General features: G+C 41.6%; 6 protein-coding genes across 12 annotated transcripts; all 6 read left to right on the top strand.

The window, feature by feature from the left end:
* Positions 1 to 3,429: 3,429 nt before the first annotated feature.
* cdk1 (cyclin-dependent kinase 1) lies at positions 3,430 to 11,416 on the top strand. Of its 2 annotated transcripts, XM_034609493.1 has the most exons (9): positions 3,499 to 3,522; positions 3,900 to 3,946; positions 4,038 to 4,080; positions 4,259 to 4,415; positions 6,249 to 6,372; positions 7,806 to 7,976; positions 9,241 to 9,404; positions 9,939 to 10,080; positions 11,017 to 11,416. In XM_034609493.1, the coding sequence occupies exons 3-9, from the start codon at positions 4,044 to 4,046 to the stop codon at positions 11,131 to 11,133; spliced, it is 912 nt and encodes a 303-aa protein (XP_034465384.1). In that variant the 5' UTR covers positions 3,499 to 3,522; positions 3,900 to 3,946; positions 4,038 to 4,043; the 3' UTR covers positions 11,134 to 11,416. The 2 variants fall into 2 exon arrangements, with proteins under 2 accessions (XP_034465383.1, XP_034465384.1); XM_034609492.1 differs by lacking the exon at positions 3,900 to 3,946 and having other exon boundaries at positions 3,430 to 3,522.
* Positions 11,417 to 21,423: 10,007 nt separating this feature from the next.
* Positions 21,424 to 24,426, top strand: chchd1 (coiled-coil-helix-coiled-coil-helix domain containing 1). Its single transcript, XM_034609503.1, has 3 exons — positions 21,424 to 21,765; positions 22,966 to 23,084; positions 24,151 to 24,426. The coding sequence occupies exons 1-3, from the start codon at positions 21,627 to 21,629 to the stop codon at positions 24,259 to 24,261; spliced, it is 369 nt and encodes a 122-aa protein (XP_034465394.1). The 5' UTR covers positions 21,424 to 21,626; the 3' UTR covers positions 24,262 to 24,426.
* Positions 24,427 to 30,208: 5,782 nt separating this feature from the next.
* On the top strand, positions 30,209 to 48,202 carry si:ch211-51a6.2 (neurotrypsin). 3 transcript variants are annotated; one of them, XR_004616352.1, is made up of 15 exons: positions 30,210 to 30,529; positions 33,746 to 33,785; positions 35,272 to 35,514; positions 36,743 to 36,881; positions 38,887 to 39,062; positions 39,511 to 39,658; positions 40,749 to 40,924; positions 41,441 to 41,582; positions 42,046 to 42,260; positions 42,401 to 42,542; positions 43,642 to 43,920; positions 44,310 to 44,432; positions 44,819 to 44,856; positions 44,927 to 45,099; positions 45,610 to 45,943. XR_004616352.1 is itself a non-coding variant. In XM_034609451.1 (14 exons), exons 1-14 carry the CDS (start codon positions 30,458 to 30,460, stop codon positions 45,927 to 45,929), a joined length of 2,475 nt encoding a protein of 824 aa, XP_034465342.1. In that variant the 5' UTR covers positions 30,209 to 30,457; the 3' UTR covers positions 45,930 to 48,202. The 3 variants fall into 3 exon arrangements, 2 of the variants coding, with proteins under 2 accessions (XP_034465342.1, XP_034465341.1); XM_034609451.1 differs by having other exon boundaries at positions 30,209 to 30,529; positions 35,293 to 35,514; positions 44,819 to 45,099; positions 45,610 to 48,202; XM_034609450.1 differs by having other exon boundaries at positions 44,819 to 45,099; positions 45,610 to 48,199.
* Positions 48,203 to 49,485: 1,283 nt separating this feature from the next.
* Positions 49,486 to 81,262, top strand: zswim8 (zinc finger, SWIM-type containing 8). Of its 4 annotated transcripts, none has more exons than XM_034609433.1 (27): positions 49,486 to 51,088; positions 57,541 to 57,585; positions 57,713 to 57,866; positions 60,435 to 60,529; positions 60,855 to 61,027; positions 61,562 to 61,669; positions 61,784 to 61,865; positions 62,165 to 62,285; positions 62,977 to 63,178; positions 63,906 to 64,081; positions 64,291 to 65,620; positions 66,495 to 66,626; positions 66,939 to 67,118; positions 68,435 to 68,618; positions 68,958 to 69,056; positions 69,263 to 69,387; positions 71,698 to 72,019; positions 72,348 to 72,503; positions 72,755 to 72,977; positions 73,275 to 73,564; positions 73,673 to 73,896; positions 74,168 to 74,665; positions 75,145 to 75,322; positions 75,484 to 75,657; positions 75,760 to 75,879; positions 78,150 to 78,328; positions 79,996 to 81,262. In XM_034609433.1, the coding sequence occupies exons 1-27, from the start codon at positions 50,911 to 50,913 to the stop codon at positions 80,197 to 80,199; spliced, it is 5,952 nt and encodes a 1,983-aa protein (XP_034465324.1). In that variant the 5' UTR covers positions 49,486 to 50,910; the 3' UTR covers positions 80,200 to 81,262. The 4 variants fall into 4 exon arrangements, with proteins under 4 accessions (XP_034465324.1, XP_034465323.1, XP_034465326.1 ...); XM_034609432.1 differs by having other exon boundaries at positions 68,949 to 69,056; XM_034609435.1 differs by lacking the exon at positions 57,541 to 57,585.
* A 4,184-nt stretch (positions 81,263 to 85,446) lies between these two features.
* On the top strand, positions 85,447 to 101,678 carry ndst2a (N-deacetylase/N-sulfotransferase (heparan glucosaminyl) 2a). Its single transcript, XM_034609443.1, has 15 exons — positions 85,447 to 85,798; positions 87,249 to 87,306; positions 90,004 to 91,651; positions 91,966 to 92,053; positions 94,082 to 94,236; positions 94,629 to 94,814; positions 95,306 to 95,434; positions 95,680 to 95,862; positions 96,414 to 96,510; positions 96,599 to 96,722; positions 97,218 to 97,392; positions 97,526 to 97,696; positions 98,650 to 98,759; positions 98,886 to 98,988; positions 99,654 to 101,678. The coding sequence occupies exons 3-15, from the start codon at positions 90,578 to 90,580 to the stop codon at positions 99,777 to 99,779; spliced, it is 2,721 nt and encodes a 906-aa protein (XP_034465334.1). The 5' UTR covers positions 85,447 to 85,798; positions 87,249 to 87,306; positions 90,004 to 90,577; the 3' UTR covers positions 99,780 to 101,678.
* A 2,990-nt stretch (positions 101,679 to 104,668) lies between these two features.
* si:dkey-191g9.7 lies at positions 104,669 to 110,202 on the top strand. Its single transcript, XM_034609477.1, has 2 exons — positions 104,669 to 105,633; positions 107,983 to 110,202. Exons 1-2 carry the CDS (start codon positions 105,584 to 105,586, stop codon positions 109,556 to 109,558), a joined length of 1,626 nt encoding a protein of 541 aa, XP_034465368.1. The 5' UTR covers positions 104,669 to 105,583; the 3' UTR covers positions 109,559 to 110,202.
* Positions 110,203 to 110,546: the final 344 nt, after the last annotated feature.

The following is a 110,546-nucleotide window of genomic DNA, read 5'->3' as shown; positions in this document are numbered from 1 at the left end:
TCACAGCTTTCTTCTTTGACAGCAGAGGCACTGTATTTTATCAGCAGCAAAGGAAGGGAATGATGTCAAGACACAGTTAATACAACAAGAAGATGGAGCTAATCAAAATGATGACTCTGTGTGAAGTATGCATGTAATGCTAGTGCTTGCTTAGGTTTAATCACACAGTTGCAGGTTAGGTTAAATGGCATCTCTAAATTGCTTGTAGAATGTTATTGTTTATCTATTTTTTTGGGGCTGTGCCCGGACTCTAGATGCTCGCTGGCGAGCTCTGCTCCCAGGTCTGGCTCCAAGAGAGCTTCCTTCCTTATTGTAATGCATTTCCCCTTGAAACAGCAAACAGGGACTGACAAGTAATTCAGTATAAACCAATGGGACATAATCGACTTACCCAGCAAGTACCATCTTTGAGGGTATGGCACCACTAAACAAAAGTCAGGTTTGAATAATAAGATAATAAATGTAAATTCACCTGAAAATATCGGAAAATGCAGTGTTGGCCGTTCTGTCAAAGTAGAATAGGGAAAAGGAGGCTTAACTTCAATCCAAACTTTGGAATTATACAATATTAAATTAAATTTTGCTCTATCATATCAAACAGAATTTTTTTACTTTGAATGAAATGTGTGAGTAAATGGGCGATCCAAGATCAGCATAGATGGATTACAGACTGGGCCCAAGGACCTGAACGGTCTGATGGTCCCTGGGTAAGAGCCTCTCTATGAACTGACTTGTTGTGATTTGTAGTTTGAAAGTCATAGAGGTCAGTTAAATGATACAAAATGATGCAAAGCAGCTTTCGCACGATTGAGGACCTGTTAACCTGTCTGTGCCCACACACCCATTTTCCCTGTCCATGTCCTGAGTGATTTATTGGATGGTACTTGGATTGGATGGACACACTTAGCTTCTATGAGACCAGTTCTTTGGTGAAGTTGAGTACAAAAAGCATATTGTTTCACCCAGTAACTCTTTGACTTGCAGATTTCACTGCACCAAGCCTTTCTTTTATTTCATCATAATGCATCAGAATGAAGGTATGCTCCTATTCTTATGTGTTGGTAAGGTAACAGTGTGAAAAGTTTTGACGTGAATGATGAATACCACAAAGTCTGCTCTTAAATAAATGCCCTTTTAGATGTTGTGCAACAGTTTCATTTAATGGACAAAAAAAGTTTATATATCTTCTGTTTGTCTTAAATCAATTGAATCTTATTGTATTTCTAATGAGGTTTTATTTATTTATTTATTCGTTTTTTAAGCCTTTAAGGTAGTTAGATGAATGGGCTATCTAATTATTTTAGGCTATAAAGGTTTAATGTTGTCAATTTTGTGTAATCAAAGACAAAACATGTAGAAAAATAGAACTATATTGTGCCATTCATTTAAGAATGTTGTTGTAACTTACATGTATAAAGTCAATAAATCCAAGTCTGTGGCTGCGAGATCACAGTTCAAATCTGCTTTTTTTCCATGTGACTTCAATTCATGCTGTATTCACATAAAAAGGATGTTCTTGTTCATTTTTTTAAAAACTTGTCAACAGAAGAAAATGTCTCACGTCATAAGTGATGCCTCAGTTCAGTTCGGTAGGCACTTTATTGTCCTGCTGAGGCAAAGCACAGATAAAAGAATGACAATGTTCACCCACAACACAACAAAAAAATCATTCAACTTACATCAAACCTCCCATTTATTTCTAAAATCCTTGAAAAAAACAGTTGCTAACCAATTATGTGACTTCTTGCAGAGGAATGTTTGTTTGAAGTCTTTCAGTCAGAATTTAGGACAACATCTCTGTTAAACGTTACCAATGACTGAGTCTTAGTGCTGCATTTGACACCATAAGTCATGACATTCTGTTGCAGAGTCCACAACCCAACAAGTAGGGACTAGCAAAACAGCATTAGGTTGGTTTATGTCTCACTTATCAGATAATGGGTTTATGTTAACAATGACTTTTCCATGCTCACAAAAGTAAGTCATGAAGTTCCTGAAGATTACTGGTGCCAATATTGTTCACTTTATATATGCTTCTTTTAGGCAATATTATCAGAAAGCAACCACATATATTTCTATTGTTACACAGATGACACGCAGCTGTACTTATCTATGAAGCCAGATGAATCCTAGTTAAACTTCAGGTATGTCTTAAAGAGATAAAAGTCTGGAAGACCTATAACGTTTTATTTCTAAACTCTTTGCTGATGTTTGTATATGGTCCCTTTTCCTTTGTTAAATTGAGAGAAGTAGCCAATTTAATCTCAGGGACAATAATTATTCATATCATGACTAGTATTTCTTCAAATGACAGAAATTATACACATGAAAATGAAAAGATAACAAACAAATCAGAGGCAAATTTGAAATGTTGCATAAAGGACACTGGGGCTAATATATAATCAACTGACTGTGTTACAGCTCTCTGATGCAAATGTTTTGATACAAATGACAAAAAAAGGACAACTACCAGGGGAGTCAATTTTGGTATGGTGGAAAGTGGAATCTCTGGGTGAGGTGCTGGAGAAGGAGGTCCACAGAAACAAAGTTTCACATAGAGAAAATTGAAGAGGTCGCCATAGAATCATGTTTTCCTCCACCAGCTTCGAAACCTGAAGGTCTCTCTTGTCACAGCCTCCATCATAACCCATCTTGTTATGCATGCAAAAAAGTTTCAAAGACAGACAATTGCTTATGTTATTCATTCATGACTTAAATGAAGGGTCTTAAGTATCTTAAATTCCTCTCAGGTCTGCAGATGAGTAGTTGTAGCATTTGAGCAACTCAGGATTCTTAACTTGTATCAAATCTCTCCATGTTAAACAGCTCTATCTGGTGGACTCTTTGAGTCAGTACAATCGGTGTAAACTCTCAAACGATCATCAGCCTTGACAGACCTTCGTGTGAACACTAAATGCTCACTAGTTGGTTATGTGCGCTGTTCGAATTTTGAGGATTTTTGACCTACAGACAAAACACTGGAAATCATGTATTCCATGATGATGATGAGCTGTCCAGGTCCAGAGGCATAGTCCCACAGCAGGACGTTCCCTTACCTTCGATGGGTTTTGTACTACACTCTAACACGATCAGTCTGAGCAACTACACCAGACAAAACTACTATTATTATGCCAAAAACATATCACGACCCTCGCTGTGACTGTGGATCCTATATTCTGATAAATCATTTCAGTCAAAAATAGCATCCATACCATGGGTGACCTACCATTCATTAGTTCTACAGTTAAAGTCTTGTCGACATAAGAATGTGCGTACAGTAAATGTGTCCTGCCTGCAAGACGAGATTCCGGGCAAATGCATCTACCACGTACGTCGGCGCGTTCTCTCCCGCTCAGTTCACATGACAGCGTCCCCTTCCCCGATTGGTGCTTTTCAAATGTACCGCCCGACCTCATTGGCCAGTTTTGAACCACTGCAGGACTGCGGCCAATTCAAAAGAGTTTGAACATTTCAGCGGCAGTCGTTTTACATTACACACTGCGGCGAGGCAGGCACATTCAGGTAAGAACCACTTTTATTCTCCCGCAACCACGTCGAGACAAGAGCAACGCGACCTATGATGGTAGTTGAAGACGTGGAGAGAAGGAATCTGGTTCCAAGTGGATCAGCTGCGGCGAGAAAACCCAGTTCAGCGACGGAGTGTTAGCTAAGCTAACGTTGGTGACCTTGTCTTGCTCGCTTAGCAGGAAGTAAACGATAGACGTTAACGGCAGCCAACTTACATCCAGTGTAGAGGATTGTTAAATGTGCTTCAGTTTGAATCCCGGACCGTCTCCGAATGAGCCTATGGTGTGAATTAACCACATGATGTGACGAATTCCGGCTGTTGATTGTGTATTCTACTAACGTTACTCCCTCGTAGTCGTGTTACTTGTTAGGCCACATTTACACTGGAAGTCAGATGGTCACCAGCTGACATGTCACAGTAATAATCTGAGTATGGACATAAAGTTGAAGGCAGTAAGGGAAGTAATGATGGTTGTTGAAATTTGACATGTCATTTTTTTTTCTTTTAGGCAGTAATGGACGACTACTTGAAAATAGAGAAAATTGGAGAAGGTTGGTCTAAATGTTTCCATGTCTTCATCTCTTATTCAAAGTGCTACACATGTTTTGTTGCTAAACTTGGCATTATGGAAGTACACTTCCTTTGACTAATTGATTTCATCATCCTTTAATTACCAATGTCATGACTAAATGTAATTTAAGTGATCCGAATTACCTTTTATTCTTGCAGGTACCTATGGGGTTGTGTATAAGGGCCGGCACAAGGCTACAGGGCAGGTTGTGGCCATGAAGAAGATCCGTTTGGAGAGTGAGGAGGAGGGGGTCCCTAGCACTGCTGTCAGAGAGGTCTCTCTGCTTCAAGAGCTCAAGCATCCCAACGTTGTACGGTATGCTCACTTTGTAGAGTAAAGGCTGTGCAAAGTCTAGCAGGTTAAAGGGATTTAAAAGTCAAATAAGATTTTCCATCTTCTGAAATGGTATCTGTTGTAAAGAAATGCTGCATAACATCCCAGTCTGACAGACCCCACAAGGACAGTAGTCCTGAGATCAGAGGGCATCCTTTTATGTTTTACATAAAACAAGGTTGGGGGCAGGGGCAGACCCTAAAACATTGTGGGAGCACGACAGTTGCTATCAAGACAGCTTCAGTCTACTTTGCCCTAATTTGCTAAAGGTTTCACTGACAGGTGTGATGTGTCATATGTTTTTATTCTGTGAAATTTAGATTGTTGTCAGCTCTGTGTATTTCTCTCCAAAGAGGATGTGATGTATTTGATCTCCCTCTGGCAATAATTTATTTACACATGGCCATTACACATAACTTGCTTATAATTTTCAGCAAGAAATCTGTAAAAACTGTTAACTGCAGAGTAACAGAACAGTTTTAAGGATGTATTTTATTTCTGACTTAATTTATTGAATAACAAAACATAAATAAACATACCATGCAAAAAATATATTGTGTAAAAAAAACAGAGACATAGGGAAAGTACATATAGTACTAGAATGCATACCTCTGCCAAGGCCCAAGCACCATAAGAAACTAGATTTAGATTTTTATTTGGGTTAACACCAAATTACACCCACTGTATATCAGTCCCCTAAACATGAGTGTGTGTTTGATATTTTGTGGAAATTGGTTGAGGTTTTTTTTGGTGTAATCCTGTTAATAAATAAACAGATGGAGATGAAAACATAACCTCCTTGGTTTGATCCTCTACACTAAGAAATGGCAGCTTCTTGAACCTTGTGAGAGGCAGATGCTCTGCAGGACTTGCTGCTTGTCCACGTACCCCTGTTCAAGCTCATGGGCAATAGTCGGGTTCATTTCTGTAACTTAAGTAAAGTCTTCTTCTGAGATACTAAAATGCTTCAACAATTTAGTGTTAAGTGGTGCAACTACAGATCATCAATCATCACATTGGGCTGATCTTCACACATGGTGGTGGTGGTAATGTTCACTGGTCCGGGTAGCTAAACCAATTACTCAGTTACAGAAATTTCCCCTTTTAAGTTTACACAGATCATATGTGACTTTCTCTAGTTTTCTGTCCAAGAGTGACACGTGCAATTGTTGCTCCTTAAACCACTCAAACATGTCAAACAAACTGTTCAAGCGTATGCTCGTGTCTTGTTCTAGTTTATTTGGTGAAATTCCAGGCAACCTCTACCTTCCTTCCAAAACTGTGTTGTTGTGGAATTATGACGTGACCCATCTCACTTTTCCCACAAGACATGCTGCAGCAATATATTTCAGGCCTTCCTGTGTGGCCAAATTTATCTAATGTCTGAAGCATTAGACGTGTGGCCACAAATTTGCCTCAACAGACATGTTGTAGGCGTGATTTGTTTCTTGTGACGTACATACAAACACCTTTTGGCACTTCATATATATGTGTAATTATGTGAATAAAGTTACTTATATCAGGATATGAGATTTTGGTTATACCTACCTTCAGTTCAGTGACATTCTGCAGCCACCCAAGGTGGTGCGTGTCTTTTCAAATCGTGTCCAATCAACTGAATTTGTCACAGGTGGACTCCAACCAAGGTGTAGAAACATCACAAAAAAGAAGGCATGGCAGACCTGAGTTAAATTTAAGTATCTGAATACTTATGTCAATGTGATATCTCCGGTTTTTCCTTTTGTTAAGTGAAGGTGTCCAAACACTTATATTAACAATATACTATGAACTAAGCCAGTATTGTTTATTTCCCAGACTCCTAGATGTCCTGATGCAGGAGTCTCGTCTCTATCTCATCTTTGAGTTCCTGTCCATGGACCTGAAGAAGTACCTGGATTCAATACCCTCCGGCCAGTACATGGACCCTATGCTGGTCAAGGTGATCATGTCCTAGTGTTTAATAAACTGCTGTTCATTTGAGGGGTTTTCACATGAACTGTTTGTACAAGAGTAGAATGACACATTAATTATTGCAGTAGACAATATGACATTCCCTCAATTCAACTTTGTGGCTTGGGTCAAGCTGATTTTTTTTTTTTTTAATACTTGTGTTACAGTAAGGTTATCATTAAAACAATACAAATACAAGTTAATACAATAACTTAACTGAAATAGTAACAAGTTGATGATAATAATAATCCTCTAAATGTCAAAAAGCGCTAGTAGCTCATTTATGCTTGATTGCGATGGCTACATTTTGGCATGTCATGATTTCAGTTCTTTCAGGATTTATTGATTCATTTAATGTGATTAAAACCTGTAGTATTAATATCACGTTGAGTAAATACTAATGTAGGCAATTGTTTGTCATACAGGCAGGTTTAGAACAAGCACCCCACTAGTGTCTATCACATTACAGATTTAGACGGTTGGTTTTCTCTTCTTGATCTAAATTAAGATGAAGCCAGAGACGACGGTTTCCAATGTTGTATTTGTTAGCGTGTAGAAATGGAAAATGTATTTTTTGATTAACTCTCAAATGAAAAGTTTGTTATGAGGCTTAATGCAACAACGTAGAAACGTAACATTGATATTTGAGAGATGCAGCCACATGTAATGCTTGGGTGGTCGCCTCTAATCGCATTAGAAACCCAATATCTTCAATTATAGCCACTCCTCAATCTCGAAGGTTATTAGAGAGGAAAAGCCTGGTGTTAATATAGCTCACGGTTGTGTGCTTTGTTTTAATAGAGACCTCTAATTATACTTGCGATCATCATACTAAAATCCCACTTTAATATGCAGTTTAGCAAAAGCGCAGATTGGTGACATGATATTCACCGCTGCTGTTTGTGTTGGTAGGTTCCCGAGTCTTGGAGCTGTTCTTGCATATTATGTGTTCACTTGTAATTCCCTTTTCTGCACATTAGGTGGTATGGGGAAATCGTTAATCAGAGCAGTTGCGTTGTTTTACCAGAAGACACACTTTTTAGGGTGGGGGTGTGTTGCAATCGTCTGTTGCATTCAGTTTATTTGACAGAAGTACATGTAGATCATAGTGGATGGACCAGATGGTGTAGCCGAACAGATTTGAGAATGGAAGTAATGCGTTAAGGGCTAAATCATTTAATTGACATGATACTCAAAGCATGTCAATAATTTTTGCCTAATTGCCTAATTAGGCAAAAATTGCCTAATTCTGTCAGTTTGGACTGACACTGATTTTGATAAATAACAACCCAACATAATTTTAAGTAGAACTGAAACAATTGGATAAATTGAGTTCAAATATAATTTTATTGTATAATAGATGTTCTGTATCGTGCTGCATGTTCATGCTCCTTCTCCCACCACCCATCATCTCCTTTTTAGAGCTACCTGTACCAGATCTTGGAGGGAATTTATTTCTGTCACTGTCATCGAGTCCTTCACCGGGACTTGAAACCCCAAAACCTACTGATCGACAACAAGGGGGTTATCAAACTGGCGGACTTTGGCCTTGCTCGTGCCTTTGGTGTTCCTGTCAGGGTCTACACCCATGAGGTGAGAATCCATTTACACACAGTGTAAAACTACATGATGATGGCAGTTAGAGGTGTAGAGCAGCAACATATTTTTGTATAGCTGTATAAGCAGATGCATGCTTAACATCATCCCCAAACAGAAAGCCTCTAAAGCAGACATGTCAAAGTCCGGCCCGCGGGCCGTGATAAAATAGACCCACGCAGTGAGATCAGAGCTCGTTCACGTGAAGCAGCCGGTCAGTGACTTTGTAGAAGAACAGTGAAACACAGAGTTTCTCTGGTCACAGCTGCTCAGTGATCAGAGCAGAAGCTGCAGTTGGTTTGTACCGAGCTGGAGTTTCTGTGTCCTCCTCCACTCTGCTCTCACTTGAACTAATAAACACATCACTAGTTATCAGGACCTGATCAGTACATGAAGTAACTTAGTGTTTGTTTGATTCACTCCAGAGTTTATGAGGCTGCATTTAAACATCATGAAAAATGACTCGTCAACATTTTGTGCTCAGTACAACACGAGACGTGACGCTCAGTCAGGACTCAGTGTTAAAATGAGCGGAGGGACACGCAAATATGAAGCCGAAGGTTTACTTCGCTTATACTGCAAGGTTTCAGTAGAAGGACAAGGAAGATGAGTTATTAACTTGGGACAACTCACCTGTTAATTTTCCTCCACTCATCAAATTCTCACCACGCAGCACAGAACCACTTCCGTTTGCAACTCTTCACAACAAAGTCCCAACAGACACACTGCTTATAACAGGAAACACACTAAAACCTTTCACAATAAAGCAACTAAATAAAATAGCTTACACAAACATGATCTGACAGCATCGATTTTAAAACTAAACACATGATCGTAAGTTTGTCATCTAAATCATCCGAATAAAAATGGAGCAAATGAACATGAACTACTTCATTGTAAGTGTGAACTGGCACAAAAATGCATACCTCTGTGAGGCGCTTTTCTCTGTGATGAAGATGAACAAAAACCCACACAGGAATTGTCTCACTGATGCACACCTTCACTCCATCTTGAGGGTTTCCACAGCACATAGCCTAACCCCAAACATTAATGATGCCAAATATCTGGAACATGTACATAAAAGAAGAATGTAGCCTACCTAAATGTTTTCTTTTTGCACTTTATCCAATATCCTATTTAATAAATGTTGACCCTGTTTGGCCCTTGACATAGTCCCAGCTTAAAATGTTGGCCCTCTCTGTGATCGATTTTGACACCACTGCTCTAAAGTGACGCACACAACCCTTGTGTGTGTTCTTAGGTTGTAACTCTTTGGTACCGGGCCCCAGAGGTCCTCCTGGGTTCACCCCGTTATTCAACCCCTGTTGACGTTTGGAGCACCGGAACCATCTTTGCTGAACTTGCCACCAAGAAGCCTCTGTTCCACGGAGACTCGGAAATAGACCAGCTCTTCAGGATCTTCAGGTAGATGTGCTACACTTGAATTTATGTAATATATGTTTTACATTAAATTACATGTAATGACACCATTGTCATTAATGTAATGGCACATTATTTTCCATGCAGTGATGATCCTCCTGCAGTTATAGTTGGTAGTTACGCATTTGAAACAACACTATTATTAATATGACATGCATGATCAGGAGACAAACTACCTTTAAATTGACCATGTTAACAAACACTTCCAAACTGGAAAAATTAAATCCCTTTTTTATATGAATAATTCCCAGAACTATGGGAAGCAAAGAAGTCTTTTTCTTTACATTTTTGTAAGTGTATCGAAAGAATTATGTAGATTAAGCAAATGAATCCCATTGTGGATTTAAACACTTTTTGTATACAGGAGGCAACAACACAGCTTTTATTTTATTATTTAGTAAACAGCCAGAGATATCTCAACATCAACCATATATTAATAATGATGGCACCTAGTAATAACGCCCTGTAGTTGTTTTTTACTGCTGGCCCTCTTCAAATACATTTGTTTGTTCTGTGCAGGACTCTGGGGACCCCAAACAATGATGTGTGGCCAGATGTAGAGAGCCTACCAGACTACAAAAACACCTTCCCTAAATGGAAGCCTGGTAACCTCTCATCGATGGTGAAAACTCTGGATAAGAATGGTCTTGAACTTCTGGCGGTAAGGACTGCAGCTGAACTAAATTGAAGTTATTTATGTGTTGAATTCCAGGCCTCTGGTGGTGGTATGTGGAACATCATGTGTACATGACAAACATTGCATAAAATGATGCTGTTTGTATTCTTACCATGTGAGGTTTACACTGCTCCTCAAAGGTTTCTTCTCTCCAAACCAGTCCTGCTATATTTTATATATCATAACTTTCAAATATATTCTTCTAAATAACAGCTACCTACTGAAGTTGTTAATTGGTCATGACTAATTGCTGGTTAGTCACATCTGACTATGTAAAACTGCATATAGAGGGGCATTCCACTGAAAGTTAGACTTCTTCCTTTTTGTATTGTTTCCTCCTCTGACTGAGAATTATGTTTTTTAGAATACAAAATTAACAAATAAATATAATCTTTTTTGAGCCTGTATTTAAAATGCTCAGTAGGTCATGGATGGGCGTGAGTAAGAAGTTGTGGATTTTTCAGAGCAACTTAGTAAAATAGACCGTCAGTGAATTATTCTCTGCAAGCAAAATGAAATAAAAACGAGACTGAGACCAGCATAAAGTAACCATTGATAAAGGGCACTAACATCAGAGTATGGACATGTTTACTGCTGTAGAATAATTTACATGCATATTAGTTAAGCATTTAGTTGTTTAGTCTATAACATGTCAAAAAATATATTTGGTTGTATTTAAGATATTCAGATATTTGGTTTACAATGACATGATAAAAAACCATTAAATCTGCACAGTTTAGAAGCTGGAACTAGAACATGTTTTAGCATTTTTATTTGGAAAACCAACAGAAACCAGTAATTGATGATCAAGTAATCAAAATGGTTTCATAACTGATGAATTGACAAATTGTCGAGGCTTTAGATCTACCTTCCTGCCAAGGACACAAAGCCTCAACGTGTCTTTTTTTTCCTCTGGTATAGAAAATGTTGATCTACAATCCTCCTCAGAGGATCTCAGCACGGGAGGCCATGACTCACCCATACTTTGATGACTTGGATAAATCCACCCTGCCTGCTGCCAGCATCAACAAAGCCTGAAGCACATACATTCATACTCATTGTGAATTATCATTCTGTAAATACTTCTGTGTGGAAAATTGTTGTAGACCTTTTTAGTAAGGTTTTGTCTGCCAGCAATGTCTTTTCAATTAAACTGCACTTTCTGTGATTCCTCTAACTTTACACTTAATACGTAACATTGGTGAATAACATTTGCCCCAAAATAAAGGGCATGACATAGTTGAAATGTATCTATTTCTGAAATGTTTAACAACTTAAAGGCTTAAAAAAAAAAAAAACTAAATAAATTTTTCCATTTTTAGTCCTGTGTCTATGTTAATCACTCATTTATCTCTTATTTGCCAAATATGTAAAAGAAAACTACAGCAATATTTATACATCTAAATCTGTCTTTTGTGTTCTTGTAAAACGTTTTCTACTGGTTGATGATGCGTCCTGCTCTCCGGTTATTCTGTTTTCTATGATAAAGCTCTCTGGAATTTTTAACATGAGTGACTTTATTCGGTCGACTGGTAGACCGGTACCTACACTGACTGATTAGTCGGATAAATCTCCAGGCAAAGGTGGTGGCGAAAAGTTATCAACATCAGGCTAGCAGGCCTTAGCTTTCCATGTTGCGCTATTACTGCCAACTCCTGTAAATTCCAATCCCAAAAATGTATTTTATTGCTTGGTGAACACCTAAAAGTGTTTGTGTGTATTTATTTATTTATTTATATATATATATATATAAAACTGCTAAAAAGAAATGAAGGGAACACTTAATTGTCACAGTATAACAGCAAGTCAGTTAAACTTCAGGGATATCAATCTGTCCATTTAGGAAGCACAAGTCATAATGAATCAGTTTCACCTGCTTTGGTGCAAATAAAAGTGACAACAGGTGCAATGGAGAAGCAAAATCAAGACAACCCCCAAAAGGGAATGGTTTTGCATGTGGTGGCCACAGACAGCTGCTCTCTCCTTATCCTTCTTGACTGATTCTTCTCTAGGTTTGTGTTCTGCTAGTCTCCTTGTCATTACTGGTAGCATGAGGCGGTATCTGCAGCCCGATCAGGTTGCACAGGTAGTCCAGCTCCTGCAGGAAGGCACATCCATACGTGTGGTCGCAAGAAGGTTTGCTGTGTCTCCCAGCACAGTCTCAAGAGCATGGAGGAGATACCAGGAGACCAGCAGTTACACAAGGAGAGCTGGACCGGGCTGCAGAAGGGCATCAACCCAGCAGCAGGACCGGTATCTGCTCCTTTGTGCGAGGAGGAACAGGAGGAGCACTGCCAGAGCCCTACAAAATGACCTCCAGCAAGCTACTGGTGTGCAAGTACAGAAACATGAGGGTGGCATGAGGACCCAACGATCTCTAGTGGGACCTGTGCTCACAGCCCAGCACCGTGCACGTGGCATCTATTGCACTTCTGTCTGTCCTGGGAGAGGGATCCCTCACATGTGGCTTTATTTAGTAGTTTTTCCTGACTCTTGTTGAGGGTTAAGGGCAGAGGATGTCACACCTTGTTAAATGCCCCATGAGACAAATTTTGATTTGTGAATATGGGCTATACAAATAACATTTGATTGATTGATTGATTGATTCAGCTCAATTGGCATTTACCAGAGAACACCAGAATAGGCAGGTCCACCATTGGCACCCCGTTCTCTTCACAGATGAGAGCCGGTTCACACTGAGCACATGTGACAGGAGTGAAAGAGTCTGGAGAAGCTGTGGTGAACGTTATGCTGCCTGTAACATCATCCAGCATGACCGGTTTGGTGGTGGGTCAGTGATGGTCTGGGGAAGAATAAGTTATGGGGAAGTTATGTATCTGTGCATCCAACACCACCAAGTACTGCCACAGACTGTGCCGGAGCTCACTGGTGCCCTGATCCAGGTCTGGGAGGAGATCCCCCAGGACACCATCCACCATCAGGAGCATGCCCAGATGTTGACAGGTGTGCATACAGGCACGTGGGGGCCATACACATTACTGAGTCACATTATGAGTTGCTGTGATAAAAGTTATGCAAGTTGGATCAGCCTGTGACTTCAGTTTTCTTCTTTGATTTTCAGTATGATTTTGAATCCAGCCCTCAGTGGGTTATTGATTTTGGTTTCCATTGACCATTGTTACATCATTTTGTTCTCAACAAATTATACAATGTACATCAGTAAAGATTTTCAACTTGAATAATTTGTTCATCAAGATCTGATGTGTGATTTAAGTGTTTCTTAAATTTTTTGAGCAGTTATATATATATATATAGAGAGAGAGAGAGAGAGAGAGGGAGAGAGAAAAAAACATGGTGTTAGTGATGTGTAGTACCATACATAAGGTGGGGGCATAGAGACGAAGAGATAAATGCTCTGTGCATGATGGCAGTTACCGCAGCAGTCTAGGCCTATAGCATCATAACTAAGGGATGTTCAGGGCTCACCTGATCCAGCCCAAAAAGGAACGTTTTAAGTCTAACCTTAAATGTCGCGATTGGTGTCTGCCTCCCAAACCCAGAGTGGGAGCGGGTTCCTTAGGAGAGGAGCCTGGTAGCTGAAGGCTCTACCTCCCATTCTACTACAAACTGTACCAATCACAAGTGAGCCTGTAGTTTTGGTGACTGTAAAGTCACACAATGAACCCCTTTTTTTAGGGCAGAGGCAGCTGTGAAAACTTCCTCTAGGTCAGGGGTGTCCAAACTACGGCCCGCGGGCCAACTGCGGCCCGCCATCCATTTTTAATTGGCCCGTATCACAGTCTAAAAATATAATGGACTATGGCCCACTGTAGTGCACTTCTTAGTTTAAACACTAGGTGGCGCTAATGTCTTGAACAAGGCAGCGTCTCCACAAAGCAAGCAATCGAAGAATAAATTTGCTCAGGGTCACCAGAAATGCTGGAACCGAAGAGACGCAAGATTGCAAGCGAGTGCAGAAAATTTCAGACTTGGTGGAAAAATGAATATTTTTTCATAGAAACCAAGGCGAAGTGTGTTTGTTTGATTTGCAATGAGAGTGTTGCCGTGATGAAAGCATTCCGTGCGAAGCTCCGTCTCTTCGAGTCACAACTGCGCAACTTCAATGTAGCGCACTTCCCCACGCTGACCGAAATCAAATGCGCATTTCCAAATGCCAAGCTCTCTGCAAAAATGGGAGAATATGTGTCTGTGATCACATCTCTCATGACAGAATTCAGTCAGCGCTTCCAAGATTTGTCTGTCATTGAGAAGGAAATCACACTGTTTGCGGCTCCGTTTTCAATGGATGCAGAAGAAGTGGAGGAGAGTCTGCAATTAGAACTGATCGAAATTCAGTGTGATGATTCTCTGAAGAATCAGCATCAGCTTCTCTCCCTACCTGACTTCTACCGGAGCTTGGAAAAGGCCAAGTTTCCTCTGATGAGACGCCACGCTAAACGAATGATGAGTCTGTTGGGCTCAACATACATCTGTGAGCAGACATTCTCTCTGTTAACGCTGAACAGAAGCAGACTGAGAACCAGAACGACCGACAGCCATCTCCGTGACGTCCTTCGCACCTCAACCACCAAACTTACTCCTGACCTGCCAGCTATCCTTCAGACCAAAGCGCAGCATCACTGCTCCCACTGAGCGCAACATTCTTCCCATTACAGGTGAGTTAAAAATATACACAGTTTTCATTTGTTAATAAGCCCAATTACTTAATAAATTCAGTCAATTAAAGTTGATGACAATTTTTTAACAAACGTTAGTTGATGTGTTAACAAGCCCAATAATTTATTTGTGTAATAAGCTTGAAATATCCACATCCCCTATTTCTCTTCTTGTCTCTCCCTTCATACAGGACAATGAAGGGGGATCAGCACCCTAAGAACCAATCTGAGGCTGTCACTGAGAGAATGACCTGCCAACCTTTTTGTAAAAAATAAAATGAAAATCTACTAATGGAGAGCTTTGATGGAGGCTTTTTTTCTTCAAACATGTTCAATTATCAAACGTAATTTACCTGCATTTGATTGATTTTGCCAATATTAGTGCATGAGAAGTGAGGCAGTATACCTCACGTCTAGTGAGTGGCCCAGTCCTTCATATATTTTTCTGTATGTGGCCCTCGGGAAAAAAAGTTTGGACACCCCTGCTCTAGGTGAAGAGTGTGCAGAGGCAGAACAAAATAGTGGCAGGAATCTGCCAGTGATAACCTCTGGAATCTCCTGGACAGAACAACTGTTTCCATCTGAGAAAACAAACTGCTTTATAATAATAATAAAAATAAAACAATTTTTATTGAACTATTGAAGTTGTTGCAATGAACAGGTAAACAGATCACTTTGATATGTAAGTACCACACTGTCAGGGTGTGTTTGTGTCATTTCCCCTGAAAGTCTGTTATAAAGTTGAATGTGATCTCACTAACTAATACATGCTGATGCTGCATCAACACTGAACATTCCCTCAGACAGGCTGATGTTAGGACTTGCCCTGCATTCTCCTTAAATGTCATGTTGCCATAGGCCAAGTGTCAGAAGAACTCAGTACAGAGAGGTTTTTCCACAGGAAACTATGCAACCTTTTTGTATCCATGTCACTGTTAGGACACACAAACACTGTCCAACAACTGGAGTGATACTATCACTAATATACTCTCTATATATATATATAAATATATACTCTGAACTTTATGAGTATAATAAATATGGCATAATTTAAATTTAGCCCTTTGTGCCATTTAGGAAAATCTGGCAGATTATATATCACACCTCTTTAAGTGCTTTCTTTCTTTCTTCTTTTTGATTAATGTGTTGCAATAATATTTGTTTTCTGCATTTGAATCCATTTTCTTTAAGCTGTGTGCATTGTATCAAACTGATGAATGTCTGTTGCAGTGCCAAAAGCTCTGCTTAGCTTTAAAAAAGTAATGTGATGTTCAAGACAACTGTGTCATCAAGGTTAATGCTTAATTAGTGAAGTATCATTTTTATGGCTGATACTGATATCAATACTGAAAAACATCATGCTTTAGGCATTATGAACACATAAAAGGTGAAAACACTAATTCCCCTTTCCAAAATTTTAATTTGAATGTTCTGTTCATAAGTTCAAACCAATAATTAAAAAAACCTACATTTGTTTTTAATGTAAATTATTTAAAAATGTATTACCAAAAACAATATAAATAACAGCCTACATTTAATTTCTAATAATAATACATTCAAGATGAATAATTACAGAAAACATGAATTTTGTTTTGGGTTTTGTTATAGAATTGTTTGGAGCTGGTGAAAGGAGAACTCAGGCAGCAGCTGATGTCTTATGCAGAAGGTTTTAATGTAGACTTGATGCATCAAGGAGACCAGAAGGTGAAACAATATACAAACGCTAACAGAGTAACATGAGCAATTGTCACCCCCAAGTCTGAAGATGTCTCCCACAGAACCCACATATAGCTCCCTCTAATTGCTTCACCCATTCTAACAGCACATCCATGAATGGCTAGAATTGCCGTCACTCTCTATGTTACATGTAGGTGTTCACATCCTATTGGATAGTTAAGTCTAAAGTATGCGTTGCTAAATCACATTGTGTCCTTGGGTACTGCTTAAAGAGAGAATGGAGTATCTGTGGAATTTAGACAGGCACTATTCTCCTGTATACAATATACATTATATACATAATATATAGTGGCATATACAGTAATGTGTGGTCAAAAAAATGGGACATATCACTGCTTTATCCAATTGAAACCAAGTTGAACAGCTATTAACTGTGATGCAATCTCCAATCCAGAAAAAAATAATGCCTTTTGAGATCTAATTAAAGGCCTTTATTAAATTTGGATCGCAGTTTTTATTCTGTTAAATTCTGTATATCGCCTTGATCATGGGTAGATTAACCCGTTAGGAGTCCCCTGGGCAAAATATGAGAAGGCACATGGCATCTCCAAGACTGGGTCATATATATATATTGTAGGGCCAGAAATGTGTAATTAATTAAATTACCAAAAAACAGTTGATACAATGAATATTGATCTGTTGGGCCCCTGAGAGGTCTGGGGTTCCTGGACAGTTGCCACTTTAGTCCCAGGCATCATGGGGAGCCTCCTGCTTCACCACCTGCTACAACAACTGCACGAGCATGGACCAGGGAGGGTGATGCACATCACCAGGTGTGAGCTGCACACACACACACACACACACACACACACACACACACACACACACACACACACACACACACACACACACACACACACACACACACACACACACACACACACACACACACACACGCACACACACACACACACACAGTGCACAAACATGTAACACTGCAGTATTTTACAGATATTCAGCCTTCACAGTTTTATGTGTTACATATCCATTTGTTCTTATTATGACTTCATAATAAGTATTGATTATTTGATTATTGTGTATTTATTTAGTAAATACACATTTTATTTGATTGCTTTATATACAGAAGAAAAAGACCAAACTGCATGTCCAACTACTTATAAATGAAAGACCTCTTAACTTCCTCTGATAACAAAAGTTAAATTGAAAGAGCTAACTATTTCTCCAAACTAATCACCAGTAATTACCATAATCCCAGATTCCTTTTTGAAACCATCAATAGACTTATAACCCCTGCTCCTTCTGCCCTTCTGGCCACTTCACATACTGAATGTGAAAAGTTTGTATCTTTCTTTAACCATTCATGACATTAGAACCAACATTGCACCAGACACCACCATCATCCCAAATGTATCCTGCCCGTCCCATTCTACTTAGCAATTTTCAGCAAGTTTCTCATCCTGATTTCATCGACACTGTGTTGCACATGCATTCGTCATCAAGCCCTCTCGACATCTTACCCACATCACTCCTAAAAGAAGTAATCAGTACTATTGGCCCTAGCAGAGAATTATGAATTGCTCCCTTTCTTCTGGCCAAGGCCCTGATTATTTGAAGAAAGCCACCATCCAGCCTTTATTGAAAAAGCCAAATCTTGATGAATCACTCCCACAAAATTATAGGCTTAAAATTCTTGAAAATGTGGTTTTGACCCAACTGCTAGATGTGTGTGAGAATAATACAATTTTTGACAAATTCCAGTCAGGATTCCACAAAGGACACAGTGCGGAAACCGCCCTCCTTAAAATTACTAATGATGCATTAATGTCTGCCGATGCTGGTGATTGCACTGTATTACGCATTTGACACTATTGATCATAACATTCTGATCAATAGACTAACGCAATGCCTCGGCATATCTGGCACTGCCCTTAGTTGGTTCAAGTCATCCCTCAGATAGACAAATTTCAGTTTCCATTGGAGATAACACCTCATCCTTGGCCCCACTGATGTGCGGAGTGCTACAAGGTTCCATTCTTGGTCCCACTATTTTCCACTCTACATGCTCCCATTAGGAAACGTCATCAGCCATTTTAATGGGATATCATATCATTCCTATGCCGATGACCCCCAAATATACTTGTCCTTCAAGCCAGATAACGTCAGCCGCGTGAGTGTCCTAACAGAGTGCCTATCCGCAGGGGCAGCTGGTCAATAGGGGTCAATAGGGCACCACCATACCAAAGAAAAAAAGGAAAAAAGATGATAGTGATAAATGTTGTTAATTATCCTTATAATCGTCATCATTATTTTTTAAATGTATTAAATTATACAATTATCAAGACAGTTTGTCCTGCCTGCTACCTCTGAATATCATCGTCCAATCAGCTGCAGTGCCGAGCCCTGTTTAATAGACTATTGGGCGATTTCCATATGGCTGAAAATCGCCCCACATCGCTCTCATAGACTTTCACTGTAAAACGTTTTTTTTTCAAACTGCAGGCGCTGCAATGCATTCCCTATGACTTCCGGGAGGGCTAGCACTAACATGATTTCATCATACGTAAGCTGTTACACGTGCACCTGGGCGGTCCAATCACGCCGTACCTATGCTTACGCCACTGTCACAGTCATGGCTAACGGGAGCAACTCGAGTCGCTAAAAGAAATGCCTTTCAGTCGTCGTAGCAATGAGGATAAATTGGCACCCAAAGAATTAGGACCACACAAATCGAATTTAAACATCAACCAAGCATCTACAAAAGGAGGGAAATGTTATAAGCGTGGATTTTCACGGAGCTGGTATGACCGGAAAACATGGTTAACAGGATGCGAACTAGCTAACGCATTGTTTTGCTACCCCTGTCTTCTATTTCACCCCGATGGCAGCATGGACACAGCGTGGACAACTACAGGTGTCACTGACAGGCATCATCTGTCAGAGAAGGTGAAAAAGCACGAGACATCAAAGAAGCATATGGACAGTGATTGTGTGGGATGTGACTGCACTCATATCTTTCCATTAGATGAATTGTAAATAGTTTTATTCATTCCACATTGTCAGTTCCACTGCTCGTTATTCTGCTCTGTTAAGTAGCTGTCTTTACATCCAATGTTGTCTTGAGGCTGAACCAATGAATGGCCAGAAATCGAAGAAGTATTCTGATCATTTACTTAAGTAAAAGTAGAACTACCACAAATAAAATACTCTGTTACAAGGAAAGGTCCTGCACACAAAAGTGTACTCAGGTTAAAGTACAGAAGTAGTATTAGTTGTTAGGGAAAAAATGTTCTTCCAAGCACAACAGAGCAAAGCTCTTCATTAATATGCACAAAGGTAAAAATATTAAAAACAAAAGTACTCATAATGCAGAAAAATGTCCCCTGTGAGTTTTATATTATTAGGTATAATATTATTGGATTAATAATTCTGCTGCATTAATGTGTGAGTAGCATTTTTACTATTATAGTTTGTCATGGTGGAGGAGCTCACTCATCACTATACTGTCTATACTAATATCTAGTAACTTAAGTGAGTTATCCAATTAAGTAAAAATAGTGAAAAGTAAAAATGTCCTCTGAGATGTATTGCAGTAGCAGTATAAAGTAGCATGAAATGGAAATTATCAGGTAAAGTACAAGTACCTAAAAACTGTACTGAAGTACAGTACTTGTAATTGTCCACACATACTGAAAGTATGTAGCCTAAGGAACAATCCTTGCCTTATGTTGCCATCTAGTGGATACTTTGTGATCTGCACTGCTAGCTGTAGTAAATAGAAGGCGATGCCAACATTCATTTCTTTGTTTAATAACAACACAGCTAGCTACAAAATAAATGTTCTTGATTTGCTGAACCTTAAATACGATCTTATCTGATGACACTTATTTTATCAATGGCAAAACAGGTCTCTCTTCATATTCAAAGGTACTGATGGATGACATTTTATCTGTTGACCACAATGGATTTTTCAGTCATTTTAGAGCAAAAATATTTTTTAATGAAGATCTGTCTACAAAATGACTGTACAGTATGTAGCTTCAGGAACAATTCTTGTCTTGTGGTTACTGGTGGTATTGCTATGTGAGGTGATCAGAAAAAAAACACATTTTATGCAAATGTGGGTAATGCAATGAGACAATGTTTAGCTGACTTGAGTTTATTTACCCATTAAACAGGTAGCCTTAGCCATCATCGCAACAATGGCTCCCCCTGATAAATTTGGCAGGAGCCGCCACTGCCTATCTGCCATTAAGGAATGGATGTCATTTAACTTCCTAGAGTTAAATTCAAATAAAACGGAAAAAATTATCTTCGTTTTCCCAACAGCTAGCAGGTAGACCCCTATCATTTCTCGGTCCCCCAGCAGCCAATATTCAAACTACAGCTATAAATCTAGGTGTCACATTTGATTCTCATCTGAACTTCAAAACACATGTTCATCAAATCCCCCCCATCTCTCTCTCTTTTCTATCCCCTCTTTGCCACCCACCTCCTCTCTTCCCAATTTTTCCCTGCTCACCCCAACCGGTCGAGGCAGATGGCCCCCCACATTGAGTCTGGTTCTGTTAGAGGTTTCTTCCTGTTAATAAGGGAGTTGTTTCTCTCCACAGTCGCCAAAGTGCTGCTCATTGTGGGAACTGTTGGATTTCTCTATAAACTTAAGGTCTTGACCTTGTTATGTTGTGATTTGGCTCTTAAATTGGATTGAACAGAATATATCTTATTACAATAAAATCTTAATTTTGCCATGGACTTTTGTGTGAAGCACTCGTTTAGATAAGTGCTATACAGACGGAGAATCAGTCGCTCAGCAAGGTTCCCTTACTTTGTCCCCTTCACTGCCGAACCGGAAGCTGTGAATCGGATACCAACCTCATCTGTCTGCTCTGCTCTCTGAATCAGCTGCTTGTAGTTTAACCAGTGCTGAGAACTACGAACGCCCTTGAACGCGGCAGCGGTTGGTAAGACGCCTGTCTGCACGTCAGTTTTACGACAGTCGACACTGTGCTTTACGGTGGAGCATGGCGTCCCTCAGATGAGCTCTCTGAAGGACTGAGAGACGTAACAGAGTATTTTGATATTTGGACCGCAGCCCACGGTGAAGCCTGTCCTCCCTCCGTCCTCCACAGGCAGACGCAGGACAAGTATTCGCTGCGTTCAGGGCCAGGTGGGGAGGAGCAGCCATCAGGACGCACCATGGCGGCGCAGGGAGCCGTCCAGATCCAGGAGAAGGTCAGCAGGCTGCTCAGCAGACACAACGGGAAACCGGTGCTGAAACCCAACAGGACCTTGTCTCTGAGAGATGCTGTAGCCAACCGCAAACTTCAGAAAGGAGGTAAGAGTCCAAGGACCTCAGAGACACGAAGCGGCAGCAGACCAAGTTGATCGAAGGACGTGGTGTATGTGGTTTTGGGGATTGTTATTGGTGATGGGGATGTTTGTGGATGTCAGGTTTTAACATCAACACCGGCGACGGCTCATTTCACCAAAAGCCCTCTTAATATATTCTTTAGTGTATTCTACATGGATGGCTCTGCTTTTTCATCCTAATATATTTGTATTATTATTTCACTTTTTAATTCAACGTGAATAGGAACATGTCTTTAAGGTTTCAGCCTGGATGCTGATGATCTCCTTCTCCATGCCAGTTGGAAGTAGTTGTTCCAAGAAACTCTGTTTTGGTGTTGAGTTCACATTTCTCACATTTCCTAAGATATAACATTAATGGTGAACGTGATCTTACACAGCAGTATTACTATTTGTATATAATCATGCATTTAAATGTGGTCTTCTAATTAAAGACAGATTGAATAACAAACTGGTGGCAACTGACAACCAAAATACAGATGTTTGCTCTGAAAGGTTTTTCAGGGGGTAGTACGCTTACTGTCAGAGTGAATATCAATAAGTAAAAAGAACCTATCTAACTTCATGTTAGGAATTTATATCTTTGTTTTACTCTTATCTGTCTCACCTCAGGTATTGCAATACCAATATTTTTTAGCAGAGGGTTGTAACCGCAGAATGTATATGATGGAACCAATGGATTCAGACAGTCAGTTCACCAGTCGCCTGCCATTTATACCCCACTGACTAAGCTGAAGTTAGTGTGAGGTGAAGGCCAAGATCCTTTTTGTGTTAAATCTAAACGCTCATGTCAGCAGGTCGAAAAGTACATACAAACTACACATCAAGTGGCAGAGTGGTGTGTCTCTTTAGTAGTTAACTACAGCTGAGTGATTAGCGACAAGCCACAGTTCAGTCAGACAACTCTGAGTTGTACTCACGTTCAAACTTTTATTGCAACAGTAGAGCATGTTAGTGTTTGGTGTCTAGGCTCCGACTTAATTCCCCCCCCCCCTCCCATATGATTACATAGATGAGCAATTACTTATTTACTTATTGCGCAGCTGGAGTTGGCTGCCTGAACTAGCTTGCAGGCGTCACTCCATTTCCTTGTACGGCTTGTTAAGACACTGCTAATCATGGAAGTTCCACATCAAGTTGGATTAAGTGTGAAGTGTTGTCTCCACAGAGGCCTCCTGTATCACAGAGATGTCCGTGCTGATGGCCTGTTGGAAGCTGAACCACTTTGTGGACGGTCTGTGCTCTAATGAGATCAACACATTCTATACCTGTGTGAAGGAGGCTCAGGTATGTTCACATAGGCCCTGAAGTGACCTTTGTTTCCAAAGAGAGGAGGGAAATGACTCGTTTACAGGAAGCATCACTTTATAAGTACATTAACTCATTTCTATACATATTAGGGCTTGGTGATTTTGGTTAAAAAATGATAACAATATTAATCTGGATATACTTGCATCTCTACACTTTATTTGACAATACGGCACATTAATGCAAATTCAAAAAACTCTTATGTTGTTCATAGCTCATCAGTTCTTGAATATTTTAAGAACATGGCTGATAGAGTAACCACATCAGACTGCTCAGCAGGATTCAAATGACATTTTGAACATACAGTAAAGAGTGGAACAGTACAAAAGCACTTTGAGTGTTATAAACTCTCAGCACAGTGCAGAGCTGACAGATGATCTGTTGTAGTTCCTTAATGTGTACAGACTCATCTGTAGGGCCGGGCAATTAACCGAAAATGTATAGAAACCAACATTTATAACCTCTCACCGACTTAATCTGGCTCATGTCAGTTAATTTTGTTAATATAATAATTGTTCATTAATCGTAATCGAAGTAAAAGTTTGAAATAATCGTGAAATTGATTTGAAAAAAAGTTGTGCTGCCCATAGATATACTGTGTGAATGTGTGTGTGCGCTTTGAGTGGTCATCAAGACTAGAAAGGCGCTATATAAATACAAACCATTTACCATAGAAAGGACTGACGTGTGTGTTTTCACTGCTGGGTATTTTATATTCACAGGTTACTGTAATCGCTAAAAGCCATTTTACCTTGTCATCATTGTCTTATGATATATGTTATATGTTATGTTCTCTTTTGGTCCAATTGGTCAGCAGGTATAACTGATTGTTTCCACGGAAACCTGGCTCTATGGCACTAAATCAACAATGAAAAAGCTAGACAAGATTGTCTGCCTCGCACCTCATCATTCATGTTTGCTGACCTGATCTTACAGAGTTTCTGAGGGGTGAAGCACTCCAACACTCTGAGTTGACGATGTACAAAAGCAAAAACACGTGTCTCATTGAAAAGCTCCAGTAACAAATTCTCTTTCTCATTCACAGGCAGCTGCGAAGAATAAATCCGACCACAACAGCACCCAGGGAGGACGTCTGCATCCAAAACTAGCCACAACCTTGTTGAAGAGATATCCTAACCTGCGTTCTGAGGTCTAGGAAGCCAGCTCCAAAGCATTTGTCATGTGGACTTGATATGCAGGATTCAACAGCCCACAGGACTGAGTCCTCAAACTGGATTTCACCGTGTTAAAATGTTCAGCGTTGTGATTGTTTCATAAACATTTATTGAATAAATATTGCACGGAGCAGACCAGGGTGGTTTCAACACAAACTCACTGTACCTCTCTTTCAGCGTGTGAATTTTTTTAGGTTATTCGATTTTTAGATTATTTTATACTCAATTATTATTTACCAGTGTTCTGGTAAAGCTTTTGTATTCACAACACACTGGTTTGAAATATAATGTGACTTTCTCTTGTGTCCTGAATTGACTTTGATGAAAATGGTGCCACCTTCCCTCAACCCAATTTACAATTTAACGATCTCATTCAGTGCAGAGATGTTGTTAGTGGACGTGATGCAATTATTCTTCTTCAGTTTCATGGCTCCTATCCGGGAACTTATCACTGAACACTTAAATGCCTCATTGCTCTTGTGGAAGCTGAGACTGCTGGTAAACAGATGCTGACCTAAAATGTGCCTCTCACTCAGACAGTGTTACACAGACCGTTACCTGTAAGCAAAGGTTAGTGTAGATGATGCAGAACTTTCTGGATACAGTAGATTTAAACAGTTTTTTTTAAACAAACCATAAATCGGTGCCTTTTATGCTCTGCCTGTGTCCCAGGGCCATAATATATATTCACTAATGTCAAGCATAAGTTTTGAGTCTGTGGTGTGGTCACACGCATGTGACAAAATATAGTATTCTCCAAAAACTATGTAGATCTGTTTTCAAACACAAACTCTGGAGGATTGTCTGCAGAACTGGGTCTGGACCGTCTCCCTAGTTTGCCTTTCATACATGAACAAGAGATGTTGGAGGAGATTTTCTGCTTAGATGCATTCACAACAACACAGACATCTCTGTAGCATTCAGGTGCATCAGATAGAGACAGGATTTAATGTGTAATTTCACTGCAGAAAGTTTTGATTACACCACATCGACGCCACCAAAAGGTGTCTTTACATATTCCTTGGTGTCTTCTATGTGTTTGGGTCCACTTTTTCATCATGAAATATTTGTTTTGTTTTTGTTTTTTTCAGTATTGCGTCTGTTGAATGTTAGAAATCTTACTACACAACCACTCGCTCGTCTGGAATCCTCCGGAGGATCTCCATGTATTATCGCATCAACTCACTCGCACATCTCTTGGACTTCTAACAAGGCGGCTGGCTGGAGAAAGTCTGGATGCAATCTGCAAAGAAGGGGGTGTTAACAGCTGGAGAAAAGCAAAAAATGGTCGTAGTAAATGTATTACATTATATGTAAAACATTGTCAGTGACAATTCCCTATGAATGTGGTCCATGGTTGGATAACAAGCCTTAATCTACTCACCATAATACCAGCATTCCGGACATTGGACAGTGCATCACTTTTTGTCAATCAAAAGGTCAATTGATTTATTATTTTGCTGATGGGTATCTATGCTATATGAGACTTGACAGCTGATTGTCAAACAGCAGCAACTTCAATGCAAGAAGCCTCCACAGTTACACCAAGACACAGGCACAATGTTTGTTCTACCTGCCATCGGGACATTTCTTGAAATGAAGAGCTGTTGATCTGTCAGAAGCACCAACCCTGTGCATAGTGGGCAACCTACTCTGCCCCCTGAGCCACATCTCACACATGACAGGACTCGTTCAGAAGACATCCATCATTTCACAGGCTGAGTTATGTCATCTAAAACAGTGGAATGAATCAGACTTTTCCTCTGAGACTGAGTCTCTAATAAATGTAAATATGCTCATAACACAGGTTTGATCTTTAAAGGTTCATTGTGCAAGATTTAGGTGAAAGGGATCTATTGGCAGAAATTGAATATAAAACAATCTTAGTGATGTTTTCACTAGTGTGTTTCATCTAAATTGTACAAATTGTTTTCTTTACCCTAAAATGGGCCCTTTATATTTAAACACTTAATATTGCACTTCTGTCCGTCCTGGGAGAGGGATCCCTCACATGTGGCTCTCTCTGAGGTTTCTACCTTCTTTTTACCCTGTTAAAAGGGTTTTTAGTAGTTTTTCCTGACTCTTGTTGAGGGTTAAGGGCAGAGGATGTCACACCTTGTTAAAGCCCAATGAGACAAATTTTGATTTGTGAATATGGGCTATACAAATAGAATTTGATTGATTGATATTTACATCAGGAGGGTTCCTCTCTATGGAGGCCGCCATGTTTTTTACAGTACAAACCAGTACTGGACAAACCTACACCTTTTGAGTTTTTATGACAACTGAAGGCTACCACAGGTTCTCTTTCATGTGGGGAGGGTGAGGTGAGGGGTATTCAGCTGCAACATGAAACTCCACCAATAGATTCTCTGCTCAGCAACATAAAGTGTGAATTGGTTACTACTACCTAATTACTAGTATTACAAGTAGTGATACATTTATACATGTTCAAAATGTTTCATCATATGTAATATTTAATCATTTATATGTTGCATCGTTATATATATGAAACTAACTGATCATATATTAAAAAGGTCGGTATCAACACAAGCAACACTAAAACAATTCAGTGATCTTTAGGTCATGTTTGATTGATTAACTTTGTGAAAGAATTAGGCAAAAATGTCCCCCTGCTTCCATTCTTTGTTCTGAACTTGGTTAGATTGCACATACTTAGTTCAAACAGCATATCACTCATCTCCTCTGACTGGAAAGAAGCTTGTTTGAAGTTGAACTTTTGCTTCGATGTTTCATGCTATTTTAACAACCTTCCCTTTCTAATTCTTTCCTGTGTTTCCCAGTTTCACACTATCTTTAATAGGACGTAGTTTGTCTCTTTGGTTTCATGTTTTGTCTGAAGCACAGGAAGGATTTTGTGCAATGTTTGTGTTTTTGTTGTGTGCCTTTTATCTGCCCGTCATTAAAGAACCATTTCCTACCCTGCTTATCACCTTCTCCCAAATGTCTAGACCACAGAGGAAACTACTCCATAGCCCGGAGCAATCATCACTCACTTACTCTTACATGCATATGTCCTCAGCCTGCATATTTACTCTTTCATATTAAACTGATATATAAGTATGAGATAACAGTAGCTGATGAATATCTCCCAGAATGAGAAATTTAAATCCACACTACCCATAACAAATAGTTGGATGAAATTTGAGAGACACCATTAATATTCTTTCTATTAATTTGGCCTGAGGTTTGCATTAAAGGAAAGGCCATGGTGCTGCACATATCAAACATGTTATCTCAATATTAAAACATTTACTATTTTTGCTCAAAATAATAAAACTGATACCATGCAAAAATCACAAACATGGCTCATAGTCCCAAACCTCCAATCCCTCCAACCCAGCATGGACACACCAAACCTCTAAAGAAGTACACAGTCAGACGCCATGAACGGGAGAAAAGCAACATGATATTAATCCTGAGAAAGTTATACTGATGTGATTTTTTTTGAATCTGTGAAACATTCTTGGCAAACAGTAACCTGAGTTCTGTGGAAGTCTCTACATCTTCTGACATGTTGGCCAGTTGTGTCATTATTATGTCACCACCACACCCAGTAAAAGTATTTAAAAAATCTATTTCATTAGATATTTTTCTTTCAAGGGTACATTAAAACAACATATGGATCCTGAATCTACCCCTTTATCCATATCCAAGTTAAGGGTTCTACCTTGGGTCACGCTCCACCCCTCCACAAAATTTCATGGAAATTGATTCAGTTGTCTGTGAGTAATCCTGCTAACTAACAAACACATTATCTCCTTGGGAGAGGCTACAAGACAAGAAGCTTTTAAACATCATCTCAGATCCTCGAGATATGCTCTGTTTTTGTTTGTCCTAATCCTTGTTGAGATTTCATTGATGAAAGTTCTCAGCTGTTTCACTGGGATCTGGGTAAAATGCTTTAAACATCTGAGGCTTCTGCCCCAAGAGGCACTGTAAAGATTTCAGATGTTACAATTAAGATTGAGCTTTATTATCATCTGTTCGTGAGAACTTACCAGGGAAAACATCAGTGTCTTAAAAGTAACCCATTGAAATCCTGCCTATAATTGCCTTGCACGACTATCTTGATCTCATCCTCTGAGATCTTTGGTCAATGTGACAGTCTTGGTTGAGGATTATAAATTCAACAGTAACGGACCACATCTTCCTCCCCACAGTTGAATCAACAACTCTCAAAAATAGATTCAGTACAAAGTGGCACCTAATGAGGGAGGATTCTGTTAGGGTTTGCAGTACTCTATCTATTTCCTTTTGTTTTCGCCGGGGTTCTCCCCTTCCCGTATCAGATCACATGGAATCTGATACTTTCAAATCAGATTTGGGCCACTTTCATATGTGGTTCTAAATCAGATACAGATCAGATTTTTTCTAAATGCGACCTCTGACTGAACAGCCATGTGACCCGTATTGGAATTTTACATCACTCTATATCGACAGCTCTCATAATTTTGCGAAGGGGCGGGTGGGAGTCAATCAGCTAAAACAAACATGGAAGACAGATGCGGCGGAGGTACTCATTGGAGGGACAGTGAAGTTTTAGAGATTATAAGTACTTGCGGTGGCACATCTGTACAAGCAAAACTTGGGGGAGTCATAACGTAACCGGTCTCTGTTTGAAAGCATATCAAGTGAAAAATGTAACCGTAAACGCTCACATCTTTTGCCTCCATGTTCCTTACAAACTTCTTCTCCTTGTTTAATTCCGTAGACAGCGTGCTTCGGTTGACGTCTTGTTGTTCTTCTGTGCATGCGGACCACATCAGGGCCATGACCAGTTCACATTGGAGTCTGATACTGGCCACATTTTAAAAGATAATGTGAACAGCAACATCAAAATCGGGTCAAGAAAAAGATCTGAATTGAGCACTAAGGCTTGTAGTGTGAACGTAGGGCAAATCTCTACCTTCTTCCCAAACTACTCACTCACTTGCAGTCCATCAACTCTGATTGTCATCTACTGCCTGTCGGCAGGTTCCCTTTGTCCAGCCATTCACTAGCCCCAGTCCCCTGCTCAACCATTTACCTACAAACTGTACAATAAATGGTTAAACCTGTATTCTGTGTTCTTTGTCTACATTGTGGGTCCAGTCCTTTTTGAGCATCAAACGTAACAGATTTATTAGTTTTAGCCAGGTTTACCTACTAACATCACTGACTGTGCATCAAGATACGGACTTTATTCTGTTTTACATGTTTGAAGTTCTTGGCTTGGGCAGGATGTCATGTCTGTTCAATTCAAAAGTCTTAAGTATAATTGTAGTCATGAGTCATGGATGACACAGATAAAGTCAAGTTGAGAGTTGTTGTAGTTCATGTTACGATTGTTTCATCTTGTCCACTCCAGTCTAAATTCAACTTTTCACTGCATGGGCTTAGTTTTCTTTATTAGACCAAGATAATCCTTTCAAGTGTGTTCTGCATCTTTTCCTCAGCAGCATAACTTAAACTAATATTCCTCTTGTTGTTCACATCTCATGTGATCTTCAAGGACCTCTGGGCTTTTCTGTACTCTGACAGCCAAATGATATTTCCCTGTTATTTAATTGGCACTTTAAGATTGACTGTTGTAAGATTTAAATTTTGAATTATTTAGATCTAAACAAGGCGTCTAATGCCAATCATAAAGGTAATATACTAAGTATTGTGTGTCTCATTTTTGTTATCTCTTAAGGACCTTTTCACCAGTAGACCTCATGGGGGCAAGTGAGCAAATGCCTAATGAGGCATTTAAGGTTGTGTGTGTGTGTGTGTGTGTGTCAAAGACAGAGAGAGAGAGAGAGAGAGAGAGAGAGAGAGAGAGAGAGGGAGAGGGGGGAGGGAGGGAGAGAGAGAGAAAGGGAGAGACAGAGTGAGAGTGAGAGACAGAGAGGGAGGGACACAGAGAGACACAGAGTGAGAGTGAGAGACAGAGAGAGTGAGAGACAGAAAGAGAGTGAGAGACAGAGAGAGAGGCGGCAGAGCGTCATTTTTAGCTCGGGCTAGCTCGGGTTGGGTGTCTGGAGCTGAATTTAGACTGGATCTCCGCCGCTGTCTGAGTGTTTTCACTTTGTTATCGCCCGCACCGGAGAGCTTGTCAGAGACGAGCAGAGGGCGGGGAGAGGAGCTGAAGGTGTGTGTGGAAGGTGTGGAGGAGATGGTTCCTTCTGCAGGATGAACCGGAGGAAAGTCATGCCCGGGGTTGTCCCCTGCTGTCTGTTCATGCTCCTGTCTGTGTCTGTCGAGGTAAGCAGGCTGCTGCCACCCACCAGCCTATATAAAGCTGATGTTTACGATATGTCATTTAGCCTGGCTTGGTCACGTTTGGCTGTCACGGAGGATCTGCGCCCATGTGCTTCAGTTCCATAGGCTGCAGTGAACTGGAGAAGTGACTCTGTAATTTCACAACCCTTCTCCTGACCAGAGCACTGGGAGCCGTCTGATAGAAAACAGAGGGGGAAGTGACAACACTCTCAGACACTTTGTGTTAAGTATTTCTTTAAAAGCACTGTTGATTTCCAGAGACATAAAGCCACCTGAGTTCATCACAATTACTGAACAAACATTATAACATTTTAAAAGATATATATATATATATATATATATATATATATATATATATATATATATATATATATATATATATATATATATATACCAGATGCAAGCCTGTGCATGTACAACCATTTCATAGCTTTACATGTTCAACTGAGCTGCTGTCTATCCTGACACTAGGCTGTGCTTATATATTATCAATTCCACTGTCTTCATTTTACCAAACTGTTTCCTTCCAGGATCCGTTAGATAGAAAAGTGCATGTCCGTTAACATTCAAGTAAACTAACACAATTCCGCACAACTCACAGCAATTTGATCCCTCAATGTGAGTGGATAGCTAAGACATTTATTACAGTGCTGTCAAGTGAAAGATGTGGAAACTTTAGTCCAAAGCTATTACAGCTAAAGGCTAAAAAGGAAGAGGGAACATCAGGAATGCTTGGAACTATTTTTTCATCTAGCCCTTGCCTCACCTTTCTCTCCTTGAAAAAACATATTTCCCATAGAATTTACCACAAATAAAAATAGATCACCTTAGAGTTTGCCAAACAACCTGTATATATATATATATATATATATATATAGAGTCCTACAAAAGTACCTCCAGCAGGCTAACTGTGTGCATGTTTCTGACTAAACTATCAGAGGCACTCATGAGGGTGGCATGAGGGCCTGACGTCCTCTAGTGGGACCTGTGCTCACAGCCCAGCACCGTGCAGCTCGATTGACATTCGCCAGAGAACACCAGAATTGGCAGGTCCATCACTGGCTCCCCGTTCTCTTCACAGATAATAGCAGGTTCACACTGAGCACATTTGACAGGCTTGAAAGAGTCTGGAGACGCCATGGTGATCATTATGCTGCCTGTAACATCATCCAGCATGACCGGTTTGGTGGTGGGTCAGTGATGGTCTGGGGAGGCATATCCTTGGAGGGTTGCGAAGACCTCCATGTCATAGCCAACGGTACCCTGACTGCTGTTAGGTACCAGGATGAGCGATTGTCAGACCTTACGCTGGTGCAGTGGGCCCTGTGTTCCTACTGGTGCAGGACCATCCCCGGCCTCATGTGGCCAGAGTGTATAGGCAGTTCCTGGATGATGAAGGCATTGATGCCATTGACTGGCCCTCACGATGCTGCAGACTGTCCAGGATCTCACTGATGCCTTGATCCAGGTCTGGTGGGAGGAGATCCCCCAGGACACCATCTGCCAACTCATCATGAGCATGCCCAGACGTTGTCGGGAGTGCATACAGGCACTCCTGAGTCACATTATGAGTTGCCGTAATGAAATTCATGCAAGTTGGATCAGGCTGTGATTTCAGCCTATACTTTGATGTACTTCATTGTATATTTTTCTGTTTAAGTTTAATTTTATTTAATTAAATCACCCTCAAGTTAAAGTATGAGTGTATGAGTGTATGTATGTGTGTGAATTGATGTCTGTAAGATTTTTCTAAAGGGTTCACTGTCAGCTTTAAGATAAGGTAAGGTAAGGTGTACTTTATTGTCCCATAGAGAAACTTGTCTTGGGCTCCAAACCACTGGATACAACACGTATCACAATACACATACACACAAATACATAGGTCCAAAACCTATCACGATACACATAAACACACAAGTACATACATTGTACACGTAGAAGCCTACACATACATCCTACATTCAGACATGTTGAGTGTAAATCAGTGGTAGGCAGTGGTGTCAGTAAATAGACCATATAAAAAGGACAGTAGTCAAAATAAAAACATAAATAGATAAATCTTTATCCTATGATCTTCATTACTGTTTAAATGAGCCGTACAAGCTTAGACTTTTGACTGTGCTGACAAATTACCATACCATTTTTGAAAACCCTATCTCTCTAAGATAGTTTGATAGAACAGGAACGTAAGATTGCTACACCGTTGAGTCTGAACCTTCTCAAGAAATACATTGAGAGAAAAGGCTTTCAACATGAACATGCCACGTAAGATAGCTATCAATGTGGACACCAAAGTATTTGTATTAGGAGACCTGATTTATGGCTGTGTTGTGAAACAGGGATGTGTCTTGATCTTCAGGTATCCACATCTCTACCAGGTGAACAACAGCCTCAAATTCAACAAATTCAAAGTAAAGCTCAGAGTCAGTCATGGTTCATTTACTGTATCTACGGTGCTGCAGTACAAAGAAAAAACAACAAATGTCCAGGTCTGTTTGCTTTATATCAGCGGGTCAAAGTCTGCTTTCATTTCAATTCATATCATCACTGTAGATAAGTGTGAAAGTGAATCACCACAGTTTAACAGCTCTCTTGGGTGGGGCTTGTTAAAATGAGGGACTTGCACAAGAAACTACCATGACATGGTGAACCTAAATTAAGACCCATCCACCCTACCCCCCAAAAAACTAAAGAAAAAAAAATACGATCTTCATTGAGCTGAAACCTCAAAAGTGTTTTCTAGGCAGATTCAACTGGTGGGAGACCCCCATGGGTAAACTGAAAACACACTGGAGAGATAATGTACATCGTCTGGCCTGGCAGTGGTTCATGGATGGATTTCTACCAATAGATAAATAAAAGAGTGATTATAAGTGTGAGCATTGAGGAGTGGCAAATCAGCTTTGTGAAAGAAACCATCATTCAAACTTCTATACATTAACTCAAACTGCCTCAGGAATATAGTTCAGGAGCAGCTGACATCAGCAGATATTTAACAGACAAGTTTAAGAGGAAGTAAGCTTACATTATATGGGCTCTGTGTTCCTGAGTACCTAAGATGAAGTTGGTTAATGGCACGAACGTAGCGTAAAAGCATTTCAGTGCTAGTGCCGTGTGTATACAGTTCAGGAGTTATTAGGAAATGTATACATTGCTTGACTTAAACTATATTGATTTTATGATGTATTTATTCCACAGGTCTCTGATGGGGGAATCTTGAATGTTATCCAGCATGCAGGTATGGGTTATCGCAAAATCTTTGTGTGTGTGTGTGTGTGTGTGTGTGTGTGTGTGTGTGTGTGTGTGTGTGTGTGTGTGTGTGTGTGTGTGTGTGTGTGTGTGTGTGTGTGTGTGTGTGTAGGGAATGAAAACAGCTCATTGAAATGCATGATTCGTGATTACCGTTAAGTTACCGTTGTAATTTAACAAAATTCAGAGAATTAATCAGATAAATTTCAAATTAAGTCAGTGTAAACTGATTACCAAGTGTCTGGATTTTATTGAGAAGTGTGTCTTTGGTGGCCTGTTGAATTTTGATGGTTTACCATTAAACAGGAAGTTGTTTTAACTCAAATATACATTTTTTTAATCGGCCCCAAACATCACGTTTCTTTTCACTTTGACATTACATTATTTTTTTCTGATATTCAATGTTCAATAATCGTTGCTACATCAATCAGATTGAATGCTGTGCATCATTTAATAGGTATGCATTTAGACAAACCTGTGAATATATAAGTCACTGGTTGAGAGGTATTTTGGATGCTAACAGTGTTCTAATTCTCCAACCGGTCAAGCCATAAATACTATATAATAATCCTATAACTTAATCAGACCGTTTAATCTAGTTTGCAGCCTGCAGTCTCACATTTACACTTCCTCCTCTCTCCCCCTTCAGTCACATCATGTAATCCAGTGTGGTTAACTTTTCTTTCCCCACCACCAGCAGGACGCTGTGAATCTTTGCATACCTATAGCACAGCAGTGGAGACCCTGTAGATTACCTGGTTTTCCTCCCTCATGTCTTATGGCAATGAGGCTTCACCACCAAACTTTCTCTTTAGTGACTAGCTCTCTTGACTGAAAGTGGATGAGTTGAGTATTTTCCTGCTTGGCAACTGTGTTGGCAAGAATCCACACATTATTATGTTGAGTAACTGACGGTTTTGATTCTTTGTACATCAGAGTTGTTCTTTGTGTGTGAGACAGCCACATTCCCAGGAAGCAGTTTTATAGATCCGTTTTACAGTTTGCATTACTTCTGGTTGCTATTAAGTGTCTTCCTGCATTTCAGCTCCATAACTGTCTTGTTAAACCACCATCTGCCCACCAGATGAAGTAGTGAAAAAAGTACTAAGTCTTTCACTTAGGTAAAAATCCATCCATCCCTTAAGCTTAAGAAAACTGATAACTGGAATCTTATAATCGTGTAGTTTACTCATAATCAAAAGAGCAAAGGCACTCACACAGTAAGAAAATAATAATAATAATAATAATAATAAATATATCCTTAACCTGACTTAAACACAATGTATTATATCTACTCTATTCTAATTGTGTGATCATTCTGTTTTATTTCCCTTTGGATATCAGGTATATATTTGTCTTGTCTATGTTTTTAATAATTCTGTCTTTGTAACTTAAAGCTTATTCTTTAGTTACTCTTATGTAATTTGATTTAGTAAATAAAGACTTTATGACTCAGTGATGGTCTGTTTCTGCAGCACCACTCTCCTGTTCACAAGGCTTTGAAGAACTGGGATACTACAATGGTTCAGTTTCCCACACGGACACAGGCTACCCCTGCCTGAAGTGGACAGACTTCCCAGACTACATGCACCAGTACCCGAACCGAGGCCTTGGAGACCACAACTTATGCCGAAACCCAGACCAAGAGGCCAACGCCTGGTGTTTCTTCAGACAGAGCTCTGGTGCCATCGGCTGGGCTTACTGTGACTGCCATCAGGGTGAGCTGAGGAAGGGCTCCAGGTATCTGTGGATGGATTAATGCTGTTGTCTATCTCCAGATGATTACCTATTGGAGCAAAATGGTTAGAGATCTAGGTCAACAAAAATATGCTCTGAAAAACACAGTTTCCAAGCTAATATTGAAAAGAAAATGATTGCCCATATGATGATGATTTGGAGGCTGTGGCTCAGGAGGAAGAGTGGGTCGTCCACTTAAAAAAATTAAGTCATGCATTAAAAAAAATGCCTTTTTCAGTATCTCTCCATCCTATATAGAACTAAAGACATGACTATCATGACACAGCTGATGTCTCATCTCAGAATGAGGCTTCCACAATGTGTCAACCACAGACAAGGACCCAGCTAAGACACAGCAACAGAGCCTGCCCAACTATGCCTGACAGTAATTTGGACCAATGTAACTTTCACTCCTATTTGAAACACTATGTGTGGAAGTGGCACCAGTTAGTGAGAGCTGTAGATACAGAGCTACTGCACCTGTAGAGGGAAGGTTATAATGTTGGTTCAGGGTGGTTGAGTGAAGCTCATGCATACCTCAATCCATTCTAGCGTACAGGGAAGACAGGGCAGGAACAAGTGACCTTTTACCCTGAAGGGTTGAAGGGGGCTGGTTGTCTGTAGGAAAGTAGATTGATGTTCAGTATTTTGGGTTTTCTTTTTCTGTCTTGTCCGTACTGGCATGTGATCTGGTAGCACGAAATAGGTTATGGGTTATTACCTTTTGGGCAGAATAGTTTTATTTACTTGAATTTTAATTTTATTATTGTTTGTTTTGTTCTTTTTACTTTTAGGTTTACTTTTAATGATGTCAGTGTACTGCCCTGTTAGTGATAGCTGGGAGGTGAGGAGGTTAAAGCAGGCAACTTATAATTATACTTACATATTTACAAGTTGTAATGCTGGACTTAACACACACACACTGTACCAGGACACACACGCACACACAGTACCAGAGCTCTGGGACCGTTACACTTCTATAGTCACCTATTTGTTGTGACAGCTTCGAGAACTCTAGCCTACAGTTTCCTCTTAGCATGACTACATTGTGTTGTGGCTCTCTCAGAGCTGCCATATACAACCCTCCTTTCTGCCAGCATCAATGACCATCATTAAAAAAGTATCAAAACAAAATTGTATCTTTACTATGATTTTATCTCTGTATTGGAACAGGTTTACATGCAGAGATTCTGCCTGTGTCATCTGCAGGTGCAGCCAGATTGGTGGGTGGATCATCAAGCAACAATGGGCGTCTGGAGGTCTACCTGAATGGCCAGTGGGGGGCAGTATGTGACACACATTGGACCAACCGTGCCGCCAGTGTCATATGCAGACAGCTGGGACTGGGGTGAGGTTCTCATTGAGCCAGAGAGGCTTCTGTCTCTCCTTTGCGGATTGGGTTGTTTTGCAGGCTTTTGTTGAAAATACTGTTGTAAACATATTGCCAGTAGATACAGCATAGGCTCCCTGATCCCTCTCACAGCATGGTGTCGGAGGCTACAGAACTTGACCTGCTTGTGCTCTCTCCAAGTGGTGGGGATTGGGTAGAGATCACTGACAGTACAACAATATGAGGCAAATAGAAGAAAGTCTCAGTTGCAGTGACAAGAAAAACTAAGTAAACCCTTTGAAATTACCAGCATTTATGTATATGCTTGTCTAAAAAAATCCACTGATCTTCGTCTCAGTGACCAAAATAAATAACTCACAATCTCTTTTAACTAATAACACACAAATTATTGAATTGTTTTTGTCCACATTGAGTGCATCACTCAAATATTCAAAATGTAGGTTGGAAAAAGTATGTGAACCCTGATTGTAATGACTTCAGCAAACGCTAATAGGAGTCAGTAGTTAACAAACCTAAAGTCCCATCAATGAAACAAGGTTGGAGGTGTGGTTTAAAAACACTTTGACCTATAAGAACCAAACAAACACTTTGAGCTTGCTATTCACAAGAAGTATCTGGTGATTTCGGAAGACCAACAATCAATAGGTGATTTGCATAAGTGAGAAAAGGTTTACAAAGTCAAAGACTTCATATCCATCAGTCCATGGAAGGAGGCTTCATGATATGGAGCTGCTTTGCTGCCTCTGGGCCTGGACAGTTCACCGTTATCGAGGAGAAAATTAATTCCCAAGTTTATTAATGCATCCTCGAGGATAAAGAGTGACTGTGTGCCAACTCAAGCTCAGTAGAAATTAGGTGATTCAGCAGGACAATGACCCTAAACGTTGAAGTAAAGCCACTACAGACTTGCTTGAAAATTCAAATCTGCCTTTTTGAGTGGCCCAGTCAGAACCCAGACCTTTACCCAATAAAGATAATGTGGAATGACCTCAGGAGAGCTGTTCACACTAGACACCCTAAGAATATTCCGGAAACTGAAGCAGTACCGTAAGGAAGAATGGTCAAAAGTCCCTCCTAAACGTTATGCAGGTCTGATCAGCAGCTACCACAAGCAAATGCTTGTGGTAGCTGCGGTGGTAGCTGCGGATCTGTGATCCGGATCGGATTGTGCTGCCAACTGAGGTTCGACCAGCTATTAAAGCGAAGGGTTCATTCACACCAGCACTGTGAATGTTTGATGGTAGTGTTTAACAAAGACATGAACAATTATAATTGTTTGTTTGTTATTAGCTTAAGCACAATTTGTCTGTCTATTATTATTACTTAAATGAACTCCATTTGACATTTTATGAGCAATTAAAGCAGACATCCTGGTCATTCCATTGGGTTCACACACTTTTGTTTGACCACTGTATCTGCTGCTTTTCATTTGCACACATCTACCATCTAAATCTCTTCAATCTCTACTGCTGCTTGTGATTCAGGGAAGACACAAGGAGGGCTCCAGGATAGAACTGCTGTCATATATGTCTACTGTGTGACATAGCCACAGATTACAAAATGAATAGATGAATTCAAATACAGCTACCACAGCATGATATGAGATTATCAGGTACATCAGGGTTGTCCGGCCTGTGTGACAAAAGCAACGCAAACCAAAACCCTCCTGATACTGGGATCATCAGGCGGGCACCAAAGTAGTGTGTGTGTGTTTGACTGGTAGGATTTGTGTTTGAATATATTTTTCATTTATAATATTGACTTCAATTTGTTAGGTGTTATTCATGAAATTTGCATACCAATTGCAACACCAATGAGGCTGTAACTTATAGATTATAGAAGTCACCAGTTATTCCTGTCTGTGAGATACCAGTGCATTTTTCTATTTTTCATTGCAATTTGTTGTCATTTTTCATTGGCCTTGTATGATGTTTGCTTTGGTAGAAGCCTGAAAGTGTTTTTAAAAGAAGCGTGCGTCTCTGTGTGTTTGCTGTCCATGCAGTGAGATTGGTACAGCCCTGCAGGACTCCTACTTTGGTCCAGGATCCGTCTTCCATTATGAGCGTCTGGGTTGCCGTGGTAATGAGAATTCCCTACTGGAGTGCCGCAGCAGGAAGTTTGTCACCAGTGACTGCACACATGGCCGTGAGGCAGGGGTGGTGTGTGCTAAACCTGAGGGTGAGACTATGTGCTGTCCCATACTCATTAGAGTTAGCACATGAACATTCCAGCAGTACATCTCCACAGTTCACTGCTGAGAACTTACTTTTGTCATCATCGTACATCATGCACACACAACTAAACAGACATGAGGACAGACAACCAGGATTATTCTTATAATAAATTCCAACCAGATCAGTATTTGCTGTGACCACCTTTTGCCTTTTTACAACACCAGTTCTCCTTGCTGCACCTGTTGGCATGTAGGTTGTTCCCTGATGGACTGTGTGATTGACAAGAAGCAAAACATCTCAAGTGCTTCAAACCATTCCACAGTGCTGTAGCAGACTAAAATACAAAGACAAACACATGCCAGGGACTCAGGCACTGAAATCCTTCCAGAAACAACACCATATATAAATGTGTTTCGTTTAGCTCAGTTAATATTATACCTTTTGTTTCTCAGGAACTGGCTTCCCTTTGAGGCTGGTTGGAGACCTGGAGGACTTTGAGGGCCGTGTCGAGGTGTACCATGATGGCATTTGGGGAACTATTTGCGATCACCAATGGGATGACACTGATGCTGAGGTGGTGTGCAGGCAGTTGAACCTGGGGTAAGAAATAACTGCTGTTCAACTGCAACACAAAAAATATTAGATCAAACTCCTGTGGCATGCACCCTACTGGCATCTCCTTTAATCTAAATCGTTGCCAGTGTTCATCTAAATAAGAGCCTGACATATTACAGACATATTGGTATATCCATTTGGCGATAGGAAAACATATATTCTACATAATAAACAACACACGATAAAAAATTACGTTCAAAAAAGGGCATTTCAACACAAGGCTTTGTATTAAAATATGACCATACAAATCACATTTCAAAGAGTAGTCTATTTGTCTGACATCCAGCTCCTGAAGAAAGCACTGGTTTTTTTTTTTTACCTGGCAGGGGTTCTTGTTGGCCCACCAAGTTACAACAGTAATATTCTACATATAGACTGTTGAGCTCCATTATAAGCAAAGCATTATTCCAATCAAAATTTCACTTAGGTAAAACAGAATAACTATATGAGCAATTACTGAGGAATTATCATATTACTCAGAGAGAGAATCTCTGCCACTAAAATGGATTGTGCATAATTCTTAAACCAGATTCTGATATTCAGTCTTTTTATAGCACACAGTATGTTTAAAAATGAGTGTACAGATATTCAGTGGAGGTCATGTGGATTTGAAGGTGGTTTTACATCATTACTTAGTTTGACATTGTCTGGCATTAAAAAAAAGAATGTGATTGACATGAACCATAACCTCAAACAATTGTGAGGTGTATTGCCAGAAAATTATTAAATCCTAAATCCTGTTTTCTATTTCAAACAGCCAAATCTAAGAGGCTGAAATATGGTGCGGTGTTTTTTAACTACCAAACCAAGCAGTAACACTGCTGCTGTTTTGAAGTCATTCATTATGTCATTCAAACCACTATATTTCATACCTATCATGCTATTTTTCCAAATGTTCTTTGATCGATTTTTTCAATATACACACTATACATACTATAGGTCCACCAGGATATTATAATATTGTAAACTATAATGTGTGTTATATATGTTGGCACAAATAGCATTAATTCTCATGTTTTGATAAAGAAAACTAAGATTATTCTCTTGGGTGGTGTTTGTTTGTCCTGACATCCAGGGGTGTGGCCAAAGCACGGACATGGCCCCACTTTGACCAGAGGTTTGAGCCCATCTTGCTTAATGAGGTCCAGTGTACAGGTAATGAGCTTTCTCTGGAGGAGTGTCCTTACAACTGGGAGCAACAAAACTGTGACCACATGGAAGTTGCAGGGGTGACCTGCAACCCATACACAGGTCAGAGCCAGCAAAGAAAAAATACACAAACTCAAACATTCATATTAGACAACACTGTAGTCATTACTGTGGGAATTAACTGACCTATACTTAAACCAACATGACGAAGAGTACGAGAAGAAAAGCATAAAAATAGCAACATTTCTACTTTAGTTATTTTTGCAGAAATCCTTTAAGAACCGGAATCACTGTGATATCTAGGCATGCTAAATCAAAGGCAGTTTGACTTGCTGTGCATTCATTACATCAGTATCTATCTAGCATTGTGCAGCCACTGGCATGTGTGTAGATCTAGTTGTGTTTTTCTGGACACGACTTCAACACTATGACTACTCTTTTAAATAATCTGTCTTGAATTGTATACTTCTGTCCTCAAAAATTACCTGAGGAGTCAACCAGTCTGTGTTGGGCCATGCATGCACTTTTTGCTGTTTGTTGATTACCAAACCTACACATGTTATGTCCAGGAGTCCTCACTCCTTCAGCAAATGTGGGTGTTAACCTGTGTGGTTGCAGAGGGTGCAGTCCGACTGGTGGGAGGAGACAAACACTGGAAGGGTCGTGTGGAGATTTACCACCAGGGAGAATGGGGCTCTGTATGTGATGACAACTGGAGCGAGCTCAACGCCCAGGTAGTGTGTAGACAGCTGGGCTTCAGGTCAGTGCATCAATATGTCTGAGTCACAACATGTTTTTGCCTTAATTTAAAAAGACTGAAAAAGATTGAACATTGACAACTGCTACACTTCATCATTGCTACTCACCATGATGAGGAACATAGATTAGATTGTGACCCATAAGCTTAGCTAAACAAAACAGACTTTAAAAGTCACACAACCACATACTTTATTCACCAATCTTGTAAGACAGTAATGCTGCAGGGTTTCCACCAAAGCTCATAAACTGGTTGTCAGTGGTTCTGCACAATATGAATATTAATATGTTCATGTTCATAGGATAGAAATTTATTGAAACTGCATCTGCAAAATACAGTAAACAATTTCTATTGTTACGCATCAGTAATTTCTGCAACCTACATTGAAAATGTTTTGTTACATTATTCTTTACAACCTTAAAGCAACTTTCCATATAAAGACACTGAACTGTGGTCATGTCTGCAGGGGCCTAGGGGAAGTGGCCCCTGATGAGGTGTATGAAGAAGGTCGCGGGCTGATCCTGCTGGACGACGTGCGGTGTCAGGGATCAGAGGCCACTTTACTGGCATGTACCCACTCTGAGTGGGGCCAGCATGACTGCTCCCACAGTGAAGATGTAGGAGTCAGCTGTGAAAGAGGGGGTGATGCCAATGAGATACCTGGCCCATTGCCTCCTGGTGGTAAGTGCACACATAGCTACTCCGCATATGATATTGGTGTATTCCCTGATGACGGCCAATTCACATTAGGACAAGACCTGCAAGCATCTGAAAATCAAATGGCACTATTGTTATATTTTTCCTGTAATGTTTGATTTCAGGTCCACTGGTGCGTTTGGTTGATGGAGAGAGCAGGAAGGAGGGTAGAGTGGAGGTCTTCATTAATAACCAGTGGGGAAGCGTGTGTGATGATGGCTGGAATGATGTCAGTGCAGCTGTTGTTTGCAGACAGCTGGGATTCACGTGAGTATGAGAACACTATTTATACTATTTTAGTCTCATCAATAACACCCACTACAAAAACATCAAAATGTCCAGAAATCCCCCGGCTCCTGTCAGACATATTACTGCTCGTGTCTGGACCAGCTGAAGACAGGAATACAGACAATTAGAGTAATCTAACTGGAATGTAATTGAAGCATGGATTAAAGTTTTCATATTGTGTGCAAATTAAAATTATATTTTTTGGGAGAGAAGGGAGCCAGATTTGATCACAGGTGAGACAACAGTTAAAAGTTTGTTGTCAGAGATACCACTAAGATTTCTGCAGAAATAGGAAAGAGAACCCAAGTGTTGAGAAATGCAATCAGTCTAAGTGTCTGATTCTGAGTTTAAGTTGTCCATGGTCACTGTAATCCTTTAATATACTATTAACTCAGTGATGTGTCTGTTAGGACAGATGACCATGGACTTTTCCATTATTTTAATTGGGATGAATTTGGAATGGTTTCTAACAAAAGTAGAAAAACATACAGAATACTATTGAAAATATACAATCCTTCCTTCATGAAGAGACCTAACAAATAAAGACAGCCTAACTTAAATGTTGTCAAATCTACAACTAAAGAAAAAAATATTACTTAGACGTCAATACAATTATCAAAAATACAAATCAAACAAGAGAAATTCACATTGGTCATGTGCACAGTCCAAACTTGAAATGATGAGGCCTCCACCATGCAGCCAGCCAGGTATCAGTTCAGTACAACCAGCTATTTATCAGCTTGCCAGCCAGATCAATTCAATTCATTTTATTTGTATTTCACCAAATGTAACGTTCATTTTCTTTACATAGTAAGGTAACCTTACAATATTATAGAGAAACCCTCTTAATTGGAAGCAATATCTAGATCCAGACTCAATGTTGGCAGCCATCTGCCTCGACCGGATCAACAGATGAACACACTGTAGTTCACAGTGGGGAAGCATTCTTTATTAAAGGTAAATTAAATTGTGAATTAAACATGGTGGAGGTTTGTGCAGTCACAGTAGAACATTTTTTAAAATGTATTAATCGAACAAAAAGAAACAAATAATAATGATACTGTTTGTGTGTTGTCAGGGGCAAAGCTAAGGCACGATCCATGGCGTACTTTGGTGAGGGTAAAGGGCCTATCCATCTGGATAATGTTCGATGTTCTGGCACTGAGGCTTCCTTAGAGCAGTGTACAGCTGTGGGTCAAGATAGCCATGACTGTCGCCACAGTGAAGATGCAGGCGTCATTTGTGACTACACCCTGGATCCTGTGGGTGATGGTGCTGTGGCAATACAGACCTGTGGCCTGAGACTCAATAATCAGCGTCGTCGACGCAGAATCATAGGAGGAGATAAGGCACTGAGGTTAGTTAGCATACACTTACAACACTCATCAGTAATTAGTAACTCTTAGAAACATGAAAAAGACAACAACTAATAGTTTGATTTATGACTGGTTTAGGGTTGGGGTACACAAAGTCGTGACAGGATCAGAGTTTTGGTCAGTCCTCAGCTTCTGATGTACCCTCTTAGGGTTTTGGTCAAAGTCAGGTTTAAGTTAGGGTTGGGATGGTGTAAGGCACTTGATGATGATGATGATGATGATGATGGTAGTAGAGGTTAAGGTAATTATGAGTGTCAAGTACAAGTGTGTGGGGCGTGTATTTGTATTGTCTGCCTGACGAGGAATTGTGCAGCTTTTCAGGTCAGCATCATCCCTATAACAGAACTGTTTTGTGTGTATGTGATTTAAGGGGTGAATGGCCATGGCAGGCGTCTCTGTGGCTCCGGTCTCAGTCTAAAGGTAATCACCCCCTGTGTGGAGCATCACTCATCAATGCCTGCTGGGTGGTGACTGCTGCCCACTGCTTCAAGAGGTAAGAGACAGCTCCCTCTACTGAAACATTACACAACTGTAAACACTCCTTTTCCAACAATACATAAAAAATGTAATCTGTAAAGTTTTGAATTTAGAATTTCAACATAACATTTATTAGAAGTAATCCATAAAGCTGGTGTTTTCCAGTGTATATATATAATATATATATATATATATATATAATATATATATATATATATATATATATATATATAATGTAAATTGCACTCTCTCTTCACCTGACCAGTAGTCACAGTCAAGATGGGGAGGGAGTTTGAGTCGGTAGTAAAACAGTTTGTGGTTCATGCCTATAATCTAGTATTGTACATTAAATGATGGATATTCATTAAGACAATAATTTAACCTTTTTCTTTGCTCCTTCAGATTTGGAATAGATCCAACCCGCTACGTGTTACGCCTGGGTGACTACCACACTGAGGAACAGGATGACTTTGAACGTACCTTGTCCCCTGAACGCATTGTCATCCACAGAAAGTACCACAGTCAGGACTGGGAGTATGACATTGCCCTGCTGAGGCTCAAAGGCACAGAGGGCAACTGTGTGGCATTCAACCCTCACACTAGTGCAGTGTGTCTGCCAGAGCCAGGTAACAAGTGGGAGAAGAGGCCTGCTGCCTGTGTGATCACGGGGTGGGGCCTAACAGGTAACTGCATCCATTGAGTGATTTTCCATCTGTTTGTCTTACGAGAGGATTTCATCACAGAGTAACCAAAAATATGTGAAGTAATACTTATTTATCTTACTCACGATACAAACAAGCCCAGGGTCAGATGAACAGATTAATGAACACTTAATTATATCCATCCAGTACACACTGAGATGTTTATTGATATACTGATTTGCAACAGCAAATAGATTTTAAACAATTTGAAAAAAATGGTCATGATCAGGAAAGATTGCTGGTCATAATTAAACATAAAAAGAAATGTTAAACTTTCAATAACTAAATCAAAAAATTGCCAATATATAAACATGCAGGTTATAAGATCAGTTATCTTGTGTTAGACTATTTTTAAAAGTCTGCATGTGGTCACTGCATTAACAAACAGTGTCTTGTTTTTTAATTTTTTTATTGCTATGTATTAAATAAAAGGGTGTACATATAAATAACAGCCTTGACAGTTAACTTCTTCTGTCTGCTTCCTACTGTCAGACTCAGAGTACTCCCGGACCCTGCTCCAGGCCTGGGTACCCCTGCTTCCAGCTTGGAAGTGTAAGAAGCGATATGGTGATCGCTTTACTAGCCGAATGCTGTGTGCCGGGAGCCTGTCAGAGCGCCATCGTGTGGACAGTTGCCAGGGTGACAGTGGGGGTCCTCTGGTTTGCCAGGGGCAGGGAGGCCGTTGGGTGCTAACAGGTGTCATCTCCTGGGGTCAAGGCTGTGGTAATCCCTCCTTCCCTGGGGTGTACACTCGTGTTAGTAGGTTCCTGAGATGGATTGATAAAGTCATCAACAAACCCTTCAAGAATTAATGATGGAGAATTACACTTGGTTATCCAGTGTAATCGAGTGGCTTCAGGGCTTGTAGCAGATGGTCTGTATTGGTAAGGATGTAGCCTGCTGATAATTGCCCCTGTGTTGTGCCTCCTGAACTTCTATGCTAAGAAACATTACTTCAAAAAGCATGTAATTAACAATGTATAGTACTCACAGTGTGACTTGGTGCCATATTAATAGACAGTAAACCAGTGATCTGCATACAGCAAGTGGTAAAAGGTTGTTATAGATTTGACAATTTGCAGAAACTGCTATATGTTTCTTGCTCCTCTTCATTGTTAATTCCTCACTTAACAGTGCTAGTCATACTGCTTCGCTTTGCTCTCAACAGCAGTTCCTATTGTTAAGGCAAGTGGAAATGTGTATGTTCTAACCCTAAGACATATTATCATACAGATATGTGGCAATTCAATTCCAATCTGGTAACTAAGAGCCAACTGGACCCATGAATACCTTTACTGGGTATATATGACTCTGATTAATAGTGCTCCACTAAGCCTGCCATGTGGAATTGTTTAATAACCTTGCACTATGAAGCATTGGGTTACTTGTGAATGAAAATTGAATGGAGGGCCAGAGCCAGTGAAAGAAAGACAGAAATGGAGAAAAAACAAATGCCTTTGAAAAGTATCTAGAATAGTATTGGAATGAATTTGTTCAAACAGATTATATTTATTTAATATTCTTAACATTCCATGTGTATGTACCTGAACCTACACATTTCAAATCATTATTTATCTTTTCACTGTTATTCTAACATTAATTACAGTCTATAGAATAAGTTTGGTGTCAACCACTAAACAGTAAAAAGTGTTTAGTATAGTATAGTAGTCCTTGGGCCCTGGATCTCACAAACCCACAAAAGCCTGGACTGTTAATTTGTTTGTGGTAATTTGTTTGGGGTCAACTGTTACTGTGTTTGGGGATATGTGAATATGTATATTATTGAGCGATATGGTAAGGGCCTAAAGCTGGGTCCTGCTTCCTCACCTGATCTGAGGGATGTCTAGAGAAAGACCCTGTGGAAAACCTATAACATTCAGCTCATATTGTGCCTACTTTCAATAATGTTGAATTAAATTGTCTTTATTTTGAAATACTGTTTGCAATGCACAGGAACAACTTTAATATACTTCAGTTATGTGTTGTGTTCTGCATTCGCAAATGCAATTTTCATTTTTCTTATCATATTAATTTATTTGGAAAAACCATCAATGTTGACATTCAAATATGAGACTATAGAGAAATTTAAACATTGCTGTAATTGATTATGCTGCTGGGGTATTTATTAATAATGAAAATATGATGTGTTGTAGCCACAGGACTCTTAAAAGCTGCTTAGTCTCTTTTCTAACTTGAGCCTTTGTTCTTTTTTCAGAAACCATCCATACAATGTATCAAATTCTCTACAATCCCTTACAGATATATCTAAACTGTACAAATCATGCCACACATTTCTCACAAAAAGTCACAAAGGCCAGCCCTTGGACTACCTTTTGTGCTTTGTGTCCTGTTTATTTAAAAAAATATTTTGGAGTAAATCTATCATAACTTATGGTTTACACTTAAAAAAGAATCTATTAAATATTCATTACTTTTTCATTTATACTGAGTGATAATGTTAGATTTCAGATTTAAATCTGAATGTCAAGTGAAAGAACAAGCAACTCGTCAAATACAGATAAATATTAAGCATTGATGCTCAACTATTTTGCAGAGGGGCAGAAGTAAAGTATGAGCAGAAAATGAAAATACTCCACTCCACAAAATGAGTCTATTTCTGTGTCCAGGAGTATATTCCCTTTCAACCTGTGGATAAGCCTTACGCTCAGCAGCAGAGCCTCCAGAGGTTTTGGAGAAGGCCTTATGTTTGCTGTTCTGATACAAGTTGACAGAAGATTGTGTGCAGGGCCAAACAAATCAATGGGCTTGGCAATGGATAGAAGGACTCGAAGTGGAAAACAAAGAATAACCTATCAGCTCACTTTTTATATGTAAAGTGAGCCATTTACTATTATATTTTGTTAAGGTTAAGATCACCAATATGTCCAATTATATAAAACTGATGAACGGCAACATTTAATAATGTGTATTTAATCACATTATATTTAATCTGATTGATTATTATTACACAAGCAACAGTTTATCAAATTAAAGTCGAATCTTCCATTCATGAAAACAACACTATTAAAGGATACAAATTTAAAAGTTGTTTTCGTATGATTTAAGAACACAAAATGTATGTAATGTTTCCAACACTATAATGATAGAACCATAAACAAGAACCCAGTGTGATCATTTTTTATCTTTGCCCTTGGACCAAAATAAAATGGCGAAAAAAATAAAATGGCTCGCAATTTTAACAAAGGCATATCCTTCCCTTGTAAAAATTACAAGCACCATAAGAATATGATATTATTGCAGATGAACTGGCTATTATTTAAGAAGTTTGTGCTCTGTAGATATTGGCCACAGTCAAAGTGGCCGTCATGATAACAGCTGGTTGAATTCTCAGAATGCTTATTAAAGGAGTTTCAATGCATCTTATCTCCTTTAGCATAGGATATACTGGGCCATACTTTACAAAATAGAAAGGAGATAATGCTGTCCTATTATTCCTTGTAGCACAACATTTAACATGAAACATCAGAAGTTACCCAGACCCGCATAAATGTAGACCCAAACAGAACACCTATTTTATGCCTGGGACACAATCCAGAGCTCCAAAAAATAATTGACTGATTTGCTGAGGCAGAAATCCACAAATATAGATATTTTCTCCTTCAAAACTGTACAGTTAGGAGTAATGTTGACAAACAAGCATATTCAGCATATTCAATATATTCAATATCATCAAACCTCCCCCATCTACAATCCTGTTTGTTTTGGTTTTATCAAAGTATCCATTTTGTGTTTGATTGAAGTGGTGACTGCCCCCGGGCCCACTGCAGAGGTGAGATGTCTTTATAAGGGTTCAGTTCTGTGTTCATGCTGCCACTGGCTGCCACTCGTTCTGTTACTCAAAGTGGCCAGCCCCTTAATTTACGCATTTACTATTAGATGGGTGAGCTATTTAAATATTGACCCTGCACTCTTGTCATTGATGGGGGAATTAGCTATAGAGACAGTTTGTAGATGCCATTCGAGGAACTGTGGTTTTTGGCACTTGGGCATTTTTCAGAGCTTGTCCTTGGTCATAACAGCAGTCCTACTCTGCTAAAAACCAACAACCAGTGTCAGAAAACAGGACAGGACATAACACTAACAACCTGACATCAAGCCATTAACATGAAATTGTCAAAACAAGAGAGACTTTTGATGAAAGGTTGTGGCTCATTAATTGAGTTGGGTAACAGTATTAAATAAAACCATGCCCACTGTCAGGTTTGAAGAATGACTGCACTCTACAGTATGTTGAATATGATGTCTTTTGTTTGTGTAAACCTCCCCGTACTGGTTCCAGTCGAGATGTGAGGCGTCTGATGAGCTGCCCGTGTGGAGCTGGGAGCCGGAAGCTGTGATCAGCTGATGGAGGAGGAGCTGCAGGAGAGGTGAGCCATCTTCCCCCGGCAGATTGATTCACTTCGGGAGAGCCTGGTCAAGAAGAATAAGGGATTAATCTGAGGAGCCGGGTGTCATTTGGAGGCAGCGACGAGTGGAAGGAGACAGGGCAACTGGTGAAAGTCTGAAAGGAAGATGTCCGAAGGACTCATCAGAATGTTTCCACCACAGCTGACGAAGGAATATACCAGCTTTTAACGTCAGACACAGACTCCAATACAAAGAACGGACAACATTGAGCTGGGAGCGGGGATTAATATCGGAATCTGACCCGAATATAGCCTAAAAATAAATTCCAGAAGGTAGGTTATATAGATAAGCACGGAGTCCTTGCAGCATGAGAGCTGTTGAGCACCATCATTAAATGTAAACAAACAGCTATACAAGCTAGCTGAAGTTAGCCGATTGAGGGGTTAGCTTTCTACTGCTAGTGAATATAGCTAGCGTCAGGTTGTAGGACAAAAGTAAATTTAAGACAGTCCGAACCGAATCATCCTGGTTTAGGGTAGAAACCCATATTAAATCTCAATGGAGTGTTTTTAGAGAATGACAGCATTTTCTATAATCTCAGTATGTTGTTATTAGCACAATTAGCATGTAGGCTAACGTCGGCTAAATGGTATTTGCGCTAGCAGTGCAGCATAATATCATTATAAATAGCACAGCAAATGTACAAACAAAGAAGACATTCTACATTTTCGGCGCTACGTGGGCTTTTCACCTCGTAAATTACATTGAACTGTGGCAGAGATAAAACACTTGTAGAACTGGTGTAATGCTACAATAGATCATCTGTAGCCCCAGCGTCGTCCAGCTGATTGGCTGAAAACAGGAGGACGTCGGGATGAAAGCAAACAACTTCATGACTTCTTAAAGATCTGATCTTCTGAAAGCTCTGTGCTGTATTCGTGTTCGTAGCTTCACGTTGAGAGGAACATTTCCTTTTTATTCGGCCGTCTTAGCTCGCCTGTCCTCTCAGCATTAGCAGTCAAACTGAGAGGAGGGTCTGCAAAGAGAGTCCCAACTCAGCCCGGCAGCATGCAGGAGGTCGTTAAATCGATCTATTAGTTTGATTTGAATATAGAACAACATCTAAAACTTAAGAAAAGTGGCGTTTGAACAGTCTGTAATTACAGCTTAGGTGTTCGCCACTTCCTCCCGACTATTTAAAGAAGTCCGGCGCCTTGTCAGAGTTTGGATCATATAGCCTGTGGGCCCAGAGGGAAGCCTCCTCTCAGCTGTGTTTTGGTAGCCTCTGTCCTCCCCTCCCCCAGTCTTGAGACTCTGGATTCTCTCCGACTGTTGGAGGGTTTACGCTGGATTTTTAGACTGAAGAAAAGCAGTGGTCTCGAGTCGCAGTCCTCTGGACGCCGGGGCAGTTAAACATTGGATGTAATGGAACTGATGTTCGCCGAGTGGGAGGACGGGGAGAGGTTCTCCTTCGAAGACTCGGACCGGTTCGAAGAAGACTCTCTGTGCTCCTTCATCTCAGAGGCCGAGAGCCTGTGTCAGAACTGGAGAGGATGGAGGAAGCAGTCTGCTGGACCCAACTCCCCTACTGTCAAAATTAAAGGTTGGAGAAGGACACAAGTACTCACACATACACCTCCATTCATTCGGAATACCTGGAAATACTCCATTAATGTTTGACAATTGTGTGAAAGGCTTTGCTAAAATCAATTGCAAAAGAGTTTAAAAGACATTATCGGTATTAACTGGGACTTGGAAACCTATCATATGTTTTATATTATTGTGAAACCTACTGTTTGTTATTGATCAATTGGAGTGATACAGCAGAGAAACTAATTTTTGCTTAGCTTTGATCAATAATAATGACTAATAATTAATTATTAGTAGCGGTTTTGCTAGTTTGTTCATGTTAACTCTGTGGCTGTAGCTGCTATTATAGCATTACATTACATTACATTTCATTTAGCTGACGCTTTTATCCAAAGTGACTTCCAATAGGTGCATTCAACCATGAGTGTACAAACCAAAAACAGCAAGAATCATGTAAGTACATTAGCTTAAAAAAAGCCAAACTACGAAGTGCTACATGTAAGTGCCATATAAGTGCAGCTTGACTTAGACCATCTTCTTAGCCAAGGTTTAGTCGGAAGCAATGTGTTTTTAGCGTCCGGCTAAAAATATTGCAGCTCACTTTAAAAAGTCCAGCACTCCAACTGCTCCATGTAGCTTGGTTGTAGCGATGGTAAAGCATTTACCCCAACAAAGCAGCATCCTAATGCATGATTCAGCTGCAGATTCAATACATATGACACATCAAGTTGGTGTAATCAAGTCTAGACACAATAATTTGTCTTGATTGGGAACATCTCACAGAAGTGAGGTAGACCAGAGGTCAGTACAGTACTTCTTTAATCCTGTGGGTTAAAAGGTAGCAGTTGTAAGTAAAGGCGTGAATTACTTTGTAATGTAACTGTTGTAGCTATATTTCTCAATTAGTTGATTAGGGAACAGAATAGGTGAGAGGAAATCTGCCAGCCAAGGTATATGAGAACCGTCAGAGTACTGGAACCTGTCTTTTGTGCAGGGTGGTGCAGTTTAAGCTGTTTGTCACTAAATAAATGATACATTTCACTGCTTGTTCACAGCTATACTGCTAACATCTTAGAATCAGCTTCAGTCACTGGCTTCATGTGACACTATCTCTCTCTCTGGCTAAGCAAGTAGATAATAAAATAGTCCAAATTGTCCAATATACATATATTTAACACTTAAACTGTAAAAATAGTTAATATCTGTTTTAACATGTCTTTTTTTCATTGATGGACTGACATTGGAAATTAGTAGTTAAAATATGCTAGCCACAAGGACTGGGCAATGAGGTGTCCATTTATTGCAACATAAATTATTTTTGAATGGAGAGAGTACCAGTCTTTTACAAAGTATTGCATTCCAGGCAATTTGTATCTTTATGAGGCAATGTGATCGTTTTGGAGTGTGTCCTAAGTGAGTCTCTCAGATTTTATCATGGTTTGCCCCGTTTATTCTGAAGGAGTCTCTGAAGGCTGGTGTAACACGTTTTGCTATCACAGAAGAAATAAATTCATGCTATTTTTTAGAGTCCCCTGATGCTTTACTAGAGCAATGAACCATAGGGATCTGTCTAACAGGAAAGAAGAAGAAATAATAATGATAATAATGAAAATGATTGTGTTCGATGAATAAGACCTATAGGAATTGACTCTCCACAGTATCTCAGTCTGCTAACTGTGGGGGTGACTTTGCGTTGACAGTGCGTTGTCTACAAAAGCACAACCAAACAAGCATTTTGGAAAGCAGAAGAACACTGTTACATTGTCAGATTTGTATTGGAGGATGCAGTTCAAATCCAGCACTATAAATCTGGGTTCCAAAAATGTGAAGGATTACGCCAGGGCTTAGTTCACCAGTGAATATATTTGTTTTGTTTTTCTATTTGATAAAAGTTGTGTGTGGAACAAAAATGAGATGCAGTGCACACTCTGGGTGTTAAAGTTAGCATTTACAAACTGTTTCTTCTAATCAATGTTGAAAATACTGTTATTTTTCTGATGTTCTCAGTTACACATGGCATCCATTGCACTTCTGTCCGTCCTGTTTTTCCTGACTCTTGTTGAGGGTTAAGGGCAGAGGATGTTGCACCTTGTTAAGCCCCATGAGACAAATTGTGATTTGTGAATATGGGCTTTACAAATATAGCCCATAAACTGCAGTGTGCCCATAAACTGAAGGCACACTGCCCCACACTCACTGACTGCTACAGAGCACCGGTCTTCTGTTTTTTTCAATTTCTATTAATATTGAAAGTATCTTGTGTCTGAATGGCACCACTCGGCGCTGCACTTCATCTGGCAATTTACAATAAACATGCCAAGTTTGAAGCAGATTAGACGAACGGTTTGTGATATGAGTTGCAAAGGCAGAAAGACAGACAGCCATTTGTGGAATCAGTAGGTAGATGGTTATATGGTTTTGAAGATCAGTACAAACATGTTTTTTCGTGTCAGCTGAGTGGTCGAACTTAACTTGCATGCCAGTAAGACAGAGCAGAGGACCATGTAATAACGTTGGCAGAATTTCCCCTAAGCAGCGCACCACAGGTGTACTTCAGTGTTCTAATGGAGCACACCCTGTGGAGAGACACGGATGGGGGAGGAAATGAGGAAGGCCGTGATAGAGCTAGTGATCCAGTGAAAAGAGTGAGGGGTCCTTAGCTCTTCACTGGGGCAGCTACAAAGGATCAGCTTTTTTAATGATGTCCCTCTGTGCTGAGAGCTGATTTGTTGACGGCTAACTGCCATTCATCTGCAACAGCCAATCATAGACTGGTCACATGAACTCTGTTACTACCCAACCACTTCTCTTCAGGGTTTAGCTATGCACTGTTAGACAGTTATAAATATTTTTTAATAGTGTATCAATTGATCAAATTTGATTGTATAGGCCATATTCACAAATTACATTTTGTCTACAGGGCTTAAGTTAGAACAATACCTAGTGTTTAGCTGTTCAGTGAATGGCTGATGTGTGTGCACTGTTCAGGTATTAACATCCTTTCGAGAGATCCAATCACGAGTGAGCTGCTCTAAGTAAGTGTGTTCACATCTGGCCTTAGAATGTGTCCTCAATGAATCTTCATTTGTTATTTTGGATCTCACTTCTTTGTTCAATATGCTAATGAACATTAACATAATTTCTGTAGTAGTATTATGAAAAATGTTTTTAGCCAGTTTGATGATACAGATGTGCCTGTTGTCTGTGTGTGTGTGTCTGTCTGGCCAGGGGGGGTCTGAGTGAATCAATCATTAGCTTTCCAATATAATATGATTTAACTCATTTAAAAGATAAAAATAGAAAATCAGCATGTGTCGGACATAGTTGATATTATGGCAGTGGCCACAGATAATTCAATGTATGGACACAGAATTTTAAAAATACCTTTTGATTCATTATGAAACATGTCAGAGGATGTCAGCTGAGTAGGCGTCGGTGATCCTTCATCCCAGTAGTAGCCTAGTGAAAGCAGAAGTAGTAACAGTTAGTGGTAGTTGCAGGCTTGAAAATATGTTGCTTAGTATTTAAAAAAAGGTATATTTTACATTAAGGTTGATTTTATTGGTAACATGTATTTCTTGAATTACTTGCATAGTAACTACTTCGGCAATAGAGGGATGTAGCACCGATTTTTTTGAGGCTCTAACGTTTCCAACACAAGTAAAGATACTGTAATGCTTTGAGGTAAAACACCAATAACAGAACTGCGTAAAAGACCCTACTGTAACATGTAGAACTGGAACCAATTATGTCATGATCAGTTCATCTGTAGAAGGCAAATTATTTTGTCAATTCATGGTTTAATTCATAAATCAACAGAAAATCACCTTCAATTTAGAATTATGAGCAAACTCCATCCACTGAGCAAGTTAAGATTTATTTTGTATAATCTATTGCAGAAAGGCAGCTAAATCTTGCTGAAGGAGCTGGAATCACAGAATGGGTTACATTTTGATTGGTAACTGATTACTCCATTAATTTCAATGGATCAAGTCAATCAACAAATCAGTACAGTTCTAGTAAAATGTATGTAATTTCAATATGTGTGTGCAAAAAGCAATTGAAAATAATTTATTTTATTGTGTAATGAGTTCATATTGTCAGCAGAAAATTAACTAAAACAACACGTGTATATAAGCAACGATTGTGGTGAGTGATAAATGTAGGATAGGTTAGTTTTGATTGCAACTCTTAAAAGTTGAATCCATCACAAGTTATTGGAAGAGTTCAGCATCTGAGTGCAGAAGTAGCTCACAGTAGTCTGCTCTGTCAAGACCACTGAGATGATGCCTAAAGGAAGGGAGCACATTTCTGCATGAACTCCTTTTGTATTCTGTAACATATGAATTTGCCTTTATGAGGTTACTTAAAGGAAGCACCTGCTTTTTGTTACATTACAGCTTAGCTCACTGGATGTACACGCATAACACGTGAGTGATGCCTTGATGGGTTTCCCATGACCTGTAACCATCAGCCCCTGAGCCTCTCTGCCAATGATGGCATTACATGAACACAGCTCTTTCCTCCATATATGGTAAACAGCAGCACAAGTAGTGGCTTGGAAATGGGGTCTGTAATCTGAGACCCTTCACTTTTTCTTCTCTCGGTGGCAGACCACTAAATCCTACAACTCACTCAGTCCTGTGATTGTGCTTATGCAGTTCTTTTAACACACACACACACACACACACACACACACACACACACACACACACACACACACACACACACACACACACACACACAGTATCAGCACTAGTGTTGTATAGTATATATAAAGAAATTTGTGAAGCTTTGGGACAAGATACCCAGACATCATTCTGTTATTATCAACAAAAATGGATCATGGTGAAATCACTCCTTGACACACAAATTGGCCCTATAAAATTCAATATTCTCCTGTAGTGGTGGTGGTAATGATGAGGATGCCTCATGTGATCAAAGCTAATAGATCCACAACGATTCACTCAGTTGTTAGGTAGAGGTGTGCATCTTCACTAGCCTCACGATTCGATTATGATTCAGCAGTCAACGATTCGATTCATAGCGATTCATCTCGATTCATTTCAATGTATCACTTTCACAATTTTCGGTATTACTGTACGTAGCTGCTTTGTTATCAATTATTAGAATCAGTCAGACAAGCATGAAGTCTGTTTTTATTTAGAAAGTGTTTAAAAAATATTATCGACTGTTACTGTCATTACAAGCGTGCCTTAATTTACAAAATAAGGTTTTCAATTCAACAATCAGACTACAACAGTAAGTCTATGAGAGTGGTCAGTGCTCTCCACACTGATTTGACATTTATTCAGTTTAGACTTGTGTGCTGCACCTCAAGCTTAAAAAGACAAACACTGATTATAGTCTTTACTGTATCAAGGTGACACCACCTGGCCCCCCTTGGCCCCCCCTTAGAAGCCCCACTGCACTGAGGCGCATTACTCCGCTGGTCAACAGGTGACTGCTCCTCTGATGTTTTCTAATCATCACACTTAGAACTGATCTTTATAAAATCCTGCTGAATTCATATTTATGTTCCTGGATAAACAGGGCGTCACTTCTTCTGCAACAATGAAGTTAATACACTGCGTTACGTCGTAATCTGCGGGAAGAACTTTTGTCTCTGTGTGTGTGTGTGTGTGTGTGTGTGTGTGTGTGTGTGTGTGTGTGTGTGTGTGTGTGTGTGTGTGTGTGTGTGTGTGTGTGTGTGTGTGTGTGTGTGTGTGTGTGTGTGTGTGTGTCTGTCCCTCTTCATACATGAACTAAAAATCACATGTTGGATCATTACTTCGGATCATTTCATCACTTTAACCCTGATGTCTTGACTGTGCACGTCACGTTACGTCTCGTGTGAAGCAGAGTTATGCGTGCACAGTGTTTTTAAACATGTGTCATGATCTCTACAGCGAATCAAACAAACACAAAGTAAACGTCAGTCCTGTACGTGTCCTAATGACTTGTGATCAGTGATGGTGTTTATTGTTAAAGTGTAAAGTGAGTGCAGGTCAGAGGAGGAGTGAAGAGGAAGCTCCGACAGAGACTCTGACAACCAGACCTTTAATGTGTAAAAACACGTTTTGTTTACCCATGTTCCAAAAGAGAAAAATACACACACACACACACACACACAAATACACACGCACAGAGGAAAAAGACTGTGAACCATAAAACTCCCCTACTGATGATTTCATGTCTCTGTGACATTTTCTACAGATATAGACATTCCAACTCTAGTGAAAGGTGTACTGTTGATAATTTACTGTGAACTGAGCATGGCTTTTGGAGCCACTAGACAAGTCCCACAATCTCAAGAGGAGCAGCCTGTCTCAGGCACGTGTACATTTTATATAACATTTCATTAAAAAATTGAGAACAAAAAAGATGATAAGAAATTAAGTTTGAATGGAAGTTTGACAGCCCTAGTCAGTGCATTATGATGTCCTTAATTTTTCATGATTACAGGTGGATGGGAGTACAGTACTGATCACACTCTTACCGTCCTTTCAGGTAGATAAGGTTATTCAACCTTCAGCTTTCTTTAATGTGGGATTGTGAAAGAACAGAAATGAACACCCTACCTTCAGTATTTCCTCTCCTGTCCAGCTGACTGAGCTAAGCTTCCTCTCTTCCTCAGATGGTCAGGTGATTCCACTGGTAGAGCTGTCAGCAAAGCAGGTAGCATTCCACATCCCGTTTGAGGTGGTGGAGAAGGTCTACCCCCCTGTCCCAGAACAGCTCCAGCTTCGCATTGCCTACTGGAGCTTCCCTGAAAATGAGGAAGACATCAGGTAAGATTACTGATAACCTGGATATTTCTTTCTAACCTCTGATTAGGGATATGATAGTGGTCCTACAACAATTAGGGCTGCACAATATATCGGAAATCTATCGTCATCGCGATATCAACGTGCGCGATAGACGTATCGCAAAAGATGGCAAAAACTGCGATAAATGATGATCCATGCGCCACACAATATATTTGGCTGATCAGATGGAGCCCTGCTGCCCTAGATGATAAATGAAAGACATTCAGATCGTTGACGGGGTTTTCTGTCAGTGAATCATTGTCGGGAGAAGAGAATAGAAAGAAAACAGAGAATTTGAAAACAGAGATTTGACGGAGCGACGCTGCTCTGTGTGTGTGGGTCTCTCTCTCTGTCTCTCTCTCTCTCTCTCTCTCTCAGCTGACATCTCTGACTCGCTACAGTTTAAATGTTGATTTGTTTGTTGCCACAATATCAACACTGATCATCACATAATGATCGATTCTTTTATTAATGAGGTAAATCTATTTTCAGAGCAGCGCATTCATCAGCCGCTCACTCGCTCTTTTCCTCTCTCTCTCTCTCGCTCGCTCGCTCTCACACACACACACACACACACACATGGTGTGATCGGACAGATGTGTAAACTCAGTCTGTTAAAACAACGCACTTTAAAAACGTCTGGATGCCTCCGTTTGGTTTGACGCATTCAGCGCAGCGCACAGCGTGAACGATAGAGACACAGAGGAGCAGTAAATTAGAGACAGAGCCGCTAAAAACTATAAAAAAAAAAAACTTTTCACGGCCCAAACATGTATGTAAAGACCCAAATTAACACTGTAGGTGGACTTAGTGGAGCTGTGCATGGCTCCCTGGTGTGTACTCGCGAGTTGGTAGCGATGCGGCCGGGCTGTGAGCCCTCTCCTAGCTGTGGAGCTGTCCGTGGTCTCTGCGTCCGTAGCCAGGGACTGTTTATTATTATTTATCGCATGTCATATCGTCATCACGATATGAAATAACGTTATCGCATATTTCCCAATATCGTGCAGCCCTAACAACATTACTGTTTTCACAATAGCTTTGACCTGTATGCTAGGTGTTTGTTATTACCTTACAGTGTAGTAATTCACAGCTACATTTCTGAAAGTTGCACCTAACATATTGAATGCTTAAAATATATAAATGATCCTAAGCTCTTTTTTCAGTGTCTGTCTTGTTAATTAGGCCACTCAGACGTTACATTGAACATACTGATATTAATGTTGATGACTAGCAGCACCTAACTAATCCATACATTATAAGAAGTGTTTCTCTTTATAGTCCCTGGAAAGTCCTTCTTAATCAGTTCTATTCATTTCTTCTGTTCTACACTGAATGTGTTTGTATCAGGATCAGGGAGGCACATGTCTCATACCCAGCTCTTCTGAGTGACTATCAGTCAGATGATATGAATAAAAAAGCAAAAAGTCCTATTATTACATGCTGAAAATAAACAAGCTGAACCAATCCCACTGGAATCTGGAACTTGATGATAGGCACCCTTTTGTAAAAGAAATATTGACTGCACTAATGAACAATGAAAGTTTCCCCTCTGGTTGACCTGTCCCTGAGATACTTCATGCTCAATTGGTACTAAGGGGCCCAAAGTGTGCCAAGAAAATATCCCCCACACCATTACACCACCACCACCAGCCTGAACCGTTGATACAAGGCAGGATGGATCCATGTTTTCATGTTGTTTACGCCAAATTCTGACCCTAACATCTGAATGTCGCAGCTGAAATCGAGACTCATCAGACCAGGCAACGTTTTTCCAATCTTCTATTGTCCAATTTTGGTGAGCCTGTGTGAATTGTAGCCTCAGGTTCCTGTTCTTAGCTGACAGGAGTGGCACCCGGTGGGGTCTTCTGCTGCTGTAGCCCATCTGCTTCAAGGTTCGACGTGTTGTGCGTTCAGAGATGGTATTCTGCATACCGTGGTTGTAACGAGTGGTTATTTGAGTTACTGTTGCCTTTCTATCATCTCGAACCACTCTGCCCATTCTCCTCTGACCTCTGATATCAACAAGGCATTTTCCTCCACACAACTGCCGATCACTGGATTTTTTCTCTTTTTCAGACCATTCTCTGTAAACCCTAGAGATGGTTGTGGGTGAAAATCCCAGTAGATCAGCAGTTTTTGAAATACTCAGACCAGCCCGTCTGTCACCAACAACCATGCCACGTTCAAAGTCACTTAAATCCCCTTTCTTCCCCATTCTGATGCTCGGTTTGAACTTCAGCAAGTCGTCTTCACCACGTCTAGATGCCTAAATGCATTGAGTTGCTGCCATGTGATTGGCTGATTAGCTATTTGTGTTAACAAGCAATTGAACAGGTGTGCCTAATAAAGTGGCCGGTGAGTGTATACTGTAGGTCTGATTGAATCTTTCCTGGGTAAAACTTACCTCCAGTGTGTTCTGGATTATGCTCCAACCCACCAGAACCCTGTACGGGCTTTAGAAATTAGACATTATGGATAAACCGGGCTCACCAGTGTAAAAACACTCAGTTTTGTGAATCTATCTCAGTTTCTGTCCTTGTCCTTCCTCAGGTTATATTCCTGTCTGGCTAATGGGAGTCCAGATGAATTCCAACGTGGAGAGCAACTCTACAGGATCCGAGCAGTCAAAGACCCGCTGCAGATCGGTAGGTTGAGTATTCAATCTTACCATACATAGGATCTTTCATTTCTGTAACTTTTCAAACTGTAACTTTACAGTGAATAGTTAATATAACGTTATTATGGAATACAACACAACTAGGCCCAAACTTATAATAACACTCACTTCCACTCTGTCTATACATCAGCCATCTGTACATCATAGATTCATTCAAAAGCAGCACCTTTCAGTTATTAAATACAGTGCAGAACTAATATACTAATGTTTTTATTTCCTTGTTCAGCCTGTTCCTTTACACTTCTTCAATTCTGGGTTTGTTCATGTTTCTGTGATGGTCTATCTTTTGTCAGGCTTCCATCTCAGTGCTACAGTCGTGTCCAGTCAGGCTGGTCAGTCTAAGGGAGCATACAATGTGGCGGTCATGTTTGATCGCTGCCGCATCACTTCCTGTAGCTGCACCTGCGGCGCGGGGGCCAAATGGTGTGCCCATGTGGTGGCACTGTGCCTGTTCAGGATCCATAATGTGAGTTTGAGTCTACACAAAGGAATCTCTTAAACTGTCTGTTATATTAATCAAATCAAATGATCTCACTTTGTCAACACAAAACCAAAGCACTGATTGACCAGCGTGTCAGGGAGAAAGAGTAAATGATCCTAAGCTCTTTTTTCAGTGTCTGTCTTGTTAATTAGGCCACTCAGACGTTACATTGAACATACTGATATTAATGTTGATGACTAGCAGCACCTAACTAATCCATACATTATAAGAAGTGTTTCTCTTTATAGTCCCTGGAAAGTCCTTCTTAATCAGTTCTATTCATTTCTTCTGTTCTACACTGAATGTGTTTGTATCAGGATCAGGGAGGCACATGTCTCATACCCAGCTCTTCTGAGTGACTATCAGTCAGATGATATGAATAAAAAAGCAAAAAGTCCTATTATTACATGCTGAAAATAAACCAGCTGAAAATAAAATGTAAATATGGGTAATATGTTGGAGTGCTACATACGTACCTTGTGTGTGTGTGTGTGTGTGTGTGCGTGTGTGTGTGTGTAGGCATCAGCAGTTTGTCTGAGGGCTCCGGTCTCTGAGTCTCTGTCCAGGCTGCAGAGGGACCAGCTGCAAAAGTTTGCCCAGTACCTCATCAGTGAGCTGCCTCAGCAGGTGAAATCCTCTTTATGAATCAAGCTATTGATGAAAATTCAACACGTACATGATCTTTGAATGTCATATATCTGACAAAGCACGTTTGATTTTCATTAATTTTTGAATCTTCAGATCCTGCCCACAGCCCAACGGCTACTTGATGAGTTGCTCTCTTCTCAGTCTACTGCCATCAACACAGTGTGTGGAGCTCCAGGTACAGTAGCAGTTTGATCCCAGCAAACTGAGAGAACTGACATGATAAACAAGTTGTGTCTTTACAACCAGAGAACTATTGATCATTTTATTCAAGTGGATCAGTCTCAGCCCATATTATTAGATATTGCTACAGCTAGATGGCAGTGATGTTTCCTGTATGGTGTCCCCCTGGTCTCATCCCCCTGTAAGGAGTTTGTGTTTATACTACTGTTGTTCACCTGCTGCACTGTGGAGTATGAATAGAAAAGTCCTTAAATAAAAACAAAGATAACAACTTGTGTGTTTGTGTGCATATAGATCCGACAGCAGGGCCCTCAGCGTCTGACCAGAGCACATGGTATTTGGATGAGTCGACTCTCAGTGACAACATCAAAAAGACTCTGCACAAGTTCTGCGGGCCTTCACCTGTTGTCTTCAGGTACCCACTACTCGTCTCACATAATACTTCCTACCATATCACTCATAGAACTATTCTAAACGTCAGACCTTAACTCAGACACTTCTCTAACCTGTTTCGGTCATACACTTCACTCTGTAAACATGGTGCTTGTTTTACATTTCAGCCTTTAGTTTAAAAAAGACACACCCTGAGTAAAAATGCATGTTTCTGGAGATGCAGCACTGAAACTGTTGCTTTCTCTACTATCATGCTCCTGTATTGACACGGTGTAACACTGATAGTCTTTAATTAGGGATTGGAATTGAGAACTGATTCCATATTGTTTGAATCATCGGAATCATGCATCTAAGCTTATTGAGTCACTTTTTTGATAACATTCAATTCTCACAGCTGCATATTGCAAAAATAATGTTGTAAAATGTATCTGTCTACACTGCTCGAAACCTGCAAAAAGGAGTCATGATGGGGAGGAGGGAACAGTTGCTTAATTTCAGGAATAAAGATTATGATATTGCCGGTTGTAATGTCTGTAAAATACTTTTAATTCTAATAAACTTTATACAAAGTATAATATAGTGTGTTTAGTGTGCCATAGAGCTCCAGTGTTACTACAAAAAATACAAAAATACCCTTACACTCTTCCTTCATTTTAACCTGCACAGTGAGCATTGTTTAATTTCTCTCTTTATTCTGTGTATTGTATTCACAGTGATGTAAACTCCATGTATTTATCGTCCACGGAGCCGCCAGCTGCTGCTGAGTGGGCATGTCTGCTGCGTCCTCTGAGGGGCAGAGAGCCAGAAGGCATTTGGAACCTTTTGTCCATTGTCAGGGAGATGTTCAAGAGACGAGACAGCAATGCAGCTCCACTGCTGGAGATCCTCACTGAGCAGTGCCTCACCTACGAACAGGTACATCCTCAACGTGACATGAGCTCTTGCTACTGAAAGTAAACCACTGAAAAGATTTAACATCAGCAGACATACATGTTGCTCTCAATGTAGAAGTTGACAGCACTCTGAAAAGTACCAAGCACACTTGAAATGATGCTCAGATTGAGAATTGTTATACATTTTGCTGTATTTGTTTTATTGAGGGTAATGCTTCAAATCTCAAGGCTGTAATAGGTTATTCAATACAGAGTAATCCAGAGATGTCAAAATCAGATTTAGATTTTAGTTATTATTCTTCTGCCACACGTTACTCTCACCATCATCCACCTCTTCTGTGCATGTACCATACACTCATGAATTGGGGAGGCTCAGCTCTGGCTCAGCTGGTAGAGCAGGTCATCTACTAATCAGGACTCCCCTTAGCTAAGCAGAAATATAACATGAAGCAGATGAAATAAGTGAGTAGAAGGATGGAGGACAACAAACAGGAGAGGTGCCATAGACAAGAGGAGAAAGATACAGCCAGAACTGTCACACTCACACACACACAGTCGTACATTGACTTACATTGATTTCTAAAGCTTCAGCTTAAAACATTTCTTCACCTTAAAATAAAAAAATAGTACTTTATGTGAAGTTCTTTTTTGTCGTCTAAATAGATTTAGGTCCCCACAACCGTGGTAATACCCATAACACACAGACACACACACACACCCCTCACTGAATTCTCTGACTGTGTGTTCAGATCATTAGCTGGTGGTACAGTGTTCGAACATCAGCGTCGCACAGCAGTGCCAGTGGTCACACTGGGCGCAGCAATGGTCAGTCAGAGGTGGCGGCTCATGCCTGTGCCAGCATGTGCGATGAGATGGTGGTGCTCTGGAGACTCGCTGTGCTTGACCCGACGATGAGCCCTTGCAGGTCAGACCATTAGGCCACCGACACCAGGCTACACACTCCTTATGTACTTTTTATACTGTCACAGAATTTGGTCAAGAAATATTGAAGATCCCATGGGATGTAATATCAGCACATTTATCATTTATTCATCACATAATTTTTTTATGATTGTAGTAAATATTAAGTAGGGACTCCAATCAATAATAAAGGCTGTCTATGCTCTACTCTAGGCGTCTCGAACTGGCAGGCCAGCTGAAGCAGTGGCATCTAAAGGTGATTGAAATAGTGAAGCGGGGGCAACATCGCAAGTCCCTGGATAAACTGTTCCAGGGCTTCAAACCTGCTGTAGAGTCCTGCTACTTTAACTGGGAAGTGGCCTACCCACTGGATGGAATAACCTACTGCAGTGCAGATAAGAAGAGCGCCACATTTTGCTGGTCTCGGGCAGTGCAGCACCAGAGAGGAGTCAAAGCTGCTGCAGGAGGGGTTGGAGAACCTCCTGAACCAGGGGGAGGGGGCAGAGCTGAAGGTGGAGCTGTTGGAGATTATAAAGGAAGAGGGAGTGGTCACTTGTCTCAACAAGAATTGGCAGTCCGACCCAAGGAAACCATTCTAACCAAGAGGAAGGGTCTGTCAGTGAGTGGAGGGGGAGGGATGCTGGTCCGTTTGGGAGGGAGTGTCTCTCTTTCCCTGGAAGACGGAGGTGGGAAGTGCATGTACAAAGGTCCAGGCTCCTCCTCTGGAGGGAAGCTGAAACTGACACAGGGAGGTGGAAAGGGGGCATCGGTAGGAGGACCTGGAGGGAGTGGAGCATTAGGAGGGGGAAAGCATGCCAGTGCCAAGCGGAGAACCAGCAGCGAGGACAGCTCCCTGGAGCCAGACTTGGCTGAGCTCAGCCTGGATGATGGCTGTAGTCTGGCTTTGGGGGCTGAGGCCAGCAACACTTTTGAGTTTCTACCCCCACCACCAGAAATGCTGCCATCTTCAAGCCCACTGCTCAGAGACTCGCGCAAGTACAGCAGCACCAACGGAGGGAACAAGATGTTTGAAACAAAGCGTGTCAGCCTTAGCTCAGCTGCACTTCCTGCTGCAGAGACTGCTCCATCCGGCTTCCCTTCCAAAGAGACAGTGGTGGTTGTTATGGACACGCCCAATGCTGCAGAAAAGGAAGCAGAGCTGGAGGTGGAGTCTGTCCAGAACAGAGATGAAGATGTAGACTCAGCTGGCAGTAATCAACCCTCTACCTCCACCACTACAACAAGATCAGGCACCACTCAAACATCAGCCAAGGCCCAGCGGGGCAACGAAGACGCAGCGTCTGCTGGAGCAGCGGGAGCAGGGAGCGGGACAGCAGCTGCAGCTGGACCAGCTAACCAAGAAGCAGAGGCACCAGGTGCAGCGGCTGGAGGAGAAGCTGTGGGTGAGGATGACTATCAGGCATACTACCTGAGTGCTGCCTCAGAGGAGGGAGCAGACAGACAGTTGACTGACAACCATCAGGAGGAGGAGCCGGACATCTTTGCAGGAATCAAACCGCTGGATCAGGAGGGACGCATGGAGGTAAGGAAGGAAGACCTGAAGTGCTGCACTAGTTAAATTGTTAACAGGGGGGGGATTACAGATATGAATGTAGATATTTCAAAACATGGGTTCTTAACCAGTTAAGATTGCATTAAAGGGTTTTCCTCTTAGCACTAAGTGGTCATTCAGACTAGAAAAGTGCTATAGATGTGAACATAAAATATGTTTTCTGATTATATTAACTATTGATGCCACAGCTTTAAGAACAATAATCAAACCTGAAATTACCTAAAGAAGATTAATCATTTGAACTTATTTGTTACATTGCCACCTACATTAGTGTTCTCCAATGGGCATGATTTTTTGGCAACATGTCAGTTCTGTTTGAGTGGTGCAATCCAGTATCGATGTACTGTAGGTAGCCACCAAAACAGGCCAACATTACTTGTCATGCAACCATTCCCCCATGAATCTGTACAAATCACACAATACAGTACATAGTGCTGAGGTCACAGGTCTGTTAGGGAGCTGCGACTTTTGAGTCTGGTCACTTGCCACAACTAGAGTTAGGATTTTAATTGCAGTTGAATTCCACCAGTTGAAAATCTGTCTGACTGCCTGTTGCTTCCCTTTTAGTTCTGTCAGTTTGCATCTCTCTTTATAGCAAAGCTTGAGAGTCAAGCATTATTTAAGATGTTTGGAAAGATTAACAAAACTCCAGAATAACGATGCAAGTTGTAAAAAGGGAAAAAGCTTTCCTCAAGTGGACAATTTTTTTTAAATCAAAGCGATGAGGCTGTCTCCTCGAGACATGAGTATGGACTATTTATTGTAGATCTCCAAACAAAGTGTAGACAAATACTGCTCTTCTTCCTGACCTGAATACTGTTGCTGTGTGTGCGTGTGCCTGCAGGTGCTGTTTGCATGTGCAGAGGCCCTTTATGCTCATGGTTACAGTAATGAGGCGTGCCGGCTGGCAGTGGAGCTGGCCAGAGACCTGTTAGCCAACCCTCCAGACCTGAAAGTGGAGCAGCCACAGACTAAGGTAGATACAGCCACATGTCCCAGCAGTGTGGAGCACATTCTCTATGACCTTTGAACTCACTTTTCTCCTTCCACTGTACAGTCTCAATATTCTAAACTCCTCAGTCAGCATCTTGAACTGTGTAGTGATATATTGAGTCCTTCTTCGTGAAGGAAAGGCACCAGATTCTTTTAATATCTGTTTTTATTGGAATATGTCAATTTGTAACTGAGCAAGAAATATTTGCCAGAAAGGAAGTTATTTCAATGTCTGAATCTACTAATCCAATTTTTGTTCTCTGCATCATTATTATTTATTTTTTGTTGGATCTAGGGTAAGAAGAGCAAAGTGTCGACCAGCCGTCAGACGCAGATAGCCACCAACACACTGTCGAAAACTTCCTTTCTCCTCACTGTTCTCTGTGAGCGTCTGGAGCTCCACAACCTGGCCTTCAGCACCGGCATGTTCTCCCTGGAGCTCCAGAGACCACCGGCGTCTACCAAAGCTCTGGAGGTTTCTCATTCTCACACACAAACACATTTGCTCTGTTGCATTGAAATGCTGTAGAGTTGCACTCCCCAATATCTCAGCCACGTCAAAGTCATTCTTATCCACCCACCAATTTAGAATGACATGTTTTTATACCTCCGCACAACCCACAGCTAGTGGCCGAAGGCATTTTGTTTTCTTGTTGTTGTTTCATAAGGAATGCCTTGAGCGAATTTCTTTAAATTTGGTGCAATAGCAATTGGACTCAGATTATGTGATTCAATTTTGGTGGTCAAACATCATGGTGAGCTCATGTTCTTGTGCACATGATATATCTGGACCACCCTTCGGGGAATTACATCTGCCACAAACACTTGAACCTTGGTCAAAGGTCAAGGTCACTGTGGTCACCCAAAAGCCTTTTTTGCCTCATGAATGCAAATTTGTCAAAAATGTTTCTTTCAGACATGCACTGAACTCTGCATGTGCATCTGTGAACGCAAATGTCTGAGTGAGACGCTCCAGAGATTCTAGTCTGCCTGGCCTCCCAGTGTAATGTCCGTAGAAATCCAGGAGAACACAGCAGGGATCACCCGCTGGATCACCCGCTGGATTCCCCGCGAGCGAGTTGATGAGGCTTTTAACATGCGACAGACGCAAAAAACCACAACAAATATCTCCCGGTGAAAAAGCAGTGACATACACATAGAAGACACCGACGAAGATGTCTAGAGAGTTTGTGGTGATAAGAGCAGACATCGTTGTCTGTGTTTTGCCAAGAAAATCACATGATCTCAACAACCGAGTAAATACGTCACTTCCTGCCTCTTTCTGCTGCACCCGGCTGCTCCCCCTCTTGTCCGAAAAATGCGGAGGATTTGTTGCTGTTGTGATCATTGGTCATTGCAGAGAACCTCCTGCTTTGTTGTTAATGTGTGAAAGGCAGACTGCGGGTCAACTAAAATATTAAATAATCCGATTTTGGTGGTCAAAGGTAAAGGTCATGGTGACCTCATATTCTTGTGAATGCAATATGTCAGGAACACCTGGAGGGACTGAAGCTGCACTGGTTGATGTAACCACAGGGCGGTAATTCTACTTATATAGTTTATCTATTATAAGCAATTTTTGCGAGTTAGTATTTAAGAACACCAAAGCATGATTCTGCTGTGACAACTTCAGCTGATAGTGTTGTTTGATCTTGAAAGTCAGATTTTTTTGTATAAACTCCATGAGTATGTCATGTACAATATATACGTAGTATATCCAATAATTAGTATTCATTGTGGAAGCATGAAATTGTAGCACACGCACTGACTGCTTGTGTGTGTGCTGACCAGGTGAAGCTGGCCTACCAGGAGTCGGAGGTGGTGGCTCTATTGAAGAAGATTCCTCTGGGCCTGGTGGAGATGTCGGTGATCAGAGAGAGAGGGGAGCAGCTCAGAGACGGAAACTTCTGTGATTACAGACCTGTGCTGCCTCTCATGTTGGCCAGCTTCATCTTTGATGTACTGTGTACCCCAGGTAAGCACCAATTATTGCCTGATTTAGTTTTCCTTGTTTAATTCAAATATATATAATTTTATTCTTGTAATATGCAAAGCCATACAATTTTATCTTTTCAGATTATGTTGAGGAAGATTTAAACATCCTAAATTCAAATATAGTGGCTTTCTTAATTACCTGAGTTAGTCTAGTCAGTTGGTTAACTAGATAGTAGTCTAGTATATTGCGCATGTGATTTTGAGCCAGTGACAAATAATATATTATTTTATTTTATTCTTAAGGCCTAAATCAAGACATTTTAAATGCAGGCTTAATGAATTAACATCTCTTTCACTCTTCTCCATATTGTTTGTGCAGTCGTGTCCCCAACAGGTTCCCGTCCACCTAGTCGCAACCGTAACAATGAGATGCCAGGTGATGAGGAGCTGGGCTTTGAGGCTGCTGTTGCTGCACTTGGTAAAAATACAATTTTATTTCTCTTTCAGTTCTGTCTGGACTAGATTTTTCTTTCTCAGTGTCTTTGTTTTCTCCGTTCCCACCTTTCTCACATCCCCTATCTTTGTCTGTACCGTACTTTGTCGATGTCTTTGTCTGCACTGAGCCTTATCCTGTCTCCCCTAACACTTCATACTGTAATCCTTCTTGTCCCTGTTTGTTTGCAGGTATGAAGACCACAGTCAGTGAAGCAGAGCATCCTCTACTGTGTGAAGGAACTAGACGAGTGAAGGGTGACCTGGCTCTGGCTCTCATGATCACTTACAAGGATGACCAGAGCAAGCTTAAGAAGGTAACCATCACTACTGTGATTATTCTGAACATCTGTTCGGAAAAAGTTATTTTTTTAATTTAAAGGGGACATAGCATGCCCATTTTACCACAAGTTGATATGGTTCCTTGGGGTCTTAATGAAATGTCTGTAACATACTTTGGTCAAAATACCACAAGGATCATTTAAAACAGCACCCTTTTTACCCTGTATAAAACAGCCCTCCACAGAGTGACCTGTTTTGAGTGCCTGTTCCTTTAAATGCTAATGAGCCAGCTCCCCCCTCCCCCCTCTCCCCCCATGATTTTAAACGATATAAATTACATATTTTATATGATATAAATTATCAAATATGCATCCCATACTTTGTATTCCCCTTCTGTTGTCCTGGAGTTTTAATTTTCCCAATCACATAATTAAATGTCCCCCTCTGCCCATCCACTACAAGCACACAAGCAGACAGACAGAGAGAGAAAGAGAGGTGGGGGGGGGCCTATGAAGACCATCATTTACCCCCGAACCCCGACATTCAACGGGTACAACAACAAGCGGAGAAAGCAGAATCGCGGGCTGACCTTATATATACAGTCTATGGGGCTGACCAGCGGAGAAATGCTCGTCCCGTGTGAACAGCCAGGCGGCTGCGCGCTGGAGAACGGCGCTGCGCTGCCTCGCAGCTGCGCTTCCGCATCCGGTGTTAACCCGGCGTAACTACTGTAACCCGGCGTACAGTAGAGCTGAACACTGCGGAAGTCTTCCACACAGCTGGCAGTGTGGAAGACCGCTGCGAGGCAGCGCAGCGCCGTTCTCAAGCACGCAGCCGCCTGGCTGTTCACACGGGACGAGCATTTCTCCGCTGGTCAGCCCCATAGACTGTATATATAAGGTCAGCCCGCGATTCTGCTTTCTCCGCTTGTTGTTGTACCCGTTGAATGTCGGGGTTCGGGGGTTACAGTAGCGCTGAACACTGCGGAAGTCTTCCACACTGCTGGCTGTGCTGGCTGTGCTGCGCTGACACAAATTCCAGCTCACGCACGGGAGAGCGAGCGGTCGCTCCCGAGCAGCTGCTGCAGCCTCCCAGTCCCAACGATCCAGACAAATGCCACATGTGAGTGAATCGCGGGCTGACCAGCGGAGAAATGCTCGTCCCGTGTGAACAGCGCGGCTGCGTGCTTGGGAACGGCGCTGCGCTGCCTCACTGCCTCCGGTGTAAACCCGGAAGTAACGAGTGTGGGGGGATGGGGGGGGGGGGGGGGGGGGGGGGGGGGGTGGGGGGTGGGCCAAGACCATGTAGGGAGACTTCCAGTTCCTTGTTACGACACAATACCCAGGAAGCGCAATCGAGTCGCTCAAGCATGACGTTTCTGACTTAGAGGAACTATAACAAAACGCGCGAGTGTTTTTTTCCCAGAGTTTTTGGGTTGGTAGACATGCCAGATACCCACATTAACCTGTAGAAGCACTAACAAAGTGGAATTTGCATGCTATGTCCCCTTTAACAAATAGTGTTACTGCTGTGACTGATAACTGAGATGTGTTCTGCCAGTAAGTCAAACAGAGAAAACGTTTTTTCAGAGGTTTCCTCTAGCAGGGGTGTTCACTGTCTGTGGAAATGGGAGAGAAAGAAAGGGAATGTTTAGAGTTGTATTATTGTAGTGGTGTATTGGAGGTGTATTAATCAGTATATTTGGTATTGACACATAATGATGATTATGGTTTTGGTCTTTGGCCACAGTGCAGATGTGCACATAGTCCAACTCTCAAACCATATACATACCTGTTTCTGTATGGGCCTACACATTTTAGGATTTTACACAAAACAACCACAAACAATAAACTAGAAGGGTGCTAGGAGAGTGCATACCTCCACCTTATCTCGCCATGTTAAAGAAAGTATTAAAAAATCTGCCCGTTTATCCAGATATGCTCCAAAATGTAAATGGTTCAGCCTCGGGTCATGCCCCACCCCTCTACCAAATATCAAGGAAATCAGTATGGTTGTTTTTGAAGTAATCCTGCAATCAGTCAATCAATCAGTCAATCAATCAGTAAGACTTTATACAACACTTTTCATACAAACAAAATGTAACACCAAGTGCTTTGCATAACCCATCCCCCAACAAGTACACACACACACACATACCTATGCACATAAATAAAGCAGGGGCTTAATACAGCGCTAAGAATAAAAAAAAACACTGAGTAAAAACAGTAACTGACGAAATAATATCTCACCAATCTTCAGGTCTTGTACACGGGCCCTCTCTCACTCCCTTTGTTCTTTTTCCTGTTTCTCTCTCTCTCTCTCTCTCTCCCTCCTCCCATCTGCAGATACTGGATAAGTTGTTGGACAGGGAGAGTCAGACCCACAAGCCTCAGACTTTAAGCTCATTCTATTCAAGCAAGCCAGCAGCTGGCAGCCAGCGCAGCCCATCCAAACACACTGCTTCTGGCCACAGTGGAGTGGGCGGAGCCACAGGGGGTGTATCTAAACACGCTCCTTCATCTTCCTCTGCGACCACTGTGGCAGCCTCTTCCTCCAGCTCTACGTCTGCTGTGACACTGGCTGGAGAAGAGGTGCCTCATCAGGCTGAACTCAACCCAGTTCCGAGCAGTGCCGCAGGGGAGAGTACTGCTGAGACCAGGGAGCATGGTGAGAACCCCCATGACCCCCACTTTTGGTGCCACAATCTATAACTTTATTATTACTTTATTATTTATTATACTAAATAGTTATTAGACATCTGTGTTATACAGTAATAGGTCTCTTTATGTTGTTGTTGGTTGTAAACATACAGGTAGTACTACAGTATACGTTTCAACACAAACATTTTTGAAATGCTTTTCGTGTGGGGCTCTTGACATGGTTCACATGTCTGAAACCGAGGATTCTTGTGCTTCCATATATTTTGGAAGTCACTCTAAGGTAACACAGTTGTCTTTTACAGAGATAGACCTCTGTTTGTTTTGTGTCCTTACAGTATCAGATGGGCCTCCTCCATCGAGTGACCAGCAGAGTGAAACAGCTCCGTTTAAGCTGGAGGCCACCGTGCCTAGTCGGCTGGCGCTGGGGGCGCGCTGTGGTTACAGCCAACGCTGCTGGGGCTCACCAGTCCGTCAGAAGAAGAAACACACTGGTACACATTTTGACAATAATATCTATATTTTTTTATCGATCTAACTGGTAGAGCATTAGAGAAAATATAGAATTTACACTATGATCAGACTGTCAGTGCCGTTTTAACCTGGGTCATATATGTGGCATTCTTCCACATACAGTTTCTCCACATACAGTTTTTATACATTATATCATACTTACTGAAAAAGCCTCATCAACACACATAACAATTATGGGAAACACGATGTTATGTGCATGATTTTTTCACAGGCATGGCGAGTATTGATAGCAGTGCTCCAGAGACGACCTCCGACAGTTCCCCCACCCTTAGCCGCCGACCGCTCCGGGGTGGCTGGGCAGCAACATCTTGGGGGCGTGGCCAGGACAGTGATAGCATCAGCAGTTCATCATCTGATTCGTTGGGCTCTTCCTCCTCCAGTGGCTCTCGTAGGGCTGGTGGTGGGGCCAGAGCCAAGAGCAATGACACCAGCAGGTAAACGCGCACTTCTTCCTCATCAGGTCACAAGTAAAAGCACATTACTAGGGTCACAGAGACGACCTTTAACAATAACAGATTCACCGTAAAAAAAAATGTTTACACAATGATGTCTGTCAAAGGTGGTTGTGACTCATTCCTTATCAGTTGTAAACAGTAAAGATTTCAGTTGTGGTCACTTTTTTATTGACTTTTTAGGACTCATAAGAACTGTCAGTAATAATTATCAGGTCTACCTTTTGTCGTTTTCCCAGGTTTTTCTTAAAACTATGTTTTACTTTTCCCTGTGTTCAGGTACAAAGGACGACGTCCAGAGTGCCATGCCCCCCATGTGCCCAACCAGCCGTCAGAGGCAGCAGCCCATTTTTACTTTGAACTCGCCAAGACGGTTCTGATCAAAGCTGGAGGAAACTCCTCAACTTCCATTTTCACCCAGCCCTCTGCCAGTGGGGGCCACCAGGGGCCCCACAGAAACCTGCACCTGTGTGCCTTTGAGATTGGCCTGTATGCGCTTGGCCTCCACAACTTTGTCTCACCCAACTGGCTGTCCAGGACCTACTCCTCACATGTGTCCTGGATAACTGGTGAGGGGGAGTGTGTGTGGGTGTGTGTGGGTGGGTGTGTGGGTGAAATATATAGGCGTTAGACAGAAACACGAAGATTTTCTGATCCAGTGTGTTTTCATCCCTCAGGCCAGGCCATGGAGATCGGCAGTGCTGCTCTCAATATTTTGGTGGAGTGCTGGGATGGTCACCTTACCCCTCCAGAGGTGGCATCCCTAGCAGACCGAGCCTCGCGGGCCAGGGACCTCAACATGGTTCGTGCAGCAGCGGAGCTGGCCCTAAGCTGCTTGCCACATGCTCATGCCCTGAATCCTAATGAAATACAGAGAGCCCTGGTGCAATGCAAAGAGCAGGTACGGTGGGAGTGGGTTAATGGTTAAATAACTGTATATACTGTTTATAGTGTAAAAGGGTTAGTCACCCAGAAATGAAAATTCACTAAATATCTACTCACCACTATGCCAATGGAGGGGTGGGTGAAGTTAGATGTTAGATGCTGCTGAATGCTGAATAGAAAAAACTAATCAAGACACATAAAACATGATTTATTGTGGTACATAAGGTAAAATTAATGATTGATAGACATATTTCACTCTGTCCCCGCCTGTGTCTGTGTCCCTCCAGGACAATGTGATGCTGGAGAAGGCCTGCATGGCAGTAGAGGAAGCAGCCAAGGGGGGAGGTGTGTATCCTGAGGTTCTGTTTGAGGTCGCTCACCAGTGGTACTGGCTGTATGAGCAGTCAGTGGGCGGGGGCTCAGGTCAGCAGAGGGAGACCTCTGGGCGCTGTGGGGCAAACGGGGGCTCGGGCAGAAGGCTCATGGAATCCAGCTGTGGTGTCCATGACAGTGGGGCCAACATGGAGTCTTCGGGGGTTGCAACTGTCACAGCCTCAGTCACTGCAGCAGCCGTTGTACCCGTCATCTCCGTGGGCTCCACCATCTACCAGTCCCATGCCATGCCCGGGCAGGCCATAGCTCACCCCCACAGCCAAGGCCTCCACCCCTACACCACCATCCAGGCCCATCTCCCCACCGTCTGCACTCCCCAGTACCTGGGACATCCTCTGCAGCATGTCGCCCGACCCACGGTCTTCCCTGTGTCTGGGGCTGCATATCCACAGGTCAGAGGTTCTCTTGATTCCATCACTGGGCTTTTGTGGAATTTTGTATTATTAACATACAGCTGAAAAGGTGTCCACAGATGGAAAGTACAGATTTGATGATGTGTTCATATCTTACAAAGACAGGCTGTCGATCTACACACATTTGACACATTCGCTAAGCCATGTGCCCGTTGATACAATATCAAGAGTGGCTAGTCATTATCTTTTCATTATAAGTTAATCTGCTGATTGTATAATTGATTCGTGATTTGAATTATTTTCTGTGGATTTATTATTTATTTAATTTAAGGGAATACATGGCATAAGCATTGATAATTCATTTGAAACTGACTTAAAACTTAACATCAATGTTGACTTTGTATTCACAACTGTTCTTGATATGTTCTTTGCAGTGTTCACTGCACTGCATGACACATGCATAAATATATATATGTCTGTGTGTGTACATGTACATGTGTGTGTGTGTACATCTTCAGGGAATGCACCCAGCCTTCATCGGGGCCCAGTTCCCTTTCGCAGTGGCCACTGGCCCCCAGCCACCTATGGCAGCCACAGCTGTGACTTTCCCTGGTGTCCCCGTACCGTCCATGACTCAGATCGCCGTCCACCCCTACCACACTGAGACCGGCCTGCCCCTTGGCACCACTGTAGCAGGTCAGGAAGACACACTATTTGGGTGTTTAGTCTGTTTTAAACCAAGCAATGATCAATGTTCTTAAAATGTAGGCCATCTTAGATAAAGTACATTGGTTTATGTTACCATAGGATGCAATTGTTCAACTGTGATCAACAGTATGATGTGCCATGTTTTACAGTAGGCAGCGTCCACGCCGGCTCCACCATCCAGACCATCCAGGGAGCATCTTTACCCTCTCTCTCCTCTCAGCCAGGCTCATTGGTCAGCACTCCTTTCCCAGCAGAGGACGAGCAGCACAGCCAGCCAATCAGCCAGCAGGGTCTGCACTACCTTCACTCTGCCTACAGAGTTGGTGAGGAGTGTGTGAGCTGTGACAAATGTTCCTCTAAGCAGAATTCATATAGTAAAGAAGGTTAACTGAACAATGTGATCTCTACTGTTCTCCTTTGTGAAGGTATGCTAGCATTGGAAATGCTGGGCAGGAGGGCTCACAATGATCACCCCAACAACTTCTCCAGGAGTCCACCTTATACTGAGGATGTCAAATGGCTGCTGGGACTGGCTGCAAGGCTAGGTTAGTCTGCAAAATTATTGACAATGAAAAACAAAAACGAATATATTCACTGAAAGTTATTGATGGTTGTCCACCAAGATGTAAATCAGAGCAAAAACCAAGACATGATCCTGAAGTAGCTGGCTGTAGAGCTCAGAGATGGGACTGTGATCACACTGCACGATAATGTGCTGGTCCTGGGCACAGTTGAGAGTTTAACACAAGCAAAGTGTCGAAACTCGCTCTGACTTTACAAAATGATACAAACATGATTTTTGTGGGTGCATTTATAAAGGCCCTATCCTAGTACTGCACTAATGAATTGCTCTCAACATGGCTGTAATCTTTGCCCCTAAGGCAAGCATTGCCTCAGTCTATAAGCAGTAGGTCAAAGAGACAGTTTGTTTAGCACTGAATTGTTTAATTGAAGAGGTAATACTTGTGCGCACAAATCAACACTTCTAAAGAAGTGACAAAGAGGGAACACTGAGTACTCTTCATACAGCTGGACAGCCAACCCATCGTGTATATGTGTGTGTGTGTGTATATATATATATATATATATATATATATATATATATATATATATATATATATATATATATATATATATATATATATATATATATATATATACACACATACTCACCCTAACCCTTGGGCTGTCAAAATTAACGCATTAACGCGGGATGATTAATTTGTGGAATTAACGCGTTAATAAACACAGTTTCTCTGGTCACAGCTGCTCAGTGATCAGAGCTGGAGTTTCTGTGTCCTCCTCCACTCTGCTCTCACTTGAACTAATAAACACTCATCACTAGTTATCAGGACCTGATCAGCACATGAAGTGACTTAGTGTTTGTTTGATTCGCTCCAGACTTTATGAGGCTGCATTTAAACATCATGAAAATGACTTGTCAACAAGTTGCGCTGATCACTGAGCAGCTGTGACCAGAGAAACTCTGTGTTTCACTGTTCTTCTACAAAGTCACTGACCGGCTGCTTCACGTGAACGAGCTCTGATCTCACTGCGTGTGTCGCTCTGAGCGAGTGAGTGGGGGCGGGTAGGGGTACATGGAGCGGGTCATTCTGCGCATGCGTTAATAAAATGTATGCGTTAATTTTGACAGCCCTAATATATATATATATATATATATATATATATATATATATATATATATATATATATATATATATATATATATATATACATCAAATCTGGAGGAAACCAGGTACCGCTTATTAACCCAATCAAACATCTCTGGAGAGACTTGAAAGTGGCTGTCCACTGACAGTCCCCATCCAACCAGGGTGTTCAATGGTGTTCACAGGGCTTGCAACCCTTTTTTTACGATACATGACCAATTTTTGGACAGTGATCTTGGACAAGGCAACCAGGAGCAAGTTCAGCTAACTCTGGCTCTCTTGGTGTCGCATGGCTTAACGGAGCCTAATATTAGAAAACCTTTCTTATCTGGTTCTGTTCACTCTGGTTCTGTTTTCTGATTTAGCTGCTAGTTCAGGGGAAAGAACATTAGTTTTGGATTATGAACAATCTTTTTGGAATATTGATTCACAGAAAAACATAAAAATAATTGTCAGTGTTTCTTTAGCTAAAGCTGAGGTTCATGTCTGATGAGGTCTGTCTGACGAAGATGCTGCCTTCACAGTAACCTCCACCAAGGGGGAGGTTACCACAACACAACACTTCTTTTTATCATTTTCTAACATTGTGAGATATCTTCGTTTATTTCTCAGAGAATAATTCATGGCTCTTGATGAAAAAGTCAGGCATATTTAGGGAGCTGATCTTAATGGTGAGAAATTTGTTGCAGATCCAAATAAAAATCTGGATCTAGTGAATATAAATGTGACGTATGCACTCTACAGAGAGCCATTCTAGGTACGGGATGTGTTTAACAGTGTGTGGATGTGTGAAATTAATCGATGATCAATCCACTCTGCTATGAAGAAAGAATTTACCAATTAAAAAAAAAAAAAAGAAGATAGGCATCTTGGCACTGAAGCGTAAAAATACGTTTGATTAATTGTGAAATTGTAGCCTGTCAGAGGACGTCAGCTGAGTAGGTGGTCCTTCATATATGGCCCCGGACGAATTTGCGTTCACACAGCACAAAGAATGTGTTTTGTGTGTGTTTGGCTGCAAATGTTGACACACATAAAATACAATTTAGGGACTGTTTCCTCCGACTTAACAGTCACTTGCTGTTTTGTCTGAACATCCATTCATCTCCTTTCTCTTTCTTCTCTCTGCCTATCCATCCTGTCAGGAGTCAACTACGTGTACCAGTTCTGTGTCGGAGCAGCAAAAGGTGTCCTCAGTCCATTTGTTCTGCAGGAGATCATCATGGAGGCCCTGCAGAGACTGAACCCAGCCCATATCCACGCTCATCTCCGAACACCTGCTTTCCATCAGCTCGTCCAGCGCTGCCAACAGGCCTACCTGCAGGTACGATGCGTCTACGCCCACGCTGCAGCCATTCCAGTGCAGTCTGACAAGTCAATAAACCAGAGATGTCTTTAAATCAGGTTCAAAGCATCATATTATGAAGGCATTCCAGAGCTATTGTGAGCAGACAGGATCATGTTTATGTCCACATTGCAATGCATAACTTGATCATACTCACATACTCTAAATAAAGATGATATGAATGCTGCCATATTGCACCCAGGACGTCATTAGGAGACAGAGTCCGATACAAACACACTCAACCAATCGCAAGTCAGTCTCAGCTGTCAATCGGGATGTTTCATCCCGTTTTTATAACATGTCATGTATATAGTCCAATCATGTATATATTTATATTGTAATAATGCCACTTTATTTAGACTTTTGATGACAAATGATTTGTTATTCTAAGTATGGAGACAAGTCGTCAAAATTGTGGGAACACTTTACTTTCAAGCCTTCAGAGGTGACCATTAGCTGCTAATGTGCTAGGCAGATTTCACATGGTGCAGCAGCACAACATCACTGTCAGAGCTTTTGAAGAGAAAACATGTTGGTGCCATTCATCTTCTTCTTCTGGTGGATTGTAAACAACTTTAAGGTTAATGCCGCTCTGAAGCGGGTTGACTTTGAGGCTTTAATGTAAAGTGTTCATATACTGACTGTTGCTTCCCTGACTCAACGAGGAGGGAGAAAGCAGCAGTGGACAAGAGACCCATAGGTTGATTGTAGAGAGCAAGCTGCAGTTGCGAACACAAAGCAGTGAAGCGAAAACGTTTGTGTTCATAAGCATAAAAACAACTTGCTGGAAGATGTTGACTTCAGCCCAGTGCAGCTTCTCTGCTGTGAGTGACAGAGATTCTGCTGAGAGACTCCTCAGGTCACACAGAGGCATACTCAGCGGGCCAAGCCGTTTTAACATATGTTAGCCAGGTTTGATCGAACGTCATTTCGACTAGTTGTACTTTTGATTTGTAAGATTTCTATATCATCATTCTGACTAATCAAAACAATAAAATACAATTTTCAACATTTGTGATTACATTTGACTAGTAATATTTAAACTACTTTTGCAAGTTTCTCATTAAAGATATCTAAAATTGAAGTCTGACCAGTCATAGTTCAAGTTCATATTTTCAACACCATTTTGTCTAGTTCAAATTTAAATAAACATGTCTTGAACTGAGGTAAATGAAAGATATCTTAAACTTGAATTATGACTAGTCAGAATAAATTTTGGATATCTGAAACCGAAAGTATGAGTCATAATAAAGTTGCAGGTATCTGAGAGAAATCCCACCCACATTGGTGGGACAGAGTGGGATTTTAAAACATTTTTTTAAATGCATCGTCCTTATGTCCATTTTGCTAGGCATCAAGCATACGGTTCTCAACAGGCAGACAGACCATAGCTTAACACCGGCCCTGTTCTGTCTAGGCGTTGTGTGTGGGTGTGTCGGTGTGTTTGATGAAACACATCAAACATGTTGGAGGCCATGAAAAGTCCAGGGATGTGGGAAGAGGTTCAGGCATTCTGTTCTGCTGTTAAAAATAGAAAAAGTTATAGCTTGTTATAGCACATCTTTGATAAAGGTATTGTCCATGTCTGTCCCAGCTGCCTGTAGAATCACACCTGCTTCTTTCTGCCTCTGCCTTTTTCCCCGCAGTACATCCACCACCGGCTCATCCACCTGACACCTGCTGACTATGATGACTTTGTCAACATCATCCGCAGCGCTCGAGGTGCTTTCTGCCTGACGCCTGTGGGTATGATGCAGTTTAACGATGTGCTGCAGAACCTGAAGAGAGGCAAGCAGACAAAGGAGCTGTGGCAGCGCATTTCCCTGGAGATGGCAACCTTCTCCCCTTAAGCAGCACCCTGAGCAAGGGTGTGCTGGGCCTGGGCCTGAATCAAGCTTGACAAGTCCCACCTAGCGCACCCTCAGCCTCTAACACTGCTACTGCCGCTGCACTGAGCTGGCCACATTCTGTCTGGTTCTGTCAGGGATCCTGTTCCCTGCGATGTGGACTCAGCAAACACAGCACACAGGCAGGACAATCAGCTCCTGTAACCCTGACCAACAGGGACTTCCTTTTTTATGGGTGTGTCCACCGACCTTGCTCTCCTCTGGTCTTGACTGACTCCTCACTCTTGTTTTATCATAGTTTATGTTTGTTTAACTGTGGAATTAAAGTGTACTCCTACCTTTCTGCAGCTCAATTCATCTTTTCCATTTCCCCTACACTGAAGACATTTGAAGGGGATCTGTCACCCTCCATCCTCACTTAATTTCCTATGTTTCGTAGTCGAGTTTAGTTTTGTTTTGAATGAAACCACTGAGTGTGAGTCAATTTCATGCTGCAACATTCCTGTCCAGAGTGGTAGATGCTGTGAGGCCTCATTCACTAAATGTTTGTCACTATGGATCTGAATCTTTGCAGTTTGGGAGAAAAGGAAGATTAACAGGGAAAAAAGGTTTAATATGAGAAAATATATTGTCAGTACAGGTGAGGATTTTTCTGTATTTGTTTAATCTTTTTTGATATTTTGTATAGAATCTGACATGTATGGAGAGAGGAATGGGAAGAGACAGAATATTAAAGGTTGTTTTGTTGTGTGGGATCCACATTTACATTTCAGTGCGCCTGAGGAGCAATGTGAACTCAGCTCCAGACCAAAACCTGAGGCCAGCAAACACTGCTGGGCCACACAGGGCCACTGAGGGCCTTCTCCATGGTCACTCTTACTCTGTGTTAGAACATCATCAGTTGGGCTGAGTATCGTTTGACTCTTTTTTTTTTTTTTTTTTTTATATATATATCCAATTTTTTGGAGCTCCTAAAGGCAACACATCTAGGAATATATAAAGTTCTTTTCTCCTGTCCTGTTAAGGGCTCCACATATTTTCAGTATCAATCTTAACAGATTTTTTTTGAAATTGTCAGAAACAAATTTGTCCAATTCAGTCCATAATACTGATTGAAATTATATCAAAAGAAAAAATAACTAAATTGGGATTCACATGAAGTGAAAGGAAGAGTTTACATGACATAGATAAGAAGCATTCAATGCCACAAGTTTTTGATTATCAGTAATATTCCTAAAGTAATAGGATTCTATACCTGACCCTTCTTTTCAGCATTCAAGTGATTGACAGGTTCAAACACAGACAGGAGTAGCTGGTGAAGATGACAGTCCCACATACTTCCCCATCAAAATGTGGGGTAGCAGCAGTGCACTGATTCTTAGTGGATTTTGTGAAGTTAAACAGACTTTGATTTGCAAAACTAAGTTTTCCCAAGGTTTTACAAGGGATAGCATTTGGTTTGGCATCTCACGGCGAAGCATGTGGGGTTGTCCCACAGTGGATCGACGGGGACTTTGTCTCATTTTCAGCCATCTCCTTCAAAGTTCACACTTAAACAATGTGTTCATGTATTAAGAGGAGACACAGTGGTCTGGCTATGGAAAGTCCTGCTTCACACAATTCCACTCACCTGGATCTGTGTGCTTAGCTTGTAGACCATGGTGCTGTTACTTTCCATCTTTGTCCAGGCACCTGCTGTGGTTCTGAACGTGCCTCTTTGATCAGCTTTGGGCCTCACAGGTGAAGGTGACTTAGTAGAAAATGTACTGTGATATTTTTGTATTCCTAAAAAAGTGTAGCTTGATTGAAAAGTTCTATATGTACTGATTGCAAAAGGTTCTAAATTAGTGTGAAAAGAATAAATAAAAAATATTAAAGCAATACTGAATGTGTAGAGTTTACTTAATAAAGACAATTAAAAACTCTTTTAGTGTGACTGATGTGTGGGTATCATTCTGGGGTGTGATTATTTTCTCAAAAGAGGTCAAGCCACGTTCTGCTCCTTAGACTACGTGCAGATTATCAGCAGTGACCACAAGAGGGAGCAGCAGGATCATTCATCAGACCATAAATCTGCTCTCCGTTATTTTCTAAGTATAACACAACATCTGTGCTATGCTAGCACAGCAGAGTAGGTCTACCTTCAATATGCATGTGAGAACAAAATAAATGGCTTTGTTTCCTTATCAGTATTCACGACTGCTGTAAACCAAATGATTTAGCTGCATCTAGTGGCTCTCAGCAGATGCTGACAAACAAACAAACAAACCAATCAACCAACAGACAGGGATATAACCTTTGTGGAGATAATACATGATGAGTGGAAGGGTTCCTGCAACATTGGTATAATGCTTTGAAAGAACAGCAGTGATATTAAGCCAGAATTCAAACCGGAACCTTATTGCTGTGAGGCGACAGTACTAACCACTGCCCCTCCGTGATGCACTATACATAAATCATTTCTCTTCCTTTCTATCTTCCAGATGTCTTGCTGTTTTTGCAGTATCCTGTCTGCCTGCCTGTACTTCATGCTTGTTTACTGGACTTTGGATTCCTGCCCGGGAGTTTCTGGATTTGTTTGCCCTGTTGGACTGTATTCTTTACTTTTGAGCCTTGCTTCATCATCCCATGAGTCGTCGTTGTTTTTTTGTTAATGAAGTCACTGGACTAATTAGCTCTGCCACTAGTGTCTGCATCAGGGTCCTTTCCCCTGTGTTCCTGGCATCAACAATGACAATCTGCTGCACCAGCTGCATTAAGCCCTATGATACTAATTGTGATTTGTGAATATGGGCTATAGAAATAAAATTAGATTGATTGATTGATCAGCATATTTGGCTCGACGTGTACAGTTAACCAGGACCAACTGTAAAATGTATATACTGTACATGGTATTGCATTATATCATTCAAATTCAAATCGATTTATTTGTATAGCGCCAAAACATACATTATCTCAAGCCACTTTTTATAGTAAGGTGGAGACCGTATGTTATAAAGCAACCCAAAAGTTCCCACAATCAGCAAACATTCTGTAACAGTGGAGAGAAAAACATTCTCTATTTACAAACGGAAGAAGTCTTGGCCTAAGGGATGGTTCAGGTCTTACCTGAGCCAATCCAAACAATGGGCTTTATCAAAGGAGTCTAACCTTAAATGTCTGCCTCCTGGGATCAATTTGGATAATAGTCTCCGTATCAACAGCTCACCTCGTTTTTACAGGGGAAATATGCAGAAACGTTAGGGAGAGCCACAACGGCAGGGATTCTTTTCCCAGGATGGACGGAAGGGCAAGTCACAAGGAGTCAGTACAAACCAATCAGCACAACACATAATCAAAAACTAGAATTACCACATTGCGATTGTATGCCTCTGTCAACCAGTGCAGTGTCTTTCTACATACATTTTTTTTCCAGATTAATAACAGGTCACTGTGAGCTGAAATCTAATCAGTTCATCTTTGAGTCCAAGTGACAACTGATCAAAAGTTGAAGAAATTGAGATATCACTTTCACAAGGCAAAACCTGTGTTATGAGAGGTCACAGTGACCTTGTCCACCAAATTCTAATCAGGTCATCTATTAGTCCAATCGAATTGTCAGATGTAATGAAATTCCCTTTGGGCATTCCTGATATATCGTGTTCATAAGAACGTGGGGTCCTGTGACCTTTTGACCATCAGCCACCAAAATCGAATCAGTTCATCTTTGAGTCCATTTGAATGTTTGAAGTAAATTTGAAGAAATTCCCTAAAACTGATCTTAAGAAGAAAAATAGAAACATTTGTTAGGCCACTGTGACCTTAACCTTTGGCTGCCAAAATCTAATCACATAATCATCAAGTCCAAGTGAATGTTTGAGCCAAATATGAAAGGATTCTCTCATGGTGTTCTGGAGATATCGGCTTCACAAGGCAAAAAACTTGGTTTGAGAGGTCACTGTGACCTTAACCTTTCACCTTTGACCACCGAAATGTAATCAGTTCATCTTTGTGTCCAAGTGAATATTTGTACTAAATTTGAAGAAATGTTGTCGTTCTTGTAGCTATTGGGTTCACAAGACTGGGATGGACGAGCGGACAGACGGACAACCCGAAAAAAACATAATGATGATTGTCTTGGAGTTGATTGTAGTTCTGTGCTGCTACTTCCTTGTGCTGCTGTGTCAATTTTGAATTTCCTCTCATAAAGGTACATCTTATTTTATCTTATCTTATTTTATCTTATTAGAAAATGGGCCTGGGGAGTTGTCTAGTCTGAATGACATTCCGATGTCATTGCTGTAGATTCTGGTGGTGTGGATCAGTCAGTGGATGTCTCACTCACTCCTAGCATACAGCTTGATGTCATCCATGTAGAGGAAGTGGCTGATCTTTGCTCCACTTCGAAATCGGGAATCAGTAGCCACTCTTTGTGATGATCTGGCTCAGGGAGTTCAGGCCTATGCAGAACAGCAGTGGGGACCGAGCATCTCCTTGGTATATGCCGCAATTGATGATAACTTGTGCAATGGGCTTTGAATTGGCCTCTATAGTTGTTTTCCACAGCCCCATTGAGTTCTTGATGAAGGCTCTTAATGTCCTGTTGATGTTGTATAGTTCCAAGCATTCCAGTTTCCATGTGTGAGGCATCGAGGTGTAGGCTTTCTTGTAGTCAATCCAGGCAGAGCACAAATTGGTTGGTCTGATTTTGCAGTCTTGAGCGACTGCTTTGTCAGCCAGTAGCTGGTGCTTGGCTCCCCTGGTGTTGCTACCAATTTCTTTCTGGGCCCCTCCCAAGCCATGTGCCCACTCACTTTAGCTGCTATGATGCCTGACAGGAGCTTCCAGGTTATTGGCCCATAGTTGTAGTTATACATAACCACAGTGTCAACCTGGTGTTACTGGTGTCCAACAGATGACACTTTACTTTCGTGTGAATGAATGTAAATATATTACACACATATATTATCTAGTGGCCAGATACGTTATTGTTAATAATTGATGTAGGCTGTATAACAGTGAAGCAGTACAGTTCAACAGTAGTAATAAAGTCCATCCCCAACAATGATCATCCAGAGATGAGTGAACTTGTGCTGCACTCCACATCTGTAAACACGCGCACGCGCACACGCACACAGCGGTCAGTGTGGTTTTAGGGATGACTCGTCAGTAACAACAGACAACAATCTACCGCCTTATTGACTTTGGCCTGTGAACACAGACGTGGATCGTGGGGTTACATTTTAAACCCTCCCCCGCTATATTGCCAGAGTTGGTTGAGTCCGGGGTTTCAGCAGAACCAAGATGGCGGAGGGAGCAGCGGCGCGCTGAAGTTGACTTTTAACTCTAAACATTTAGACTTGAAGTGCTCCCGTCCTCTGTTCGGACAGATGCCCGCCGAGAAGTAACACCAGTGAGCCTGAAATCACTGGCAGAGCCCTCATGTTGTGACACTGTCCCGAAGCTCAAGCTTCTCCTCAGAGAGTAGCTGTGGTAGCCCCAGCAGCTAGCTGTAGCGCTATCCCAGTGGTTAGTGGACTGACGGCTGTACTGGGAATCCTCATCATACGGATGTGCCAGCACCACAGGGCTAATAGAGCAGGAGAGAAGGCTGAGGCCGCAGGTATGTTCACAGGTACATGTACGAACTCGAGCTACACAATGAGCCTCTGCCAGCTGCTGTTAGCTATGCTAATATTAGCGACAGTCTACTGAGAATGTTGCTCCACAGCTAGCGTTAGCAAACTAACTGCAACACATTGCTGGTTGTGTAGAAACTTAAGTTTTCCCCATTTAGTTTAGGCTGCTGTGAAGTTTCCTTCTTGTAATGACACCTTGGTGTGATAATTGTGTTTACTGTGTGCAGCCGTGCCGCCTGTATTCACCAGTGGAATTATCGGCGTATCGACCAGTGGTATTGTTACCCTGAGGTTATGTTTTGGTATCACAGAATGGGAGCCGTGTCGATGAGATGCCAGTCGGCTGTGGGTTGTGGCCACTGGCTGGAGTCACGGCTTCGTGTCTGTTCACAGCTGATCTTAACCCCAAAGCGTTTTCTAAATCTTATCTGCTGTAGCTGAAAGAAATCTCACCTAGTTAAGGTTTTTATCAGAAATGCCTGAACGCATTCACCCATATATTTATTGTGTAAAGTCACAAAACGGTAATCATCAAAGCTGTTTTCAGAAATGACCTTGATTCCTCTCTCTCTCTCTCTCTCTCTCTCTCTCTCTCTCTCTCTCTCTCTCATATGCAAGCACGCACACTAATGAACATGTCGACTAGACAGCATGTGAGGCTCCGTTCTCACCTGGTGTTAACTACATTGAAGGATCATCGACTCAGTGTTTAACATGCATCGATTTATTTGTGGCTGCAATATTAACACTGATCATCACATTGATTTTTCTCATGATTCTCTATTCCTATGTATATATATCTCTGTGACTCTCTCTAACTCCCTTTAGACATGTACTGAACTCTGGAGATCCTCTGCAGTTTCTCTTGAGGAGGTGTATATGTGAACGCAAATGTCTGAGTGAGAGCCCCTAGTTCACTGCGGGTGGGGGGGGGGGGGGTTGATGACCCTTCTAACATGCAACAGACACAAAATGAAAATATCAAAAAGAAGAAATATCTCTGTACACACATGTGGTCATAAATGCAGACAGTGTGGTGCAAGCAAAATGATTTGATCTCTGCAGGGGAATTAATATGTTATGTCCTGCCTCTGCCGTCTGCACCCCCCCTTACCTGAATCCTGCGGAGGATTTGTTGCTGGTGTGAAAACTTCTGATCAGAGAACCTCCTGCTGCATTGTGCAAGTGTGAAAGGCAAACTGTGGAGAAAGTTTGGACCCAATGCTCCAGAGATCCTTCACAGGGCATGTCTAAAAACTGTTCCAAAAGAGGTCAAAGTTTTCAATTGAGCAGAATCCGTGAGTGGTGCTCTACAGTGATGGAAGTGCCAAACCAGGGGATAGTGGTCTTGTTCAGCCAGACTCGATGTTGCCGAGGCAACCATCTATTTAGTTTGCTAAATCACAGCTTCTTTCTGTTCTTTTCCTTTCTCAGATGTTACCAGCAATGTTGAGCTGAAGGTGCAGTGACAGTACAGTGAAAGCCCAAACAGGTGAGTCTGCATATTAATCTCTTTCATTGACTTTAGACATAATTAACTCCACTCAGAAATCTGAAATGTTTACTTTTAACCACAACATGGAGGAAATAATTGGTAAGTAAAATTAGTGTCCTGGATGTCCTGGTGTAGTGTTAAAGTCAGATCATACATTTGATTGTGTTAAATATTTTAGTCCCTTTTTATTAGTGGGTGATATTAGCTTTCATTATATACACACAAGAAACCCAGCTGAGGCTTCTTATCCCCTATCCAAATCAGAGAAACCAAGTTTCTTATATACTTAAAAAATTGCACAGCTGCAGAAAGCTGACTGTCACTTGGCTAGTGTGTATGTATGCTGATTATTGAAGACAAGGACAGTTTTCAGTTTATTAATTAAAGAGGTAATAGACATATTTGTCAATTTAACCTGAGTCTGTGTTAAATCAACACAGTATGTATGGTGTAGGTTTGGCGTAGACTTGTCCCCTATACTGTAGCCAGACGTGCATCTCTGTAGACATGTAACTTAGGCTGTGCCGATGGCAACATTTTGATTGGTCCAGTTGGTAGCATGCTTTGTCCATGTCTCTGTGGCCAGACAAGCGGACAATTACCCTTCCCTCCTCCAGTGTCTCACTTTTTCTGTGTTGCAGAAATATCAGTGAAACCATTGCAATGTGGATAAAGTAGCGGTGTTGTTTGAGATAATGGGGACAATATTTTGTTAAATTAATTATTTTTTTAATGAAATATGCTTGAGTCCTCCAGTAGTGGCTGCAGTTTTGGTTCAGACCTGGCCCTTTGCTACATGTCCTCCTCTATCTCCCCCTTTCATACTTAACTCTGTTCTGTGGGAAGGTGGGCTGCCAATGTATGTACTAGATAACAAGAAAAGTGTCTGTTTCTCTTACATTTTACACTTTCATTTATTTATGTCTACGGTTAAAGAATCGTGACAGTCTGAAAATGTCTAAATGCCCACAGAATGTTGGAGTGACAGACAAAGGCACACTTGTATTGTTTCTTAAAAAGCCTCTAACACCAGTGATACCAGCCCACCTGCCTACCTGAACACAGTGTCTAATAAGCTAATGCAACAAAGGTGTTACTAGACTCATTCTCCTCCATTTGTCTTGTGAAGCTGCACCTTCAGGCTCTACTGAAACTTTGACTACAGGCAGAGATAAGCTATGCGGTGTGACTGTGGTGCCTCTTTAACCTGTCAACCCTCAGATCTCTGTTTTCATTATTACATCAAACAGTGTATGTGTATGCTAATGAAGAGTTTACCATGATAATTGATTTAACAATGAATGGTCCCTATAGGATCTACCCATTTTGCTCCCCTTGGTATCCACTATAACTAATGTCCAGGTTTCCATAAAAATATATGGATATTCAAGACCTCTGAACTGCCTGCTCTGTGCTGGTTCCCAGTGTTTATGCTGCTGAATGGTCTTTGGGGATCCCAACGGAGTATTCAGCTCGACTCAGCAATCCATTAAACAGCAACTGCTCATTATGACCACAGTCTCCCCACACTGCTCTTTCAGCTTTCCACAATAAATGTATTATCTGTTCCTCCCCCTCATCTACCTCACCTTCAACCCATCTGACTGTTTCTGTATGGAATTTCATTATGCAGCACTAGTAATCCTCAGACAGGGAGTGGCTGGGTGTATATTAAAATGTTCTACTTGGTACTCTTGGTATTGTTTGTCAGAGAATCTTCTCATGCACAGAGCATGTGCATATTGGAAAAAAACAGTCTATTACAGCCCTGCAAAAATAAGTGAAAAATCAGTTTTTGGGAAAGTTAGATTGTTGACTGGTCATTTTGAGGCTGTAGACTGTCATGACGTTTTTCCAAAGCAGTTTGTCTATTATAATACTTGACAGACAGTGGCTGAGTTAGTAGGGGAGTAATAATTCTCCAATCCATGGTTAAGTCCATATACCTTGGTTTTTTTCTCCACGCAGCTGACTGAATGTGAATTTGCCGGGAAGGGAGGGGGCATAATTTGATTCACGTGTTATAGTGATAACTGTCAAATGAAACATGAGTTTTGTTACATAAGTAAAGTAATGACCGCTCAGCAGGCTGCACCTGCAGTGGTGGCAGCAGTTCTGTTATCCTTCATTGTGAAATTCAATTTTATTTGCTTTCACTCAGACATTTGAGTTCACACATACACCGCATTTAAACACACAGCATGAGACGCACACAGCCAGGACTAGAGTTGTGGAAATTTCTAGATTCTTAGATGCATCGCGATGCAGACGTGGACGACTCTGCATAGATGCAATGACCGAACATAATCGATTCCTGTTTTCCGATACATTCATTGTTTTAGCGATGTCCTACCATTGAATAATTATAACACTGCTGCTTCAGGACAGACGTACTTGTTTATACAGTTTGTTTTGCTCAAACTGTATAAACAAGTATATCTTTAACAAGTGTATGATCTACAACAAAATGTCGTCCAGTACCTAAATCAATTAGTTCCCTTCCAAAGGCAGAAGCCTGACTTTTTTTGTTTTGTTTGTTTGTCTTTTGTTTTTGTGGAATATTCCTTTGACTGAACAGGTCAGAAGTGTACAGAAGCTATAAGAAATGTATGTCGATGGAAAACTTATTTTTTCCCTCTTGTCTCTCTGTATCCCCTTCACCTTGCCCCTCTCCACTCCTCTCTCTTCCTCTAGGAGTTTCTCTGGGATGTTCAGGCAAGGTGGCATAAGGGGGTTCCACCCCGATGCACAGACCACCAGCACAGACACATCCTCTGCTGAGACACTACACAAGCTACAAACTACTCTACAGAGAGATATGCCCACATGTAGAGTCATCTGCTCAACTGTTTGAAACGGGGGCCTGACCCAGGAACAAAAACCTCAGGCTAAACTTGGGCCAGATATTTCAGACAGAGATCACCTGTGTTGGTGTTCACTATTGAACCAATTCAATTTCTCCCTCTTGGATCGCCCAATATTTGTCATTCCATCCATCATATAATCATCTGTCCCTCCCTTCTTCCTTTAAGTCATCCGTGATTGTTTTAGTCCTGCAGAGCTTGAAGTGTAGAGAAGGTAATGGATTATGCTGGCCATGGTGACCTAGTGTAAATGGCTATTCCCCAGCACAGCTTGGTGCCAGTATCTACAGCTCGATCTTCCTCCTCCACTCCCCCTTCCTCTCATCCCTACTCCACCTCTCTGCCCTCTTTGCCTGTTCTCCGCTGCTGCTTGCTGCCCTGTTCTGCCTCCTCTTTCCAACATCATGGTAGGTGCAGGCTTGGGTGTGTGGAAATTAATGCGAGGAGTCCGCCAGCTGGAGCTTCACCGCCTTATCCTGGCACTAATCATCTTCTGCTTGCTGTCCATGGCCTTCCTAGCTTACTACGTCTCAAACAGCCCCAAAATCAAGGAGGCTCCCCCTTTACCCTTTAGTGATTGTGGTGGAGAAGGAGGGATGTCACCAGGAACTAGTACTGGGGCTGATGAAGGAGGGCCAGGTGTGCAGAGGGCACCACTTTTCATTCCCGTGCGTCAGAGCCGACTGCGACAAGTGAAAGCAGTGGACAATTCCAGGACAGAGCCTGTTGTTCTGGTGTTTGTAGAGAGCATCTACTCTCAGCTTGGCCAGGAGATTGTAGCCATATTAGAGTCCAGCCGCTTCCACTACCGGACAGAGATTGCTCCTGGTAAAGGTGACATGCCCACATTGACAGAGCATAACCGTGGACGTTACACACTTATCATCTATGAAAATGTGTTGAAATATGTCAATCTGGATGCATGGAACCGTGACTTACTGGACAAGTACTGTGCTGAGTATGGAGTAGGTGTCATTGGCTTCTTCAAAGCTAATGAAAACTCTCTTCTCAGTGCACAGCTAAAAGGGTTTCCCCTCTTTCTACACTCACATCTTGGACTCAGGGACTACCGCATCAATCCCAGTGCTCCTCTACTCTACATTACCAAGCCAAACCAAATGGAGCAGGGCTCTTTACCAGGAGATGACTGGACCATTTTCCAGTCCAACCACTCTACTTATGAACCAGTACTTCTGGCCAGCACCAAGTCCTCTGAGGCACTGGCACATTTTGGACCTAGCCACCTGCGGGCCCTCCATGCGACAGTGGTCCAGGACTTGGGGCTACATGATGGCATTCAAAGGGTTCTCTTCGGGAACAATCTCAACTATTGGCTCCACAAGCTCGTGTTTGTAGATGCCATCGCCTACCTGACAGGGAAGAGACTGTGTTTGTCCTTGGACCGCCACATCTTGGTGGATGTGGATGATATCTTTGTTGGCAAGGAGGGAACCCGTATGAAGGTGTCAGATGTGGAGGTAGGTGAGCCTTGTCAACACACACAAGGCTAAATAATATTTAGATAGAATAGATGAAAATTATATTTAATGGCTTCTCACACTGCATAGTGGTTGGTTGTGAGATATTAACTAACACACATTCATAAAAAGAACGTTATAGTTAAGTAGTTCAAACGTTTTTTTTACGAGTAAGTAGAGAGTGTAATCTATTTCTTGTTGGAGCTCCTCATATTTACAAGTTCCACTAATTTTTTTTTATAACAATATCATTTATTAAGCCTTTTTAGATAACTAAGCAAATACCTCATGTTGTCTTTGTGTTCCTTTCACAGGCGTTACTCAACACTCAAAACAAACTGAGAGCATTGGTCCCTAATTTCACTTTCAACTTGGGATTTTCTGGAAAGTTTTATCACACAGGTATGCAATATCTGATGTTACTGTATAAACAAAGCTTTCTGTTTGAAACATCATCTTATAATACCACTGTGTATCTTTGTATCTGTAAAGAGTGTAAAACATTTATTTTAAAGCAAGTTCTTCAAATCAAGACAGCTCTAACATGACAATTTATATCGAATCACCCACTCCTCCAATCCCTCCTCTCTCCCTATTCCTTCGCCATTCACCTACATCCTTGTATTGTACACTGTCACGAAAACCAAAAGCTGCTGGGAGAAATGTGCTCATTTGGTCTGGCCAAAAGCAAGAGGCTGACAGGAAATAGCGTGGGTAGGGTTGTAGACATAACCTGTAGAAGCTTGCTAGCTAGAAGCTCTTGGGATTGTTGGCTTCTGGAAAAGCTTAAGCAAACCTGCAATGCTGCCTTGAATGTTTATGAAGAAGCAGTTGAAGGGGTATTAGGAGTTTGAAAGTTAAGAAACAGGAGGAAGAATGCCTGGCTGTATCGTAAGCAGTGAAAGAAGGTTAAATGTACTGGGCCACTGAGCTTAAGTACGAGGAGAAGGCCGGGACTGCCACAAATCTACAACTAAAAGAAAAAATATAGGCACCCCTGCAGAATCGGGTGTAATTTCTATCGACATGATTTTTTTTTCAACATTAGAAAGCGGACGCTGTTAAAATGTTTAAATTAAACTTATTCGAGAACAAAAACCTCTAGAAGAATATGTTGACACTGCATTGTTTCATGTATAGTTGGAGCTGAACTGCAATGATTAATGGATACTGGTGCCCTGGGCTGTTATTATGGTAGTACCAGGTTTTTTTAACATTCGCGTGAGCGGTTGTCTTTGTGTGTCTCTGTATATGTATCTGTAATTGTAGTGTGTGTGTGTGTGTGTGTGTGTGTGTGTGTGTGTGTGTGTGTGTGTGTGTGTGTGTGTGTGTGTGTGTGTGTGTGTGTGTGTGTGTGTGTGTGTGTGTGTGTGTGTGTGTGTGTGTGTGTGTGTGTGTGTGTGTGTGTGTGTGTGTGTGAAAGATCTTACTTACAGTAGGTTCAAACAGGGATTAGAGTGAGAGACATCTCTTTAAAATCTTGGCTTATCTCTTAAAAATCCCTATAGCCTGTTTTATATAGTGTGAGAAAGGAGACAAATCAATCAACACAGCAACGACCGTACACTGAAGAGGAGTGGGTTATAATGGGGGTAAATGGGATTTAAAAGTTAAATACAATACGGACATATTAATTAGAAGTTGTGGAAAACTGCACGAGAAGTTATGAAAAAACGGTTTGAAATGGGGAAGCAAAATTGAAAGGATGCATATATGTGTGTGTGTGTGTGTGTAGGGGGGTAATTAATAGATTCCTGCATTTTTACACAACTTAATTTTCGTGTTTGTCTGGGTGTCACACAAATGAAAGTCAATGTAATGTGCTCCGGAGTGATCTAAATATTATTGTGTGTGGAGTTGGCTCATAGCATTAACAGGACTTTTGGCTAATACAGAATTATTCACTATTACCTCATATTTACTCCTTCAATAAAACCTTTCTTTAATAAAACCTTTTAACAGCGGAACTGACAACATACATGTATCAAAGCTTTGGTATGATTGTTACTAAGAGTGATTTTAAATTGTCAGCTCCGGGTATCTGCCAGCCCTAGCAGCAGTGCTGTTTTCCCTCCTCAAAATCCATCCCACAATATGTGGAGTCACTGGAATAATTTCAATGTAACTCAACATGAGACCTGAGGTTGCTTTGGAGGTAAAAATGGGGTGAATGTAACTGATAATAGAAGTTACAGTCGGTTCTATACTGACACTGACAGACCCTGTTCGGACATGTTATTAACATCAGTCCTTAATGGTCCGTGCACAAAGGGACCCCTCTAAGTGCAAGTGTGAATGCATCAAGGATACTTTTAAGATTTTACCCATTAAAAAAATACAATAATTATCAGTCGGTTAGTTAGATATAGTGTCAATAAGGGAGCCTTTCACTTGATTATGTTTAAACTGTGTGTTTACATGTGCATTCAGGTACTGATGAGGAGGATCGGGGAGATGACATGTTGCTGCAGCACAGGATGGACTTCTGGTGGTTTCCTCACATGTGGAGCCACATGCAGCCTCACCTCTTTCACAATGTCAGTGTCTTGGCTGAGCAGATGAGGCTCAATAAGATCTTCGCTCAGGTTAGCTGCACTGATACACAAACATGGCCACTGTCACAGTGTGAAGGAGAGAGAGAATTGAATTGTTCTTGCTGCATTATTAAGTTAATTAGCTTGTAGCCGGAGGATTTGTGTGTGTGGTTGATAGAAATGGTTGAAGGCTTGTCTATCTGCAATGCTATGTACTGGAGTGACAGTTATGTCAGTTTCAAAGTGTATTTAGGTCTTTTCCATTTCTTCATATACTCCCAGGTCATAGACGACACTGTTAAAAAGATTTGGACATGTTCAATATTTATACCTCTCTACTCTTTTCCTCCTGGCAATGTGTTATGTTTTATCTTCTTGCTTGTTCCTCTTTCTACCCTCTCATTGGTCCACATTCTGTTCTCACTCCTCACCTCCCTCTGCAGGAGCATGGTATCCCAACAGATATGGGCTATGCCGTGGCTCCACACCATTCTGGGGTTTACCCAGTTCACAGTCAGCTCTACGAGGCTTGGAAGTCTGTGTGGGGCATTAAGGTGACGAGTACAGAGGAATACCCCCATCTAAGGCCAGCTCGATACCGCCGTGGCTTTATCCATAATGGAATCAAGGTCAGTTTGCTGTCCTTGTTCAATACTTGCATTTCAGTAATGGTCCCACGGGTTAACTTTTCTCAAAGGCATTATTAACACATGTAATATGATAAATGAAAACAGAAATTAATTCATTCTGGGCATTCTCTAGTGGGGCTGTATTTAGGGGTTTTCCTGGCCGAAAATTAGGCGGTGGTGGTACTTAGCCGTCAGCATGGGGCTGGGGCACGGACCCAGGGACCCCGGACAGATCCACTGCCCGGGCCAGAGTGCGCAGAGCCTGGCTACAGCCCAAGTAGACATCCACGGAGCCATGCACAGCTCCACTAAGTCCGGCTAACTATTGACTCATGCCTCACTGCTGCCTAAGCCTTGATTTTAGAATGTAGCTAAAATGTGCAGAGTTATTAAAAATGTCAAGAAGACAGAGACTGATGAGCATGTACACACACTTAAAAATATATGCCAAAAACTGATGGAAAACTGACGGCTCATTTTGTGTGTTTTAGGTATTGCCCAGGCAGACCTGTGGTCTGTTCACCCATACGATTTTCTATAATGAATATCCAGGTGGTTCGAAGGAGCTGGACAAGAGCATCAGAGGAGGGGAACTCTTCCTCACTGTCCTCCTGAACCCTGTAAGAACACCACTCCCTATTCATACACATTAAAAATCACCTGCTATCAACATGCTGAACTGATCTGTTTGCAGGTGGTTTACAGTTCGATATCCACTGGTTTGATTTTAATTGTCACTTTGTAATTGCCACGCTTGTGAATCTAATGGTCCCTATCCTATCATAACACTTTGTTTTAATTATTATTATTTAATTGTTTTAAGTTGAAACTTACTTTGTAAGAACATTGTGCCCTCTCATTCCAGATAAGTATCTTCATGACCCACCTGTCTAATTATGGCAATGACCGACTGGGTCTCTACACCTTTGAGTCTTTAGTGAAGTTTGTCCAGTGTTGGACTAACCTCAAGCTGCAGACACTGCCCCCCGTCCAGCTCGCTGAAAAATACTTTCAGATCTTTCCTGAGGAGAGAGATCCACTCTGGCAGGTTGGTATACCGATTTACTGATCATATTTTTCAGACAGTTGCATATGTACAGTTGTTATGCGTGCGACAACTGTGGCCAGAGGCATTATGTTTTCAGGTTGTCTATTCAACCCTCACACTGATCGATCGCAATATTTTAGGATTACATTGTGAGAATTTCTTCCAAATTGTCACAAACTTTCACTTGGACTCAAAGATGAGCTTCTCTGCGCAGACGTGTTCACAACAGCAGCAAATCCTCAGCAGGATTCAGGTGAGGGATGGTGCAGCAATCAGAGGCAGGACATAATGTATTAATTACAAGATCACATGTTTTCATCTACCACACATCGACACTGGATGCCCTTATCACCACAAATTTTCTTGACATCTTCGTCTGTCTTCAATGTGATGCACACTTTCTTTTTTCTTTTTATTTAATTTTTACGTCTGCCCATTATTTGAAGAAATATGATATTAAAGTTAGACTTCAATGTGTACTCAGCTATTTGCCCACTGCCGGTTTATAGAAAGCTCTTTAAGTGTTGACAATTTTGATCTCCTATTTTTAGAACCCTTGTCATGACAAGAGACACAAAGATATCTGGTCTAAAGAGAAGACCTGTGACCGACTCCCCAAGTTCCTCGTCATTGGACCACAAAAAACAGGTACCACTCTCTCTCTTTCTCAGTTTTCCTCTTAATCTTTGTCTGTATATGTCTCTCTCCAGTATAAATTTGTTCTCTTTATTTAAAGGCACTACAGCGCTTCATTCATTCCTGAGCCTCCACCCAGCTATCACTAGTTCCTTCCCCAGCCCCACCACCTTCGAGGAAATCCAGTTCTTCAGTGGAGCAAATTATGACAACGGGATTGACTGGTAAAGACAACACAAACAAATTCTGTGCACTGCTTTCAGGAAGGCCTCAACATTCAGTCCCTCTAGAAGTGTGAAGTGCAGGGGTGTTAGGTGTGTAGGGACTCAACACAAGAAATATTGTTGCATGTGACTGACAGGACAAAGATAACCACTAAAGACTGAATGATTTAAAAAAACAACCCCAATCATAAAGCTGAAGGGAGGATTCAGGACTTTAGTTCAGAATCTGTGTCAACTTGTATTTCACAGCCTGAGCTGAGCTATTGCTGCTGCCCAAGGTCTTTACCACATGCCGACTTTACATACAGTATGCATCCATATACTTGTGCCTGGTTTTACCAGTTCGGAGATGTCATCGCTTTCATCAATCAGTATTCTCTATTTCACAAATTGCTATGATTATAATGGGAGCATAAAACATAAAATAGTTCAGGGATGTGAAGACTTTTTAGAAATGAACTTAAATACTCACTTTTTCATTTCCCTTCTTCTCAGGTACATGGACTTCTTCCCATTCCCTTCTAATGTCAGCACAGATTTCATGTTTGAGAAGAGTGCTAATTACTTCGACACAGAGGTGGCTCCTAAGAGAGCTGCTGCCCTGCTACCCAGAGCCAAAATTCTGTCAGTGCTCATCAACCCATCAGACAGGGCTTATTCCTGGTATCAGGTGAGAAACTATCACTATCGCAAAACTGTGCACACATACAGGACACACTGTCACACTGTGTGAGTTCCTGGTGGCAGTTAAAACCCTCTTAACTATCAAGATTGTGTATGTCCTTGTGTTTTAATGACCACAGCACCAGAGGGCCCACCAGGACCCTGCAGCCCTCAACAACACTTTCCATTTAGTGGTGACAGCAGGCCCCTCGGCCCCTAAGGATCTGCTGGCCCTTCAGAGACGCTGCCTTAGCCCCGGGGCCTATGCTACTCACCTGGAGCGCTGGCTGCAACACTATCAGCCCAACCAGGTAACACACACCACGGCTTCTAATACACAATTCAGCTGCTTGAAAATATAGATATTTGGTTTTAGAAATAGTTGGCTGCATCGCGAAGGGATTTTGATCTGTCTAATTGACCTCATTGAAACTTGTGCAATAATATAGGATGGCAACCGAGATGAAAAGTGGACTTTTACCTAGGAGGCAAAACAGCAGGTGGTCAAACCTCCTCTGAGATCTATACACGTGTCAGTAGGGATGTGATATTTGTAATTATACTGTCGGTAGTACGGAAACTGCTATTATTGTGTGGATTCTTCTCTCTCATCCAGCTTTCAACCCAAAATATTTTCACTTTCACCTCCTTCACTGTGTTGCATTCTGTGTGAGTGTAAATTCTGCCTCTCCGACACAGAGAGAAGCGGCACAACTTTCTAAATGTCGGTGACATTCTTATGTAAATAAACATGCATGCAAACACAATGCGCAATCTATCGAGGTCAGCAAAATTATCGATTTCATATTTATATATCATACAATAAGTTGATATAATAATTATTGCGACAGGCCTACTCGGTGCTTGTTGTTATGATCGTTGTTATGAGGGAAAAAAAAGTCAGCTCAGCAGTGATGGTCACAATTCTGCAGCGGCGGACCGCTGAATGCATGTAGGGGAAACAATGCAGAGATCACCTAATATACTGGCTTTTCTGATGAACCAGATGGGTTATATTGTTTTAGATTCATTACCTCTGGTAGACACCATTCAACACAGTAATGCTGCTTTCACACTAAAGGTCTTTGTACTAGAACTAGCTCATGTTTGTTATTGTGTCAAAGTACAGGGACCTGCAGAATGTGCATCAGTTCAATGAGTCAGAGGAACCTATAATGGAATCACTTCCTGTTCCTCTGTTGCCACAGAGAAGAGGCTGACTGAAATGATCATGGATGACTGTGTTTGTCTGTTTGTGTTTTAGGTGCACATCGTGGATGGGGCCCTGCTGCGGTCCAACCCAGCACTAGTGATGGAGGGAATCCAGAGATTCCTTGGTGTCACTCCCATCTTCAACTACACCCAGGCTCTAATGTTTGTATCACACACATGCACTTATGTAGAGAATGTTTTAACAGCATAACAGAGAAAGCAACCCAGCTATTTTTCCCTGTACTGTGTGCAAGAAGTGTTGTCCTGTAACATACTTTGTGTCTGCAGGTATGATGACAGCAAAGGTTTCTGGTGTCAGCGGGTGGAAGGAGGTCGAGCCAAATGTCTGGGGAAGAGTAAAGGCAGGAAATACCCAGAGATGAGTTCTGAGGTGCGTCTACACTTCACACTCTCATCACAGTGCCTCACTCTCTCTTTACAGGTGGCGTTTGCCATCTGCTCTATCAGTAATAATAAAATCATAGTTGCCAATTAAATAGCTGAGATATAGGAATACAGTGACTTCAATGGTGTCAGCAAAACATTAATTATGAGTAGAGTTTTTCATAGAATAGTTTATCGTATAAAATGGCGTTCAAATACACTTTAAATGGGGGCACTGTATGTCTACTAGTCTGCTGCAGATGATAGTCCTCTACAAATGCACTATTTCTTTGTGTTAACAATTTGTTAAGTTAAAATTATATCATCCAGCTCTTTTTTAACAAAAGTCTTTGTTTTGAATGAAACAACAGTATACATCTGTAAGGCCTTTTTAAATGTTTACATCCTCAATCGGGAACTGCTGGATTTAGAGCTGAAGTTCCTTTAAAAGCTCAGCTGAGTAATTAGAAGATTACTTTACCTTTTGTTCTCCTCGTCTGACCTGTGTGTGTGTGTGTGTGTGTGTGTGTGTGTGTGTGTGTGTGTGTGTGTGTGTGTGTGTGTGTGTGTGTGTGTGTGTGTGTGTGTGTGTGTGTGTGTGTGTGTGTGTGTGTGTGTGTGTGTGTGTGTGTGTGTGTGTGTGTGTGTGTGTGTGTGCGCGCGCGCGCGCAGTCGCGTACCTTTTTGGCAGATTACTATCGTGAGCACAACATGGAGCTGCTTCGTCTGCTGAATCGACTGGGCCAACCGCTGCCGTCCTGGCTCCGCCAAGAACTCCAGAGCACCAGCTGGAGCTGAGGCCACAAGCTCGCAGACAGACACATCGTACAGAAACCGGGACTAGAGTCTGTGGATGAGCCAACATTTGGCTCTGGATTAGACTGGACTACCTAATCTGGAATCTACAGCCGCACACACTAAAAGAGCTGCAGGGTTTTAGCTGATGTTTCTGATGCTCCTGTGTGCACCATGAAAGTGTTGGTCCCTGTTGGAGAAGGATCCCATTGGACTCCCACCCCCCAACTCCTGATTTGTTGCCAACCTTGTGCGAGCACTAGGCAGCTGTCAACCTCATGTGTGTGGGACGAGAAAGGGTGAGGGCTGACATTGCACACATCAGTTTTCTGTTGATCCAGAGGACTGGGTGGCCAGAAGGTTTGAGGCATAATGAACAGATCAGATCGCCTTAATGTGAGGAGAGAAACTCACAGAGTGAGACCATGCAAATGTGGAGTGTATGAGAGGACGCAGGACTAACATGAACAAACACACAGACACGCGCACGTCTCCACGAGAATGATTGTGAAGCAGTTCATTTTCAATATCAATTGTATACGTTTGGTTTGGGGGAAAGGTGGGAAACAGACAGTCCGTATCCTGGTACAGACTTCTCTGACACACCTAACTTAGTCAGGGTGCTGTGTCCTTCTATCCTCACCGTTTCAGTGTGAGACATTTTAAAATGGATTTAGTTACTATGATGACAGGGCAATGTAAATACCAATTTTTGATTCGGTACATAACTGATGCCCAGATTTGGTCCAGGCTGTGCCCTCACTATCATGCTGTGACTGTCAGAGAGCAGCTTCTACACTCTACTTCACCATAGCAACGTCTGCATCCATTCTCCAGGTTTAATTTAAGATTGCTTACATTCTTGCTTTTAATCTAAATACCCTCCATGTTTTAATAAAAGGAGTAAAGTACACCACATACTGTGCTGAGTATTGGTTGTTGTAGAACTTTTAAATAACTTGTCAGTTACTTGAGTTGTCAGTGTGATTATGGTTGAAGTTTTCATGCTTCAGGGACCAGAGAGTGAAAGTTCAGGTTTGACCTCAGCTCTTTATTATTTAGTGAGAGGTATAGACCTTTTTTTACAGTAGCCATTTTGACTTGATGGAGCAAATAAACCCAATGTTATTCATCATAATAATGAAGACTGTTTTAGATAGATAGTCTTATTTAATGTGATTAGTAACATCGACCACTTCATGTCAAAATGGCTGCTGTGAAAAAGATGTTTTAGTCAGCAGTGCTCTGTTCTGTAATTTCATGGCTCTGACTGGAGACTTCTCCCTTGCAATGGATGCTGATGCTCATGGGGACTGCAATGTTATGAGTCATTACACACACCAAGCTAAGGGGACAAGATTAATCAGACACAAAGATTAAGTATTTACAACTGTCAGCTCACAACTGTGGATGGATTTTCCCGGGGGCTTTTTAGTGATGAGGACCATTATTAATAAATAGAAATGATCCATTTCATGGAAATTAAACTTTTAGAGACTAAGGTTAACCTAAAGTGCTATTCTGGTTGTCTATTAAAGTTGGGGTACTCACAAGAGGCAAACTGATTTTAAATTGGTCAAAATTGAAGCAGCAAAGGCAGTTAATGCAAAAAGCTCAAAAACACTATGTACTACATTGCCCATAATGTATCTTGTTACTGGACATTTTACTAGACTTAAGTAGACTCTTAAATAATGTGTCCAGGTAAAATGTTCTGTATATAGTCTTCAAGCTGAGATGACTTTGTTATTACACCATGACGGTTATTTTCTTAGACTTGACAAAGTTACTGCATAATCTAACTAACACAGGACTAACCACAATCAGTGCAGTTACTTGTACATGTCAAATCATGGATGACATGCATGGACAATGATGTCCTAATAAACAGTTGGGGCGGTTGACATTGATTGTATCATGATGTGATCATGAGGCACAGCCCAGGACCAGAGCTCTAAAACCTAATGTGGGTTGTTTGTGAGTGGGAAAGAAGCCCCTCAGTCAGGAAGAGCTACACCGTGAGATATCATCTAATAAACCAAAACAATTCTAAACACACGTCATCCCACGCTCTCACAGCCCATCCATCCGAGGACAGGATGTCACAAATCTCACAGGACAAGAGAACATGCATCAGAGCTGGAATAGAGACTAATCAGAAGCTGCTGTCTTGTTGTTTCCTGTTTGTTTTATATGAATGTCAAAAATACCAACACAGTATCATCTCTAATAAACACAGAGGTTGGAAATGATGGCTGCAGCAGTTTTTTATCCTCATATATGTGAATGTAGAAATATTCTGCCTCTGCTGTCTCATCTATACCACACACATGGTGTTTTGAAGAAAATCTTCACATCTCCTATTTGACACGATGTGTCATCACACAGTCCATTGTGGAGACTGTGCACACTAACAATTGAACACCACTCAGTATCAACATATCTGACATTGTTCATATAAGGGAATCTCTACCGACTGTGTGGTGGTGTGTGAATGCATGTTTTAGTGTTCCAGTCTCCAAGTGTGGGTACTGGCAAAGACCCAGTGAACGGGATAAGCTGCTACAGAAAATGTGGTTTCACAGTTCAAATGCATGGGAAAGATTAAAGCTGAGGTCAGTTCACTGATGATTAAAAGAGGAGGCATAATTGTGTGCTGTGTAGCCACATGTTGGGCTCAAGAATATGGTAACATTCTCACTAGTTGCTCATACATCTATTAAATGAAATCATGTTTTCATCTGCAGGTTTAAACTGCTGCTGTTACTTTCCCTCCTAAAGTGTAAGACTGGTCAGATCCAATGACAACTAAATGGCTCCACCTTGTGGACAGCCTCCTAAATTGTCACTGTGTGGGTCTGAGGATTGTAAGGATAACTGTCTCTTGCTCTTGCCCACTGTCAGCTGGAATTGACTCCAACCCCCTGTGAACCTCATCCCTATAATGGGTGGATGGACTCTGGGTTTTGCAGGGAGCACAATGTTGGTCATAGTGTGGGCTGAGTGGTTGGTGCATCATGCTGTGGCTGTGGCTGTGAACAGCCCACACAACAGCAGAGCCTGCTGCAGTGCATCTAAAACACAGCACTGATCACTGCACTGTTTCAATTCTTACATACTTAGTAGTTTGCAATTCATGTTTGTTCTAAAATTGTACAGAGATGCTCCAAGAAAATCTTGGCCTTAATCTGTGTGCAGCTGTCAGCCAACCCTACCCAACACACACACACACACACACACACACAAATTCACAGAAACGGTAAGATGAATTCATTATATCCCTTCACAAACGCACATTTTAATACCACACAACTCATCTCCACTGGTGTCACTTGGGTCATGAATAGTGTTTTGCTGACAGAACCCAGTGAGGAGTGTCTTAAACGTAATAGTGTACAAACCCCTGCAGACATTAGTGGTCAATAATCTCCATAGTAACATCCTAAAATCCTAATAAATGGAAGATACAGTCCCACTCTGGCTTTTTACTGTTTATGAGTGGATGCTGGTGATGTTCCTTCTGGGTTCCACTGCTCTCTTTGCAAACATCCGACACAAGTGGACCACAACAACATTCCAGAAAAAAGAGGCGGATATGTCCACATCTGCACTCTGAAAATGTCTCATCCCAAAGTTGAGCTTGTGTTTAGGCTCAGGTCTAAAGGGGCCACTGGTGGAGCTCCTGACTTGCAGCTCTGTTTTGGAGGAGGTTGCTTTTACTAATTAGTTTAAATATTCAACAATAGTTTGGCAGAGCAAGGGTTGGTTAATATAACCAGTAATCAGTGACAGACATTAATCTAGGGTTTTATTGATTTTCATTAGATCATAAGAGAAGTAGAATAGAACTCAGTAGAGCACATACCTCTGAGATCAAGGCTGAACAATACTACTGATTGTTTAGATCTTGTAGTTGAGATATAGAAGAAAACGGGGCCGGTCTGATCATTTCAATGATACATTTATCATTAAACATAGTCTAAAAATCCCATTGATCCACATTTGCACCAAAATGAAATGTGTTCTTCCCCGACTCAAACCCCATCCCTCCACCAAGAAATCGGTTCAGTAGTTTTGCGTCCTTCTGCTGGCGCTTCATTGCTTCAGATGATACAAGTAGCTAAATAACCAGGTTTCACATCTCATGCATGTTATATGCTGAATATGATTAAAACCAGGATAGCAATGTGTACATGTTCAATGGAAATCCTAAAATACATTTTTTACACAATTTCTGCATTATCTCCTCAACCACACAGTCCACCAGTCACTTCAGAGCCATGTTGGTTTTCATCAAACTGTAAGTCCAAAGATCCAAACCCCCACCAAGATTCTTGCAAGGAAAATGTGGTGTTACCAAAGTTTTGAACAGTCAACATGATCTGAGTGTATGAAAAAAAGGGTTATGATGCTGAGAGTCCTATCAGTTGATTAAAGGTCAGAACGGTACTGTACTGACAGCTGTGGATAAAACTGCAGGAGCTAACATGGTGATTAGGGTGACAGCTGTCCACAAATATGTTAATGAAACTTTCAAATGTCATCAAATCTGTCTCTGTCCTGACACTCAGCACAGCCAAATGCTGCGTCTCCTTCTCCTGCTGTTGTAAAAATCAATACGTTTCCTGAATGAGCTCCTCCCTCAGCACTGATGGACAGTGGAGAGCTCTGTGTCAGTTTGCGACCTGCTCTATACTGACATGAAGTGTATGCATGGATTTCATTTGGACTGTGGCACAGAGCTGTAAGACAATCAGCAAATCCTTGTCAGGCTGTTCCAAAGAATTGATCCGAGGACACCCGCAGGTTTTCAGCCTTCCTCCAATTGGACCACTCTGAGATTTCCACTGCTCCAGTGAAGCAGCTGCTGTTAAACCTAATGTTCAGGCGTCATCGTGCTCTGTCACAAAGCTGTGGGTGACATCACAGCAGCTCCACACTGTGCGTTCATGCCAGGCGTCTGTTAACATGTCATCATCATGTCCTCCATGTTTCCTGACACACCGTGGAAGTGGAAAGGAGAAGCAGCGAGTCGCTGTGTGCGGCTGAGTCAACCACAAACATGAGCACGTCCCAGCTGTTTTGGTTGTCTGTTGTCTCATTGCCTCCTGAAAAACACACTGGCCCACTGAGTATTGTGGTTTCCATAGCAACAGTAATAGTGATAGAGAGTGGGTTAGTGTTGTGGGAGGGTGGCAGGGAGGTTGAGCGAGAGAACGACAGAGAGTGTGAAAGTAAAGCAGTAACTGGGGTCAGAGTGGAGCTGAGTGTGTGTGTGAGTGATGGAAAAACATAAGGAATGGAGAACAGAGCCAAAGACACAGAAACAGAGATGTTTTCTTTATTTTATTTCTACTCCACTCATTCATTCATGCATCAGCCCTGCCCTCCTCTCACCAGGTGGAGGGACAATGACGCTTGCTGCCTGACTATCTCCTTTCATCATCATTCCCCCTCCCCCTTCATCCGTCTCCCACTACAGCTGGATAAGCCAACCAATAACCAGCTTGTCTCTCTCTTACAGAACAGGGATTTGAAGATTGCATCCTCACATTTTTAATCTGATGTAGAAGAGGATTATCTCAAGGTCTCCTCCATCTTGTGCACAGCCGGGGGCTGCTGAGACAAAGGAGGGAAAGTAGAGGAGGCTGTGGAGGAGAAAAAAGAAGGATCTCAGGCAGCGAGCTGAATGCTGTGGAGTTAAAGACAGAGCGGGAGGGAGAGGTCACCTGTGGAAGAGAGGAGGGGGAGGTTGATGAAGGCTTTCTAAGGAACTGCATCCATCACTCCACTCATCTGCAAGGGAGATGAAAGAGGGGAGGACTGCGCGTCAGCAGCAAGTAGATCACTGTGAAAGGTAAGCTAGTAAATCAAAAATATTCATATCCTCTTTTCTCCTGACGAATACACTGATCTTGTCCTGTATATGCGTGCATGTATGCAATCCTTATTGCATCTGCTTGTTGTCGCCTGGTGAGTGTGTGTCTGGTTTATGTCCATAGGTAGAATCTGATTGTGACAATAGTGTGCAGAGGGGTGTGATGTAGCCTGGTTCAAGGGGCTTCAGCCCACCTCATGGGGTTATTTTAGCAGCAACAGACACAGTTTTCTTTAATGAGCCAGAACCTGATAAATTCCCACTGCTCTGGTTCTAGAATTAGGTAAATCCAAATTTTTATTCTAAACTTGTACACCAAAATTTAGAGGTTAATCCAATCAAGGTGGCATCTGACACAGAATGTGACTAAAACTTGGAATATTCAGGTTGAAATGATGACAGCACAAGTGCCTTGTAAGTTTCCTTTGCCTCCAAACAAGCAGCTGTTGCTGAATGTCTCTCGCTGAGAGCTTTGTCCATCATTGTGTTTACAAGACAAGAGGTTAGAACTCATCCTCTGAGCAGTGTTACGTCTTCAGCGCAGAATGGACCACACAGTGCCAGTTTTATGTTTGTGTTGAAACACAGTATGTTCAGTAATCAGCCTTAGAGGTGTTGAGAGGTTTTGATGTGTGTGTATGCACTGACGGAGCCATTGTTTCCAGTCTCTGCTATGCTAGGTTAACTACATCAAGACTGATAGAACAATGAATCAAATCAATTCCAAAAACCGTGAACTCTTCCTTCAAATTGGATTGAAACCCAGCAGATACAGTCGGTGTGTTGGAGGATATGAGCCAATGAAGCTGAGATTGACATGTGATGTGTTGGCGACAACTGAAAGATGCTTGGATGAGTCTAACCTGTTGTGTTTGGACTATGTCACCCACCATAAGTGAAACTTGATACACAATGACATGGAGCAAAGCTCTGCAGCCCCAATCAGAATACTGTACCCTTTTCCTCTTTCTGGTCTTGATATATCCCAAAGGTTCTACAGCTTGTCTGAGGTCAATGCTGCATGTGAAGATACTTTCAGTTGTTGAAATGGTTTTGAGGTGTGTGTATGTTGATTCAGAGGATTCAGATGTTTTGTGTCCGGCCCAACGGATGACCTGTTAACAGCTGCAGCAACTTTAATGTGGAGAAGGCAGCTTTAGTTTGAGTGCATATGGCAGTCCTCAGCATTACATAATCATACAAGCACATACGCTTCAATTGTTTTACTTTTCTCATCAAATATAAGTGATTTGGGCAGTAAACCCAGCAAATAGCAGGATATCCATGTAGGCTTCAGTCCATCCATCCTTCCATTCCATACTGCTTATTCTTTTCTTGCCGTGCGGGGGCTGGAGCCAAGCTGAAATTATTGGAAGAGGCGTGGTGCACCCTGGTCAGGTCACCAGTCTGTCACACTTAACACAGGGCTGACATACAGGGACAAACCAGCCTCACTGTTTCAGACTTCACTCTTAATCTTAGTTGGAAAAGGACTCTGAGGTGCACATGCATGCCACCGCAAATGTAGCCTTTCATTAATTTACTGATCTTTCATCATGAACTCAGTGGTATTGGATTAGTTTGCTCACTTAAATCAGGCCACGTGTCACAAAAGGGAAAGCATGTTTAATTTATGTGTTAATTAATAAAGTTGAGGAAATCTTTAGACCAATGTCAACTGAGATCGGCTCCAGTTCCCTTGCGACCCTCAATAAGCACAAGTGTTATAACTGATGGATGCAAGTATCTTAATATAGCTGTGGCATTGTGACAAAAAGATAAATACTAATATAATTCCGAGCATCAAACACAGATTTGTTTGTTTATCGTCACATGAATTAAAAGAGTAACTTCAGCCAGTCTAATAATCGGGCCTGTCCTGCCAGTTTGTGTTGATTATATTCTTTGTTTAGCTTTGGTGAATAATGGGACATCATCAGACACACATCAGTATTCATCTGTGTTTAATCAACCTACCACTCAACAAGCCTGGGCCTGAAGAATAAACCAGCAGAGGACAGTTATAAATGGCACACAGGGAAAGGGAAGAATGGGGGCCAGTCACTCATTTTAGCCCTGGGGCCCCCATTTGTTTATTGAACCATGTTCCACAGGAGCACAGTTTGTAGACGAGCAGCATGAGTAGACAGAATGAAATATATTTAAATTATGTTCAGTGTAGAGGTGTGTAAAGCTTTAGTTATTTTCGAATTTGGGGCTCAAGCTGTCATTAAACATTGTCGTGGGAATATCTGTGTTCTGTGTGTGTTGTGTCTGAGCGGATCAAGTGTAAATCATTTACAAATTTAGTTTTATTTCTTCTTAAAGGTCTTCGATGGCAGAGGCCGGGCATCCTGTGATGGAGCAGTACCAACAAGGGGGAAGTGTTTCCATGGAATCATCTCTCTCTGGTCAGACCCTCTTTGATGCCTCCTCACAGTCAATAAAACCCTCCAAACTAGCTGGGCAGCCAGGCCATGTCTGCCAGGAGGAGCCACAGGAGTCTTTCAGTAAGATCTGTCCAGCAACTCCTGCGATCAGAGAAACTACCTGCAGCAGTGTGAAGGTCAGCAGAGAGCCTGGTGAACAGGAACGAAACCCCTCTAAACACTGTGTGCCCCCCTGGGATTCAGCATCTCCTCCTAATGTGGCTAACAAATATACACCCTCATATCACCACAAGATAACAGGGAATACAACTGGTGACCCCCCTCCGGCCAACAGGACTCTACAGAGTATAAAGCCAGCCTCTTTGCCTGTTCACAGGAGTCACTCGGATACTTTCCCTCTGGTTAAAGTGGCAGTACCTCCCCAGGTACCAGATAGTGGCATTTTTGAACTTGTTTACCATGGAGCAGATAAGAGTATCCAAGAGGTTGAGAGTCAACGCACATTAGCCTGCAAGCAACCCATGCAGCTGCAACAGTGCAACATTGTCACCACTGTTTGCCGAGGGACCAGTAGTGGAGAGAGTGGTGTTCAGCAGCCTCAGAGCAAGTGTGTCTGTGTCTTATCCACTAAGACAGAAGTCAACATGGGGGGCAATGAAGACAAGTGCCACCTTCTTCCCAAATGTAACAAGGAACTCTGTTATGGCTCCTACATCCATCATGCCAATTTTGAAGACACATTTGCTGCCTACTGCCGTCCCAAGCCCATCCCAGCCCCCTCCCAGCTGCTGCCACACTTGACAGGCATGGAACCAAGCAGTGACATGCAGCGAGCCACAGCACCTCCTTCAGTGACAAACCACCTCGCCCTGCCTCGCCTCATCTCCTCTGTCAGTGAGACAGGCCTGGATGCCAAACATCTGCTGCGATGCTGCGACCTCAACTGTTCTTGGATCAGCTCATTGCCTCCTGGTGCTGGGCCACCATGCCAAAAACACTTCAGGGGAGAGGATTGCTGCAGCAGTCCCATTGGCCATGTGAGAACCATGACCCGGGACATTGGGACACTGACAACCCCTAGAGAGCTGAGGGATGTTGGGGTGCAGACAGGACAGCCTGTCACACCTCATGTGTTCCCCCAAATCTGTTTGGCAGAGGAGAGCAGAAGTGAGACCTCCTGCAGCAACACTCCATCATTGACAAACACTGACAGTGATGCGGGCAAGAAAACAGATGGTGCTCCCAAGTCCCCAGTGAAGGAGGTGAAGTGGGATGCAGAAGGGATGACATGGGAGGTGTATGGAGCCTCCGTGGACCCTGAGGAGCTGGGTCTAGCCATCCAGAAACACCTGGAGCTGCAGATCAAGGAGACAGCGAGTCGGGCTGCCAAGCTGTCACGCCAGAATACTAACACCTCCCGGCAGAGTGGGACCACCGGCTGTCAGAGAAAGAGGAGCAGAATGATAGGCTCCATTCGAACCTGCTTTACTCGCACCACTACAGCTATCGACTGACTAACTAGCTTAGTGACGGATGGGACAGTACCTGAACACTGTGTTTAGTGGCCTGTATGGCTACTCATAGCCTCAGCCTCAAATGTCACTCATCTGATCTGAAGGTGTATGGAAGATGGATCTGCATACAAGATCATACAAGGTCACTGATGCAGGTCCACATTTAATGGTGTCTGGTAATTTTATTATTATTTTAGTCACTGAAATCAGAAGACAAGGTTCTGAAAAGGGAACTAATGATACGCCAATGAACCGTCACTTGTTTCGATTTTTGCAGATGGGCACTACCAGTGTTTTCAGAGGGTCTCTCCTTGCAAGTGGGTCTATATGATCAATTACCTCCAGGGGATTGGTACCTGAAAAAACACCTGTACAGTGCAAAGCAATCTGATACAACAGTCCTGCATTAAACACGACAATTATCATTAGCAATATATGGGTTGGGAAATAATATGTTTTACAGTGATACAATTCAGGATACAGGTTTCGGTATACCTCCCCCTGCTGACTGGGGCTCCCCATGGTGGTTTGGTTCTTGAGTGACAGGCAGTGACACATCAGTAGACACCTGGCAAGAGGAGCCATTGACAATTTCTTAGCTTAACCTAAGACTAATCCCTCATAGCCCAGTCTACAACCTCACAAACAAATGAGCTCCTCTCTTACCAAGTCACAACAAAAACATTACAAGCACAGACAAAGAAAATAATAACAAAAGAAAAGTAAAAAAGTAAAAGTAAGGGATAAATGAATCTGAGTTGTCAGAACATGGAAACATGATGACTTATTGAGTAAATGATGAACAAATTTAAGTACTTACATATGATTGTATTTCACAAGCATGATTTGAACTCTCTAGGCTTGGTACAGCAATGCAATGATTTTCATTATCAGTTTTTGTTTTGGATGTGAAAAGAGACGAGTATTTTCTTCTTTTCTGTATGAGCATACAGGGGCATCATCAATCTAAAACTATTGTTTTTTTTCA

The sequence above is a fragment of the Hippoglossus hippoglossus genome, chromosome 15 (genome assembly GCF_009819705.1).
Source record: "Hippoglossus hippoglossus isolate fHipHip1 chromosome 15, fHipHip1.pri, whole genome shotgun sequence".
Taxonomy (NCBI): Eukaryota; Metazoa; Chordata; class Actinopteri; order Pleuronectiformes; family Pleuronectidae; genus Hippoglossus; species Hippoglossus hippoglossus.
This window is presented reverse-complemented; position numbering and strand designations above follow the sequence as displayed.

Bases quoted from the DNA above. Each gene is read 5' to 3' on its own strand.
- cdk1 (XM_034609492.1), top strand. From the start codon at position 4,044: ATGGACGACTACTTGAAAATAGAGAAAATTGGAGAAG. The intron at 6,373-7,805 runs GTGATCATGTCC...TCTCCTTTTTAG, and splicing joins TGGACCCTATGCTGGTCAAG to AGCTACCTGTACCAGATCTT. The intron at 7,977-9,240 runs GTGAGAATCCAT...GTGTGTTCTTAG, and splicing joins TCAGGGTCTACACCCATGAG to GTTGTAACTCTTTGGTACCG.
- chchd1 (XM_034609503.1), top strand. From the start codon at position 21,627: ATGGCGGCGCAGGGAGCCGTCCAGATCCAGGAGAAGGTCAGCAGGCTG. The intron at 21,766-22,965 runs GTAAGAGTCCAA...TTGTCTCCACAG, and splicing joins CCGCAAACTTCAGAAAGGAG to AGGCCTCCTGTATCACAGAG. The intron at 23,085-24,150 runs GTATGTTCACAT...TCTCATTCACAG, and splicing joins CCTGTGTGAAGGAGGCTCAG to GCAGCTGCGAAGAATAAATC.
- si:ch211-51a6.2 (XM_034609450.1), top strand. From the start codon at position 30,458: ATGAACCGGAGGAAAGTCATGCCCGGGGTTGTCCCCTGCTGTCTGTTC. The intron at 39,659-40,748 runs GTAAGAAATAAC...CCTGACATCCAG, and splicing joins TGCAGGCAGTTGAACCTGGG to GGGTGTGGCCAAAGCACGGA. The intron at 43,921-44,309 runs GTTAGTTAGCAT...ATGTGATTTAAG, and splicing joins GGAGGAGATAAGGCACTGAG to GGGTGAATGGCCATGGCAGG.
- zswim8 (XM_034609432.1), top strand. From the start codon at position 50,911: ATGGAACTGATGTTCGCCGAGTGGGAGGACGGGGAGAGGTTCTCCTTC. The intron at 75,658-75,759 runs GTGAGGAGTGTG...TCCTTTGTGAAG, and splicing joins TCACTCTGCCTACAGAGTTG to GTATGCTAGCATTGGAAATG. The intron at 75,880-78,149 runs GTTAGTCTGCAA...CCATCCTGTCAG, and splicing joins GGGACTGGCTGCAAGGCTAG to GAGTCAACTACGTGTACCAG.
- ndst2a (XM_034609443.1), top strand. From the start codon at position 90,578: ATGGTAGGTGCAGGCTTGGGTGTGTGGAAATTAATGCGAGGAGTCCGC. The intron at 94,815-95,305 runs GTCAGTTTGCTG...TGTGTGTTTTAG, and splicing joins TTATCCATAATGGAATCAAG to GTATTGCCCAGGCAGACCTG. The intron at 97,697-98,649 runs GTAACACACACC...TTTGTGTTTTAG, and splicing joins AACACTATCAGCCCAACCAG to GTGCACATCGTGGATGGGGC.
- si:dkey-191g9.7 (XM_034609477.1), top strand. From the start codon at position 105,584: ATGAAAGAGGGGAGGACTGCGCGTCAGCAGCAAGTAGATCACTGTGAA. The intron at 105,634-107,982 runs GTAAGCTAGTAA...TTCTTCTTAAAG, and splicing joins CAAGTAGATCACTGTGAAAG to GTCTTCGATGGCAGAGGCCG.